We start from the raw sequence: 144179 nt of genomic DNA on the forward strand, positions 1-144179 counted from the left end.
ACCTCACCGGCACGGGGGCGGCCGGGTGCAGTGTGCAAACAAGCGCTGGGTTTGCATTAGGATTCAATGGGAGACCAAGGGGTCTCTTCAGCGATGCAGGCAGGCAAGGGGGGGGCTCCTCGGGGTAGCCACCACCTGGGCAAGGGAGAGGGCCACCTGGGGGTCGCTCCTGCACTGGTGCAGATTCTTTACCAGGCGTCGGGTCTTTGAAGCAGGCAGTCGCGGTCAGGGGGAGCCTCGGGATTCCCCCTGCAGGCGTCGCTGTGGGGGCTCAGGGGGGTCAACTCTGGCTACTCACGGTCTCGTAGTCGCTGGGGAGTCCTCCCGGTGGTGTTTGTTCTCCACAAGTCGAGCCGGGAGCGTCGGGTGCAGAGTGCAAAGTCTCACGCTTCCGGCGGGAAACGTGTGTTGTTTCAAAGTTGCTTCTTTGTTGCAAAGTTGCAGTCTTTGGGGAACAGAGCCGCTGTCCTCAGGAGTTCTTGGTCCTCCTAGATGCAGGGTAACCCTCTGAGGCTTCAGAGGTTGCTGGACCCTGGGAGCGCGTCGCTGGAGCAGTGTCTTTAGAAGTGGGGAGACAGGCCGGTGGAGCTGGGGCCAAAGCAGTTGGTGTCTCCGTCTTCTCTGCAGGTTTTTCAGTTCAGCAGTCCTCTTCTTCTTAGGTTGCAGGAATCTAGTTTCCTAGGTTCTGGGGAGCCCCTAAATACTGAACTTAGGGGTGTGTTTAGGTCTGGGGGGTTAGTAGCCAATGGCTACTAGCCCTGAGGGTGGCTACTAGCCCTGAGGGTGGCTACACCCTCTTTGTGCCTCCTCCCTGAGGGGAGGGGGGCACATTCCTATCCCTATTGGGGGAATCCTCCATGAGCAAGATGGAGGATTTCTAAAAGTCAGAGTCACCTCAGATCAGGACACCTTAGGGGCTGTCCTGACTGGCCAGTGACTCCTCCTTCAAATCAAATCATTAACATTTATAAAGCGCGCTACTCACACGTGCGGGTCTCAAGGCGCTAGGGGGAAGGGGTTACTGCTGCTCGAAGAGCCAGGTCTTGAGGAGTCTCCGGAATATGGAGTGGTCCTGGGTGGTCCTGAGGATGGTGGGGAGGGTGTTCCAAGTCTTGGCCGCCAGGTAGGAGAAGGACCTCCCACCCGCTGTGGAGCGGCGGATGCGGGGGACGGCGGAGAGAGCGAGGCTGGTGGAGCGGAGAAGACGGGTGGGGCATAGAAGCTGAGGCGGTGGTTGAGGTATTCGGGTCCCTTGTTGTGGAGGGCTTTGTGTGCGTGGGTGAGAAGTCGGAAGGTGATCCTTTTGCTGACGGGAAGCCAATGCAGGTGTCTCGGGTGGGCGGAGATGTGGCTGTTGAGGGGTATGTCGAGGATGAGGCGGGCGGAGGCGTTTTGAATTCGTTGCAGACGTTTCTGGAGTTTTGCGGTCGTCCCAGCATAGAGGGTGTTGCCGTAGTCCAGGCGGCTAGTGACAAGGGTGTGGGTCACGGTCTTTCTGGTGTCGGCGGGGATCCAGCGGAAGATCTTACGGAGCAGCGGAGGGTGAGGAAGCAGGAGGAGTACACGGCGTTGACTTGTTTGGTCATGGTGAGGAGAGGGTCCAAGATGAAGCCGAGGTTGCGAGCGTGGTCTGAGGGGGTCGGTGCGGTGCCAAGGGCCGTGGGCCACCAGGAGTCATCCCAGGCGGTCGGGGTGTTGCCGAGGATGAGGACTTCCGTTTTGTCTGAGCTCATTTTCAGACGGCTGAGTCTCATCCAATCTGCGACGTCCTTCATACCATCTTGCAGGTTGGTCTTTGCGCTGGTGGGGTCCTTGGTGAGGGAGAGTATAAGTTGAGTGTCGTCGGCGTAAAAGGTGATGATGATGCTGTGCTTGCGTACGATGTCGGCGAGGGGGCTCATGTAGTCATTGAAGAGTGTTGGGCTGAGCGAGGAGCCTTGAGGGACGCCGCAGATGATCTCGGTGGGGTCTGAGCGAAAAGGTGGGAGGTAGACTCTTTGAGAGCGGTTGGAGAGAAAGGAGGCGATCCAGTCCAGGGCCTGGCCTTGGATCCCGGTGGAGCGGAGGCGGGTTATTAGGGTGCGGTGACAGACGGTGTCGAAGGCAGCCGAGAGGTCAAGGAGGATGAGGGCGACTGTTTCACCGTTGTCCATCAGGGTTCTGATGTCGTCTGTGACTGAGATGAGGGCGGTTTCAGTGCTGTGGTTGGCTCGGAATCCGGATTGTGAGGGGTCAAGAAGGTTGTTGTCTTCAAGGAAGTTGGTAAGCTGCTTGTTGACGGTCTTCTCTATGACTTTGGCAGGGAAGGGGAGGAGCGAGATGGGGCGGAAGTTCTTCAGGTCGCTTGGGTCAGCCGTAGGTTTCTTCAGTAGGGCGTTGACTTCAGCGTGTTTCCAGCTTTCGGGGAAGGTAGCAGACGAAAACGAGGAGTTGATGATGGTCTGGAGGTGCGGGGCGATGATGTTGTCGGCTTTATTGAAGATGAAGTGTGGGCAGGGGCCTGAGGGGGCACCGCAGTGGATTGAGTTCATGGTTGTTTTGGTTTCTTCTGTGTTGATGTGGGTCCAGGTGTTGAGGGTGATGGCTGGGGGTGTGGGTTCAGTGTTGGTCGGCTGGGTCTGGTGTCCGAAGCTGTCATGTAGGTCATTAATCTTACGATGGAAGAAGGTGGCGAGGGAGTTGCACAGGTCTTGTGAGGGCGTGATGGCGTTGGGGTTGGAGAACTCTTTTACGATGCTGAAGAGTTCTCTGCTGTTGTGGCTGTTTTTGTCCAGTCTGTCTGTGAAGAAATTCCTTTTGGCTGCTCGGATCAGGTGGTGGTGTTCGCAGGTAGCGTTCTTGAGGGCGGTCATGTTGTCAGCGGTGTGGCCCTTACGCCAGGCTTTCTCGAGGGCGCAACAGGTTTTCTTTTATTCCTTAAGGGTGTCAGAGAACCAGAGAGGTTTTTTGGTGTTGGCCTGTCTTGGAAGGAGTCTGAGGGGAGCGAGGTTGTCTGCGCAGTTGGTGATCCAGTTCATGAGGCTGAGGGCTGCGTCGTTGGGGTCGGCGGTGAAGGTAGGTTGGTTGTCGATGAGCGTGGAGAAAAGCTGTTCTTCTGGGATTTTGTTCCACTGTCGACGAGGGATGGGTTGAGTGCGGAGGTGGCGGGTTTTGCGTCGGAAGGTGAAGTGGACACAACTGTGGTCGGTCCAGTGTAGAGCGGAGGCGTGGCTGAAGGAGACGTGTTTGCTGGCCGAGAAGATGGGGTCAAGCGTGTGTCCGGCGATGTGGGTGGGGGTGTTCACCAGTTGCTTGAGGCCGAGGTTGGCGAGGTTGTCGAGCAGGGCGGTGGTGTTGGGGTCGTTGTTCTGTTCTAGATGGAAGTTGAGGTCGCCGAGGAGGATGTAGTCTGGCAAGGCGAGGGCGTGCGGGGAGATGAAGTCGGTGATGGAGTCGCTGAAGAGGGCGCGTGGTCCGGGGGGCGGTAGATGAGGGATCCTCTGAGGGTGGTCCTGGGGTCAGTGCGGATCTGGAAGTACAGGTGCTCGGCGGCGAGGGGGGTGTCTTCGGTGGAGGTGGTGACGCTGATGGAGTCTTTGAAGACGATGGCGATTCCTCCTCCTACTTGGTTGGTGCGGTCTTTCCTGGAAATCTTGTAGCCTTCGGGGATGGCTATGGCGATGTCGGGGGCCGAAGAGGCATTCATCCAGGTGTCCGTGATGAAGGCGACGTCTGGTGCTGTGGAGTCCAGGAGGTCCCAGAGTTCAACACCGTGCTTGTGGACGGATCGAGCTTTGACCAGGATGCATTTGAGGTGGTTGATGGCGCGTGGGCTGGTGGTCGTGGTAGTTTCATGGTGGAAGGTAAGTTTGCAGGTGTGACATGCGAAAGGTCCATGGGTACGTTTCGGGTTAGCTTGGAAGCAGGTGCTGGAGCGCCCTGGGTTGAGGGCGTGGAGGGTGATAGGGTCGTAGCAGTGCAGCGGGGTTTGGGAGTGCTGAGGACCAGGGGTCGTGGCGCTGGGCGCGGACGGGCGCAGACGGGCTTGCCTTTGGCGCGCCAGCGGCGCGGTCGCGCAGCGGGCGCCATAAGAGGGAGGAGGGGTCAGCTGGGGGCGGGGGACGGGAGTGGGGCGACGAATGGGAGCTGGGGGGGCAGGGCGTGCAGGAGGTGGCGGCGGGAAAGCGGAGGGAGGGGGGACAGGTAGAGGGGAGAAGAGATGGGGGAGGGGGGGTTAAGGGTGGTGGGGGTGAGTTTAGGAAGAGTTTAGGTAGAGAGTTAGGAGGAAGGTTAGGAAGATAGGAGAGGGGGGGTTGTAGAGGTGGAGGTGGGTGAGGGTGAGAGGTAGAGTGAAAGGATAGGAAGATGGGGGGTTTACAGAGGAGGAGGCGAGTGAGGGGGAAAGATAGAGAGATAGGTAGATAGGTAGATAGGGGTGTTAGAGAGGGGGAGGCGAGTGAGGGAGAGAGATGAGACAGGAGCAGGAGGACAGGCGCGGGAAGAACCCAGAAGCAGGTAAAAGAAGAAGAGGAGCAGAAGAGGAGCCGAAGAGCTGAAGACAGAGGAACACAGAAGAAGGTAAAGGAGAAGAGGAGCCGAAGAACAGAAGACAGAAGTAACACAGAAGAAGGTAAAGAAGAAGAGGAGCGCAGAAGACAGAAGAATACAGAAGAAGGTGAAGAAGAAGAGGAGCGACGAGCAGCAGAGGGAAGAGCCAAGAAGAGGGACAGAGAAGAAGAGGCACACGCAGGTCGCGGTGCAAAGGAGAGAGAGAGAAGCACACAGATGAAGACAGAAGACGGGGAGCAGGAGAGAAAGAAGAGTACAGATGAATACTACAGAAGAAGAGCACAGAGGAAGAACAGAGAAGAAGAAAAGAAGCAGGAGAGGAGGTGAGTAGCGCGGGGCAGGGCGAGGGGCTGGGCGGTGGGGGGGGTACTTACTGTGAGGTAGCTGGGCTTGCTAGGAGGTCTCAGGAACCTGGGCTGGTGGAGCTGCAGCGGCAGGGGGAGCGACCTACCCTTGGCTCCTTGTTTTTCTCATTATCTCCTCCGGCCTTGCCGCCAAAAGTGGGGCCGTGGCCGGAGGGGGCGGGCAACTCCACTAGCTGGAGTGCCCTGGGGTGCTGTAACAAAGGGGGTGAGCCTTTGAGGCTCACCGCCAGGTGTTACAGTTCCTGCAGGGGGAGGTGAGAAGCACCTCCACCCAGTACTGGCATTGTTACTAGCCACAGAGTGACAAAGGCACTCTCCCCATGTGACCAGCAACATGTCTGGTGTGTGGCAGGCTGCTAAAACCAGTCAGCCTACACGGGTAGTTGGTTAAGGTTTCAGGGGGCACCTCTAAGGTGCCCTCTGGGGTGTATGTTACAATAAAATGCACACTGGCATCAGTGTGCATTTATTGTGCTGAGAAGTTTGATACCAAACTTCACAGATTTCAGTGTAGCCATTATGGTGCTGTGGAGTTCGTGCATGACGGACTCCCAGACCATATACTCTTATGGCTACCCTGCACTTACAATGTCTAAGGTTTTGCTTAGACACTGTAGGGGCATAGTGCTCATGCACTTATGCCCTCACCTATGGTATAGTGCACCCTGCCTTAGGGCTGTAAGGCCTGCTAGAGGGGTGACTTATCTATACCTGTAGGCAGTGTGAGGTTGGCATGGCACTCTGAGGGGAGTGCCATGTCGACTTAGTCGCTTTATCCCCACTAGCACACACAAGCTGGCAAGCAGTGTGTCTGTGCTGGGTGAGTGGTCCCCAGGGTGGCATAAGACATGCTGCAGCCCTTAGAGACCTTTCCTGGCATCAGGGCCCTTGGTACCAGTGGTACCAGTTACAAGGGACTTACCTAGATGCCAGGGTGTGCCAATTGTGGAAACAAAGGTACAGGTTAGGGAAAGAACACTGGTGCTGGGGCCTGGTTAGCAGGCCTCAGCACACTTTCAAATCATAACATAGCATCAGCAAAGGCAAAATGTCAGGGGGTAACCATGCCAAGGAGGCATTTCCTTACACAACCCCCCCCAAACGAAAGAGGATGAGACTGACCTTTCCCAAGAGAGTCTTAATTTTCTAAGTGGAAGAACCTGGAAAGGCCATCTGCATTGGCATGGCAGTCCCAGGTCTGTGTTCCACTATAAAGTCCATTCCCTGGAGGGAGATGGACCACCTCAACAGTTTTGGATTTTCACCTTTCATTTGCATCTGCCATCTGAGAGGTCTGTGGTCAGTCTGAACTACAAAGTGAGTACCAAAGAGGTATGGTCTCAGCTTCTTCAGGGACCAAACCACAGCAAAGGCCTCCCTCTCAATGGCACTCCAACGCTGCGCCCTGGGGAGTAACCTCCTGCTAATGAAAGCAACAGGCTGGTCAAGGCCATCGTCATTTGTTTGGGACAAAACTGCCCCTATCCCATGTTCAGAGGCATCTGTCTGCACAATGAACTGCTTGGAGTAATCTGGAGCTTTGAGAACTTGTGCTGTGCACATTGCTTGTTTCAGGGTATCAAAGGCCTGTTGGCATTCTACAGTCCAGTTTACCTTCTTGGGCATTTTCTTGGAGGTAAGTTCTGTGAGGGCTGTCACTATGGATCCATATCCCTTCACAAACCTCCTGTAATACCTAGTCAAGCCAAGGAATGCCCTGACTTGAGTCTGGGGTTTTGGAGCTGCCCAGTCCAGAATAGTCTGGATCTTAGGCTGGAGTGGCTGAACTTGGCCTCCACCTACAAGGTGACCCAAGTAAACCACAGTTCCCTGCCCTATCTGGCATTTGGATGCCTTGATAGAGAGGCCTGCTGCTTGCAGAGCCTTCAAAACCTTCTTCAGGTGGACCAGGTGATCCTGCCAGCTGGAGCTAAAGACAGCAATATCGTCAAGATAAGCTGCACTAAAGGACTCCAAGCCAGCAAGGACTTGATTCACCAACCTTTGGAAGGTGGCAGGGGCATTCTTTAAACCAAAGGGCATAACAGTAAACTGATAATGCCCATCAGGTGTGGAGAATGCTGTCTTTTCTTTTGCTCCTGGTGCCATTTTGATTTGCCAGTACCCTGCTGTCAAGTCAAAGGTACTTAAGTATTTGGCAGCACCTAGTTTGTCTATCAACTCATCTGCCCTGGGAATGGGATGGGCATCTGTCTTGGTGACAGAATTAAGTCCTCTGTAGTCCACACAAAACCTCATCTCACTCTTTCCATCTTTGGTGTGAGGATTGGGGACTAAGACCTCTGGGCTAGCCAAGGGACTGTCAGAGTGCTCAATGACTCCCAATTCCAGCATCTTGTGGACTTCCACCTTGATGCTTTCCTTAACTTGGTCAGACTGTCTGAAAATGTTGTTTTTGACAGGCATGCTGTCTCCTGTGTCCACGTCATGGGTACACAGGTGTGTCTGACCAAGGGTTAGGGAAAAGAGCTCAGCAAACTGTTGCAGGACCTTCCTACAGTCAGATTGCTGTTGGCCAGAGAGGGTGTCTGAGTAGATCACTCCATCAACTGAGCCATCTTTAGGGTCTGTGGAGAGGAGATCAGGGAGAGGTTCACTCTGAGCTTCCTGGTCCTCATCTGTTACCATCAACAGATTCACATCTGCATTGTCATGGAAGAGCTTGAGGCGGTTCACATGGATCACCCTTTTGGGGGTCCTGCTAGTGCCTAGGTCTACCAGGTAGGTGACCTGACTCTTCTTTTCTAGCACTGGGTAAGGGCCACTCCATCTGTCCTGAAGTGCCCTGGGAGCCACAGGCTCCAGAACCCAGACTTTCTGCCCTGGCTGAAATTCAACCATAGCAGCCTTTTGGTCATACCAAAACGCCTGGAGCTGTTGGCTGGCCTCAAGGTTTTTACTTGCCTTTTCCATATACTCTGCCATCCTTGAACATAGGCCTAGTACATAGTCCACTATATCTTGCTTAGGCTCATGAAGAGGTCTCTCCCAACCTTCTTTCACAAGAGCTAGTGGTCCCCTTTCAGGATGGCCAAACAGAAGTTCAAAGGGGGAAAACCCTACTCCCTTCTGAGGCACCTCTCTGTAGGCGAAAAGCAGACATGGCAAGAGGACATCCCATCTCCTTTTGAGTTTTTCAGGGAGCCCCATTATCATGCCCTTCAATGTTTTGTTAAATCTTTCAACAAGACCATTGGTTTGTGGATGGTATGGTGTGGTGAATTTGTAAGTCACCCCACACTCATTCCACATATGTTTCAGGTATGCTGATATAAAGTTGGTACCTCTGTCAGACACCTCCTCCTTAGGAAATCCCACTCTGATAAAAATACCAATGAGTGCTTTGGCTACTGCAGGGGCAGTAGTCGACCTAAGGGGAATTGTTTCAGGGTATCTAGTAGCATGATCCACTACTACTAGTATGTATTGGTTCCCTGAGGCTGTGGGAGGTTCAAGTGGACCCACTATGTCCACACCCACTCTTTCAAAGGGGACCCCCACCACTGAAAGTGGAATGAGGGGGGCCTTTGGGTGTCCACCTGTCTTACCACTGGCTTGACAGGTGGCACAGGAGACACAAAACTCCTTGACCTTCTGGGACATGTTGGGCCAATAGAAGTTGTTGACTAGTCTCTCCCCTGTCTTGGTCTGTCCCAAATGCCCAGCAAGAGGAGTGTCATGAGCTAAGGTCAGAATGAACTCCCTAAACTCCTGAGGCACTACCACTCTCCTAGTGGCACCAGGTTCGAGATCTCTTGCCTCAGTGTAAAGGAGTCCATCTTCCCAGTAGACTCTATGTGTTCCTGTTATTTTTCCATTGGACTCTTCAGCAGCTTGCTGCCTAAGGCCTTCAAGAGAGGGACAGGTTTCTTGCCCCTTACACAACTGTTCCCTTGAGGGTCCTCCTGGGCCTAGGAGCTCAACCTGATAAGGTTCTAACTCCAGAGGCTCAGTTCCCTCAGAGGGCAGAACTTCTCCCTGGGAAGAGAGGTTTTCTTTTTCTTGTTGTGTGGAAGCTGGTTCCCCAGTATTCTTTCCTTTTCTCTTGGAGGGTTGGGCCCTTTTTCCAGGCTCCAACACCACTTTTTCACCCTGAGCCTTGCACTGTGCCCTTGTCTTGACACACACCAGTTCAGGGATACCCAGCGTGGCTGCATGGGTCTTTAGTTCTACCTCAGCCCATGCTGAGGACTCCAGGTCATTTCCAAGCAAACAGTCTACAGGGATATTTGAGGAGACCACCACCTGTTTCAGGCCATTGACCCCTCCCCACTCTAAAGTTACCATAGCCATGGGATGTACTTTAGTCTGATCATCAGCGTTGGTGCCTGGATAAGTTTGTCCAGCCAGGTATTGACCAGGGGAAACCAGTTTCTCTGTCACCATGGTGACACTGGCACCTGTATCCCTCAGGCCTTCTACACTTTGCCCATTAATTAAGAGTTGCTATCTGTATTTTTGCATATTAGGAGGCCAGGCAGCCAGTGTGGCTAAATCCACCGCACCCTCAGAGACTAGTGTAGCTTCAGTGTGAACCCTGATTTGCTCTGGGCACACTGTTGATCGCACTTGGAGACTGGCCATTCCAGTGTTAGCTGGAGTAGAGTTAGAAGTGGAACTTTTCTTGGGACATGCCTTGTCTCCAGTTTGGTGTCCAGGCTGATTACAGCTATGACACCAGGCCTTTTTGGGATCAAAGTTTTTACCCTTGTACCCAAAATTGGATTGTGAAGAGGCTCTGGGCCCACCCTCCTGAGCAGGTTTTTGGGGCCCTGTAGAAGACTCTTTACTATTTTTCCCTTTGGATGTCTCACCAGTCTTCCCCTGGGGAGGCTTTGTGAACCCTTTCTTTTGGTCACCCCCTGTGGAAGTCTTGGTCACCCTAGTCGTGACCCAATGGTCTGCCTTCTTTCCCAATTCTTGGGGAGAAATTGGTCCTAGGTCTACCAGATGCTGATGCAGTTTAGCATTGAAACAATTACTTAACAGGTGTTCTTTCACAAATAAATTGTACAGCCCATCATAATCATTTACACCATTGCCTTGAATCCAACCATCCAGTGTTTTTACTGATTAGTCAACAAAATCAACCCAGGTCTGGCTCGAGGATTTTTGAGCCCCCCTGAACCTAATTCTAAACTCCTCAGTGGAGAATCCAAAGCCCTCAATCAGGGTAGCCTGCAAGAGGTCATAGGATTCTGCATCTTCTCCAGAGAGTGTGAGGAGTCTATCCCTACACTTTCCAGTGAACATTTCACAAAGGAGAGCACCCCAGTGAGTTCTGTTTACTTTTCTGGTTGCACAAGCCCTCTCAAAAGCTGTGAACCATTTGGTGATGTTATCACCATCTTCATATTTAGTTACAATCCCTTTAGGGATTTTCAACATGTCAGCAGAATCTCTGACCCTATTTATGTTGCTGCCACCATGGTTGGGACCAAAACCTATCTCTTGTCTTTCCTTTTCTATGGCTAGGAGCTGCCTCTCTAAAGCCAATCTTTTGACCATCCTGGCTAACAGTAGGTCATCTTCACTGAGGCTGTCCTCAGTGATTCCAGAGTTGCTGGACCCTCCTGTGAGAGAACCAGTATCTCTGACTATCACATTTGGAATCAGGGTTTGAGGAGCCCTGATTTCCCTAACTAGGACTGGAGGTGGGACTTCCTCCACATCACTAGTTTCCTCCTCTGGGAGGTCATCCTCAGAGGGGTTGTTTGTAGCAAACTCTGCCAAAAGCTCCTGGAGATGTAATTTGGTAGGGTTTGAACCAGCTTTAATATTTTTTAATTTGCAGAGAGACCTTAACTCTCTCATCCTAAGATGGAGGTAAGGGGTGATGTCGAGTTCCACCACATTCTCTTCTGCATTAGACATTATGGGGGTCATTATGACCTCGGCGGTCTTTTCAAAAGACCGCCCAGGCCGCGGGAGACAGAATACCGCCATTGCCGGCGGTATTTCTGTCTCCCTATTATGACATTTCCACTGGGCCAGCGGACGGTAACGGTGTTACCGTCCGCTGGCCCAGTGGAAATGTCACATCAACATTGCAGCCGGCTCGCAATAGAGCCGGCGGCAATGCTGATGTGCAGTGGGTGCAGTAGCACCCGTCGCGCATTTCACTGCCCCAAATTCGGGCAGTGAAATGCGCGACGGGGCTATGCCGGGGGGCCCCTGCAGTGCCCATGCCAAGTGCATGGGCAGTGCAGGGGCACCCCAAGTCCCCTTACCGCCGGCCTTTCCATGGCGGTGTGTACCGCCATGGACAGGCCGGCGGTCGGGGACTCATAATCCCCAGGGCAGCGGTGCTGGCACTGCTGCCCTGGGGATTATGACCGCCAGGCGGAATCCTGGCTGGAAAGTGGAGGGGCCGGCGGTAAGGTTGTGGCAATTCCGCCACGGTCATAATTGCTGGCAGAACACCGCCAGCCTGTTGGCGGTGTTACCGCCAACATACCGCCAGCCGCCAGGGTCGTAATGACCCTCTATGTTTCTAAAAGTTGGAATACTTTTTAAGAATCTAAAATTATCTCTAGAACTTATTTCAAACTTTTACAAAACTTTTAAACTCTAAAAGAAATGCTAACAGGGACTAACACAAGGCCCTAGCAGGACTTTAAAAAATTTAGAAAAATAGCTCAAAGTTCAAAAATCAGTTTCTAATGACAATTTTTGGAATTTAGTCGTGTGATCAGGTATTGGCTGAGTAGTCCAGCAAATGCAAAGTCTTATACCCCACTGCTGATCCACCAATGTAGGAAGTTGGCTCTGTATGCACTATTTCAAAGTAAGGAATAGTATGCACAGAGTCCAAGGGTTCCCCTTAGAGGTAAGATAGTGGCAAAAAGAGATAATTCTAATGCTCTATTTTGTGGTAGTGTGGTCGAGCAGTAGGCTTATCAGAGAAGTAGTGTTAAGCATTTGTTGTACACACACAGGCAATAAATGAGGAACACACACTCAGAGACAATTCCAGGCCAATAGGTTTTTGTATAGAAAAATATATTTTCTTAGTTTATTTTAAGAACCACAGGTTCAAGATTTACAAGTAATACTTCAAATGAAAGGTATTTCATGTAGGAACTTTAGGAACTTTGAATTAGCAAAATAGCCTATACATTTTTCACATAAATGACATATAGCTATTTTAAAACTAGACACTGCAATTTTCAACAGTTCCTGGGGGAGGTAAGTGTTTGTTAGTTTTTGCAGGTAAGTAAACCACCTACGGAGTTCAAGTTTGGGTCCAAGGTAGCCCACTCTCACCACCCTAAAGCCGGCCCTGCTAATAATCTTTCAAACATACAGAGTTAGATAATCCTATTTTTAAAAATAGGCAGAGTAATACAATTGTACGGGTGTAAACTACATAGCTAGGGTTTACAATACTAAAAACATTTAATTAACATGTATATTGTACTATAAATGCAACCCTTTTATTTTTACCACAGCCCATGTTTTTACCTTTAAGATACTGTCCCCGTCTATAAATTAAACAGAGGCCTAGACGACATATAAACACCCTTCTCAGATAATCCTGTGCAAAAACAAAATCACACACATTACGCTCTAGCTCTAAAGACTATAGTAGGAGACAGTCCTTGTTACTTACCTTAAGTAGAAGAGGGTTAGCATCATCAGTCTGAGCTCTTCCCTTCATGTCTTCCTCCTTGACGGTTCGGCTGACAGCTGCTGTCTGCAAACTTCAAATACGTAGTTCAGAAAAAGAGAGCTGTGAATGTGGGGGTGCTTTTATACTGGCTTCATTGTGCTAATTATGCATAGGTTTTGTGGAGGGTTGGGCCTTGAAATAGACATCTGTGTTAGGTTTGCATTGCATGTCATCTGTTTGTTTCAAACTTTTAATTGTGTGGTCAGTTTACACTTTGACATTTGTTGAACACTTTTTGATTCCTGTCCTGGGAACTCTTGGGGTTAACACCTGTTTTAGGGTTGCATTGCATGTCATCTGGTTGTTTCAACTTTTATTTGCACAACCTGCTTATACTTTGACAGCTGCTGACCACCTTTGAAGGCTGTCCTGGGAACTCTTGGGGTTAACACTTGTTTGTTTCAAACCTTGATTGTTTGTTCAGTTTGTTCAGTTTGCACTTTGACAGCTGCTGACCACCTCTGAAGCATGTCCTAGGAACTCATGGGGGCTGACATTCACACCTTGATCGTGCGGTCATTTTACACTTAGACAGCTGTTAAACACCTTTGATTCCTGTCCTGAGAACTCTTGGGAGCTTACAGCTGTTTATTTCACACATTGCATGTATTGTCATTTTACACGTTGACTGCTGTTGAACATCTTTGATTCCTGCCCTGGAAACTCTTGGGGGCTGACAGCTGTTTGTTTCACACCTTGCATGTGTGGTCATTTTACACTTTGACAGCTGTTGAACACCTTTGATTCCTGTCCTGGGAAAACTTGGGGGCTGACGGCTGTTTGTTTCACACCTTGCATGTGTGGCCGGTTTACACTTTGACAGCTGTTGAACACCTTTTGATTTGTTTCCTGGGAAGTCTTGGGGGCTGACAGCTGTTTGAACTTCCCACTTCTAAAATTGATTGGCTGGCTCTAACAAAGCCATATTTGACCAGATTCCTTTTTTGGATTAGCCAGCAGTGTAGGGGTTTGGCCTTAAATTTCCACTGCTTCTCCCTGTGAGAAGACACCGAACAGCCACATGATCCTGACTGTCTGACATGTCCAGGCTTGTCCTCTTAGGTGCAGAAACAGGGTGCACACCAACAGGGCTCCCATTTTACACAGCCCATTGCCATAGACACTGGGGGTAGGTCCCTGGCACATGACTAACACGTGATCACATGATGTCACAACCCCGGTGACCCACCTACACCTACGTCAGTTCAGGAGCAGGCTCTCAGGGGCAGCAGAAGTCCCAGTAACTGAAGTGACGTCATTCCTGGAGGGGGGGACATCTATCACTTTCCAGTTTAATGAGAAAAGGTATCCTGGTATTCTTCTCTTTTCAAAATTGCATCAACCAAATCAACCATATCTCGGAACCGGGTCAATATCAAGGAACTTTACAATATACGATCCTAAAAAATGCATATGAAAATTTACCATAAACTACTGCAGTTATTTTTATCATTGTAGCCAGCATTCTAGTCCAGTGAGTCTTAATCTTTTGACTTGTATGGACCCCTGCTGAATCTTTACTGGAGGCCGGAGACCCCGGCCATTTTATTCAATTTACAATAAAAATAAATTAACAAATTTAAATTGTAACTGGAAGGTTAGAGCTGTTCAAAAATGTGTTTCATTTCTAGAAGACAAAGGGACATGATAGACACTAGCATATCACTTTGTGTTTTTTGCTCCAAACATATACTTGTCAGTGTATACTAGAGCTGCTTCAATTGACAAAACTATTCCATACTAGATCCCGTTTGCTGTACACAAATCAATAAAAGTTTAGCTACCAATTATACATTTGATAATGTGTACTCAATAAATTTGCTAATAATATTTAATTTTCTAAATAGTTGTGGACCTTGTGTCTAGGTATCATGGACCGCAAAAGTTCCCCGAGCCCCAGCTTAAAAACCTCTGTTCTAGACAACAGCCACTATTAGAAATATGCCTACATCCCCAAAGGGGAATTTCTTCATGTCCAATGAAAAGTCTGTGAACTTACATAGTCAAAACACAAGAAATGATAGAAAGACTGAATGAAAATGGTTAGTTAATTTGGTCACTTCATAAATACAATATTGCTAGGCCAAAACACAGGTATAAAATAATCTCTGCTCTATCCCTGGTAACTATTGCAAAAGCAGAAGACAATTCCAAGAGAACTGTGTGTTAAGTTCAAGCGATATCATCAATTTTAAAGTAAAAAACAGAGCACAATAAAATTCCCAAACCAATTTAGAAAGTAGAGAAAAATGTAACAAGCTAAAAAACACTAAGAAAGCAATAAAGTGAACGGTAAATATGAATGTTTAAAGTCATAAGGAAAAAAGTTCCTAGAAAAAGTAAATCGCCATAGAACAACAACAGCTCATGGTTGTCTGGGTACTAGGCATGTTTTTATGCCAAATGAAATGGAGTGGATGTCAGATCTACGAAGCAGGTACCCCAGTCAAAGACTTTGACCTTCTAACACATGGCCTTCTTTAGAGTTAGGTGGGAGGCCCGTCTTCCTGCCACTGGAATGGACTTCATAACCTCTGTAGCGCTGGAAGATGAATGCATGCCATATTTAGAGATCTCCTACGCCCTGGAGTTCAGAAGAGCTCAAACAACAGTGGTTCAACTGATGGCAGATAGCTTTGCTGAGCAGCCACCAAAATTAATGAGGGCACTTAGCCAAGTTTTTTGTTTTTCAAAAACAAACTCCGAAAGCATTCTGTTCTGGAAAAACAGAAAATAAATGTTCTCATACCCTGGGAGTTTTCTGCGAGCATGACAGGATCCTGTGAATCTTTTCCTCTTTGAGACTAACAGGCTTTTCTGTGTGGTCCTGAAATGGAAAAATTCTGACCGAAAAAGGGTAAGCAGTCAGAGGTACTTAGACTGATAGCCTGTTGTCCTTGAGCTAAGCATTCTTCTGTTGGAACCAAAGGAGGCTCTGCCAAAGAAACTTGATGGTTTGCCGAACTCTATATAGAGGAGGCAGAGAAAGAATCTGGCAGAGAGGGCTTTCTGCCATGTATGTAGAGAATGCCTGGTAAACTGTAAATAAGGCTCTTAGAGTGCATCATGGAAGATAAAATTCTTCAGTGGGGAAAAGTCCATGACTGAGGCCCATGCAGCCCCTTTGAAGTTAGACACATCACCATCGAGCTCCAAGTGAAACCAGTATTTGTGTCAAAAGCTCAGTGTGGGACAAGGCTGGATTTTGTAGCCATCAAGGCCCCTTCTGGCAGGTTGGATAGATTGCCCCAGTCCAATGATTTATCTTCAAACTTTGGAGTTTGGCGGTCGGACTGCCAGACTGCCAATGCGGTGGTTGGGAGGACACCACCAACCCAGTGGTCTCCCCACTGCCATATTACGACACTACAGCTGGGCTGGTGGTAGTGTCTGTAGCAGGGTCATTGCAGGGCATGTTTTGGCTCAGAAAGTGAGCGTGAGGCACATGCCGCTGCAATGCAGCACCAGATGCACCTCAGATGCACTATTGCCATGCACAATGTTGTGCATGGCAACAGTGCATTGTGCATGGCAACAGTGTGCACTGACAGTGCAGGCGCAAGGGGGCACACCATGTGTTGTGCCCGCAGGCACACTGCCCAAAGGGCAAACACCCTGAAGCCCTGTTTGGGGTCCCTTCCGTATCTTTTCACAGAGCTTTTCATGGCGGGTCCCCACCATGAAAAGCTCGATAGAAAGGCAGGTCATGATCAGCACGGCGGTGCCAGCATTGGCACTGCCGCCATTGACTACAGCTTTTCCTACCACCATGGGATCCAAAATCCTGGCGGTTGTGGCGGTCTTGTGGTGGTCTGACTCCCATCTTCGCAATCTGGTGATCGGACCACCGAGGAGTGGGTGGTCAGACCGTCACAGCGGGTTACAGTGGTCCCAGGACTGCTGTACTTGTAATCAATGCCTAACTCACATTTTTGGTTTTCAAGTGAGGCATGAATGGATGGTCCCACCAAATCTGTGCAAGACAAATATGGGTTTCTTGTGTACCTTTTGGGCGACTTCCTTTAGCACCTTGTGACTGGTCTTCCAGAAGTTGAAAAAAATTCTTGATCCTACAGTTTGGCTTTCATCTGTCATTCAGCATTTAGCTCCCTGGGGGCAATTCCTAGGCATGGCTCTATAACTATATACTTATATAAACACACACACACACATATTTATATTTATATATGTTTGTGTATGTTCATATATACATCTATATATAATGTAACAATATTATTAAACATATTTACATTTTGTGGGCTTTTTTTAAATTTACTACTATAAAAACATTAAAAACATATATATAGTTTAATACATATATATATATATATATATATATATATATATATATATATATATATATATATATATATATATATATATATATATACACATATAAATGGAACATAAAAATATTAACAAATCAACTGCAAAACATTTATTAAATTACCAAGTTAATTAAATAAAATCCCCAAAACACATTTACCAAAAATATTATAAACATCTTAAAAAATATATATATAAACAAATAATAAAAACTGAATTGAGTAAACACAATAAATATACTCGCCAGTAGGTAGTTATAGTTAGGACCATGTTTCCATTAAAACATTTTTTTAACTTGCCTATATGTTTGACTCCGTTTGACAAACCGTCACAGAATGTTCCCCAAAAAAGTGCTCCTGAGACATACATAGAAAGTTTCATGGTGATTGGTCAAGCAGGGCTAAGAAAAAGGTGGGGCCAAAAAAAGTGTGTTTCCCATTATAATTCCCATAGAGATTTTGAGCACGACTGCAGCCCAAACTGCTGGACAGAATTACACCAAACTTGGCAGAAAGGGAGGTTTGGGTCCCGAAAAAAGCTTTTTTGTTGTTCGTCGTAAATAGGTTCAGTAGTTTTTTAGGTATTGAAAGAAAAAATTATGTAAATATTTAGAGGCCCAACGGCTTCGCAAATCATAAGGAGCTTGGGCAGACATCTGCAGAAAACATGATAAAACAATAAAAAATAGATAAAAAAAGAAAAGGGCCCAGAGTAGGGACACCCTGACTCCTTCGCTCTGGGGCTGGGGTCCCTAAGGGCAAAAAACTGTAACTTGCACCTTCACCATGCACTGCTAATTACCCCAGATATTATAGCACTCGGGACAACTTTATTATCACATAAAAAAAAATTAAAAAAACATTAGAAGTCAAATTATTGAAGAATTGTGCATGATGGACGCATGAGTTATAGTTACCTTCAACAGCAAGTTATAGTTACTTGAAATAACTATAGCTGCTGAATTTTTCTGGTTTTGTGTGAGTAAATTCAGAACATAACTATAACGTCCCTATAAAAAACAATATTAAGGGCCTAGTTACGAGTCTGGTGGTCCGCTATACTCCCAGTGACAATCAGACCGCCACACTACAGGTGGTCCGACTGCCACATTACAACCTTGGTGGTCGGACTGCTAGGGGATCGCTGTCACCTTACTGGAATGTGATTGCGGATGGGTTGATGCCAGTCTGAGATATGCTTAGAGATGGCGGTGCTGAACTCAGCGCCACAGTGCTGATTACAACTAAGCTTTCCACCAGCCGTTCTATGGCATTCATCCTGCCATGGAAAGGCTGTTGGAAAGCCAGTGCCGGGGGCCACAGGGGGCATGGGCAGTGCCAGGGCCCACCTGCCCAGTACCATCAGAATGCACTCTGTCTGCTTTGCAGACAGTGCTCATTATGAGGGTGCTGGAGGGCTATGGTATTGGACTCAGCTCCCTTAAAGTCAGCCTGGCGGGAACATTCTAATATGAGTAGAGGGTATGCCACCGGTATGACAGTGGTGTACTTTCTGTGGCATTGGCAGTCCTGTGGTGGGACAGCCAATGTCCTAATGAGCCGACTAGGAATAATAGATATACTATTCTCACTCCAGGGAATGCAACAGCTGTGAAAATATTATATAAAATTCAAAATATATATATATAAATAAATAATATAAAAGAAAACAAATAAACAAATTTTATATACATAATTCGTGCCCTAAGGTGACTGTAACTCGTGCCCCCGCCATACATCGTTTTCTCAACAATAATGTTACTGAAAATGTTATAGTGATATTATCAAAGATGTCATGAGCGTTGTAATATCTGGGGTAATTATGGTTACCTTAGGGAACAAGTTAGAGTTATCTGAAATAACTCTAACTATAACAGCTAAATTCTATGGTTTTGTACTTTTGAAATGTGAACCTAACTATAACGTCCCTACAACCTCTGGTTTTTTAAAGTGGATTTCAATGTCTTTTAAATTCTATTTCCTAACTATAATACCCCTGTAACCTTTATTTTTTCAGTTTGAATTCTATGTTTTAAAAAAAATGTAAAGTCATTTTAATGACTTCACATTAATGCGACCACTGCTGTGCACGGCTTTTGTCCGTGTGCGGAGGGGATTGGCCAACACCTACAACCACCCTCCCCATGCCATGCATGACCTTTAGTTGTGTACGGAGGGTGTCACCCGCAGTGGCCAGGCCCTGCAGCCCATGACACTCACAAAGTGCTTCTTTGGACACGTGATCATATCCCTGTGCATCAAGAATGCATCTCCAAAATTGGAGGGAAATGTGCTCAGGGTGTCCTTTAAGTATGCTGTCCATCTTCCTGGGAAAATGGGGGAAGATCTTGCATAGCACAAATGTATGTGGGGCGGGGCCAAGAGGGTGGGACTTCTAAACCATCTTACATACTTGTAGTTTTTAAATGGGATAACATGATCTCTGGTCTCAGCAGCAGATGATAAGAAAGAACCCACTCATCACTACATTAGATATTGCTCTAAAAAAAGCAAGGATGCAAACACCTCCTTCATGGTTTACAGGTAACTTTTCATGGTGGAAATGCACAGAAAACACACTTGCTTTGCCTTGGTCATGCACATGAAGTTAGGATGATTAGTTCTTAACACAAGTGGAGCTTCAATTTGGGCACCTGCTTTGTTTTTATCTGTAAATGCTTCCCATTGATGTTTAATTTCTGTGAAATGACCTTTGTGACAGAATGAATTGTGCCTTGCGTATTTATCTGCCACAAAATACGCAGTGTAAGATTCATAATTTCTTTTTTATTTGTTGGGATCATGGCAGAAGCCTCAAGGCCCCCACGGTTCCAGACTGCTCCCCTCCTCCTGAGGGATCTGCCATTGCTCCAGCACACAGGCAGCTGCTGGAAATGCAGCTCCTTTAGCGCAGGAGCTATACTTTCATTTATTTCCCTTCTTGCATGTTTGCAGGCAGGGAAAGAGATGACATCTCTGCTTCCAGCAAGGTGGAGCATTTTTACAGCTCCTATTTGCTGGAAGTGGAGTGTTTGCTTTTATTTGGTGGGAGCAGTCATAGCTCCGCCTAGCAAAAGCAAACAGCTATCTTCCCTTGGTGGGCACCTCAGGAGATAGCAGAAGCCGGCCCTGGGGGGGTGGAGGTCCCCAGGACCATATATGACTCCAGGAGTGGGGCTGCATGGCGTCCCTTCTTTGTTCTGCATGGGCCAGTCCTGGGGAGATGGCGGTCCCTGGGGCCATTAATGGCCCAGGAGGGGGCCACAAGACCCGCTGCTGCCCCGTTCTTCTTTTTAATAAACTATTTGGCCCTGGGGAGGTGGAAGTCCCTAGGGACCTGGGGGATCTGTTCGTCCCCCTGCATCATTTTTTGTGCCTAGCCCCAAGTAGGTGCTGTTCCCCCGAGGCCGTGGTGTTCTGCACGGCTCCCCATCATTTTTCTATCATAGCCCTGGGGAGATCAGGGTACCAGGGGCCTGGGGGGATCCGCATGGCCCCCTGCATAGTATTACATATAGCCCCAGGGATATGGTGGTTCCCAGGGTATTAGAATGACATTGAAAGGGGGCTCCATTTGCCCCTCTCCATTTTATTTATAACCTTACCATGACCCCGGGACCTGTCTCATCCAGAGGCTTCCATTATAACAAGTGCATGAGAATGTGCTAATTTTTTATGGCAAATTTTTTACTATTGGTGAATTTCTCAATGAGTTAAAAAAATGCTTTTTTTGCCCTGGCGAGGTCACAGGATCAAGGTTAGATGGCGAGGGTATTCCTATCCTGCCCCCTTTTCATTTTTTTGCATTCTTTTTAGGACTCGGCTGAAGCTGAGTCCCAAAATAGCCGCCACCATTAAGGCCCTCATTATGACATTGGCAGTAAATCCCACTTACCGTCATGCTGATTGTAGGAAAGTAGCCTCTTTCTAGCATGGTTACCCCACTTTTGGCCTGTTTGTGAGTGTGTGTCGGAGTGTTTTTACTGTGTCACTGGGATCCTGCAAGCCAGGACCCCAGTGCTCATAGATATGAACCTATATGTCAGTGTGTTTTGCCTGTCTCACTGGGATCCTGCTAGCCAGGACCCCAGTGCTCATAGTTTGTGGCCTACTGTGTATGCCTGTGTAGTGCCTAACTGTGTCACTGAGGCTCTGCTAATCAGAACCTCATTGCTTATGCTCTCTCTGCATTTAAATGTGTCACTGTAGGCCAGTGACTTAATTTACCAATTTCAATTGGCACACAAGACCCCGCTTTTAAGTCCCTAGTATATGGTACCTATTGGGGCTCCAGGAGATCCATATGGGCTGCAGCATTTCTTTTGCCACCCATAGGGAGCTCAGACAAACCCTTACACAGGACTGCCATTGCAGCCTGCATGAAATAGTGCACACACTATTTCACAGCCATTTTCACTGCACTTAAGTAACTTATAAGTCACCTATATGTTCAACCTTCACTTGCGGAAGGTTATGTGCGAAGTTACTAAGTGTGAGGGCACCTTTGACCTAGCAAAGATGCCCCCACATAGTTCAGGGCCATTTCCCCAGACTTTGTGAGTGTGGGGACGCCATTACACGCTTGCACTACATACAGGTCAATACCTATATGTAGCTTCACAATGGTAACTCCGAATATGTCGTAACATGTCTAAGATCATGGAATTGTCCCCCCATTCCAAATCTGGTATTGGGGAGCCAATGTCATGTGTCCTGGGGGCTCCAGCATGGACCCTCAGTACTGCCAAACCAGCTCTCTGAGGCTTGCACTGCAGCTACAGCTGCTGCCACCTCACAGACAGGGTTCTGCCCTCCTGGGGTCTGGGCAGCCCAGTCCCAGAAAGGCAGATCAAAGCATTTCCTCTCCCTTTGGAAATAGGTGTTACAGGCTGGGGAGGGGTAGCCTCCCCCAGCCCCTGGGAATGCTTTGAAGGGCACAGATGGTGCCCTCCTTGCATAAACCAGTCTACACCAGTTCAGGGACCCCTTCTCCCCTGCTCTGGCGTGAAACTGGACAAAGGAAAGGGGAGTGACCACTCCCCTGTCCATCACCACCCAGGGGTGGTGCCCAGAGCTCCTCCAGTGTGTCCCAGACTTCTGCCATCTTGCTTTGCAAGGTGTGGGGGCACTCTGGAGGGCTCTGAGTGGCCACTGCCAGCAGGTGACATCAGAGACCCCTCCTTATAGGTCCATACCTGATAAGGTAGCCAATCCCCCTCTCAGGGCTATTTAGGGTCTCTAGAAAAACAAAGAGGAGGGACCTGGGAGATTAGTGGTCCAGTGTACAGTCTCCCATGTATAATGATAAGAAAAGAAGGGTACACTGTTCCAAACAAAGTGAAAATAGGACCTATTTCTACAGGAGCGAGAACCCTCAAGCATCACATTGGATGACTGGTTTCATCATTGGGAAAGCTCCTCGTTAGACCAGCGCTGCAATACCTAACGGGCTCCCCTGAGGGGGCTCTTCACCGTTTTTGCTCTTTTGCTCTACTGATGGTTAGAGGGAACTAATCAGTCTGATAGGGATAGGGTACCTGACTGTAAGGTACCTGAGCAATAATGGAGAGAAATCAAGGCTAAATAAAATTGGTTATCCATCAACAATAAATAATCATAATTTTAATCAGTAATATTGTATGGAGACCAAAGTTAAAAACAAAATGGGAGTAAAAAGTGAGTGGTGATGCTCATATACTCAAAAAAAATATACTAGAGGATTAAACCAATTGTGGCTCCTCTGAGTGAAGGGTCTACATGTTTCGCGTCTGGTGGTCCATCCGGATCCCTTGACACTTCATCAGGACCAAAGAAAAATAATAACTTCTCCAAATAAATTGAAACAGACCCAATTAGGAGCAGAAATATTGAAAAACAGTCACTTACTGTAAGATTATTCTTTATGTCAAACAAGGTCGCCCATCCCCGGTATGTGGATAGAGCTCCTGGGAATCATATATCAGGAACCGGAACTGACAATTTGTGTCAGATGTCCGTAGGTCATTGCACCTACCCTCCTGAAAGCGTCCCGATGAAACCAGTCATCCAATGTGATGCTATTTAGGGTCTCTCCTGTAGGTTCTCTGCAGATTCTGCTTGCATGTTTCCTTCAGGAATCCTCTGCAACAACTTCAGACTCCTCTGACCTCGGATCAACCGCAGCCTGCTCCAAGAAATGCTGTAACTGCAACAAAGTATCTACAAGAGACACTTTTCTTCAGCAACCTCAGCTCCAAGTCAGGAACTGCAACAGTTTCCACGGTGTGCATGCTCTGGGGACTCCCTGTCTTCATCCTACACCAGAAGGGCCAAAGAAATCTCTGGTGACAGAGTCACTCCCCTGCTCCAAGCAGGCACCTTCCAAGATGATGATCGGTACCCGGGACTCCTCTCACAGTGTCGAGCTTGCTCCTAAGGCCACAGAGGGTGGACATCATCGACATAGACTGTCCTGAGATCCTGCTGACGCAATTTGGAGGAGGTAAGACCTTGCTTTCACTGAGAGCGACGGTACCCCTGTATACTGCATCTTCTTCACCTCTTGAGGCCCCTGTACACTATTTGCAAAATACCTTCATGCACACCCTGGCCCAGGTCCCCTGCACTCCATCCTATGACGCTCAACTCGCTGAGTTGTTCTCCGGTGGCATGGGACCTTCATTTGTTGAACCCGGATCCTGCGGCTTCTGGGGCTGCTGGCTGGTATACTGAAGACTCTCTAAAGTTAAGAGAGTTCCCTCTTCCTCATCATGCAGAGTTAAGACCCCCAGGTCCCTCCTGGGTCCATCCAGCGCCAGTTTGATACAAAACGCACTTTTGTTGTAGCCAAGGCTTGTTGGCGACTTCCAACACGAAATCTCATCTATCTTTTGCATCATGCAGGAACCCACTATTTCTGCATTCTTTGACTAACTGGGGACTCTCCTTTTGCACACTCTTCTGGGTTGGCAGGGGCTCCTGTCCTTCCTGGAACTTCTTTTGACTTCTGGACTTGGTCTCCTTCCTTTGCAGGTCTTCAGGTCCAATAATCCAGCAGTTTTTCTTTGCAGACTTGGTTGGCTGCTGCAAAATCCCAATCACCAGGTGTAGTCTGTCCTAAGGAAACTTGCAGTACTTTACTCCTTCTTTTCTGGGCTCCAGGGTGGGGTAATTTACTTACCTTTACTGTATTCTTACTCTCCCAGCGATTCTGCACACACTATACTTGTCTAGGGGGGAATTGGTGATTCACATTCCACTTTCTTAGTATATGGTTTGTGTTGCCCCTAGACCTATTTTCTCCCATTGCATTCTACGGGATTTCCTACTGTTTGCATTGTTCTATGACTATTTACTTGTCTAATTTTGATGTCTAGTTTATATATTGTTTATAATACTTACCTACAGAAGTATTGTCTCTAAGATATTTTTGGTACTGTGTCACCCAAATAAATACCTTTATTTTTGGTAACACTGATTATTGTCTTTACTTGCGCATAAGTACTGTCTAACTATAAGTGATATTGCATGAGCTTTGCATGTCTCCTAGTTCAGCCTAAGCTGCTCTGCTATAGCTAACTCTATCAGTCTAAGCTGCTAGAACACTACTACTTCACTAATAAGGGATAACAGGACCTGGTATAAGGTGTAAGTACCCAAGGTACCCATTACAAACCAGGCTAGCCTCCCACACTGACTGCCGCCAACATACCGTCGCCGCGGCAGATATCTGTTCATCATATTATGACACACACACATGAATCCATCACTATTCAGCCACACACACAAGTCCGCCACACCAAAAGTCAGTGATAAAATGGCGGTATCAAAACCCACACTGTTACGCCAACAGAACAATGCCCACAACATTATGACCCATGAATCACCACGGCAGACATTCAATGGCAGTAAACCATTGGCGGTACATATTGCTGCGCTCAAAATACAAACACACATAAAAAACAACACCACATTGGACAATTCAAACTACACACACCTATACACACACCACAGCAACACACACACCCTCATAAAACACCCACCCACATTACCCACAACCCTTTACTACTACAAACCATTGCCCACAGAGAAAGACAGCAAGAGCACTCACACAAATCAGAGCCGCATACCTCCCTCACCAATACACCACCCACGCACCTTATATCACACATCACAACACATCACCCTACACACCCTCACCCACACACTCACACTACACCCATGGCACCACAAAGACACCCCAGATTCAATGAGGAGGAGCTAAGGGTCATGGTGGAGGAAATCATCTGGGCAGAGCCACAGCTATTTGGATCACAGAGGCAGCAGCTATCCATTACTAGGAAGATGGAGCTATGGCGGAGAATCGTGGACAGGGTCAACGCCATGGGACAGCACCCCAGAACAAGGGATGACAAAAGGAAGAGGTGGAGCGACCTACGGGGGAAGGTGTGTTCCATTTCAGCAAAACACTAGCTCGCAGTACAGAGGATTGGCGTTGGACCCCCACCTCCTCCCCCACAACTAACAACATGAGAGAAGCAAGTCTTGGCAATCATGCATCCCGAGGGCCTGGCAGGAGTAGGAGAAGGACTGGACTCTGGTAAGTCAAATCTATACTATTATCACCCCCCTACCTGCATGCCATCACATACCCTCACTCCCGTAACTCCACCACCTCCCACATACTCCAATGTCACAACCCACTCATCCCAATGGCAAGCCCAGCATGCTATACCAATGAATGGACTCCTCTCACAGACCAGCATGGACACGTATCACTAAAGCATGCACACTAGAGAGAATCCGCTAGCCCACCACATAACAACTCACACAAGGTAAAGCTGCCAGGGCAATAACAACCATAGAGGGAAACCCACCCATGCACAATATGTCACACACAGAAATAATAACACTGCATTTACATCCCCACAGGTATCCCAGCCAATGTCACTAGAGAAGAGGTGCCAGCAACATCCAGTCCCCCCACAGAAGAGGCCCGCAGTGATGACAGCAACTATGCTCACCTGGATCTGGATGACCAACCTGGCCCATCAGGGACCTCTGGACAGTCGGTTACCCAGCCACAGTCACACACCACCACAGAGCCTCCCCCCTCAGGAAACAACACCTCAACACCCACCCAGCGGACCCATACCTCTGTCCCCAGGACATGTCAATCCGCAGTGTGTCCACCACTACAGGGACCCCAGGGCACACCACAAACCAAAGGCAATCAGGGACCTGGGGTCAGTGGGCACATGGTTCTGGGGACAGAAGCACAGGACAACAGGGAAGCTGGAAGGACTGCTGTGTGCCAGGGGCAGGACACGCCCAGGGAACCCACTCTCCAGGTGGCACTCACTGCGATCCTGGGAGCATACCAACATTCCCAGGATACGCTGGGCCAGATCCTGGACAACGTGCAGGAGAACAGGCGGCTGCAGGAGGGACAGTACCAGGGGATCAGGGAGGCCTTGAAGGCCATTAACACCATCCTGGTCTCCATTGCAGGGGTGCTGGCAGACATGGCCAACATTATGAGGGAGGCAGTGTCACACCAGAGGGCCCCTGCCACTAGCAAGACTACTGAACAACCCTCCACCTCCGCTGCCGCTAGTGGACCAGAGGCCCCGCCACAGGACCAACAGGCCACCAGCACCCCTCCCCTTGCAGAAGGAGAACCTTCCCGCAAACATTCCCTGTGATCCAGGCAGAAGCAAGAGACTATTGCCAAGACCCCCGCCAGGAAATAAGACTCTCCTGATTGTCACCCTTCTGTCCCACTCTGTCACACTGTCCACCTTGAACTGCCATTGCTCCCCTTCCTATGCCCCCTTGGACAGTGCACCTGTGCTACAAATAGGCTGGACTCTACCCTGGACTTTCCTCCATCATCACCCCAGCCCATTGCACTTCCCCCTTTTCTTCAGAGCACTGCAATAAACACACTTTAAAAAATACAAGTATGGAGTATGTAAAATGATTTAAGTATGTATTCATTTAACAAGGTTTAAACATTGCAATTCAACTGTACAGTAATGTATACATAGGAAAGACCTGTATTTGGCTGCTGTGAAAACATCAGGAGCGATAGTGGGGCACCAAAATCTTCAAAAAGAGTTGCCAAAGGGTACAGTGAGTGGGCATAGAAGTGGTAAATCACAGCCTGCCAGTGACAATGTCAAGCAAAATAATTTCAATGAAATGTGAAGTTACACTGTCTTACCTGTGTGTCATTGGAAGTATTGTTTAATTACTGTAATTCTGTTGTCCTCATCCTCATCCTCTGCCTCCTCATCTTTCACTGTCCACAGGGTCCACTACTGCTACACGGCCATCTCCAGCCTCCTCCTCCTGTAGAAAAGGCACATGGAGTCTCAAGGCAAGGTTATTCAACATGCAGCATGCCACGATTATCTGGCAGACTTTCTTGGGTGAGTAGCACAGGGATCCACCTGTAAGATGGAGGCACCGAAACCTGGCCTTCAGGAGGCAAAATGTACATAAATTCAATGGTGAGAGGACCTGAGATGCTGGGCATGGAAGACAACGGAGGCCCAGCTGGGGATTGCCTCCCAACGAGGATGGGGTGCCCATCGAAACCTGACCCCCCTGATGGCCCCCATACTGGCAGTGGCCTATCCTGAGCTGGATGGGTGCATGGGGGCATCACAGCATCAACAAGGGGGTGAGTACAGTGCCCATCATTACTACTTACACCTGGAGGGGTGGTATCCGGGTGGGGATGTGTGCCTGTGGGTGCCCCTAGACCAGGGCTGACATTGCAGAGTAGGTCCCATGTTGGGCAGGGTTCTGATGTGAAATTGCTCCAATCTAGCTAGTAGGCATCCAGTACTGGGCAGGGCTAGGTGGGTCCCAGGTATGCTGCAGTTGGCAGTGTGTGTCCCTACCCAGGCCTGGTGACTAGCATTGTTACTGGTAGGGCATTGCATATTTCGTAGGGCTGTTCCCTTTGTGTGAGAGTACTGTGTACCCCAACTCTGGTGTTGGTGCAGCCACTGACCAAGTGTATCCTTTTCTCCCCCCCCCTTTTTGTTTTGTCATCCTGTCCTTATGTGCATTAGCATCATCTGGCAGAGGAGCAGAGGCACCGGTGATGGAGGGAGCTGCATCTTACAGGACCCAGGAGGCAGAGTCCACCGACGGTGAGGACACCAGTGAGACGGAGGGAGAGGGGAGCACCACAGCGGAGACTGGAGGGGACAGTTCGGACATGGATACCTCCTCTGATGGTAGCTCCCTGGGGGTGGCGGACGCCTCTGTGCCCACCCCAGCTACAGGCACAGCCGTCACCCCTGTACCAGCACCGCCCTCCCAGCAGCCACTCAGTGAGTTGCCCGTGTCCGCTCACCCGGGAGGGTGGGCATCTCCTTCGTCCCAGGCACCTCAGGCCCTGCCCCAGTTAGCCCTGCTGTCCTGAGTGAGGAGGCTATTGACCTCCTGCGATCCATCTCTGTTGGGCAGTCAACCATTGTGAATGCCATCCAGGGGCTGGCAGCCCAAATGCAACAGACCAATGCATTTCTGGAGGGCATTCACACTGGCTTTGCGGCCCAACAGGGATCAATCCAGGCTTTTGCCTCCTCTCTGATGGCAGCCATTGTCCCTGTTTCCACCCTCCCCTTCCAACTTTCTCTACCCAATCTCATTCCCCTCAACCCCAACCTATCCCAAGCACAAAGGCAGACGAGCATGTTCACAGGACAACACCCAAGAGTGGCACAGGCAAACACAGGCACCACACTTCATCCCAGAGACAGTCACACAAACACCATCCAGCAGCAGACATACCAACATCCACTGCCTCCACCGTGGCCCCCTCCTCCTCCTCCCCCTCCTTCCCTGTTGTGTCTACACTTACATCTGCATGCACTACATCCTCATCCACTATCACCATCACCACCACACCTATCAGAACACACACCTCACTGGCAGTCACCACCACAACACCCATGCACAAGTTCCCTGTGTCCTCTCCCACTGTGTCTGTGCCCCCTCCTCCCAAAGTACACAAATGCAAGCACTCAGACACCCAACAGCCTTCCACCTCACAACAGCATCAGGCCCATGCACCTTCACCCAAACACAGCAGACAGACACCTCCTACAACCACTCCCTCTTCCTCCACTCCCAGACCTTCTCCCTCTCCCCGCCCTAATGTTCCTAAGCAGCTTTTCCTCTCCACTATTGACCTCTTCCCTACCCCTCCCCTCCCATCCTTCACGTCTGGCCAGGGTGTGTAAAACCCAGACAAGCACCTCAGCCACCCAGTCCACCAGCCCAGTATTGTCCACAGCAACTCGTGGTGGTAAAGGATCCCGGGCACCAGGCAGCCACACGGAAAGGGTGCCTGCCCCAAGTGCTGCCAGGAAGGGCAAGGTGCCACCCCCAGCTTCTACCCTGAAGGCCAGCTGCTGTCAAGAAGATCAAGGAGCCACCCCCAGCTGCTGCCAAGAAGAGCAAGGAGCCATCCCAGCTGCAGCCAGGAAGGGCAAGGGGCCTGAACCCGCAGGCAGAAAGGACAAGGAGCCTGGTGCTAGGAACCAGTCGGAGCCCCCACCACCAACCATGGTGGTGCAGCCGTCCGAGGCTGCAGGGGATGAGCTGGAGACACCCCTCACCACCACCAGCAGCAACAGCACCAGCAGCAGCCCCACCACCACCACCAGTGGGCAGCCGTTTGAGGCTGCAGGGGATGAGCTGGAGCCTCCCACCACCACCAGCAGCAGCACCACCACCGCCACCACCAGTGGGCAGCCCTCCGAGGCTGCAGGGGATGGGCAGGAGCTTCCCCCCACAGCCACCAGCAGCAGCACCACCGTCACCGCCAGCGTACAGTGTGTAATCCTGCGTCCATGGGCTGTTGTGCGGCCTGCAAATCCTGTGGGTATGACACCCACCTGAGAGTCTGTGACCTTGCACTCCTCAAGACCTGCATCACAGGCACGATGCCTCCTCCAGAACCAGTGTGTATGGCACCCACTCACCCCATCCTCTCCAGGAAGAAGATCACAGGGCACAATGCCCCCTCTAGAACCAGTGGATATGGCACCCACTTACCCCATCCTCTCCAGGCTGAAGATCACAGGGCACTATGCCCCCTCCAGAACTAGTGGGGAACACACTCACTCACCCCATCCTCTCCAGGATGAAGATCACAAGGCCAGTGGGGAATACACCCACTCACCCCATCCCTCCAGGATGAAGATCACAGGGCATGATGACCCCTCCAGAACCAGTGGGGAACACCCCCACTCACCCCATCCTCTCCAGGATGAAGATCACATGGCACAATTCCCCCTCCAGAACCAGTGAGGAACACACCCACTCAACCCATCCTTTCAAGGAGGAAGATCACAGGGCACGATGCCCCCTCCAGAACCAGTGGGTATGGCACCCACTCACCCCATTCTCTCCACAATGAAGATCACAGGGCACATTGCCCCCTCCAGAACCAGTGGGAAACACACCTACTCAACCCATCCTCTCCAAGATGAAGATCACAGGGCACGATGCTCCCTCCAGAACCAGTGGGTATGGCACCCACTCAACCCATCCTCTCCAAGATGAAGATCACAGGGCACGATGCTCCCTCCAGAACCAGTGGGTATGGCACCAACTCACCCCATCCTCTCCAGGATGAAGATCACAGGGCACTATGCCCCCTCCAGAACCAGTGGGGAACACACCCAATTCCACCGCATCCTCTCCATGATGAAGATCACAGGACACAATGTCCCCTCCAGAACCAGTGGGTATGGCACCCACTAACCCCATCCTCTCCAGGATGAAGATCACAGGGCATGATGCCCCCTCCAGAACCAGTGGGGAGCACACCCACTCACCCCATCCTCTCTAGGATGAAGTTCACAGGGCACAATGCCCCCTCCAGAACCAGTGGGTATGGCACCCACTCACCCCCTCCTCTCCATGAGACAACTGATGGATATCAACACTTACAAACCTTTAGAAACTGATCCCACAGAAGACTTGAACAAAAAAATCAAGAACATGGTTGCAAAGTACAGGAGCTTAAACCTCATTGATGAACCAACAGCAGATATACTTGTTCACCACAAACCAAGACCTGGAAGATTTGATATGCTTCCCAAAATTCACAAAATGAACAATCCTGACCACCCCATCATCTCTGGCAATGATACGGCCACTGAGAGACTATCTTTATTTGTCGACCTGCACCTCCAGCCCATTGCCCAAAAACTTCTATCATTTGTTAAGGACACCAGTCACTTTCTTCAGATTATTGAAAAATTAAACCAAACCAACACATTTGATGATGAAATGCATCTGACTACATTTGATGTGACATCATTATGCACCAATATACCACATGATGATGGGCTTATAGCATTATCTGAAGCTCTTAATAAAAGAACTGTGAAAAAACCATCAACAAATGTGCTCACCAACTTTGCAAGAGTTATCCTTAAATCCCACAATTTTCCTCTCAATGATAAACACTATTTGCAGATACAAGGGACATCCATGGGCACTCGGATGGCTCCATCCTATGCAAATATCTTCATGGGCAAACTGGAGGACTATATACGTGCGAGTTCTAACATCAAACCACTGGTTGTCACGACCTACTCGTAGTGCTCAGATTTCTTGTTCTTGTAAGTTCTGCCTTGGCCCAAATAAGGGGCGACCCTTTCTGGTAGCCACAGTGCTGCTGACGGAGGGAACGCCAAAGGCAGTCCGTGCCGTCCAGAAGGAGTCCCAGAGGGAAAAAAACCCAAAAGGGGAAAAAACATCAACAAGAGGGAACTCCTGAAACAAAGAAGAGTAAAAGAAAATCAAAACAAAAGGAAAAATGACCAGGAAAAAAGCTGGAACAAAATCAGAGTTTCAACAGCAGATGCAGGGAAACAGGAGCGATAATCACCACCAAACAGGAAGTGTTGCAGCGCAAGGAGAACAAGAATCACACACCTTATATACCCCAGGAACAGGAAGTAACCGACAGGAAGTAAAAGGTGCCATCTTGAATTGGGATTCAGTGTTAGTATGCTATAGAAAAAATACCATAGTGAATAGGGAACCAGTGCATGCAGGGAAAAAGGAAGCATGCTGGGAAAAGAGAAAGAAACATGGGAAAGACAGTAAGTATATAAGGAGCTTTAAACAAGGGCGTCAGGAAAGAAAAGAGGTGAGTGGGGAAGCAGGATTTACTGGGGAAGCGCTGCACTGAAGAGAAAACGAGGCCCCATGCCCAATTTGGGGCCTCGACAAATATATGCAAGGCTCAGGGCGCGGAGCGTCCTGCTGCTGCGTGCCGCATCCCGAGCTGAACATTCGGCTTGCGGAGCAGTACGCTGTGCAACACTGGTATGGCTACGATACATTGATGACATATTTATAATATGGAATGCATAAAGCAGAACACTGGAGTAATTTACAGCTTTTACCAACAGTATCCATCCTACCATCAAATTCACTGGCACCAATACTAAACAGAAGAGTTATCTCCCTTTTCTGGATGTGTTACTCACCATTCATGAACACAAAATTATAACTGATTTGTACCACAAGCCTACAGATGCTCATTTGTATATAAACTGGACTTCAAGTCAACCACGCCACATTAAACTCAGCATCATCTACAGCTAAGCACTCAGAATAAGATGCATCTGCAGCAATGAAGACACTTCTAAAGACCATCTACAGGAGCTTGTTAGATTATTTAAGAAGCAATGCTATCCTCTGCATATCATTCTGCAACAAATTGACAAGTCTTTGCAGTTACCCCGGGAAGCACTTATTTGGAATACCAACAGAAGAAACAAAAGTGACAGAATCCCATTTGTGGTTAACTATCATCCATCAGCTCCCAACTACAGAAATATAATACAAACAACTTTTCCCTTGCTATCCACTTGTGAAAAATTGCAAAAGCTTTTTCCAAAACCGCTAGTCATTGCTTACCACAGAGCTCCCAATTTACGATTGTTTATTGTGAGAGCTGAACTTAGCAATCTGTAACAAATGCAGGAGTTTGTTGCTGTGATTCTAAAAAGTGCAACATATGTGAATACCTTTTACAAACATCATCAGTAACTATCTCTGTTACAAGAAGGACCTGTGGAATAAGACAGCATCTTACATGTCGCTTAACATGCATTATTTATGTGATTTAGTGCCAACGTCAAAGCTGTAAAAAACTTGACCAGCCTGTAGCCAATCATTATAACCTTATGGACCATTTACTATCAGATTTGAAGATTTTCCCTGTGGAACATGTTTTAAAGGAAGAACTACTAGACATCAGAATTCTTTTGGGGATGTACCATTTAAAATCACTGCATCCAGATGGACTGAACATCACTGACAATACCACTTGATTTCTGCATATCTGAAGAGTTCTCAGGACTGCATTGATTCCACATTCCAATTGGAATCTTCACTCATGATGCTTTTTGAAAATCCAGCAGTGTCAGCTGTGCAGCAACTCATCAAACCATCTTGTACTACCTGAGGAAGGAGAAAGCTGAAACGTTGTAGTAGAAATATAATTTTGTTCTTTGGTGAGATCATCTGTTTGAGTCACTTCAGTTTATATATATATTTATAAATATATATACAATATTAAAGTCAGGGAATAAGAGTTATACTATTTACACAACAGATTATGCAACAGCTCTGAAAGGGTCAGATTTCAGAGAGGTTAAATTCACTTCAGTCTGTGCAACTGTAGGGAAAGCATTGGATTGTGGAGGGGTAATATTTACTTTAAAAGCATAATATATGTGAATATTTGAAGAGTCCTATTAAATTACAGTAAATGTAAAGCTCTTTATAGGAACATAATTTATAAAAATAAAATACAATTAAACAACGTACATGATTATTAAACAATTCACTAATTAATTATCAGTTTAAAACATATTTATTAATGACCTAACTTCCCCCAATATAACCCCTCAAACTAGCAGCCCACAGTTAAAATATAACAAAAATAAATAACACAATTAACATAATTAATAATAAATTAAATTATTATTAAAAGGTAATTAATTGTTAACTAATTACTACTTATTAGAACTTTCAAAATTAATAATGAATAATCAATTAAATAATTATTAATAAATGGCTAAATTATTGTTTACTAATTATTACTTAATTAACATCCCACCCTATACTCCTACAAACCCAGGAGCCCACACCTAATATATAACTAAACACTATAATAATCACACAAGGTAGCTGATTAATAATCTATTAAATAGTGAATAATAAATTAATAATGTATTATTAATTTGTTATTACTTAATTAACTTCCCGCCCTATACCCTACTAACCCAGCAGCCCAAACCTAATATAAAACCTAAAACTACATTATTACAAAGTTTACATAATTCATAATCAATTAAATAATGAATAATACATTATTAAGTAATTGTTAATTAATTATACTTAATTAACTTCCCACCCTATACCTCTGCAAACCTAGCAACCTGTTATGATACTATAAATTACTATTAGCAATTACATATTATATGCCACATACAATTACAGACTAAATTTGAAAATATTAACAATTATATGAACAATAATAACATTAAATTAAAATATGAACTAAAACACATAAAGATAATGGAAAAGCAATATTTTTACAACTTTATTATTGAATATGATAATAACAACAGCAATATTCTTGACAACAATGTCACTTACCTTAAACATTGATATTCTTGACAATGATATTTCTCCACCACAATATTTTAGTATCACGTTTTCCAATATTTCTCTAACTCTATATTTATTCTCAACATTGTGTCCAAATACCCTTTTACACACCACAGTGGTGCTCCTGACAGCCCTGTATTTTTGTCATGTATGTCATTGGTGTAAAAACACATTGCAGCAAACATATGAAATTGAACTCCCATTCCATTTGTGCATTTTATGTGCAATCTACTATGGCCTTATGGGAAACTTAAACAGATCAGTTGGGTGAAACTAAATTTCTGAATACCGCTTTAGACTCAAAGGACATACACCATGGCAATGAATAGCAGAGTTACAGTGCACAGAGTCCCAAACCAGTAAAAATAGAGTACCGAAAAGGGCAAAAAAGTATGGGGGTGACCATGCAGAAAAAGAGAATTTGATACACACTACGTGCACAAGTGTATGACAAAGAAGCCATGCTGCTTTTGCAAATGAAATTTAACCTACTCTTGGAAGTGGCACGGTCTGGTTGGCTGGAGCTTGGCCAGGACAGGCCAGCCAGAAGATTGTATTCAACACACACCTTGTCAACACAGTGCGGATAAAATGCAACTCTGGGCCTATGCCCCAATTTGCAAAGGAAGTCACAATATGAGGCTCAGCTGTGTTAAACACTACTACTGTATGTATACATAAGGAAAAAGGTACATTCCCTCCCTGCACCCAAATAAGGTGCCAAACATTGTCAGCACATGACCCACCGTAGAATTCCCCACAATCAGTGCAACACATAAATTCAGGGTGCACCCTGGTTCCCAACATTAGCAGCAAAATGTACCTACCAAGATCTACAACACTTTCACATAGCACTGCGGCCAAATCCACACTAGTAAGGTGTAATGCCAACTATAAGAACTTCCTGACTGGATAAACGGGACCAGCAGCTACACTGTACTGCCTTTGCATTCATCCTCACTCACTCACTCACTCACAAACCCTCTACACTGCTGCGCTGTGCCACAGGTATCAGCCAGTGCGTGCACACACTCACTCACATGCACACACTTCTGACATCCTAATGCGATGCCCTATTATCTGGTTAGTGGATGTCACTGTGTTTGCAAGGATCCTGGGTCCGAAACCACCCTTCACCCACCAACGAGCTTCAGCTATCCTGCCCCTCAAAGAAACAAAGATTGCATCAACCTTTCCCTGGTTACTGGGCCTCTCAGAGCTAGGTCACCAGTTTCAGGGTTCCGGGACAAAGATGGAGGAAAGGAAAGCCACAGCAGGTAAACAATTAAGGTGGAGACATTCGGGCTCCCCACAGGAGGTTCACTCATTGGTCTGCAAAACACAAGAGGAGGGTCACAGGGACCCCCGTTAGACACAGAGCGACCAAGCCTAGCCAGATCAATGTTACCAAATAGTTACTAGTTATCAATTTCAGCATCTCCGGAATCAGAGGCGCTGTCGGGGCTTGTTGACGTGAGTTGCCTTTAATACTTCCAGTGGCACACAATAAGTTACTAGGCCTGCACCTCGTGCACCAGGAGATGCGGTGTCTGGGGCATGAAGACTCAAGTGACCCCAGACAGTTACGGTTCCATGTGAAAGTGTTCAGTGCCATACATCCACAAAAAGGAAGCACAACGTTAGGGATCTGCTGTTCTGAGCCACCCTGACTGTACGATCATTCACAAGCCAATTGCCAAGGTGGTACCTCCTCGGACAGAGGCACCAGTCTGGTGCATACTGACTTGAACTGCACTGGACCCTCACAGACTCTCCCACAAAGGATATAAATCCTATTCTACTCTGAGAGGCAAAACGTCTAGTACACAATGACTTGAGTCTCACTAGACCATCGGGTCACTCTTGGAACTTGGTTTCTGTTCCTCTCTGGAGTGAGGCACACTGTCTAGTACACAATGACCTGTAGTCGCACCATACTCCCTGGCCAAACCCTCTGATGCAAGTTCAGGCGTGACATACAAGGCCAAGTACAGCACAACTCAGGTTGCACCCCCACCTCCGAGAGTTGGAACCAATGAACAGGGCACACCACACAATGAGCATACAGCCGTGGCCCACACAAGAGAAATGCAACAATCACCAATAGTGGACCCATGGGGTTCTGCACTGGGTGATACTGTTCACACCAACAAGAGATTTCACATGCAGTGGTCCCCACGATGAAGGGCCTCTCACCTGAAGTGTGGGCAGTTCTCGGAAAGCTCTGCACCAGGTAGTTCCGGTCTCCAGACACAATACTTAAGCCATGCTAATGCCACTGCTGCCAGCATACAATGGAGACATAGCAGAAGGCACCGCTTTCCAGATATTATCGGTCATCAATGTAAATCCCTCTCAGGAGGTCTTTGATGTCCCTGAGACCTCCTCAGAGAACAGGGAGAAGGAAACCTGCCCTTGGAGAGTGTCAGGTTTGTATCTTTCCACAGGAGTGTAATGGACACAATGTAGTTCCCAACTTCTCTATGAATCAAACTGACTCCAAAAGAAGTCTTGTGTGACCCACTGGGATGAATGGATTAACTTTGACCAGGACCACACCAGACTTCCACTGTGTGATGCCAGGTGTCTTTTCAGTTTTCTGAAAAAATAATAACAACCTTTAGTACTTTAGAATGCTCAGTTTAACTTCTTCCCAATTTTATGTAACCCACATTTGATTTACCTAATGTCCCTTCTCCCTTTCTTTTAGGTGCTGGTTCCTGTCGGCTGTTTTGGCATAAAATACTTCTAAAAGCAAAGTTAAGATAATTAATTACACAGGTAATTGTCTCAGGTATTGGTAGACATATAACAGTTCAAGCTAGCACCTACCCAAGAATATCTGCTTTACACACCTAGATAGTCAAACAAATATCCTTTACAATGAATCAGGGATCAAACAATGATTCCTATGTGTCATAGGGGGTCATTACAACATTGGCGGTAAAAGCCGTTTACCGCCGTGCAGAAGACCGCCAACACACCGCCGCAGCAGCGGAATCCCGCCACTGCTATATGACCCACATCTCGGAATCTGCCGAAATTCAGACACCCACACAATTCCGCCCCACCAAAGGTCAGTGATAAACTGGCGAAAACAAAACCTCCACTGTCACGCCAACAGAAACACGCCCATGCTATCACGACACACGAATCCACGCCGTGGTCTTTCAACTGCGGTATTCCATTGGCGGTACACACCGCCGCGCTCAAAATACACACACATCTCCAAAACACAGCCACATTGGACAATTCAAAATACACACACCTGATACACATACAAGCACCACTCCCACACACCCAATTCAATATAAAACACACACCCACATCACCCACAAACCCCTACGACCAATTCATCTGAAAGAAGGCCAGAGAGAGACAACAGCAATAGACAACCCCACCACACAGAGGCACACAACACCATCACCCATACAACATCCACGCTCAAAACACCCCACACCACCACACATCACCACACTCATCAACACATACACCACCCCACACATCACCTACAGCACCCCATGGCACGCCAAAGACACCCCAGGTTTTTCGAGGAGGAACTCAGGGTTATGGTGGAGGAAATCCTATGGGTAGAGCCACAGCTATTTGGAGAACAGGTGCAGCACACCTCCATAGCCAGGAAGATGGAGCTATGGCGCAGAATCGTCAACAGGGTCAACGCTGTGGGACAGCATCCAAGAAATCGGGAGGACATCCGGAAGAAGTGGAACGACCAACGGGGGAAGGTGCGTTCAGTGATATCCAGGCACAACATCGCGATTCAGCGGACTGGCGGCGGACCCCTACCTCCTCCCCCACAACTAACAACATGGGAGGAGCAGGTCTTGACCATTATGCATCCTGAGGGCCTTGGAGGAGTCGGTGGAGGAATGGACACTGGTAAGTCTAATCTTAACTATCATATCCCCCACCCTACCTGCATGCTATCACACCCCCACCCTCATCCCCTCCCCTATCACGCCAAATCCTCACTCATGTACTCATAACACAAACCACACATCCCAACACCAAGCCCTGCATGACACAACTAAGCATGGACACCCATCACTAAAGCATGCCCAAAGCACATACCCTTAACACCCCCCCAACCATCATCACACAAGCCCCCACACTGGAATGCTAGCACTGGGGTACACGCTCACCCACCCAGTGCACACCATGACACACACACATGCAATAATCATGCTTTTATACCCCTGCAGGACCACTACCCAACGTCACCAGACAGGAGGGTCAAGAAATTTCTACCCCACCCACAGAAGAGGCCCACAGTGATGACAGCAGCTCTGGCCAACTGGATCCAGATGACCAGCCCGGACCATCGTGGGCCTCGGGACAGTCGGTTCCTCTTGCACAGGCACAGCCCATCACTGACCTTCCACCCTCTGGTAACACCAGCACAGCACCCACCCAGCGGTCCCATACCTCCGTACCCAGGACACGTCAATCAGCGGTGTGTCCACCACTACAGGGAACCCAGGATAACCTGCCACCCCAACAACAACAGGGACCTGGGGGCAGTGGTAGTGGGCACACGGTCCAGGGGACGGAGGCACAGGAACACAGGGGAACTGGGAGGGCTGCTGTGCGACAGGGAGCGGACAGGTCAAGGGAACCCACTCTCCACGAGGACCTCTCCTCCATCATGGGAGCATACCACCACTCCCAGGAGACGATGGCAACGGTCCTGGCCAAGTTTTAGGAGACCCAGCGCATGCAGGACGAACAGTACTGTATTTGGGGTTCAGGGAGGAGCTTAGAACCATCAGCTCCGCCCTGGGCACCATTGTAGGGGTGCTGAAGGACATACAAAAGACCACGAGGGGCACCGTGGCACTCGAAGGGGCCCCTGACACTAGCATGGACGATGAACTGCCCACCACCTCCGCCGGCGCTAGTGGACAGGACGCCCCGCCACAGGACCACCACACCAGCACCCCACCCCCTGCAGACGGACAACCACCCCGCAAGCGGTCCCTGAGATCCAGGAACAGGGCAGAGCAAGATGGCAAGACCCCCGCCAGGAAATGAGACCACCCTGATTGTCCTCCCACTGTCCCACTTTGTTACCCTGTCCATATTGGAACTGACCCAGCTCCACTTCCTATGCCCATATGGGCAATGCACCTGTGTGACTAATAGACTGGACATGGATATTCCTCCACCATCACCCATCACCATTTTACAACCCCCCTCCAATACTGAGCACTTCAATAAAAACCCTTGAACCACAAAACAATCTTGAGTCAGTCTGTGTTTTTGAAAATGTGTATTAACTTGACAATGGCAAATTCCATTCGAAAATGTAATGTCAACATACCTATGTCACACATCACAAGCCCATGAAGGATTCAAGCAGATGACACACGTTGGTAACCACACCTGTGAAACTGTAATGGAAATGTACAACTCAGTTACCATATACTGCTACTAATTGACAGACAGGATAGAGGTAGAAGTGTGAAAGTGAATGTGATAGTAAAAAAATTGTTCTCACCTGTGTGTCACTGGAAATATTGCTGTATGACTGACTCCCTGTTGTCTATGTCTTCTTCCTCAGCTTCATCCTCATCACTGTCCACAGGCTCCACAGGCTCCACAGCTGCCACAATACCGTCATCTGGACCATCCTCTTGCAGAAAAGGCACCTGGCGTCGCAAAGCAAGATTGTGAAGCATGGAGCAGGCGATGATGATCTGGCACACCTTCCTTGGTGAGTAGAATAGGGAACCACCTGTCATATGGAGGCACCTGAATCTGGCCTTCAGGAAGCCGAAGGTGCGTTCGATCACACTCCTAGTCCGCCTACGGGCCTCATTGTAGCGTTCCTCTGCCCTGGTCCTGGGATTCCTCACTGGGGTCAATAGCCAGGACAGGTTGGGGTAACCAGAATCCCCTAATAGTCACACCCGGTGCCTCTGGAGTTGACCCATCGCATACGGGATGCTGCTATTCTGCAGGATATAGGCGTCATGCACTGAGCCAGGGAACATAGCATTCACCTGGGAGATGTACTGGTCTGCCAAACATACCATCTGTACATTCATCGAATGATAACTCTTCCGGTTCCTGTACACCTGTTCACTCCTGCGTGGGGGGACCAGAGCTACATGGGTGCCATCAATAGCACCTATGATGTTGGGGATATGACCCAGGGCATAGAAGTCACCCTTCACTGTAGCCAAATCCTCCACCTGAGGGAAAACGATGTAGCTCCTTACGTGTTTCAGCAGGGCAGACAACACTCTGGACAGCACGTTAGAAAACATAGGCTGGGACATCCCTGATGCCATGGCCACTGTTTTTTTAAATGATCCACTTGCAAGGAAATGGAGCACTGATAGCACCTGCACGTCAGGGGGTATTCCTGTGGGATGGCGGATTGGTGAGATCAGGTCTGGCTCCAACTGGGTACACAGTTCCTGGATTGTGGCACGGTCAAACCTGTAGGTGATGATCAAATGTCGCTCCTCCATTGTTAACAGGTCCACCAGCGGTCGGTACACCGGAGGATTCCGCCATCTCCTCAAAAGTCCCAACTGACGGTGCCTAAGAAGGACAACAGCGACCACAGAGTCAACAAAATCCCAGGTATGTACCCACAGCTACACAGAACACGACACCAAATACAAAACTCATCCTGTATGTGTGTTGAGTGTAGGCCTAGGTATGTGTGACGCAGTAGTAAATGAAGCCATGTGGGCCCCTGAAATGGCGGCTGTCTGACCGCTAAAGTGGGACAATGGGGTGTGAGGTATCTGCGCTGGCGTTGTACACCGTCGCGGTAGGCGGTCGTAGTCCGCGGCGCAATGCTGCATTGGTTAACATGGGACCCTATGGGTCCCAGGAGCCAATGAGGAAGTGCGCCGGCGGTGATGATACGCACCGCGCGGACGTCACCGCCGCGGACGTCACCGCCATTTTCTATCTGTTCAATCACTAGATACCTGATCTTCGACAGGAGAGGACCTACACTGCAAGTGCTGCTGTGACCTCGGTCTGGAAGTGACAATGGCTGCTGCGTCTGGGGAAAGGGCCCCTGCCTTCACTGCTCAGGAGTTGGAGAAGCTAGTCGACTGGGTCCTCCCCCAGTACACGCTACTCTACGGTCCTCCAGACCAACAGGTAAGTACACAGGGAGCACGTTGTATGGGCTATGCTGGGTGGAGAGGGCTGGATGTCAGTAGCAAGGGGGCAGAGTTAAGCGACCATGAAGGACTGTGAATGCATGTGCCACATGGCAAGGGTAGGGATGGGGGCCACTCACTTAGACGGTGCACTTGTTAATAACTTCTCTTCTTCCCCTGTACATGTCATGTAGGTCAGCGCCCACCAGAAGAAGGACATTTGGCATGCCATCGCCAAGAACGTCCGGACCTTGGGGGTCCACCAGAGACGGGGCACCCACTGCCGTAAAAGATGGGAGGACATTCGCCGCTGGAGCAAGAAAACGGCGGAGTCTCAGCTGGGGATGGCCTCCCAACATGGGAGGGGTGCCCGTCGCACCATGACCCCTCTGATGTTCCGGATCCTGGCGGTGGCCTACCCTGAGTTGGATGGGCGCTTGAGGGCATCACAGCAGACACAAGGGGGTGAGTACAACATCATTCTGCGGACTTTGCGCGCAGTGGAGGGTTCTGGGTGGGGGAGGAGAGCTGTGGGTTTCCCTAGGCCAGGGCGAGTTAGGTAGGCTAGGCCCCTCCGTAATGCATGCCATGGGGCACTCCACCCCACCTCTGTAGAGTGCCAAGTACAGGTATACATGCCCCTGTGTCATCTATGTGTGCAGATGTCCACCATAGCCATGTAGGCCATATCCCAGGAATTGCATCTGTAGAGGCCAAGAGCGCGGCGTAGTGCAGGGGGCTGCTGTGTCTGTATTGTCCGCCAACGGTAGCGGTAAGCCATGCACTCAACCTGTCTTTCTTCTGTCGTCCCCCCCCTTTTTGTGCTCTCCCTGTTTTTTGTGCATCAGCATCATCAGGCGGAGGTACAGTGGCACCGGAGCACGAGGGAGCTGCATCCCACATGGCCATGGAGGGCCACACCACAGACTCTGAATACACCAGTGGGACGGAGGGCGAGGGGAGCTTCACGTCGGTCACCGGATCACCAAACAGCGACACGGACTCGTCCTCCGATGGGAGCTCCCTTGTGGTGGCGGCACCATCTGTGCCCCCCACTTCTACAGGTACAGCCGCCACCCCCCCTACCAGCACCGCCCTCCCAGCAGCCCCTCAGCCTTCGCTCCGTGCCCGCTCACCCAGGAGGGTGGGCATCACCTTCGCCCCAGGCACCTCAGCCCCTGCCCCAGTCACCCCTGTTGCCCTCAGTGAGGAGGCCATTGACCTCCTCAGGTCACTCACTGTTGGGCAGTCTACCATTGTGAATGCCATCCAGGGTGTAGAAAGGGAGTTGCAACAAGGTAATGCATTCCTGGAGGGCATTCATTCTGGTCAGGCTGCCCTTCATCGAACCCTGCAATCTCTGGCCTCAGCACTGATGGCAGCCATTGTCCCTGTGTCTAGCCTCCCCCCTCCAACTTCCTCCACCCAGACCCAATCCCCTGTACCCCAGCCTATCCCAAGCACACCATCAGACTAGCATGCACACACCCCAACACACAAAAGTAGCTCAGGCAAACATAAGCACCACACATCCCACAGGCACTCACACAAGCATCACCCACATATAGACAGAGCAACATCCACTGCCTCCACTGTGTCCCCCTCGTCGTCGTCTCTCTCCTCCCTCCCAGTGTCGTCTACACTCTCACCTGCATACACTACATCTACAGGCACAAGGACTCGCACCAGAACACCCAGCACCACACCCCGCTCACCTGCACTCACCACCCCCACTACCATTTACAGCTCCCCTGTGTCCACTCCCAGTTTGTCTGTGACGCCCCCTCCCAAAGTACACAAACGTGGGCACCCACACACCCAACATCCATCCACCTCACGACAGCCTCCAGTACCTGCACCCAAATCACCTAAAGTAACACCTCCTACAACCACCTCCTCTACCTCCACTCCCAGACCCCCACCATCTACCCCTCCCAGTGTTCGTCAGAAACTCTTCCTCAGCGACGTTGACCTCTTTCCCACCACCCCCACCCCTCCAATTCATAGGTCCCGTAGTAGCACCTCAGCCAAAAAAAGTCCGATACTAGTGGTGCATGTTAAAGGTGTGTGGAGTGCACCGGCCACCAGGGCAGCCAGTGTGACACGGAGCCAAAGCACTGCCAGTCCACCCCCTGTAAAGCACTTTAAGTTGGAAAGTGGCCGACGGGAGAGGGTGAAGACTCCTGGCGGAAAAACAGCTCACAAGGGTCCCGGGGGGAGTGCTGATTCTGCTGTGACTCCTCCCAAGGTGTTAAAGGGGCAGAAAAAGTCTCCAAAGTCTGGGAAGAGCAGCACAGCGGAGAAGGCCGCCATCCTCCATGCCTACCGGGAAGCCACCGCCAGCAGTATCGTCACAGGTCAGGAGACCACCGCCGGAGTCAGTGTCCTGGAGGGCAGCAGTATCATCACAGGTCAGGAAACCGCCGCCGGAGTCAGTGCCCTGGAGGGCACCAGTATCGCCACAGGTCAGGAGACTACCGCCGGAGTCAGTGCCCTGGAGGGCACCAGTATCGTCACAGGTCAGGAGACCACCGCCGGAGTCAGTGCCCTGGAGGGCACCAGTATCTTCACAGGTCAGGAGACCACCGCCAGCATCAGTGACCTGGAGGGCCCCGGCAGCCACAGCCCCGCTGGGCACTGAGGGACCGTAATGCCACACACCGCTGTACAGGTCAGAGACAGCAAAGGCAAGCACCGCTGAACAGGGCAAAGCACCACCATGGTGAAGACCGCTGAACAGGGCAAAGCACCGCCATGGTGAAGACCGTTGAACAGGGCAAAGACCGCCATGGCAAAGCACCGCTGTACAGGTCAGAGACAGCAAAGGCAAGCACCGCTGAACAGGGCAAAGCACCGCCATGGTGAAGACCGTTGAACAGGGCAAAGACCGCCATGGCAAAGCACTGCTGTGCAGGTCAGAGACAGCAGAGGCAAGCACCGCTGAACAGGGCAAAGCACTGCCATGGTGAAGACCGCTGAACAGGGCAAAGCATCGCCATGGTGAAGACCGTTGAACAGGGCAAAGACCGCCATGGAAAAGCACCACTGTACAGGTCAGAGACAGCAAAGGCAAGCACCGCTGAACAGGGCAAAGCACTGCCATGGTGAAGACCATTGAACAGGGCAAAGACCGCCATGGCAAAGCACCGCTGTACAGGTCAGAGACAGAAAAGGCAAGCACCGCTGAACAGGGCAAAGCACCGCCATGGTGAAGACCGCTGAACAGGGCAAAGCACTGCCAAATCAAGCATCGTTAGCCCATGTGCAGCTGGGACAGTGACGGAACAGGGACTGTCACGGGGAGCGTGATGCACTCTGGGCACCAGTCCCCATCCAGAACCAGTGGAGACCTGCATCCACTCTGTCTGTCCTTCAGAGGATGAAGCACTCTGGGCACCAGTCCCCCTCCAGAACAATTGGAGACTGTTATAGACTTGAGAGACTGTGGCTTTGCACTCCCCAGGATGGTACAGTGGGCAAACCACCCACTGTGGAAACTTGAGAGACTGTGGCGTTGCACTCCCCAGGATGTAACAGTGGGCAAACCACCCACTGTAGAGACTTGAGAGACTGTGGCTTTGCACTCCCCAGGATGGTACAGTGGGCAAACCACCCACTGTGGAAACTTGAGAGACTGTGGCTTTGCACTCCCCAGGATGGTACAGTGGGCAACCCACCCACTGTGGAAACTTGAGAGACTGTGCCTTTGCACTCCCCAGGATGTAACCGTGGGCAAACCACCCACTGTAGAGACTGGAGAGACTGTGGCTTTGCACTCCCCAGGATGGTACATTGGGCAAACCACCCACTGTGAAAACTTGAGAGACTGTGGCTTTGCACTCCCCAGGATGTAACAGTGGGCAAACCACCCACTGTAGAGACTTGAGAGACTGTGGCTTTGCACTCCCCAGGATGGTACAGTGGGCAAACCACCCACTGTGGAAACTTGAGAGACTGTGGCTTTGCACTACCCAGGATGTAACAGTGGGCAAACCACCCACTGTAGAGACTTGAGAGACTGTGGCTTTGCACTCCCCAGGATGGTACAGTGGGCAAACCACCACTGTGGAAACTTGAGAGACTGTGGCTTTGCACTCCCCAGGATGTAACAGTGGGCAACCCACCCACTGTGGAAACTTGAAAGACTGTGGCTTTGCACTCCCCAGGATACATCAATGGGCATGGAGCCCCGTCGTGGATCTGGCGTTGTGCTGTCATCCGGCTGAGGTGCCCACCCTTCCCTTCCCCCTGAGGTGCCTGTTGTATTTCTATCTGATGCCCCTGCAGTGTTCTCTCCGTTTGTGGACAGGTATCTAGTGTGGACCTCGCCCATGCATTTTGGGCCCAGTGGTACATGGACATTGAAATGTGCATACCTGCACTACTAATCGTGATGTATATATTTGGAAAATGTATATCTATCTGTATATATTTGGTTACTGTATTTTGATACATTATAATGTTTGAACTGATTTCGTTTTGTCTTAGCATTTATCCAGGGGGGTTGGGGGTTGTTACTGTGCCGTTTGGAACTGCATTGGTGTGTGTGTTGTAGTGTGCAAGTTTCGGGGTGGGGGTGGGGGTGTTGCGTGTGTGTCCCCCTGACTTTTGCCTCCCCTATGTCGTAGGTGCAGTACTCACCGTTGTCTTCAGTGCCTACGTTGCTGGTGATCGTAGATGAGCAGGAAGACAAGCACAGGGAGGATTTGTAGTTCGGGCTATATGGTGCCCTCTTTCCTCGTGGAGTGTGTAGAGGTGAGCATTTTCCCATTGAAAATGTCTGTTTCCGCCATGTTTTTATCCACGGAGAATCCGCCCCGGAAAAGGTGGCGGATTGGTAGGTTGTGATACTGTGGGCGGTACTTTGTCTTCCGCCTGTCTGTTGGCGGTGACCGCCGCGCTGCTTGTCTGTACCGCTGTGGCGGTCGGAGTGTTAAAGTGGCTGTCTATGTTGACGGTTTCCACCACGGTCATAACCCCCTTTTTTTGTCCGCCGGCCTGTTTGCGGTATTACCGCAGCTTTAACACCGTCCGCCAGGGTTGTAATGACCACCATAGTCTTTAATCTCATGAAATCATAAAATAGACAGTGTGTCATTAGTCTAACAAAAAAAGTGACTATGCATTAATAATGTCTCAAGCAGGTACTAATAACAACCTAAATGAGAGTCCCTGATATATATATATATATCTCTTATTCCCCGACTTTAATATTGTATACATATTTATATATATATATATATATATATATATATATATATATATATATATATATATATATATATATATATATATATAATAACAAGCGCTGCTGAAAAACAATAAAAATGCCTTTTCTTTCCTTAGGTAGAAACAACAACAAAAAATAGTGGTTGACTTCACCAGTCTTTTTTCAACAGGAGTCCTTCAGATAAGTATTCCTTCATTGTTTTATTATAAATCATAAATGTTACCAATATGTAAAGGTTGTAGTTCGAATAATGTCTTTTGCTTGTTTTTTTCAGGTATGGCAGCATAAAGAGGGCATGGAAGAAGGGAATCTGGCGACTCGATGGAGAGCAAAGAAACTGCTGTGTGAGGACGCCGAGCGCTTGGAAGGTCAAGACAGAAGGAGGACAACGCCTCCACACAGGTGAATATGGGGGAGGGAAGCTCACAACGAGCAGTTGTCATGGTGTGGCATGTAGCCCTAAAGGCTGCGCGCTCCACCTTGAAGCGACAGCCGCATTGTGCATTGCCCAACAGTACACCTCCCAAGGCGCCTCCCACAGGTTTGGGATTGTCAGGGTACCATTGATGGAAGAGGCGCAGAAGACGGGCCATATACATGACATGCAGGCTCCCAAGTGCGATCCTTTGGTCCCTATCCCTTCCAATAAATCAAGTAATGTAATCTGTGCCGTATTCACCTGGATTCAGGAATCACCTCCACCTCAAATTCAGGTTTGTCATCTATCATCACAACTGTTTTTTTAGAACAGTTCCGGAAGTAACAGGTTTAAATAAAGACACATGAAAGCAGGGTGCATCGTACTTGCAGAGGTATTTCCAATTTCATGGCAACATCATTACTTCGTCTGAGAATCAAAAAAGGGCCTTTGTATTGTGGTTGAAATTTCTGTGGTCTATTCAACTTCAGATGTGTTGTGGATAGCCATCTCCCAGCTGATATTCGGGGCTTGCTCTTCCGTGTCCATCCACATCCATTTTATACGTCAGCTTGGCTTGATCCAAATTCTCATGTACTGTTTTTTGTATTTTTTCTATTTGATCCATATAATCTTGAACATGCGGAACATCAGATGTGGAAGGCAAAAGTAGAAAAAGAAGGGTGCAGATAATAGTACATAGTAGTAACATTGAAACTGAGTTACTTTGGTAGAGCTGTGTTATGCATTATTGTAGGCAAACTCCGCCTCCCAGAGAAATTTACCCCACCTGTCGTCACTCAGGACTTGGCACCTAATATATTGCATCAGACACTGATTTACCCTTTCTTACACCAGTGTAATGCCTGTTGCTATAAAACTGAACTGGGAAAATAAATCTATTCTGTACATGATGCATTTTATTTATAACCTTATTTTCATGTCTTTGTAGGATCTTTTGTGCTTCTTTGCTATGCTGGGCAGCAGCTACATCTGCCAGAACAGATTTCTCAGAAATCACAGCCCCTAAAATACGGTCAGAGGGTATGACTGAAGGGCATTCAGATTCCTGTCCTTCTATCTCATGACCCGAGAGTGACAATGTGTCTGCTTTCCAATTTCTGTTGGCCTGTTTGGAACTGAATAACATAATCATAGGCAGTGAAGAATTGGGTCCAGCATAACTGTCTCATGGAGATTTCTATGATCAGTAATGGCATTGACAGTGTGCAAGGCACCCATCAAATAATGATGCCACTCTTCAAAAGCCTTATTTATGGCCAGTAACTCTTTATAACGAATGGAATAATTTATTTCATCTGGACTGAGTTTGTGGGAGTACTAAGCTACAAGGATGAAGTTCTCCCATTTCCTTGTTTCTCTGGGATAGGACTCCCTAACTGCCCCATGAGAAGCATCAGTCTGCACAATAAGTGGTTATATAGTGGCAGGATGTTGTAGGATGGGTGCCTTCATAAACATTTCACTGAAATGCTGGAAAGTCAGTTCGGCTGTCTCAGTGCAATGAAATACTATTCCCTTTTTTAGCAATTGAGTTAAGGGGGATACCAAGGTGGAAAAATGATTCATGAGTCACCTATAAAAATTGCCGGATCTAAGAAAACTTTGTACTTCTTTCACAGTTTTTGAGATTTCCATTTCACAAAAGCATCTACCTTCTGCAGGTCCATGCTAACAATTTGTGAAGAGAGGACATACCCCAAAAAGGTGACTTCAGAAACATGAAACTCACATTTTCCCAATTTGACAAAGAGCCTATTATCTCGTAGTTGTTGCAATACTGCTTCTCATGCTTCTCATGCTCAGTCATAGACGAAGAATATATCAAGATATCATCCAAGTAGGTCACCACAAACATCCAAAGAGTCTCTCAATACCTCATTTATAAAACACTGAAAGGCAGCAGGGGCAATACGCAACCCAAACAGCATCAAAAGATATTCATACAATCCAAACTTAGTACAGCATGCCGTTTACCACTGATCTCCTTCTTTCACCCTTACCAGATAAGATCCCCTTCTCAGAAGTAATTTGGCAAACACCTCAGAGTCTTTTACTTGGTCTATGAGACTGGAAATGAGAGACAGAGGATATTGTTTTTCTACAACAATATCATTAAGAGCTGTCTAGTCAATGCAGGCACGTAACTCACCCTCCTTCTTTGGTACAAAAAATAAAGAGGAAGAAGCTGGTGAACAAGACAGCCTGATGAAGCCTACATCTAACATCTCATCTAGATATTCCTTCAAATGGATGTTTTCTTTTTCTGTGAGTGCATATATTCTACTACATGGTAAGTGAGCCCCAGGGACCAGATTAATTTGGCAGTTATATGGATGATGTGTAGTAAGAGTGGTGACCTTTTCTTGTCACAAACATCTGCTAGATCTTAGTAGCAGGAAGGAATCTGAGGATTCCTTGCATTGATTGATAATGCTACAGTCTCCTCTGAATCAAACCAAAAGGAGTCTTGAAAACAATGTTCTCTGCAATAGGAAGAACTAAAGGCAATATCATGCCTTTTCTAATCTATGGCGGGATTATGGGTCTCCAACCATGGTATACCTAGAATAGTTTAGAATTGTGGAGCTTGTATCAAATCAGACTTCATCTTCTCTAAATGAGTTCCCAGAATGCTAAGCCCCAAAGTAGTAGTAGCATGTGTTATAGGACCTGATTTAAGGACAGTATCATCAATAGCCTTCACTTCATCCAGTTTGCCCGTTCAGTTCACAAGGAATGCCATAGAATGAAGCAAGAGTGTCATCCATAAAATTACCTGTAGCTACTGAATCTACTAATAACTGAAAGGTAATCAAAACCCCATTTCAAGACAACTGAGCTGTTACATAGAAATGACAGTAGTGCTGGATACAGAATGTTTGTGCTAAGGCTTTAGAGGCTAATCTAGTCAATACACCCAAAACACGTGCCTCATCAGATCCTGGGTGTTTTAGTTTCCCACCTCGCTTTTCCTTTTCAGTTTTATTGGTCAGTCACGCAAAAAATGACCCTTATCACCACAATATAGATAGAGTTTTAATTTCCTTTTTCTTTGCCTTTCCTCCTCACTTAAAGAACCCCTTAGACTGCCTTTCTGCATGGGTTCCAGTTCATCAGTTTTGACTTGGTCAGTTATTTTTTTCTTAAATATTGCTATTCTAGTTTCAGTTTGACCTTTGTCTTGCCTATGCTCAGCCAATCGATGATCAAGTTTCACAATAAAGTCTATGAGTTCACTACAGTTATCTGGAGGATCAACCACCTGAGCTAATAAGTCTTTCAACTCATCACTTTATTTAAAAAAAGAACTTCTTTTACTCTCCAGCCACCCTGGTTCTGCAACTAATTGGTTGAATTTAGTAATATAGGTTAAAAACAGTTAGGAGCGCACCTGCCTGACATCCCAGCAATTAATCTGCCCCATTGCATCATGGTAGATGTAGTATCTTCAAAAAACGAACTCCATTACTTCTTAAATATTTCACCTTTAAGTAGGTACAGCCTTTACTGTGCATCTCTGGACACATGTGTTTCTGGGTTAGTCCCTTCTTCAGCAGAGAACATATTTGCGGGGTGCTGGGAATGCTGCCATAAATCCCCCGGTTTCAGTACCTCTTTCCTGGCATGCTGGTGCCTGCTCCAGAGCTCGTCAGCCCAGTAGCTCAAGGGAGCCTTTAAAGTCACAAACAGTTAGGAGCGCACCTGCCTGACATCCCAGCAATTAATCTGCCCCATTGCATCATGGTAGATGTAGTATCTTCAAAAAATATGTTCTCTGCTGAAGAAGGGACTAACCCAGAAACACATGTGTCCAGAGATGCACAGTAAAGGCTGTACCTACTTAAAGGTGAAATATTTAAAAAGTAATGGAGTTCGTTTTTTGAAGATACTACATCTACCATGATGCAATGGGGCAGATTAATTGCTGGGATGTCAGGCAGGTGCGCTCCTAACTGTTTGTGACTTTAAAGGCTCCCTTGAGCTACTGGGCTGACGAGCTCTGGAGCAGGCACCAGCATGCCAGGAAAGAGGTACTGAAACCGGGGGATTTATGGCAGCATTCCCAGCACCCCGCAAATATGTTCTCTGCTGAAGAAGGGACTAACCCAGAAACACATGTGTCCAGAGATGCACAGTAAAGGCTGTACCTACTTAAAGGTGAAATATTTAAAAAGTAATGGAGTTCGTTTTTTGAAGATACTACATCTACCATGATGCAATGGGGCAGATTAATTGCTGGGATGTCAGGCAGGTGCGCTCCTAACTGTTTGTGACTTTAAAGGCTCCCTTGAGCTACTGGGCTGACGAGCTCTGGAGCAGGCACCAGCATGCCAGGAAAGAGGTACTGAAACCGGGGGATTTATGGCAGCATTCCCAGCACCCCGCAAATATGTTCTCTGCTGAAGAAGGGACTAACCCAGAAACACATGTGTCCAGAGATGCACAGTAAAGGCTGTACCTACTTAAAGGTGAAATATTTAAAAAGTAATGGAGTTCGTTTTTTGAAGATACTACATCTACCATGATGCAATGGGGCAGATTAATTGCTGGGATGTCAGGCAGGTGCGCTCCTAACTGTTTGTGACTTTAAAGGCTCCCTTGAGCTACTGGGCTGACGAGCTCTGGAGCAGGCACCAGCATGCCAGGAAAGAGGTACTGAAACCGGGGGATTTATGGCAGCATTCCCAGCACCCCGCAAATATGTTCTCTGCTGAAGAAGGGACTAACCCAGAAACACATGTGTCCAGAGATGCACAGTAAAGGCTGTACCTACTTAAAGGTGAAATATTTAAAAAGTACTGGAGTTCGTTTTTTGAAGATACTACATCTACCATGATGCAATGGGGCAGATTAATTGCTGGGATGTCAGGCAGGTGCGCTCCTAACTGTTTGTAATATAGGTTAATACATCTTTACTACCTTGTCTTAAGTTTAATAATTCTGTACCTACTGATTGGATGAATGTGTGGCAGTCAAACAATTTTTTCAGTTCAGTTTTAAATGCAGGATAGTTACATAATAAGGGGTGATCTCTTTCTACAATGGGAATTGACCACTTAGCAGCTGTACCCCCCAAAAAGTACAGGATAAAGGTCACTTTAGTTTGATCATTAGGGACACATGGTTTGCAAATAAGATGTAGCTGACACTGCTTAATGAAGGTGGTGAATTTTGAGGGATCCCCCAAAAATGCTCAGGGGGAGGCAAAGAAATAGCAGGTGGTGTGGTGGCTAGAATTACTGGTGGGCCTGTACTGTGACTAGGTCCAGTCCTCCCATACTGCAATAAAACCTTTCCAAGGAGCCATGCTCATTGTCAACACCTGAATCAGGGGGGTAACTGTGGCTCTGCTTTGCAAGGCATCTACTCTTTGTGCTAGTGTCTGAGTCTCTTTTTGCAAGTTGCCAATCATATGAGCTAAATCAGCCAGCATAACCTCTTTTGTCTCCATTTCACTCAGGTAAAAAGATAAAGTGGGCTCGTCATACTGTCATGCTTGTACCTTTCCAAAGGAGTGAAATGGACACAACGTAGTTCCAAACTTCCTTATAACTCCAAGACTCCAAAAGAAGTCTCACCTGACATACCGGGATGAAGGGACAAACCTTGACCAGGACCAGACCGACTTCCAAGTGTTGTTTCAGTTTTCTTTAGAATACTCACTTTAACTTCTTCCCAATTTTATGTAACCCTGATGTCCCTTCTCTTTTACTTTTAGGTGCTGGTTTCTGTAAACTGAATTGGAAGTGGAACAATTCTAAAAGCGAATTCAGGATAATTAATTTTGCAGGTAACTGTCTCAGTACTTCTGAAGTCCCCATAGCCTCTGTGCTCACCCTGAGGCCTGCCATGGCAGGACCAACACATGTTGGTCAGCACCACCTTCCCTCCAGTGTAGGACATGGGCCCACACTCCCTTCCTGCCCATACAGGGGGACAGTGCTCATGGCCCACAGCCCCTAGTAGAGGACCGTTCCACCCTAATGGATGTCTCCGACCCCCCCCCTTTAGGTAGGGGACACCCACATGCGGGTGCACCCCCCCATCCGTCCCGGCAGGGAACACCTTGGCATACCCGTCCTGCTCTCCATCTACCACCAGGACCCCTGTTGGGGCTTTCCGGGGAAGGTGAAAGGCAGCTCAGAGTTGGCCCCTGCAATAGGACTGCCACCCTGAGTGCAGGAGCACTAGTGCCCCTGCAGGCCTCTTCCATAGGCCTAGGACATGTTTAATGGGGTTTTCTAGGTGGTGGCACACCCAATGCACATTCCCCTAGTAGCCAGGGCTGTACCCACCGTGGGTATATGGTATACCTGTTTCACAGGGCCCTCCTTGGTACAACAACTCAACCATGTCCTTACCCGCCCCCTTCCTACCATAGCTAGTATGGGCGTGCCCACTTTCCCACTGCCAGACTGTGGGGAAGTGCCAAGAGTCCTAAGGTCTTGCACAGAAAGTCAGCAAAGACTAGGGGGAAAAAGCAGAACATTTCAGGAAAGCTCCCTGAGCAAAGCCAGGTCCAACAACTATAAACAGACCTACCCTTCTTAACTCAATGAAGAAACCCAAACCAGGCAGCAACCTTATTTATAACTAAAATCCACGAGGAGCACCATCATTTTTGACAAGTACATAAAAACAATTGCACCTCTTCTGTAGTAACCCATCAATTAGAATATTCCACCCATGCCACAACTTGAATTCTGATGTGCCAGAAACCACAAGAACCAGCGTTGCTGCTCCAAATTCTTCATCAAACCCATTTGTCATAAGTGCTCTGTAAAAGAAATAAGGAAAAACAATACTATATAATTCCAATATAAGACTGACCCACAGTTCAAAATAAATACTTGGAAGAACTGCAACAGCAACTTCGTCATACACGTCATCATGTTCCCATGTGAACAAATATGTACAAGATATACCATTCTCTAACTCAAAAACAGAATCCAAGAGCACTACTGCCACCTTACCAAATATGATTTAGGCACACTATTGTGCAAATTGTTTTCAAGATATCATGATCATACCAAGAAACTCAGCTTTTTGCTGAGAAAAAACACCATCCCTGTGTTTGAATTCCCAAATAGGAGCTTCTGTTCTATAAAGGAAATAGTTCTCCTTCAAAAAATAATTTGAAAAATAAAAACGCGCTGGCTGCCAAAGCCCTCCTCTTAAATACATGGCAGCTGCAATTAAGGGCCAGATGTAGCAAGGGTTTTGCGAGTCGCAAACGGCGAAAATCGCCGTTTGCGAGTCACAAAAGCCTCTGTGCTATGTAGAAATGCATTTTGCGAGTCGGATCCGACTCGCAAAATGCATTTCCGACTCGCAAATAGGAAGGGGTGTTCCGTCCTATTTGCGACTCGCAATGCTATGCATTTTCATTTGCGACAATGAAAGCGCAGTTACCATCCACTTGAAGTGGATGGTAACCCAGGCGCAAACGGGAAGGGGTCCCCCTGGGACCCCTTCCCCTTGGTGTCTGGAAAAAATAATAATTTTTCAGAGCAGGCAATGGTCCAAGGGACCACTACCTGCCCTGAAAAATACCGAAACTAAAGGTTTCGTTTTTTTTTTCAAAGTGCAGCTCGTTTTCCTTTAAGGAAAACAGGCTACACTTTGAAAAAAAAAGACTGCTTTCTTTAAAAGCAGTCACGGACATGGTGGTCTGCTGTCTCCAGCAGGCCACCATCCCCGTGAGTGCCCTGACTCGCTATGGGGTCGCAAATTGCGACCCACCTCATTAATATTAATGAGGTGGGTCTTTGCGACCCCATAGCGACTCGCAGAAGGTGTCTGAGACACCTTTCTGCATTCCAAATTGCGAGTTGCAATTTGCGAGTCGCTGGGACTCGCAAATTGCAACTCGCAATTTGGAGTTTTGCTACATCTGGCCCTAAATGTGCAAACACGGAATACTGAGGCAGCTTAATCCTGAAGTCATCTCGGGCCTCTTCAATCCATTTACAGCCCTTTCCTGCCCCTTCAGCTCACTCCTGCAGTTTTCTGCTTACTCCCATTGTGACGCTTTTTCGTTTTTCTCTTCCTCCGTTTTTCCCATGTGTCTTTTGCTCACAATAAATGTTCGAGGCAGAAAATTAAGCACTGGCTCTCAAAAATAAGCTCCACACGGAAACAACAAGCACAAATTAAGCACTTATCTGACTTCTCCCCCAGAGGTAGCCCACACAATCCTCAAGGGAGAAGGGTTATCCATCGGCTCCCTTGCCATTTGCCAATCAGTTACCACCTTCTTTGAGGTGTCGGTAACTGGTCAGTGGCTTGCAATCACAATTGCTCGTGCAAACCACTCACAAATATAATATTGATTCTCAATTAGGAAGGAATGCCCCTTTTACACCTCTTGCTAATTGAAATTTGTATGGATCGCTAAGCCCATTTTGTGAGTTGGAACAATGTCTTGCTTTTAATAGTATTTATAATTGCAGAGTTTCTGATTCCAAATGCACCAAATGACGGTAAACAATAAAGATGACTTAAGTTTGAATAAGAGACAAAACGAAACCAAAGTAATTAATTTCCAGCCGTGTGTTTCCGACGTGACTAAACCGGTTTGGCCAGGGTTCTTTTACTCCCTGTCTTTCTTATTCCCTACACCCTCCCTGGCAAAAAAAGTACATAGGCCCGTATTTATACTCCGTTTGCGCCGAATTAGCGTCGTTTTTTTCGACGCAAATTCGGCGCAAAACTAACGCCATATTTATACTTTGGCGTTAGACGCGTCTAGCGCCAAAGTATGGGCAAAGAGCGTCATTTTTTGGCGTGAACGCCTTCCTTGCGTTAATGAGATGCAAGGAAGGCGTTCCCGTCTAAAAAAATGACGGCGACGCAAATGCGTCGTATTTATACTCCCGGGCAAAAATCACGCCCGGGAGGTGGCGGGTCAAAAAACCCCGCATTTGCGCCACTTTTTAACACCTGGGTCAGGGTAGGCGTTAAGGGGCCTGTGGGCTCAAAATGAGCCCACAGGTGCCCTCCCCTGCCCCCAGGGACCCCCCCTGCCACCCCTGCCCACCCCAGGAGGACACCCAAGGATGGAGGGACCCACCCCAGGGACATCCAGGTAAGTTCACGTAAGTATAATTTTTTATATTTTTCAATTTTTTTTGGGTGGCATAGGGGGGCCTTATTTGTGCCCCCTACATGCCACTATGCCCAATGACCATGCCCAGGGGACATAAGTCCCCTGGGCATGGCCATTGGGCAAGGGGGCATGACTCCTGTCTTTACTAAGACAGGAGTCATTTAAATGGCATCTGGGCGTCGAAAAAATGGCGCAAATCGGGTTAAGACGATTTTTTAGCGTCAACCCGACTTGCGCCATTTTAAGACGCCCTAGCGCCATTTTCCCCCTACGCCGGCGCTGCCTGGTCTACGTGGTTTTTTTCCACGCACACCAGGCAGCGCCGGTCTGCTTGCGCCGGCTAACGCCATTCCATAAATACGGCGCCCGCATGGCGCTTCGGAATGGCGTTAGACGGCGCTAAATTTTTTGACGCTAAACTGCGTTAGCGCAGTTTAGCGTCAAAAAGTATAAATATGGGCCATAGTTAGTTATAATAATCTTTTTAACAAAAATGGCTTGAATAACAGCAGGTGTCCTGAAGCGAGAATGTGCTTGGAAAGATAATTCGTTTGACTGCCTTAACTTTGAAATAGCTAGAAAAGAAAACTCTGATGATTCTGGTAGATATGACAACAAAATTAATAGCGGTGAGGAAGCATAATTTGGCTGTGCCATTGTGTGTTACAGAAGGAGAAAATAGAATGTATTCAATATCATATATAATAATGTGTGCTGGTATCCTAAAATAACTCATTTCCTGATCAGTAGAGTCCCTAGCTACACAAGTACGGGCAGGAGATTTGTTGGCAGAGGTGGCTGTGTCTCTAGGGCTAGATGGTTTACAAAAGTACTTCAGTGAAAATAGGACGATCATGGATTCTCTCTTAGGTCCAGAGGAGGGGCCAGAGACCAGCCTCTGGACAACCTGGAGGGATCTGATAATAATAATACAATCACCACAGTGTACCTTTAGTCACGGTCCCATCCAGCTCACTCTTAGGGTAAGTAGGATCTCTCTTGCCATATAATAAGGGAATTGCCTCTGTTCAGCCAGCAAGTTCAACCATTTACTGAATAACTCAGACTGGCCCTCTCTCTGATTTTCCTGCAACTCAGGTACACCAACCAAAACAACAACAGACAGGTAGGAGGCGGGGGGAGTTCAACCACTGGATGCTTCTTAAAAGACTCTACAATGTTATACTTAATTGAACTTGTTCCAGTAGACTGAGAAGATGGAGCCACTGATACCTTATTCGGATACAAAGAACCCCCTGCTCCCACCTCCACCCCATTATTGCTTGGAACTGTACTCGGTACAATAGAACTGGTTACATTGGCCACATGGTTATGTTGCTCACCGTCTGGTGCCCTAATCAGATTATTTTGACAGTCAGAGGTTAAGGCACAAGCTTCAGCTTCCCCTTCAGATATCTGGTGGGCTAATAGCTTAGACTGTGTAACTGCAGAGTCAAGGGCCTTTTCAATAGCTTCCAGCCGATTAATCAGTGGAGAGAGATCTTCATGAAGGTGATCTATAATTTTCCTATTAAGAGATTACAGGAGATCATTCATTGCTCGGTTCTTTATGCATAACCTTACTGGGCTGGAGATTAAAGAATCCCCTGCGCAGACAACAGTATGTGGGCTATTGGAATCAGCGGGAGACTGTGGTGCCAAACAATGTTTCGGTAACTTAACTGCACGTGATGGACAGGAAAAGATCATCTTTTTATCCCCTCTCTGGTTTGGATGTCAAATATACATTATCAGAGATGCCCAGTTCACTGCCCAAGATAGTGCCATCCACAACAATATCACCATTGGTAGAACTTGACGATTGGGGCCAAACTTGATATGCAGCATTGGGGTCTCTCAATGATAGTCTCCTTTCAGTCAACAGAATTTCCCCATGATCACCATGGCCCTCAGAAATATTTTGTTAATGCTAGTGGTCTTCGGTGGCGATGGTACATTAGACATGCCCCCCTGCACTTTCCGCTTGCCCATTATCAGTTAAGTCAAGCAATAAACGGTAAAGAACCCCTCAAAGCACACAGGTGACACTTACCTCAAAGTCAAGGTGACCGAGAGTGGGCCTAGCCCAGTCTCATCTGTTCTCTGGCTCAGATGGACCTTCCTTGGCCCACACGTGTCCCACACAGCAGGGGTGATGGAAGCGCCTTATAGCGCTGGTTGGTCTTCCCCCTCTGGCCCCAATGGCACCACCTGGCACTAGGGTTTCCGTGTCTTGTAGTCCCCCACACACTGCTCACAGCGTCCAGCGCAGTGGGGGTGATGGAAGCGCTTTATCGTGCTGACTGGTCCTGCCCCCACTGACTCCATTGGCACCTCCTGGCACTAGGGTTTATGGGCTTGTATTCTCCCAGAAATTTCTCACGGCATCCCATGCAGCTGGGGTGCTGGAAGCGCTTTATGGTGCTGGCTGGTTCCGCCCCCACTGGCTTTGATGGCACCTGCTGGAGCTGGGGATTTCTGGGGCTTGTAGTCCCCCACACACTGTTCACTGCATTCCACGCAGTGGGAATAATGGAAGCGCTTTATAGCGCTGGCTGGTCCTGCTCCCACTGACTCTGATGGCATCTCCTGACACTAAGTTGTCCTGGCGCTTGTAGTACCCCACGCACTGCTTAGGACGTCTTGCACAGCAGAGGTGATGGAAACTCTTTATAGTGCTGGCTGGTCTTTCCCTCACTGGCTCCGATGGCACCTCCTGGCGAGAGGGTTTCTGGCTCTTGTAGTTCCCTACATGCTGTTCATGGCTTCCCACGCAGCAGCTGGAAGCACTTCATAACACTGGCTTGTCCTGCCTCTATTGGATCCGATGGTGCCTCCCGGCACTAGCGTTTCTGGGACGTGTAGTTCTTCATGCACAGCTCATTGTTTCCGTGCAGTGGGGAAGATGAAAGCTCTTTAATGGGCTGGCTGGTCCTGCCCATACTGTGCCTCCTGGCAGTGGGTTTTCTGGGGCCTGCAATCCCCCACACACTGATCACGGTTCCCGTGCAGCAAGGATGATGGAAGCGATTGATAGCTCTGTCTGGTCCTGGCCCCACTGGCTTCCATGGTGCTTCTTGGTGCTAGGGTTTCTGGGGCTTGTACTCCCCCATGCACTGCTCACAGAGTCCCATGCAGCTGGGATGATGTAAGTGCTTGATAGCGTTGGCTGGTCCTGCCCAGACTGGCTCCGATGGCACCTCCTGGAGCGAAGGTTTCTTGGGCTTGTATTCCCCGACGCACTGCTCACAAAGTCCCGAGCAGCTGGGATGATGGAAGCACTTTATAGCACTGTCTGGTCCAGATCCCAACTGACTCTGATGGCACCTACTGGAGCTAAGGATACTGGGGCTTGTAGTCCCCCATGCACTGCATCACTGGCATCTCTAGTGTTTATATTTAATTTATGCTATGGATCATAGGACCAGAAGAACAATAAATCATAAAAATTAGAACAGCAGATTTCGAGTCACTAAGGTACATACCAGTAGCCTAAACTCAGCCTCCAGATATTACTTGGGGGTTATAAGTAAATTGTCTCAGCATGCTAGTTCTGATACTCCAACTCCAGTGGGGATACTTGGCAACTGTACAAACTATAAACTCCTTGGTCTCAGCTCTCAACATCCTCAGATCCACCCCACACTGCCTAACCCCCAACTGTTTACAAATAGACATGATCTACCTCAACCCAGGTTTAACCCCTTCGCTGCCAGGCCTTTTCCCCCTCCTGTGCCAGGCCTATTTTTGCCTATTTGGGGCAGTTTGCGCTTAGGCCCTCATAGCTTTTTATCCACATAAGCTAACCAAGCCAAATTTGAGTCCTTTTTTTACAACATCCTAGGGATTCTAGAGGTACCCAGACTTTGTGGGTTCCCCTGAATGAAGCCAAGAAATTAGCCAAAATACAGTGAAAATTTCGTTTTTTTCAAAAAATTGGAAAAAGTGGCCGCAGAAGAAGGCTTGTAGTTTTTCCCCTGAAAATGGCATCAACAAAGGGTTTGCGGTGCTAAACTCAGCAGCTTCCCAGCTTTCAGGAACAGGCAGACTTGAATCAGAAAACCCAATTTTTCAACACAATTGTGGCATTTTACTGGGACATACCCCATTTTTACAATTTTTGGTGCTTTCAGCCTCCTTCCAGTCAGTGACAGAAATGGGTATGAAACCAATGCTGGATCCCAGAAACCTAAACATTTCTGCAAAGTAGACAAGATTCTGAATTCAGCAAGGGGTCATTTGTGTAGATCCTACAAGGGTTTCCTACAGAAAATAACAACTGAAAAAGAAAAATATTGAAATTGAGGTGAAAAAAACATCAATTTTTCTCTACTTTTTACTCTGTAACTTTTTCCTGCAATGTCAGATTATCGAAAGCTATATACCGTTACATCTGCTGGACTCCTCTGGTTGCGGGGATATATAGGGCTTGTAGGTTCATCAAGAACCCTAGGTACCTAGAGCCAATAAATGAGCTGCACCCTGCAGTGCGTTTTCATTCTATACCGGGTATACAGCAATTCATTTGCTGAAATATAAAGAGTAAAAAATAGCTATCAAGAAAACCTTTGTATTTCCAAAAAGGTCACAAGATAAGGTGTTGAGGAGCAGTGGTTATTTGCACATCTCTGAATTCCGGGGTGACCATACTAGCATGTGAATTACAGGGCATTTCTCAAATAGATGTCTTTTTTACACACTCTCCTATATTTGGAAGGAAAAAATGTAGAGAAAGACAAGGGCATGTTCCCCCAAGTCTCCCGATAAAAATGATACCTCACTTGTGTGGGTAGGCCTAGCGGCCGCGACAGGAATTGCCCCAAAGTGCAACGTGGACACATCCCATTTTTTGAAAGAAAACAGTGCCTACATGTGGATTTTGGCCTGTAGCTCAGCCGGCACCTAGGGAAACCTACTAAACCTCCCAATAAAAATGATACCTCACTTGTGTGGGTGGGCCAGGTGCCTGCAACAGAATAAGGCCCAAAACTTGTAGAGATAGAGGGGATAGCACAGCGAGTTTATAAGGACATATTCTTTTATACATCTTTAGACAGACTCTGCTTTGGGGACCCACATAAGTGAGGTTTCATTTTACTTGGGAGACTGAGGGGAAAACTGGGGAGTAGGAATTTTGGGCTGGGGCGGTGATCCTACTAAGAAAAGTCAGGAAAGTATGCTTTTTTATGCAAATTTTGAGGTTTACAGAGGAGTCTGGGTAAGAAAATGTTAGGGGAGCCACGCAAGCCACACCTCTCTGGACTCCTTGGGGAGTCTAGTTTTAAAAAATGTCTGGGTTTTGTAGGTTTCCCTAGATGAAGGCCGCACCCAGGACCAAAAACATAGGTGGGCCCTCCCCCCCAAACACAGGTATTTTTGTAATATATCATTTTGATGTGTGCACATACGTTCTTGATGTGCCAAACACTAAAATTGTGAAAAGAAACACACTTAGGTTGGGTGAAAAAGACCCCTCAGCCACCAACCAAGTTGGTGGCATGCTTCATCATCGGGGTCCCACCCGAGGCACCTAGCGTGTCACAGGTGTGCTGCGACGCCTGATTACAGCGGAGCAGGTTTTGTCATTTTTACCACACATACTGGTTGGATTTGGCACGAGGGTGAGTGATGGTTCAGTGGATCAAATTTTATTAACAAGAGATTTCACAAAAATGAAATGCACTATTAATAACTGAAAGGCAAAAAACTGAACCAATGACTCACAGCTCGTGAGCTGTAAAGCCGCGACAAGGCACCAACCGCTTTACAGTCCATTCACACACCTTTCATACATGACACGCACAAGACCATTCACACCGCCAGCCACGGGCCCAGCACATTACAACACTCACATCGATGGGACCGCGCCACTCAAGGGCCCATCACTTACATACTCCCACATGCCTTATACAAGAATCACACCAGCTGATGGGAGTGTGGACTGGCGTTTGGCTGGCAGCGCCAGCCAAGCACCAACCCAAGCATGCCGCCAGCCAAGCCCCACCCCAAGCACACTGCCTTCCAAGCCCCACCCCACGCACACCGCCAGCCAAGCGTCACCCCAAGCACACCGCCAGCCAAGCACCACCCCAAGCACACCACCAGCCAAGCGCCACCCCAAGCACACCGCCAGCCAAACCCCACCCCAAGCACACTGCCTTCCAAGCCCCACCCCACGCACACGGCCAGCCAAGCGCCACCCCAAGCACACCGCCAGCCAAGCCCCACCCCAAGCACACCGCCTTCCAAGCCCCACCCCACGCACACCGCCTTCCAAGAGCCACCCCACGCACACCGCCAGCCAAGCGCCACCCCAAGCACACCGCCAGCCAAGCGCCACCCCATGCACACCGCCAGCCAAGCGCCACCCCACGCACACCGCCATCACTTTTCTTTGTTTATAAACAACAAAGAAACCACTAATTATAAAATAAGCACAAAACTACAAACACAAAAGCTCTAATTAAATACATGACAGAGATGCCAACCGTGAAACATATGAAAATATAAAACAGACAGCTTACGCTCACGGTATTTCCAATAAGTTTTTTTTAGTATGGTAACTTCTTTAACAGCTGGGCACACATAGCCCAGGCTTTGAAGGGCATTCGGGGCAGTACATCCGGCTCTCCCTCCGGATTAATCTCCGGGCACATACTCTACATTTCTTTGTGGGCAAGTCTTTTTTGGGAGTGGGAGGAATGTGATCTGGAAAGTGCCGATCTTTCAATCTAGCCACATCCTCCACCACTTCTACTCTAGGAACTCTTGCCGGTTCCACCACAATAAGGCTTTCTATCACCGACTCCTGAAATTTAACAAATGTCATCCTTGACTCAGGTGAACAATCCTTGTATACAATAAAGGCATTAAAAGTTGCCAAATGAAATAAATGTAGGGCCAACTTTTTATACCACACATAAGACTTACGAAGAGCAGTGTAAGGTTCCAACCTCTGATCTACTCTATCAACACCACCCATGTGCCTATTGTAGTAAAAAATGCACGCAGGTTTGCGCACTTCCGCAACCTGACCCCAAACAGCCACAGGGGAAGTACTCTCATCATGGATGGTCGATAGCATGTACACATCCCTCCTGTCTGAAAATTTCATAGCTAGCAGCTCATTATTCCGCAAGGCACTGCACTGTCCCCTCACAAGTTTCTTACAGACAAGCTCCCTTGGATAGCCTTTCCAGTTAGAACGGATTGTGCCACAAGCAACAGTGTCCACTCTAAACAACTCCTTGAACAACTGCACTCCAGTGTAGAAATTATCTATGTACAAATGGTGACCTGTGTTAAACAGCCATCTAGCAAGTTCCCACACAATTTTTTTGCTAACTCCAAAAGTGGCCAGACAACCAGGAGGGTCAATACTGGAATCCCTACCAGTGTAGACCCCGAAATTATATACATATCCTGTACTGCTTTCTGACAGCAGATACAATTTAATCCCATACCGTGCCCTCTTACTAGGAATGTACTGCTTAAAAACTAAACGCCCCTTGAAAAGGACCAAAGACTCGTCCACACTTATCTCTTTGCGTGGAACATAGACCTCTGAAAACCGATCCACAAAATGATCAAGGACAGGCCTAATCTTAAAAAGACGGTCACAATCAGGGTGATCTCGTGGCAAGGCTAAAGCATTGTCTACAAAATGCAGCATACGAAGAAGAAGCAAATACCGATTACGTGTCATAGTTGCAGGAAATATATCGGTTGCCATCAAGGGACTAGTAGACCAATAAGAAGCCAGTGACGGCTTCCTGATCAACCCCATCAAAAAAGTCAAACCTAAAAACCTTTTCATCTCTTCCAGATATGTGGGAACCCACTGAGTAGCTCTAGTCTGAGGCTTAAGTCTGGCAGCGTTGTCCCGCACATATTGCTCTGCATAAATATTTGTCTGCTCCACGATCTCTTCCAAAAATACATCGTCCATAAACAAGTGAAAGAAATGGACAGGCAAAAAGTTTTCCGTATTAACTCTACTCCCTGGGAGACCAGTAAATGCAGGTCACTGTGGCTGCTCCATGTTTGGGGCAATCCAGGTGTCAGGTCTTCTAATGGGAAACCCTTCAGCCCCAGGCTGCTGCACTCTTGGCACATCAATGTCCTCTTCTAACACAGGCCCTTCATCTGCACTGAGAGTAGCTTCCTCATCAGAAGAATACTCTCGGACAGAAAACTCACTTCCAGAATCTCCTGCTTCCTTCTCTGCCTCAGATGCAGAGTCAGTGTCGTAATCATGGTCTGAAGACGACTCAAAGAGCATGCGAACAACCTTCTGAGTGGTCACTCCGCGACTAGCCATTATCCTCACTAACAACAAATGGATTGCCAACAACAACTAACACTAAAATAAGTAATAAACAAAGTGTAGCTTTATCACAAAGAGTTATGTATTACAAAAAACTATACCACTCACTTGCCTGAAAAAGCTACTCACCAAGCAACTACTCTGCACAGACACAGCAATCACCAATGATATCCCACTAAAAAGAAAAAAGAAAAAGCAAATTAGACATATGACAACACAAACATCACTGTGCTCAAATCTAAGGACAATGTCAAACACACAATACTGCATTTAGTACACCACCTACAAACATGTCATTCATGCATGTCAACAATACTCCTTTGGAGTAAATTGCTTTCACTTACCTAAAACATGCAACTATGCAAACCGCAGGACAACTACTGCCAAAACCACAAGGATCCACAGCAAAGGAAGCAAAAGCGTTGAACTAGAAGAAATAAATTGTTATAATCACAAATACAAAGGGGTGCCCCCAAACACACACCACACAATCCCTGGCGCCTAGTGTGCATCCCCCGGGGCCAGATCGTCCCAAAAAATGGCTGGTCTGCCATCGGGGGCCGAAACAGAAAAGAAAAAAAGCCCCCCAGGGGAGCGACCCTTGCCCAAGGGGTTGCCCCCAAAATAAACAATAAAAACAAAATCCCTGGTGTCTAGTGGATTTGGCCCCCCCTCCCCCCTTGGGGGCAGATCAGCCAAAAAATCGCCGATCTGCCCCCAGGGGGGGCGAAATACTAACAAAAATAGCCCCCCAGTGGGGCGACCCTTGCCCAAGGAGTCGCCCCTAAAAGAAACTTTTCACTAAAAATAAATCCCTGGTGTCTAGTGGATTTCACCCCCCCCCCCGGGGGCAGATCTGCCAAAAAAAAGGCGATCTGCCCCCGGGGGGGGGGGGGGGGACGAAACACTAAAAAAAATTGACCCCCGGGGGGGCGACCCTTGCCCAAGGGGTCGCCCCCAAAATACAAAAACAAAACAAAATCCCTGGTGTCTAGTGGATTTCACCCCGCCCGGGGGCAGATCCGCCGAAAAATCGGCAGATCTGCCCCCGGGGGGCGAAATACTAAAAATAATTGCCCCCCAGGGGGGCGACCCTTGCCCAAGGGGTCGCCCCCAAAGGAAACAGACCTAGAGAAATCCCTGGTGGCTAGTGGAGATTCCTGCTCCACGATCGCGGGCCCTGCCGGCGATCGTGGAGCAGGAATCTTGTGAAAACATGCACAGGGGGAAAGGAAAAACCCTTTCCTTTACCCCTGTGTCTGTTTTCCTCCCCCCAAAACCCCAAAAACGGAAAGGACTCACCTGGATGGGTCCTTTCCCCTCGACGCGCTGGAAGCAAATGGCTTCCAGCGTGCCCGGCAACACTTGATGACATCGGCGTGCTGTGCGCGCGCTGACATCATCGGATTGCCGGGGGGGGGTCGGGGGTGGAAGGGGAAGGTCTTCCCCTTCCATCCCCGCCTTGGGGGGGAAGGGGGTGCACAGGGGGGGTGCGCTAGCGCTCCCCCAAGTTCCTGTGCCTTGGATGAGGTGACCTCGTCCAAGTCACACGGGAACTGTAGCCTTGGATGAGGTCACCTCGTCCAAGGCACAGAACGGGTTAAAATACCCAGGAGAGAAAAAGAAAAAGAAAAAGTGCTGCAAGTTCTCATCGGCATACTGGCATACCAGACAGGCCATATTCTGGTCCAATTTAGATTTCCAATTTGCACAAAAGGATTTCAGTGGTTGTGTGCCATGCCTAAATTTTACATACAATTACCTCTCTGCTGGAGTTGTGATGTAATCTAGAAAAGTATCTCACGCACTATGTAATTTTAGATAAAAAAAGGTTATAGTGACAGAACCTTGTTTACTTCTACCCACTTCTAATACCCCATTGTGCGACCAGTAAGCTTCCTTAAGTGTCTTCTCGGACTGGATCATTCCAGTGGTCCTTCAGACCAATTTGGCACGTGGTGTCCCTAACAGAATCCATTAAACCGATCTTCTTATCAAGTTCTGATCTAGCTTTATCACTTTGTTAAGAGCATTGTTATAGGCTGCTAGGGCCGGTGTTGTTTTCAGCCTCCTCCAGAACATTAATGGTCTTATTTGAGCCTTATGGTTGATTGGTTTAAATTCCAAATCCCATTGCAGAGGTAGCAATGGTGTACTCTTGGGGAAGTCTATCAAAGATCTTAAAAAATGTTTTTGGCTTTTCACCAAGCATGATAACTGTGCAAGGCTTCACAGTTCTGCTCTATATTCGGCACCACTTTCAGCCTTGATGCTATGAACTCTAAGTGCAAGGGATATCTGCCTGGTTTTCCAAGCTTGGTACATCCTCTGTATCCCTGATGCATTGTGGCACAGTTTCAAACTGCTTTTCTTTACCTGAGGTGACCACTGTATGCTACTTGTTAGCCTAGTGCCGAGATAATCAAATTTAGTCACTCTTTCAAGGTCTTTTCCCTCAAGTTTGATGGTTCCTCTAAAAGATTTATGCGGGTTGATGGACATAAGCTTAGTTTTGTACTGTTTATTGTCAATCCCCTCTCCATGCAAAAGGCCTCAAATCGATCAATCTGTTTCTGCAGACCCACAGGTGTTCTAGACACGAATTAAGTGTCGTCCTCAAACAAAAAAAGAGGATGTTTTTGCCCTGCAATTTTTGGGGCATTACTGTCACTGTTTTGAAGGTAAGTCACCACATTATTGAGGTAGAAGGAAATCAAGGTAGGGTTAAGGACACAGACCTGTAGCACCCCTTTCAATATTGCTATGCATCTTGTTAGTTCCCCCAAATGACCCTAACAAACCTGTGCACAATTATCCTGGTGTAACCTCATCAGGATTTTAAAAATCCTTGGGTACCCTATTATTCTTTAGCACTGCCCAAAGTTTAGACTGCTGGACCAAATTGAGCATTGACCTTAGATCCACAAAGACCAAATAAAAATGAGTTTTTTCCAAAATATCAATCTTTCAATAAATGGTCATGAATCTAAAAACATGATCAATAGCGCTAAAGCCAGCTTGCAGATTAGATAAGGCTTCAATCTCATCCATCCAACCCTTAAGCCAATCTACAGTCTGCCTGTTGAAAACTTTCTGGATGACATCAATCAGACTGATAGGTCTGTAATTTAGGGGTGAATCCCTGTTTCCCTTTTTAGCACTAGAACTATCTTGGCTGCCTTCCAGCTAATTGGGATCTCAGCCTCACCAGGAATTGTGCTAGATAGCTATTTATAAATGTAGCCCAATTCTCAGGGTCCCGCTAAAAAAGGTTTACAGGGATCCCATCAGCGGCACAGCTAATAGAGGATAGTGTTTCTCCCCTCTCAAAACTTAATGACAACAAACACACCTGTAGACCCAGATCTTCAGGTGCACCGCTCTCTGAGGATTAAACCAAAGGAAACTCCAACAATTCTGCAAAATGCTTGTGCCATGTTTCAGAGTGGATAAAATTTGCCAGAGACTGTTTAGCACAATTACCTCATTGGATACTAGGCTCCAAACGCTTACTATCCCTAGAGGCCCCATCCTCATAAAGCTCCTCCCAGATCAGACTTTCCCATTTGGCACAGGCTTTTGCCTCGGTCTGCCTATATGTTTTTCAGCCTAATACATGCTAATTCCCCATCATTCAAGGACAAACCTAGATTTCACTTAGCTACCCTACAATCATTTGTAAACCAACTAACAGTACATTCACCCATTGTTTGATTTGGGGTCATCACTGCACAAAACATTCCCCCATAAATTGGTGCTAATTCTCATGAATCATATGTCTACAATATTCTGTGAATGAATATTTTGATTTTGCTGGAGTCTGCAAGATGCTGAAGGTTCAGCAATGTTGTACGTTCAGGATAGAAGCAAACATCTGCAGATGTGTATCTAATATTTCAGGATTGATAAAAGATTTGAATCAGGTGGAAGCAACAGGTGCATGGGAAATGATTTGAAATAGATGGTCAGCTATAGGAAGGTGGTATGGGAACCTGGGAAGTGGAATTGTAGGTTTTGTTTAGAAACCATTGTTGGTCATTGCAATAATTTCAAATAGTTCTGTTGGTGGAATATAAGGTTTTTCAGAAAGTGGAAATCAGCAGGGAAGAAAATGGAAGAGAGCAGATGTTGAAATGGAAGACAGTATAAATATTCAGATAATATGAAACTTCTAGAGGAGTCTAGACGAAAGCTGATGAAAACGATGAGGTTCTAGAGAATCTCATTCGAGAAGGAAGTACAGGGGATATTGAAAGATCATAGCTTGACTGTGCCATAATGTGTTACAGAAGGACAAAATAGAATGTATTCAATGTCATATATAATGTGTGTTTGAATGTATTCATGTAAAGAAAGAAACTGAAAGTCATGAACTGAAATGCATTTATGAATGGAAACATAGAATGATTAAATGCAAATCATATGCATGCAATATTATTCCTTGAACAAATATTGTGATTTTTAGTTAATCAATATTTTCATAGTTATTTTTCATTTTTACTGTTCAAGTGAAATACATGCACAGTATTGTTTATTAATGTGCATTGAGAGTCAGGCCAAAGGAAGCTGGGGAAGAGGCCCAAAAATGTTTTCTTGTGTTTAATCTTCAATGTGAAAGTCCGCTTTGCTGTGTATTTCTTTATTTGCAGGTACAACAACAAGCCTTATTTTAATGAAAACAAATTGTTAGTATAGGTAGGGAGGTATTGTGAGACAGTTTGCCAAGGACAGGGGTGTTAACGAGGAGCTGTGCAGGAGAACTCTCCTTTGGATTCCTGAAGATGAGAACAAATCCAAGGTCACCCCTAAAGCTGAACCAAGAGATGAAAGACTAAATAAAGGATACAATTCACCACTGTGCAATGACAATGGAAAGTTACTGGTGGTGAGGTTAAATATTTGAGGTTTGAAGGGATAATAGTGTTTTAGCTAGTTAGAAGTCCAGACCCTTCTTGCCTCCTGACTTGAGCCGACCTTTAGAAACTTAGAAAAGTGCAGACCTCTGTATCCTCATTGATTGGCTGATGTGGCCTTATGCTACAGACATCTCTTTTGCTGAAAATTCTACTGAGGTTTCTGCTGTGTTGACACTTACCGGCAGCTCATTAGCATAGTTGGGTAGATGTAGGTTGAATGGTTAGGCAGGAGAACCAAAGCTTGAACAAGGAGCACCAAGTGCTATTCCTTATTTTCTGCATTGGTGCTACTGAAGTCTTGGTTTGTTTGATGTTGGTGCATTTCAACTTTGTTTGACGGTTTAATTCACCTTTGGTAATTGTGTACTTATACAGCAAGTTTTTTAGGCTTATTTATATATGTTTGGCTTTGAATATTTGTAATAAGTATTTTAAAAGTTCAGTTTGCCTCTAAGAATCAGTGTGTGATCAAATGGGTTACACTGTAACTTTGTGTTGAATGGTTTAATGTATGTTCCTTCACCCCTCGAAACCTAGAAAAGATTCATGTGGCCTCAGAAATTAGAAATAGTACTAGACACCAGATCAGATGGTAGCGACGAGGATGATTCTCTTTCCAAAGTGAGAAGAACTGGAACCACACTCTAGATTAGTTAGTCCCTAGAGTCCAATTCCTAGTGGCGATGATCAGAGCTTGGAGGATCAGTAGAGTTGCGGAAAGTTGAAGGAGAGTTGTATTGTCTACGGAAGTGTGAGCATTAGAAGGGCTGTGAATTGTGGCAGTTCGTGTTTAGCTTGCAATGGTTGTGAGATTAGATGGTGTCTTAAGGGGATGTTTTGTATGTTGTGTGAGTGTGGTGATCTGTAAAGAAGTTGAAGAGGTTATTGAGTCCGACGTCGCTTAAGATCCTGTGATAGTATTACAAGCTGCAGAAGACACCATATTAAATAGTCCACTAAGTGGTTGTGTTTTTAGTGAGACATCCTCAAAGACATAGGGCCTCATTTTGTCCTTGGCGGTCCCGCCGCGCTGAAGACCGCCAGTGCAGGCGGTTTTCCACACAGCATATTATGACTGCTGGCAGCCCTCCATCCTTTTTCGGACGGAGAGCTGCCAGCAGCCATACTGGCAGTCGGCGGGGAAGTGGAGGCTGCTCCATCTCCACGTCATCAGAACACCGCCCACCAAATCACGTCCCATGATTCGGTGTGGCGGTGTTCTGGAGATGGGGTGCTGGCGGCGGAGCAGGCCCCATGGATCCCGTCCCCTCCTGGAGGATCACTGGAACAGGTAAGGTGATCGTCCGTTAGGGGAGGGGGTGGGGGAGTGTTGTGTGGTGTGTGCGTGCATGGGGGTGTGAGTGTGAGTGTGTACAGGGGGTGTGTGAGTGTGTGTATGCATGCAGGGTGTTGTGTGTTTGGAAATGTGTGCATGTCTGTCTGTATGTTTGTCTGTGAGTATGTGTGCATGTATGTCTGTATGTATGTGTGCGTGTATGACTGTGTGTGTCTGTTGGAATGTTTGTTAGTATGTGTGCGGATATGTGTGGTGGTGGTGTCTGTGTGTGTGAAGGGGGGGTGTGTCGATGTGGGGGGTGTGGGGAGGGGGTACTACCACCTTTGGGCGTAGTAGGGGGGTCGGGGTGTGGGGGGAGGACTCGGTGGTGGGGGAGGGTGGCGGGGGAGACCCCTATCAGTGCCAGGGAAGGAATTCCCTGGCACTGATGGTGCCTACCTCCATGGATTTTGTGGCGGTACAAAACCCCACGAAATCCATGGTGGTATGCAGGGTTGTGATACCGCCGGTGGTCTGGTGACAGCCACTGGGCTGGAGACTGAAGTCTCCAACCCAGCGGTCATCACCACCCTGGCGGTCGGAGTGGAGAAGTGGCGGTTGTCCATGGCGGTCCGTCGGCCTGTTGGTGGTATTACCGCCACTTCTCCACCGACCGCCAGGGTCCTAATGAGGACCATAGTTTCTTATCTTTGCGTGAATGTGAGATGATTAGTATGGTGGATCGTTATGCACAAAGTGAATCTATACTGATCTGAATGATACCCCGCAGGTCGAGGTTTCATTTGAAGTGTTTTGGAAACTTCTTGTGTGACTGAAAACTGTTGATTCTTTAGTGGAGCAGACAAAGGTTATTGTATTGCATGTGTTATATGTGTTCGGCTTTGAGGATAGAGTGAGTGTGCAGATTGTAATGGCGGGGGAATGCTGTGAGGAGCTAAATTGACTTCATTGTCTTCAGCACTGGTATAGGTTGGTTGGCGGGGTACCTTACTGCTGTTGGTTGACAACGTCATAAGGGGTTGTGCTGCAATTGATGGTTGTTTTAGAATAAGGAATTGTGGAACAGCATTGTTTTGGATTGAAATGGAGTCTGTGGTGATTGATAGCATTTAATTGGGAAAAATGAAATATGTTACTGTCATGCAGGATTTGTTTAGAGGAGATGTTCATATTCCCAGCAGAGAGGGAGAACGGGCACCTCCCAAAGATACCCCAGGTTACTATATGACAAATAATGTAGGGCTTCATACATATGTTTGGTTTGATCAGTGGCACAAGATCACTGAAGAAGAAGGTTCATTGAGATTCCAACAATATGGCACATTCAATTTGAGAATCACTGAAAATTTTAGGAGGGTGTTGTACAAGATGAAACCGCCTCCTAGACCTCCACATTATGAAGCACTTAATGCTTTTGAACATGCAATTCATGCTAGAGAGAGAGAGAGAGAAGTTTCAGAGTAAAGCACATATAGCTATATGTTCCTTTCCAAATGCTAGGTGGTACGCAGAGCATAAAAGGTGGAGAATTAATGTGATGGAAGGAGTTAGGCTGTACACAACCCTAAGAACTGATACAGCTGAGGGAGAGAAAGAAAATAAAATGACCAAGCAACAGAAAGAAAAGAAATAAAAAGATGACATGAGTGAAGTTAATGACTGAGATTCCGGAGATCTTTTGAGGTGTTGTTGTCAGAATGTCCACCTCTGTGTAATGAAGTTATGGGTTAATTGTCACTGCCCCAACTAAGATGATTCCTGGTCCCCTGGGAGCCACTCCAGCTCATAAACATTATGAACCAAGAAATGAGGGTTTGAGAGAATGTGTCCCAATTGACCCTACCGTGAGCACTGTTGATGGTCTCACTGTTCCAGTCACTATTAACCCAGTTGTTACTATGTATAAATCTGAAGGTCCTGGAACAAACATATAGGCCCTCATTATGACATTGGCGGTAAATCCCACTTACTGCCATGCTGACTGCTGCCAACATACTGCTGCCGTGGTGGATATCCTTTCATCATATCATGACACACACACACCAATCTGTCACTATTCAGACACTATTCAGCCACAGACACAAGTCTGCCACACCAAAAGTCAGTGATAAACTGGTGGTATCAAAACCCACACGTTACGCCAACAGAGCAACGCCTACAACATTATGACCCACGAATCACCACGGCAGACATTCAATGGTGCTCAAAATACACACATATACAAAACAACACCACATTGGACAATTCAAACAACACACACCTGACACCCATATACACACCACACACATCACTCACACCACTATAAAACACACCCCCACATTACCCACAACCCTTTACTACTACAAACCATTGCCACCAGAGAGACACAGCAAGACCACTCACACAACCAGAGCTACATACCACCATCACCTATACACCACCCATGCACCTTACATTACACACCCCAACACATCACCCTACACACCCTCACCCACACCACTCACACTACACCCATGGCACCACAACGACACCCCAGATTCTCTGAGGAGGAGCTAATGGTCATGGTGAAGGAAATGATCTGGGTAGAGCCACAGCTATTTGGATCACAGGTGATGCAGATATCCATTGCTAGGAAGATGGAGCTATGCCGGAGGATCATGGACAGGTTCAACGCTGAGGGACAGCACCCAAGAACAAGGGATGACATCAGGAAGAGGTGGAACGACCTATGAGGGAAGGTGCGTTCCATTGCAGCAAGACACCAGCTCACAGTACAGAGGACTGGCGGTGGACCCCCACCTCCTCCCGCACAACTAACAACATGGGAGGAGCAAGCCTTGGCAATCATGCATCCTGAGGGCCTGGCAGGATTAGCAGGTGGACTGGGCTCTGGTAAATCAACTCTCTATTACTATCACCCCCCTACCTACATGCCATCACATACCCCCACCCCATCTTTACTCCCATCACTCCACCACCTCCCACACACCCCATCATAACCCACTCATCCCAATGCCAAGCCCAGCATGCACCACCAATGCATGGACACCACTCACAGACGTGCATGAACACCTATCATTAAAGCATGCACACTAGAGAATCACCTAGCCCACCACATAACAACTCACACAAGGAAAATCTGCCAGGGCAATAACAACCCTTGAGGGAAACCCACCCATGTACAATATATCACACACAGAAATAATAACACTGCATATACATTGCCAGAGGTATCCCAGCCAATGTCACCGGAGAAAAGGTGGCAGCAACATCCAGTCCCCCCACAGAAGAGGCCCACAGTGATGACAGCGACTCTGCTCGCCTGGATCTGGATGACCAACCTGGCCCATCAGGGACCTCGGGGCAGTCGGTTGCCCAGGCCCAGTCCCACGCCACCACAGAGCCTCCCCCCTCAGGAAACACCACAATAATACCCACCCAGCGTGCCCATACCTCTGTCCCCAGGACACTTCAATCAGCAGTGTGTCCACCATGACAGGGACCCCAGGGCACCCCCCATACCCAAGACAATCAGGGACCAGGGGTCAGTGGCAGTGGGCACACCGTTCAGGGGACAGAGGCACAGGACAACAGGGAAGCTGGGAGGACTGCTGTGCACCAGGGGGAGGACAGGCCCAGGGAACCGACTCTCCAGCAGGCACTCACTGTGATCCTGGAAGCATACCAACATTCGCAGAACACGCTGGGCCAGATAATGAACAAGTTGCAGTAGAACATGCGGCTGCAGGAGGGACAGTACCAGGGGATCAGGGATGACTTGAAGTCCATTAACACCACCCTGGTCTCCATTGAAGGGGTGCTGGCAGACATGGCCAACATTCTGAGAGAGGCAGTGTTACACCAGCGGGCCCCTGCCAGTAGCCAGACTACTGAACAGCCCTCTACCTGCGCTGCCGCTAGTGGACAGGAGGCCCCGCCACAGGACCAACAGGCCACCAGAACCCCTATCCCTTCAGAAGGAGAACCACCCTGCAACATTCCCTGTGATCCAGGCAGAAGCCAGGGACTATTGCCAAGACCCCCACCAGGAAATAATACTTTCCTGAATGTAACCCTTGTGTCTCACTCTGCCACTCTGTCCACCTTGAACTGCCATTGCTCCCCTTCCTATTCCCCCTTGGACAATGCACCTTTGCTACCAATAGACTGCGCTCTACCCTGGACTTTCCTCCATCATCACCCAAACCCATTGCACTTCTCCCTTTTCTTCAGAGGACTGCAATAAACACACTTTAAAAAAATACAAGTATGGAGTATGTCAAATGATTTAAGCGTGTATTTGTTCAACAAGGTTTAAACATGCAATTCAACTATACAGTAACGTATACATAGGAAAGACCTGTATTTGCTGCAGTGAACACACCAGGAGCGATAGAGGGGCACCAACATCTGCAAACAGAGTTGCCAAAGGGTACAGTGAGTGGACATAGAAGTGTTAAATCACAGCCTGCCAGTGACAATGGCAAACAAACAAATTTTAATGAAATGTGAAGTTACACTGTCTTACCTGTGTGTCATTGGAAGTATTGTCTAATCACTGCAGTTCTGTTGTCCTCATCCTCATCCTCTGCCACCTCATCTTCACTGTCCACAGGGTCCACTGCTGCCACACAGCCATCTCCAGCCTCCTGGTCCTCCTGCAGAAAAGGTACATGATGTCTCAAGGCAAGGTTATGAAACATGCAGCATGCCACGAGTATCTGGCAGGCCTTCTTGGGTGAGTAGCACAGGGATCCACCTGTTAGATGGAGGCACCGAAATCTGGCCTTCAGGAGGCCAAATGTACATTCAATGATCCTTCTTGTTCGCCCATGTGCCTCATTGTAACATTCCTCTGCCCTTGTCCTGGGATTCCTCACAAGGGTCAGTAGCCATGAGAGGTTGGGGTAACCGGAGTCACCTGCAAATATCGAGGGACAACGTTTAGCCACACACTATGCCATATGGCCCACACCACACCAACATCCATTGGGTGAGAACCAGGGCTCGTCTATTAGCCACACCCTGTGTCTCTGTAGTTGGGCCATCACATTTGGGATGCTGCTATTCCTCAGTATAAAAGCATCATGCACTGAGCCTGGATATTTAGCATTCACATGGGAGATGTACTGGTCTACCAAACACACCATCTGCACATTCATCGAGTGAAAAGTTTTACGATTTCTGAAGACCTGTTCATTCTGACAAGTCTGTAGATGAGGATAATGTTCCTGTCCTCCATTGTTGCCAAGTCACCAGGGGTCTGTACACGGGGGTATGTCTCCATCTCCTATTCATCTGCAGTGGTTGCAATCTATGGGGCAAAAGAGTGAGGAGCCGGTCATAATCTGTATGTTGTAGCCACTACAGTTCAATGCATGATGTGATTTATTAATGTATTAGTGGCATATGTCTTGAATGTACAAGTTTTGATCTGTGACACAGTTAGGATCCATGGTCAACCCCCCCTTGAAATGGTGTCTGCCTGTCCTGTATGGAGGGACAGGTGGAAGTGAGGTAATTCTGATGACGTTGTGCACAGTGGCGGGAGGTGGTCAGGAACCGCCGTGCAACTCCTCATTGGTTATTATTGGGCCCTATGGGGTACTGTGTCCAATGGTGATGTACGCCATTGGTGACGGTATGCACTGCTGCAGACGTCACAGCCATTTTCTATCTGTTCACTCACTTGCTACCTGACCTTCAACAGGAGAGGACCTGCACTGCATGTGCTTCTGTGACCTGTGTCTGGAACCTACCATGGCCCGTGTGACTGGGAAAAGGCCCCCTTCCTTCACTTCAGTGGAGTTGGAGGGACTGGTGGATGGGTCCTACCCTAGTACGGACTGCTGTATGGGCCTCCAGACCAACAGGTGAGTACACTGTGAGCACGATGCATGGGGCATGAATGCATGGAGTGGTGTGTGTGAAGGCCTCATGTGGGGGGGTTGGTGGATGGGCCCTGGGCAGCGTGCAGCTTGTTTGTTGGGCCATGTCTGTCCATAAGGGGATGGGAGGGCTATGGTGGGCCATGAGTGTAACCGGCAGGACAGTCTGACTAATACCTTTCCCTGTGTATATTTGTTCTGTAAGTCAGCGCCCATCAAAAGAATAGTATATGGTGTGCCAGCGCAAAGGACGTGCGGACCCTGGGGGTCTACGGCAGGTGGAGCACCCACTGTCGGAAACGGTGGGAGGACCTGAGACGCTGGGCACGGAATACAGCGGAGGCCCAGCTGGGGATGGCCTCCCAACGAGGAAGGGGTGCCCATCGCACGCTGACCCCCCCGATGGCCCGCATACTGGCGGTGGCCTATCCAGAGTTGGATGGGCACTTGGGGGCATCACAGCAGCAACAAGGGGGTGAGTACAGTACCCATCATTACTACTTATGCCTGGTGGGATGGCATCCAGGTGGGGGAATTGTGCCTGTGGGTGCCCCTAGGCTAGGGAATACATTGCAGTGTAGGTCCCATGTTGGTCAGGGTTCTGATGTGATAGTCCTCCAAACTAGCTTGTAGGCATCCACTACTGGGCAGGGGTGTGTGGGTCCCAGGTAAGCTGTAGTGGGCGGTATATGTCCCTCCCCATGCCCTGGTGACTAGCATTGTTACTGGTAGTTCCATGCATAGTGCGTAGGGCTGTTCCCTGTGTGTGAGGGTGCTGTGTATGCCAACGGTGTTGTTGGTGCAACCATTGACCAAGTGTATCCTTTGTCTCTCCCCCTCTTTCTTGTTTTGTCATCCTGTCCTTATGTGCATTAGCATCATCTGATGGAGGAGCAGAGGCACCGGCGATAGAGGGAGCTGCATCCAACAGGACCCAGGATGCTTGTCATAATACAGTGGGTGGAACCTTGGCCTCCGCTTGGTTGTTGGCAGCTACCACCGTGGTACATGTTGATCCCGCCCTGGCGGTCGGTGTTTTAAAGTGGCTGTCTGTCTGAGCTCTTTCCACCATGGTCATAATTTGCGGTATTACCGCCACTTTATCACCGACCGCCAGGATTGTAATGAGGGCCATAATTTGCCTGTACCAAATACTGTTGGTGGACTGAGAGGAGTTCCCACAAGGTCTGTGTCGGGATATAAGTCTGCCTTGCATGAGGGACCAACAGCTTGATACAATGTTTAACCAATATTATTTCAGGATTCTTTAAAACATAATAACTGAGTTTTTTTGTGATTTTCTTCCTTGTTTCCCAGGTAGCAGCTCTAGGCGAAGAAACACCAAGTTGAGTACCTGCTGAAGCCATGTCCCTTCTGGAACGTGGCTGGGTTTGTAGGCGTCTCAGCGGGCTCCTGCCTGTGCTGCCTCTGTAGTGGCATCGCTCGGTGTGCTCTACCACTAGTGAGTCTCTACAGGTACGGGGAAGTCCTCAGCTGTCTGGTTTTCAGCATCCTCTCCCGCCAATCCCTTTTCGGTGTCCTTCTACGGTGCATGCATCCTTCCCGTCATGCCCGCGGGCCTCCTCTGTAGTCCTTTTATTCTCCCTTCCTCGTGACGATGGAATGATTATGGGCATAGAAGCCCATAAGAGATTCCACCTGCTTCCTCTTATATCCTCCTGGGTTAAAGAACCTATAATCTTCGCCCTGCAGGGTGAGAAGACAGGCGTCACCCAGATTAGCAGGAGGCAGATGAGAAAGTGTTGCCCAGCTCAATAAACCCTCTGCCTCATCACATCCTGATACTATAGAATTTGTTCCTCTGGTTTCAACAAAAGACAGTATCCCATGTGTAGCGAGTGCAGATATGACCCTGAATTTTTCTGAATGTACATCTATAGGTAATTACCAGAAAATTCCCACTACTGGAACCCCTATGTGGGAACCACATTTGAATTGTAGAATTAGAGCACAGTGAAATGAGACCATGCCTAAGATTCCTGTGGTGACTTGAACTCTCAGTGCCAAGGAAATAGATGATTGTGCGTCCAGAGGTGAGTCAAGGAAGAGTTCAATCATCCCCAAACGAGAGAACAGTGGATGTAATGAAGCTTAAAATAGAATAGGATGAAATGATCAATTGGAATCTTGGATTAGAACAATTATAGACTTATCAAAAGGATAAAATTATATTTATATGTGGGATATTACTAAAGAGCAGGACAAGTTAATGATAAATTTGCAGAATTGGCACAAACATTTTAAGTGGATCTGAATAAGACAAAGGCTTTGCAGAGAAGTTACTGAATGTGTTTCAGTAAAAGGGATCTTAATGACAAAAGAGATCAAGGAATTAAGACACAAATCAGTGAATTAAGTAATAATATCAGGAAATGGAATGAATTGGAAAAGTGGAAAGCTAAATGAGCTAAAAAGAAAGAAGCAAAGAAAAAACCCATTTAACAGTGACTTTCCAAAATTGATTGGGAACCCAGTAGAATGGTACAGGCCAGTCGAACGATTTGTGTAAATATCACAGGTATTGTGGGTTTATTTGAATAGGTTGTTTGACGTTGTTTCAAGTGATTTATGGACAGAATGCATGGCAACGGTTCAGTGACCTGAAAAAACACAACCGACCGGAAATCCAAAAATGAAAGGTCCCACGCCGTTGGTGATGATAAAGTATCAGCTGGGTATGACATTTTTAAAGACAAAGGTGCCTTCCCAATACATTGATTGGGTCAAGACTGACAGAACGATTCAAGAACCAAAGGAGTCGATTCATGCTTACTATGATATCTGGCCTGTTCCATGACTGAGGTAGAAAAGAAATGTTTGAATTTAGTAGAGGCTAGAAGAAGGGAATTAAAATCCAGATTGAAAACAGATAAGGATCTTGCAGTGCAACATAAATGGGGATTGAACATCAAGTGCAAGTGAATTTACCAGCCTTGACTTTAGATTGGCAACACAAAGGAAAATTATGCATACACATTGGTCAGAACTATATAGATCCATTGTTCACAGAGAAGAGTGATTGTGAACATGTTTTTGATGTTAGAGGCAAGAGTGCATTCTTCCTGGATGGGAAGGATCCTGTGATTCGTGGAGAATATTTAATCTGTGGACAGTATGCTTGCTTTAAGCTGTCAAACTGATGGCATGGTATGTGTTAGTTAACAGTAGTGTTCCCAAAGATCTATCATGAGGACCATCTTGAGGATCCTGTGTGGAAAGCGAAACCAAGAACTAGACAAGGAGCTAGTGCTGTGGAAATAGTGGAAGATATTTGTGGTGCATTAATTCCATCTGTAGGGGTGATTCTGAATGACCTAAAGATTAGAATGTTCTCCACAATAGTGGACACATTAGCTACTAACACAGAGAACTCTTTATTGCTTGTTAACACAGAGATAGTAGCAATAAGATCTATGGTTTTGCAAAGTGGACTTGCGTTAAAGTTGTTGCTCACAAAAGAGGGCAGTCTTTGCTAGATGCTGAAGGTTCAACCATGTTGTACTTACATTCTAGGTAGGAGCCGTAAAAATTTGCAGAAATGTATCCGGAATATTTCAGGGTTGATGAAAAATGTGAAAGAGGTGGAAGCAACAGGTGCATGGGAAGCAATTGGAAATATATTTTTTGCTATAGGCAGGTGGTTTGGGAACCTGGGAAGTGGAATTGTGGGTTTTGTTTTTAAACCATTGTTGGTCATTGCAGTATGTACAGTAGTTCTGTTGGTGAAATATAAGGTTTTCCGGAAAGTGTAAATTTAGCAGAGAAGAAAAAGGAAGAGAGCAGATGTTGAAATGGAAGACAGTCAGTGTAAATATTGTGATGATATGAAATGTCTAGAGGACTCTAGGCGAAAGCTGATGAAAACAATGAGGTTCTAGAGAGTCTCACTCGGGAAGGGAGTAGAGGGGGGTTGAGAGAGCATAACTTGGCCCTGACATTATTCGTTACAGAAGGAGAAAATAGAATGTATTCAATATCATATATAATGTGTGTTTAAATGTATTCATGTAAACAAAAAAAGTGAAAATCATGAACTGAAATGCATTTATGAATATGGACATAGAATGATTATATGCAAATCATATGTATGCAATATTATTCCTTGGACAAATATTGTGATTGTTAGTTAATCAATATTTTCATAGTTGTTCCTCATTTATCCTGTTTAACTGAAATGCTCTCATAATCATGTGTTTGAATGTGCATTAAGAGTCAGCCCACAGTAAGCTAGGAAAGAGACCTGAACATGTTTTCTCGTGTTTAATCTTCAACATGAAAGGCTGCTTGGCTGTATATTTCTTTATTTGCAGGTGTATCAACAAGCCTTCTTTTAATAAATTTTTTATTGTTAGTTATAGATAAGGGCGTGTGGGGAGACAGGTTGCCAAGGAGGGGAATGTTAATGAGGAACTGTGCAGGAGAACTCCCCTCTGGATTCCTAAAGATGAGAACAAATCTAAGGTTGTCCCAATGACTGAATCAAGAGATGAAAAACGAATTAATGGATACCATTCACCACTATGCATGGACTATGGAAAGTTAATGGTGGTGGTGTCAACTATTTGAAGTTTGACGGAATAATAGTGTTTTAGCTAGTTAGAGATTCAGAACCTTCTTGCCCCTTGACATGAGCGGACCTCTAGAAACTTTGGGCCCATATTTAAGAAACGTTTGCGCCACCTTTGCATCATTTTAATGATGCAAAAGCGGAGCAAACCCAGCGCCATATTTATAAAGTGGTCGTAGAGCAGGTTAGCACCCCTTTCCAGTATTTTGCATCATTTTTCAGGAGCGCTGCTTCACCTTGCATCGTTTACTGACAATGATATGCAAGGTAGGTGTTCCCTCCTCCAAAATTACGATAGCCCGCTAGCGCCATATTTACAAGCCAACAGAAAATTGACGCATGTATAGGATTTCCCCCCAAAAAAATGGTGCCAACCCAGATTAGCGCCAAAATTTTAACGCCTGGTCAGACCAGGTATTAAATGACACAGAAGCACAAGTACATAAAGTAAACACATAGTAGGAACTCTGGCAAACAACTGGATAACATGGATTTGTTACTGCTACAGCTCAGCACCCTGAGATGATGACAGCGATGACACCAAGTGCCACCAGCACCACCACACCACCCTCAACCACCATCACTGCAGCCACAAAGGCAGCGCAGAAGGGAGAGAATATTTTGCTAATGCACATCCATCCTTGGCCTCAGGGAAGAAGAGCGCATCAGACTCTACTGTCTCAATCGGGAGTCCATAGTACGGCTGCACCACCATATTGCTCCCCACATCACGGCAAGAATGGAAGGTCTGACAACCATAGCACCCATGACCAAGCTCCTTGCTGTGCTCCCCATGCTGGCCTCTGGATCATTTGAGACCACAGCAGCATAAGTGTCCTTCATTTCAATTTCACAACCTTTTGTTTGGCAGCCTTCTTTGGGACTCAATCTCTTCATCCTTTTTTTGATGCGGAGATTGAGTCACAAAGAAATTTAAATAGAGGTGGCATTGTTTGGAAATCTATTGAAGTGCATGACATTTGTGGAATAAGGAAATTATTGGGCACTATATGAGTGAAGATTGATGGATTCATTAAGGGTTATGGATGAAGAAGGATACTTTACTTAGTGTGGACTTATATGGGTTCCCCTATCTATCAGTCCTGATGAAGACCCATATGTAGCTGATATTTGTCCCAAGAGCGTGAGGGGGTCGAAACGTCGATGATATTGCTCAAGCCTGGATTGGGTTGATTTTTTGGAGAGAACTACTGGAATTGGAGGATATAATTCTGTTTGAAGAAATGATGTTATGATTTAATGTGGTTTACGGATTAACCAACAGGCTGTATTGTATAATGTATATATTTTCATAAATGATGTTTGGAATGGTTTGATGGGAAATCTGTTTCTTCTCATTCCTTACTATAAACACGAGCACTTTGTAGCTTATGCACTTGCTTCTCTTCTAATTCTATTTTGTTGTGATATGATGGGGGAAGTTATAAATTGTGTATAAAGAGAAATAAATATTTGAGATTTGTAATAAATTATTTTTGTGATAAATGAAGGGCAATGACGTGTGTATATGGATGAGGATTGAATTTTTGGGAGTTATTGTGCCTTGGGGTTTTGTTGTCTTTGTAATTAAACAATACCCAAACCTATTTGTGGCTTGTAGGGTTACCCTCTGTGGTTGGTAATATACCAGGGAACCTGATTAGCAGAGGTCCTGGGCATTACAATTTCTGGGACACATGAAATTCAGGATAAAAGTTGGGGGATAATCATGTCAAAAAGAGACCCTCTCTCACACAAGTCCAACACAAAGAAACTGTAAGTCCCTAGTACATAATATGGTAAAACAGATGTCACCAATCTAACTCCCTAGTACAGTATATCGCAAGACAGACATCCACAACCGTAAAGTAAACCTTACTTATTTGGTATGGGACTTCAATTGTGCAGTTGGATCTCTGCAGTTGACTGTGCACTGCAGTGCTTAAGTTAAACTTGAGGGACAACCCCCACTCCCATAGCCCCAGATGGTGCTACATCCACTCTGTACATAGTCAGGGGCCTGCCGCCCCTGCTCATTGAACTGTGCTGAGGGTTCCACAATCATCGCATTCACACACCAGCAACAATGGGGCTTTGTCGGTATATAAAGTGCCACTGGAGCACTGATGAATAGTCTATCATTACTGCCTGAGAGCAGCCTTGCCATGCCAATTGTGTGCTAAAAAGGAAGTCTTGCAAAACTAAAGGGTGAGTAATTATGCAGTCAAAGTGTCTGTGCTTACAAAATATTACTGAGATAAATCCCACATGTTCCTCCTAGGTGGCCCAGGCTTGGTGTGGCCTGTAAATTTGTGCATGGAAACATGAAAACATGCAACATGTGGCATGGGTCTGTTAAAAAAACAGCTCTGAACATTTAATTACAGTACATATGCATCTACATAGGGGAACATGTTAAACACCGATGTGAGCACACAACTTTGCTACAATAGTGCACATGATAGATTTGTAAATTTGTAGGTGTTACAGCCCTAAACACACCACTGAAGTATGCATTACAGATCACACATGAAAAACACTTTTCACTAACTAGCATATCACTTACATTACAACCATGGCATGTGCCAGTACATCATATCCAAGAAATTGCTGTACCACATCATGATGTATGGCCCTTGGGACACACCATAGATCGTCACTCACTTGCACTAACATAGGTCTGGGTTAGCGGATCATAAACCAGGCCAAGTCACCAGCATCCTTAGGTAAGAATTTGTCAAGAGTATCATGCATACACATGTTTCGCACATGGGTCAGCTATCAGAAGCTATGTGATGAAACAAACAGTGGAAATACAGAAATGACGTTGTATCAGACGAGCAATGTTAGTTCCTTCACATATGTACACTCACAGTACACACATTGTACATATGTGAAGACATGAATGTGGGAAACTGTATCATACACATTTGCAAGCAATATCAATCCTCCAGTGCATCCCATAGACAAACATACATATAGAAACACATTTCTGTGTTTGCTGTAATAAGATTAGAACACATGCATACATATTAAGCTATAGTTTTCAATATTAATGACGCATTGCACCTGTGTGTGAAATTTGATACTGAGTGCCCTGTCAGTTGCCCCTCTAAAATACATGCATGCCGGTCATGCGTCAAAAAAATTATGCATGCAGTCACTTTAGTCTGTTGCATATAAAACAATTGATGCATCCCACCTGCGCGTCTAAACTAAAATGTTATGCCCTGTCAGTCATCCTTCCAAAAAACACGCATGGCCGACATGCAAAAAAAAATGATGCGTGTCATAAAAATGTGACATATACACCCAGGAAGTGGTGAAATTTAACTTCCTTGTTGCATATATGGAAAATTTCACTTACTTTCACTTCCTCTTTACAATCTTGCTGTCTGTGTTTGAAAGAGTTTGTGTGGTGCTTGTGCTGGTGTAAGGAGCGGTCAATTTTGAGTATTTTGTGCTGTCTGCTGTCTGTATTCTGTCACTAAAGTATATTTTGTTGTGTATTTGTCATTTTGTGCTGTTTTTGTCTGAGTATTGTCGGGTGTTTGTCTCTGGGTTAAATAAGTTTGTTGGGGTCGTTGGGAATATTTGTTTTCTGGGTATTAGCTTTGCACTGGTTTTGGTGTGAAACATGTCTGGGAAGAGAAGGGTCAGGAGGATGACAGTTGATGAGCCAGGAGGATTTATACGGCTGGTCTACCACTACCTCCCTAACATGGTGGCCATTGGTGGCCATGTCATCATGGGCTACAATACTGAGGCACGGAAGCTGTGGTGGGGCAGGGTGCTGTTCCAGCTGACACGTATCTTTGCAGTACAGCGGACTGACCATCAGCTGAAGCACCGGTGGGCAGACCTGATCTTTCGGGAACAAGACCTCCTGGATCACCCAGGAATTGAGGTTAGTGGAACTGTTGGTTAGGACACCTTAAATGTTGCTGAATCTTAGTTTAATATGCACAACTGTAGGCCATAGGGATTACTTTACCATGTCATGACAAAGGTCAGGACTGCAAGTAGTGTGTCTGTGCCAACCGGCATCCATGGAATGGCAGCAATGCACAGTCAAGCTGACGAATAGCACATCCCTGTCTTTGTACACTGTGTTACACCTGAATAATTCAAAGTGCAGTAAATAAAACACACCTGTCTTGGTGCAAGGGTACATGTTTACCATGCATGATGGATGAGTGTGTTCCTTGAGTCATGTATGTGCAGAGTGACACAACAATGTGCAATGCTTGTGATAATTGTCAGTGGACTGTCCTCTTTAAAAATTAAATTGTGTAGTATTGACATTTACGTTGGGTCACATCCATAACTGTACGTGTTTGCATGGCCTAACAATGTTTGTCAAATTGACACGTTGTAGGGCTCATTTGGTTATTCCCTAAACTGACTCATCTAGGTTAATCAGCTAAACATGTGGAATGTGTAACATTTGTCCATGGTGTTCTTTGTTCAATATTCATGTCATGTTTTGCAGGTGGACCTGCTCTCTACACCATTGGTGAGGTTGCAAGATTTGCGGACCCTGATGCTGCCAGTAAGTGTTACCTTGAATGTGTAGTGCAAGTGTTGTGTGTGAGGTAGTATGGTGTGTGCAATGCCATGTTAAAATGGCATGTGTGACACTTAGGGCACCCTTATTCATCCTTGGATTTTGACAATATGATTGATGTCATGGTGAGGATGTGGAGTACAACAAATTGATGCACTGGTGGCAACATGTGCTGCAAGGGCCTTGTGATTTTTGGAAAAGTTATATACGCAGACAAACACAATGATGGCAGTCAAGACGTGGCAGAAGTGTTGGCTTGAAAAAATGTATGGATGTTAGAAACATGTTGGTCACAGCACATTACTGCACTGTGTGCCACACGTAGGACACATTAACTCTGGGCATGTTAGGATTAGGGACCATGTGAAGAAGTTACTAAGGGGCTTATCAATGAGTCACTTGCGCTGCTGGTGCTTCACTTCTTATTAGTAATGAGATGATGCACCGGGGACACAAGGGGCTTGTGGAGAAACATCATAGTTAGTTGAGTCCACATTGACGTTGGAGGCCTTGTTCTGATGAGTGTGGTACGTGTCAACGGATCTACGCTAAATTATATATGCTGAGGGTCATACATGAGCTATCCAGCATGATAAGTGTGACCGAGCATGGTCACATTACTGGTCTATGGGATTCCCAGGGTGAATGTTTACATGGGGCTTAGAAGATGTTACAAGCTTGTGCACTGATATTGTGTCACATTGGTTAGCATTCATATCTGGGACATGAAAAATTTCTTGAAGATAGTTGTGATGCACATGTGTAAAAACTTTGTCCTTGATGATGTTTTTGTGAGTTGTAGTGGACAACATGTGTTATGTGAAGATTCTGTTCCCTTTGCATGTTTGTTCTTCCTCTGCCCAACACAGAGTTTGATGATGTTTCCTCCATGTTTTAGCAGCCCCCATGAATCCAGCACAGAAGTATGCTTTCCTGAATCGAGCGTAATGATACAGGCACATCTGTGCTGTAGAAAAAGGGTACATGAGGATGGCAAGAAGATACACCAGTCAAAAAGCATTGGAGTCCTGGTGGGCATTTCCAAATGGAGGACCGCCCAAACAGGCAGCAAGAAGCACCCACTCACCTGGCAAGTCAAGGCAAAAGGACAGGATGGCTCTGTAGCTTCCATACTGTAAACATCTACATGCCCTATTCTAGGATCATTTAGTGCCAGATGTAGGTATATTCCAATTTGCGACTTGCAAATTGCGTGTTAGAGCAACTCTCAATTTGCGAGTCGCAAATTGGAATGTAGGATGGTGTCCCTGACACCTTCTGCGACTCGCAAGAGGGTCGCAAAGGCCCACCTTATTAATATTAATGAGGTGGGTCGCAATTTGCGACCCCCTTGAGACTCGCAGCAATAAGAGGAATGGTGGCCTGCTGGAGACAGCAGACCACCATGACTGTGACTGCTTTTAAATAAAGCAGTTTTTTTTTTTGTAATGCAGCCCGTTTTCCTTAAAGGAAAATGAGATGCATTACAAAACAAAAAAATTAAACGTTTTTGTTTCATTTTTTGAGAGCAGGCAGTGGTCCATAGGACCACTGCCTGCTCTGAAAAAATGTTTGTAATGCCATTCACAAAGGGGAAGGGGGTCCCATGGGGACCCCTTCCCTTTTGCGAATGGGTTAGCACCCATTTGAAATGGGTGCTAACTGTGATTGCTTTGCGACCACGTTCGCAGTCACAAAGCAATCTGGCATTGCACTGCGACTCACAGTTAGGAAGGGGACTCCCCTTCCTAATTGCGACTTGCAAACCCATTTTGCGATTCGGTAACCAGGTTAGCGAATTGCAAAAGGGGTTTTGTGCATTGCCAAGTGCAGTTTGCACATCGCAAACAGCAAACTTGGCTGTTTGCGGCATGCAAACTGTTTGCTACATCTGGCCCCTAGTCACTAGCCAGGATCTAGAAGCACGACTCCTACATTTTAGCAGGAAATGCCCAAGAACATGGCATACCGCAAGTTGCTTATGGTGAAATTAGAGGCAAGAACTGATAAGATGTACAAAATGTTCTGGTTCATCAAAAAGAAAGTTAAGAGGCACTGACTTTGGACCCTTGCTTGGTTTCATAACCTCCCCTTCCCCTAGCTTTGAAAGTTCATTGTTATATTGGGATTTAGATAGGTTAGCATAGGATAGGTAGCAAAATATGTCACAAGCACATGCACTGTCTCAGGAGAGCCCTAAAAAGGCAGAACAAAATTAAAGAGATGAGGGGAAATAGAAGATATGAGCGATTTGGGAATGCCGGGACCATAACACAAGACAAGTAATCAGTTGGAAAGGATCATTTTAAATGAGCCATGTGAAACTAAAGAGCATAAACAAGGGGCAAGGTTTACCAAAACTTTGTGCTGGTACAAAGCCACCAAAAGGGATGCAAACTGATGCACAGTGCTAATTTGGTATTTACTTATAGTAAAAAATACCCTTGAAAATAACACAACTTTGCGTGTGGGGGCATCCCATGAGTAGTACATGGGAGGATTCATGCTACGACCCATGGCTTTTTACCATCAGATTTAAATCTGTCACAAACTGATTCATTTGCATCAATGTCTGGGGTGCCTGGCTATGTGCTTAGAGGGATAGCAGTGCAATATGTGATGAGTCAATAGTAAATTGGGGTAGATACTGTCAGTGTAGGACATCTCAATGTACTGGTTGCTGATAGCAATCTATGCACTCAGTTCGTCAGGCTTGCTTGAATATGGGGATTAATACTGCCTGAGGTTTGTTTTAAGGTGTGATCCTACATCAACGAACACAGGAGTAATATCAGATGCTGTCGGGTCACTACGAAACGTTGTGCACATTTAATTGACACTTCCCATACCCCGGATGATCTTTGGTGGGTGGTCCTGGAGGCCCCGCAAGTTCGACATAATGACACTGATTCTCTCTTCAGAACTGAACAGAGATGGGTCTTCAAGTTAGGGACCAGCATACGGGGACTCAACAATGAGATCCCATGGACTACTCTTTCTTCTTGACTGGTACACCTTAGGACACATTTAGACAGTATTTACCTGAATGCTACTATTTGGTGTTAACCCCCCATGTTGGATGAAGCTTATTTATTTCAACACAATTCTTGTTGTTTTATACACATCACTACGTTGTTTAGACCAGGGGTTATTAATTCCCCTTTGTTCCTTGATGTTACTTACCACCGTCTAAATATATTTTCCTAGTTTATCTTCTAGTTCATGTCTAAGCCCTTCACCTGGACATATGTTGAGGTTGATTCCATTTGGTATTAGTCACATGCCTCTATGAATTCTAACACATACAAGTGGTTTTTGGAATCCAGCCTCTATATTAATGTTTAATGACACATATACTTGGTGTATTTAAGAGCAGATATACTGTGCATTGCAGGACTATACTTGTTTATGCACTTTCATGAATGGATCTATTGATCTCTATCAGTTAAGCAAGCAATTACCGGCTGTTCATCTATGTCTTAATGGTATTCCCATGATTAATTGTTTCATGACAAAAAATCTTCATGACTATCATATATATACAGCGTCATTTCCAGTTCCTGACATGTGATTCTCAAGGAGCTCACTCTTGAATCTGGGGATGGTAAGCTCAATTTATTGTTTTAATATGTGATCTGACACCAATCACTGATTTTCCCAAGTGCACATTGATCAGTTTATTTTAGGCACTATCTCTATGTGTGTTTTTCTTCTTTTTTCGGGCGACCTCCTTTTGTTGACATAGCCAGTTGTACTTAAAGTAAGTGACAGCTCTTGTTACGACTCTGTCGTCCCATTTCTAGGGGGCGCTGTAAGGGGACTGTCGGAAGCCTGGGAATCACCTTAAACACTTATCTAGAGTCCCTTGCTGACTCCTGTTTGTTTCTCTTTTCTCTATGGTACACTTGTGTAGTGCTACATTTGCTTCCTGGGACTGCAAATCCCATAATGCACAGCCTGGTAGTCAAGAAAGCCCGGATTCTGTTTCCCATTGTTTTCTATGGGAGAAGTCCAGTTGCTCCTTTTCACCGGATCCTCTACTCCAGAACTTGCAAGTGTCTGAAACTACACACACCTGAGACCTCTCCTGTGCAGCCCAGCTTGGAACTGCTTATAAGCAGCCATTTCCTCAAGATCCCTGTCGTGCATTGGAGTTCGATTCCTTTGTGCTACAGACCCCTTGTCGGATGGTGTTCCAGTTTTGTTCCTGTGCTGTTCCAGCTCGATCCTGTTTCCTGTTTCTCTGCCCTGCTCCTGATTGTTCCAGCCAGAGTCTGCCCCCCTATCTCTTAGCCTTGTACCTGTTTGTTTCTTCCAGAGCCTGCTCCCTGTTTCTCTGCCCTGCTCCTGCCTTGTTTCAGCCTGAACCTGCTCTCTGTTTCCCAGTCCTGTTTACAACTCATTCCTACTCCCTGTATTCCAGTCCTGTCCTTGCCTGTTCTAGCCAGAGCCTGCTCTCAGTTTCCCAGTCCTATCTCTGTTTGTTCCAGCCAGACGTTTGCACCCTGTTTTCAAGTCCTAGTCCTGCCTTTAATTCAGCCTGAGCCTGTTCCCAGTTCTTGCCTGTGCCTCTTTGTTTGTTCCCTTCTGTTTCTGTTTCTTCTTGGTTCTTTGTGTCTGGTAAGTGTTCTATCAGTCTTCACCAGTGTATACGTGTCCTCCTTTGTACTGGGGTTGGCTCCTGGTTTCCAGGAGGCAATTCCAGCCCCCATCCTTGTCTAGTGTTATACGTGTCTTTTGTGCCTAACAGTGACAGTGTGCCACTGCTGTTTTCTCAGGAATCGCCACTGTGTTTCCAGCTGGACCCACAAGAGCGTGTCCTGTGTATGTAAGTACTATCCCTGTTTGTGCTCTAGGGTCCAGAGACAGAATCACTTCTGCTGCCTCCTTTCTATGGGGCTGGCAGGGTGACTATCTGTAAGAGTAAACTGCACAGAGGCATTGAGATTCCCTGTCACTGTGGGAGGTTCTGCGCCTTACTCTGTGTACAACAGCATGTTTGTCCACTAGTAATCCGTTTTCTATTTGTTCACACAAGGGTTGCTCTGCTTTTACCTTCCTGTTTCCTGTGTCTGTCCATAGCTGTCCTTTCCGTGTTTGCCTTTAGCTGCTCTTCTGCCCCAGTACACTACCTCTTTAGGATATTCGGTGACCTCAAGGGGTGTCCCAACCAGAGTCCTGATCAGACCCGCCCAAAACCGTGACAGCTCTGTGGTTTTTCAAATCCGGCATTTGGGTACTTTATCATTTATGTTTTGGAGAAGTTGTTTTCTTTTGTTATGGTCCTGATGAAGCGTCAATGGATCCGGCTGGGCCACTAGACGCGAAACATGTAGACCCATGATAAGAGGTACCCTAATAGGTTCAGTCCTATCTTGCTTGTATTGTTGAGAGTTAGAGAGCATAATCACTCAATTTTGACTCTGACCTTGGTTTTAATATTGGTCTCCATCTAATTGATACTGATTAAATTGATGTGTGTTCCAGATGGATAACCAATTTTATTTTTCCCTTCTCTCCATATTGCTCAGGTACCTAGAATAAGGTATCTTATTTATTTGACTTGATTCCACCAGTCAACTTAAGAGCAACACGGTCAAGAGCCCCCTTCGGGGAGCCCGACAGGCATTGAAGTGCTGGCCTGTCGAGGAGCTTTCCCAATGATGAAGCTAGTCATCCACTGGGATGCGTGAGGGTTCTTGCTCCTGTAGGATTATGTCCCCTTGAATTCCTTCCATTACTTCCCCCTTTGGAACAGTGTACCTTTAAATGACTACTAGTATTGGGAGACCGTGCACTGGACCATAAATCTCCTGGTCCCTCCTTCTTTGAATTAGTGATCCTACAAGGACTAGACCATAGAGATAGAAACAAGATTAGATCCCAGGTTGCCTTACATCAGTATGGACTTCATACTTGAGTAGATGTGAAACATTTTTCTTCACTGGCAGCCACCTTGAAACAGTGCATGTAACAATGGAACGTATGTAGTAAACTGTATAAAAATGAAACATGTAAATATGATAATTACAATTACCTCCTCCAACCTTTGTAAAGACCCTTGGCTGTGTTTTTTTAGGAATAATCTAAACTGTGCTCTTTCAATAAATGGCATGCCCAGCACACCTACAGTGCAGTACTGAAGTAAACAAAAAAGGGATGGATAGAAGTATTGGATGCACTCGGCCACTGGTTATTACTAGGGGCCACATCCCAGTCCATTGGTTTTTTTTGCCCACAATGCGACCTCAAATTAGAGGCAGCTGTTGCAAATGGATTTCTCCCATTTAATACACCATGATTTGATGAGTTTGATCACCTTGAGGCTGGACCTTTAATCTGGGTAAGTTTCACTACCTGAGTCTCACTCCCTGAAATTGCGCGTTAAATGGACTGCACATGTTTACCACCAGAGACTTCCTTTTAAGATGTTGCATTTAATACACCATGATTTGTTGAGTTTGATCAACTTGAGGCTGGACCCTTAACCTGGGCAAGTTTCACTACCTGAGTCTCACTTCCTGTAATTGCATGTTAAATGGACTGCATATGTTTACCACCATAGTCCACCTTTTAAGATGTTGCTGCTACACACCTAGGTTATGGAACAGTGGGCTGGTTAAACATGAATGTGTGTGAGCACATGTACGGATGGTGCATGAGAGACTGCAGTAGTGCGCAGCCTGGTAGTGGCACACAAGTAACCAGCCTGTGGCAATTTTAAACTGCATATTTAATCTTTCAAAGTATCTTTTGACGGGCCTAAACCTTCCTTTGAAATATTAGTAAGTCATCTATATGTAAGTGTTAGACTTTTCATCCTTGGCGTGGTCTCCCTTAACTTTTTGCCTCTGTTTCTCAGGTTGCTGATGTGTGCTGGACTCTGTTTCTGCTGTTTTTGTTACTCTGGGCACCTTACCACTGCTAGCCAGTGCTAAAGTGCAAGTGCTCCTTTACAAAATGTGTATCTAATTGGCTCATCCATGATTGGCATATTTTATTTACTAGTAAGTCCGTAGTAAAGTGCACTAGAGGTGCCCAGGGACTGTAAATCAAATGCTACTAGTGGGCCTACAGCACTGGTTGTGCCACTCACATAAGTAGCTCTGTAATCATGTCTTAGACCTGCCACTGCAGTGTCTGTGTGTGCAGTTTTAACTGTAAATTCGACCTGGCAAGTGTACCCACTTGTCAGGCCTAAACCTTCCCTGTTCTTACATGTAAGGTAGTCACAAGGGCAGGGTGCAGTGTATGGTGAAGGTAGGGCATATAGTAATGTGCTTTATATGTCCCGACAGTGAAATATTGCTAAATTAGTTTTTCACTGTTGCAAGGCCTGTCCGTCTCATAGGTTAACATGGGGGCTACCTTTAAATATGATTAAAGTGTAGATTCCCTTTGGGAGCAGACAGACATGTGGAGTTTGGGGTCTCTGAGCTCACAATTTAAAAATACATCTTTTAGGAAAGTTGATTTTAAGACTGTGGGGGTCATTCTGACCCTGGCGGTCGGTGATAAAGCGGCGGCCAACCCGCCAACAGGCAGGCGGTCAAAAAAAAGGAATTCTGACCCTGGCGGGAACCGCCAACACAGCCCGCTACTTTACCACTCCGACCGCCACGGCGGGACAGACAAACAGCGTGGCGGTCACCGCCAACAGGCAGGCGGCAGACAATGTACCGCCCACCCTATCACAACTCACCAATCCGCCACCTTTTCCGGGGCGGGAGCCCCGCCGATAAAAACACGGCAGAAACAGACTACGAACTAGAAAACGCTCACCTATACACACTCCACGAGGAAGGAGGACAGCATGGAACCCGAATTACACATCCTACCAGCTATTGTCTACCTGCTCATCTACCAGGAGTACGAATGCCGGCGCAGACGACAACGGTGAGTACTGCACCTACGACACTGGCGAGGGGGGAGGAGGAAAGCTTACGGGCACACACATGCGCCATACACCCACCCCCCCACCACAAATACCTACACCCCAATGCCGAGCAACAAGTCAGAGTGACACCACCCAAACCCCCCGGAATAATGCAAAGACACAATTAAAATGATCTATAAAATATATGTATAAATAGCTCCATTGAAGGGATGGGAAATATGCTATATAAAAGATACAAAAATAATGAATGAACACAGTCAACAATAAATACATAGGCAATAAGTCCTGCACATTCCGTCAAAGTTCCATAGTCCGTGGGCCAATGTGCACAAACACATGGGCAAAGCCCACACAGGAGACCAGATACCATTGGAGAGAACACTGCTGGGGCATCAGATGATAAAACTACAGGCACCTCAGGGGGAAGGGAAGAGGGGCACCTCAGCCACATGAGTCCACGACGCCAGATCCACGAGGGGCCTCCATGCCCACTGTCCCATCCTGGGGAGTGCAAAGCCACAGTCTCACAAGTCTCTACAGTGGGTGGCTTGCTCACTGTCCCATCCTGGGGAGTGTAAAGCCACAGTCTCACAAGTCTCTACAGTGGGTGGCTTGCCCACTGGACCATCCTGGGGAGTGCAAAGCCACATTCTCACAAGTCTCTACAGTGGGTGACTTGCCCACTGTACCATCCTGGGGAGTGCAAAGCCACAGTCTCACAAGTCTCTACAGTGGGTGTCTTGCCCACTGGACCATCCTGGGGAGTGCAAAGCCACAGTCTCTCAAGTCTCTACAGTGGGTGGGTTGCCCACTGGACCATCCTGGGAAGTGCCAAGCCACAGTCCATCGGATGGATTACCGACTCCACTGTTAATGGAGGAGGCATGGTGCCCAGAGTGCTTCCTGAAGCCGTGCTCGACACAGAACCGGCACTGTCAATGGGCCAGCGGTGCTTGAGATGAAGGCCCCAGCGGAGCGGTGCTTGAGATGAAAGCCCCAGCGGAGCGGTGCTTGAGATGAAGGGCCCAGCGGAGCGGTGCTTGAGACGGCGGGGCCCAGCGGAGCGGTGCTTGAGATGAAGGCCCCAGCGGAGCGGTGCTTGACAGGAAGGGCCCAGCGGAGCGGTGCTTGAGACGGCGGGCCCAGCGGAGCGGTGCTTGAGATGAAGGGCCCAGCGGAGCGGTGCTTGTCCCGGCGGGCCCCTGTTCAGCGGTGCTCCTCATGGCGGGCCCCTGTTCAGCGGTTCTTGTCCCGGCGGGCCCCTGTTCAGCGGTGCTTGTCCCGGCGGGCCCCTGTTCAGCGGTGTTTGTCCCGGCGGGCCCCTGTTCAGCGGTGCTTGTCCCGGCGGGCCCCTGTTCAGCGGTGCTTGTCCCGGCGGGCCCCTGTTCAGCGGTTCTTGTCCCGGCGGGCCCCTGTTCAGCGGTTCTTGTCCCGGCGGGCCCCTGTTCAGCGGTTCTTGTCTCGGCGGGCCCCTGTTCAGCGGTGCTCCTCCCGGCGGGCCCTGTTCAGCGGTGCTTGTCCTGTGTGTCTAGGGAGCCAGACCTGGGCAAGACTTCCCGCTCATTCGCCATCCGAACATGCGGTTGCGGGGCCCTCCTGGGATGGAGTCCTGGGCCCGTGGGTGTCGTCCGTCACAACCGGAATGGGGCTGGTGGGGCCCTCCTGGGCAGCTCGCCTGCTGCCTGACTTCTCCGCCGTGCTGCCCTTGCCCTCCTTCGCTGAAGCTCTGTGGTCCTTGCCTCCCTTGGATGATGTAGCAGGTGACGGGGCAAGGCTACTGTCCTTGGTGGCAGCCGTCTCAGTCTTGTCGCGCCGGCCCTTTTTCTTTTTTGTCCTCTTCCCAGGGGGTGGGCTGGCTGTCCCCTTGCTGCTGGCCGATGTTCCTGCCCTAGGATCTGGTGGACTCCAATAGCCCTGCACTATGGTCACAGTAGATGCAGGGCTGGTGGTGGCTGAGGTGCTTTTTTTACTCTTACCAGATGGAGGGGGTGGGTCAGTGATTGGAACGAGCTCAAGGTTGGAAAGGAAAAGGACTTTGGAAGGACAGGGACGGGTAGGTGTAGTGGGTATGGGAGTGGAGGAAGAGGATGTGGTTGTAGGAGAGTCAAGTGTGCTGTCTTTGGGTGCAGGTGCTTGTGACGGAGTCTGTCGTGAGGTGGATGGCTGTTGGGTCGGTGGCTGCCTGCGTTTGTGTGCTTTGGAAGAGGGGGTGACAGACACACTGGGAGAGGACACAGGGGACGTGTAAATGGCAGTGGGGGTGGTGACTGCACATGTGCGGACTGTAATGGAGGGTGTGCTGGTGATGGAAGTACTGGCTGATGGTGGTGTGCATGCAGGTGTGAGTGGAGACGTCACAGGGAGGGAGGAGGGAGATAAGGAGGTGGGGGACACAGAGGTGGTAGTGACTGTTGGCATGTCTGCATCTGGATTTTGTTTGGGTGAATGCTTGTGGGATCTGTGGTCCTTATGTCTGGATGAGCTGCCCTTGGGTGTAGAGGTGTGTGCAGGCTGGTCTGATGGTGTGGATGGGATAGGCAGAGGAACAGGAGACTGGGACTGGGTGGAGGGAGTCAGAAGAGGGAGGCTGGAGACAGGGACAATGGCTGCCGTCAGTGCTGAGGACAGAGCGTTGAACGATCGCTGATGGGCAGCCTGACCCGAATGAATGCCCTCCAGGTATGCATTGCTCCGATGCACCTCCCTTTCTACACCCTGGATGGCATTCAAAAGGGTAGACTGCCCAACAATGAGTGTCCTGAGGAGGTCAATGACCTCCTCACTGAGGGCAGCAGGGGTAACTGGGGCAGGGCCTGAGGTGCCTGGGGCAAAGGAGATGCCCGCCTTCCTGGCCGAGCGGGCACGGAGCGAAGGCTGAGGGGCTGCTGGGAGGGCGGGGATGGTGCGCTGGGTGGCGGCTGTACCTGTTGTGGCGGTGGGCACGGATGTTGCCGCCACCGCTAGGGAGCTCCCTTCCGAGGACGTGTCGGTGTCGCTGACGTCTCCACGGGTCCCCGTTGTGGAGCTCCACTCGCCCTCTGTCTCACTGGTGTACTCGGAGTCTGTTGTATGGCCCTCCGGGACCATGTGAGATGCAGCTCCCTCGTGCGCCGATGCCACTTCTCCTCCTCCTGATGATGCTAATGCACACATGAACAGGAAGACAAAGAAAATGGGGGGGGAGAAATGAAGACAGGTTGAGTGCATGCATTGGCAACACCGTTGTCGGAGAGGACAGACACAGAAGCCCCCTGAACTAGGCCGCGCAATCGGGGTACACTACTCAGTTATTGTGACTAGGCCTACAGGTCTATGGACGACAAATGCACACATGGGTGAGGCCGGACCATGGATAGCTGTACTTGGCACCCTACAGAGGTGGGGGGCGGGGTACAGGGCCGTGTCTAACGGAGGGGCCTAGCCTACAGAATGCGCCCTGGCTTGGAGATAGCCACAGCCCTCCTCCCCCACCCAGACACCTTCACTGCGCGCAAAGATAGCAGAATGTGCTGATACTCACCCCCTTGTGTCTGCTGTGATGTCCTCACGCGCCCATCCAAATCGGGGTAGGCCACCGCCAGGATCCGGGACATCAGGGGGGTCAATTGGCGGCTGGCACCCCTCCTACATTGGGAGGCCATCCCCAGCAGAGACTCGGCGGTCTTTCTGGTCCCGCGGCGGATGTCCTCCCACCTCTTTCGGCAGTGGGTGCCCCGTCTGTTGTGGACCCCCAGGGCCCGGACGTCCTTGGCGATGGCACGCCAAATGTCGATCTTCTGATGGGCGCTGACCTATGTGACATGTACAGGGTGGTAAAGTTTTCTGCCTGGTCAATGTGAGTGCCCCACCTCCCCAACCTTGCCATGTGGCACATGCTCTCATCTTTCGTGCGTTGCACTCCTCATTCGCTCCCCTCCCCACCATGTTACATACACCCCACTCAACACAGGCATAGCCCATTCAACGTGCACCCTGTGTACTAACCTGTTGGTCTGGAGGACCGTAGAGTAGCGCATCCGGGGGGAGGACCCCATCAACAAGTGTCTCCAATTCTTCGGAAGTGAAGGCAGGGGCCCTTTCCCCAGTCGCAGCAGCCATTGTATCTCCCAGACCGAGGTCACAGCAGCACTTGCAGTATAGGTCCTCTCCTGTGGATGATCAGATCTCGAGTGATTAATCAGATAGAAAATGGCGGTCACGCCCGCAGCGGTGCGTACGGCGGCGGTGCGTACTGCGACTGCCGGCGCACATCGTCATTGGCTCCTGAGACCCATAGGGTTCAATGTTAACCAATGCTGCTTTGCGCCGCGGTCTTCGACCGCCTACCGCCACGGTGTGCCACGCCAGCGCAGTGACCTCACATCCCACTGTCACACTTCACAGGTCAGGCAGCCGCCATTTCAAGGGCCCACATGGCATGATTTCTACTGCGTCACACAGGCCTAGGCCTTGCATTGCCACTCATACAAGCATTTCAATGCATAGCGATTCGTGTACTGTGCAAGCTGTGTGAACGAACCTGTGGGTTGCTTGACTCTGTGCTCCATGTTGTCCTTCCTAGGCACCGTCCGCTGGGACTTGCGAGGAGAAGGATGAATCCTCCCATGTACCGACCGCTGGTGGACCTGTCGACAATGGAAGAACGACATATCATACTTACATACAGGCTTGACAGAGCAACTATACATGAACTATGTGCCCAGCTGGAGCCAGACCTGATGTACCCCTTCCGCCAACCCACAGGGATTCCCCCTCTGGTGCAGGTTCTGTCAGTACTCCATTTTTTGGCAAGTGGGTCTTTTCAGACAACAGTGGCCATATCATCTGGGATGTCTCAGCCTATGTTTTCTAAGGTGTTGTCCAGAGTGTTGTCTGCCCTGATGAAATACATGCGGAGCTACATTATTTTCCCTGAGGTGGGCGAATTGGCTACAGTGAAGGGTGATTTCTATGCCCTCGGACATATCCCCAACATCATTGGTGCCATTGATGGGACCCATGTGGCTTTGGTTCCCCCCAAAGAAAGTGAGCAGGTGTACAGAAACAGAAAAAGTTATCATTCGATGAATGTCCAGGTGGTCTGTTTGGCTGACCAGTACATCTCCCATGTAAATGCCAAGTTCCCTGGGTCAGTGCATGACGCGTATGTCATGCAAAATAGCAGCATCCCTTATGTGATGGAACAGCTACAGAGACACCGTGTGTGGCTAATTGGTGACTCTGGTTACCCCAACCTGTCGTGGCTACTGACCCCAGTGAGGAATCCCCGGACCAGGGCAGAGGAACGGTACAATGAGGCCCATGGGCGAACTAGGAGGATCATAGAAAGGACCTTCGGGGTCCTGAAGGCCAGGTTTAGGTGCCTGCATATGACAGGGGGATCCCTCATGTACTCACCAAAGAAGGTGTGCCAGATCATCGTGGCCTGCTGTATGCATCACAATCTTGCATTGCGACGCCAGGTGCCTTTTCTGCAGGAGGATGGTCCAGATGGTGGTGTTGTAGCAGCTGTGCAGCCTGTGGAGAGTGAAGAGGAGGAAGACGACGGGGACGACACGGACAACAGGGATACAGTCATACAACAATATTTTCAGTAGCACACAGGTAAGAATCAGCCACCACATTTTACATTTACTTAAGGCCTCATGCGTCTCCACTGTCTGTGTTTCCCCCGAGTTCCTGTTAACTGATTTGTGACTTTCCCTTCCCTTTTCAGAGCTGTATGACCCACTGCCTGACTTCAGCTTTGTTTGCCCATGGACTAAAGCTTATTGAAATTGGTATGTTGTCATCACAAAGTAACTGGACATTATTGCACCGTTATGTGTAATACATTTGTTAAGAATACAAGCAGACTCGTGTTTTTTTAAGTGCAATAAGTGATTTATTTTAAGTGCTACATATAGGTACATGATTGGGAAACGGTGATGGGTGGGGGTGGAGTAATGTCCATGGCAGAGTCCAGTTCTCAGTCTCACAGGTGCATTGTCCATATGCCTTGGGAAGGATGGAGCAGGGGCAGTTCAAGGTTGGACAGGGTGACAATGTGGGACAGTGGGATGACATCAGGGGGTATCTTAGGCTGGCGGGGGTCTTGCAATCCTACTCTGTCTTCTTGTGAGATCTCAGGTTCCGCTTGCGGGGTGGTTCTTCTTCTGCAGGAGGTGGGGTTCTGGTGGCCTGTCGTTGTGTGGGGGCCTCCTGTCCACTAGTGCCGGAGGAGGTGGTAGGCTGTTCCTGGCCTGGGCTAGTGACAGGGGCCCTTTGGGGTGCCACATGGTCCCGCAATGTGGTGACGATCTGGGTAAGGGCCACTACGATGGTCCCCATTGCGGAACCGATGTTCCTCAGTTCCTCCCTGAACCCCATGTACCATTCCTCCTGCTGTTCCTGGATCTCCTGGAACCAGGCCAGTACCATCGCCATTGTCTCCTGGGAGCGGTGGTATGCTCCCATGATGGAGGAGAGGACCTCTTGGAGAGTCGGTTCCCCGGGCCTGTCCCCCCCCTGTCGCACAGCAGCCCTCCCAGTTCCCCTGTGTTCCTGGGCCTCTGTCCCCTGGACGGTGTGCCCACTACCACTGCCCCCAGGTCCCTGTTGTTGTTGGGGTGGTGGGTCAACCTGGGTGCCCTGTAGTGGTGGACACACCGCTGATTTACGTGTCCTGGAGACAGAGGCATGGGCCCGTTGGGTGGGAGCTGTGCTGGTGTTCCCAGAGGGGGTTGGGTCTGGTGTAGCCTGTGGCTGTCTGTGGGGAATCGACTGTCCAGAGGTCCCCGATGGGCCGGGCTGGTCATCTGGCTCCAGGGAGACAGAGCTGCTGTCATCGCTGGGGGCCTCTTCTGGGGGTGGGATGGACATCTCTGGACCCTCCGTGGCGGTGTGGTGGCGTTCGGGTCCTGCAGGGGTATAAAGGTATGGTTATTGCTTCTGTGTGTGGCATTTCGTGTGATGGGTGGGTGTCCGTGTACCCATGTGCAGGCATTTCCTTGTGGGGGCTTTTGTGAGGGTGGCTTGTGGGGGTGATGTGTGTGTGCAGTGGGCATGCTTTGGTGATGGGTGTCCATGCTTTGTGGTCGCATGCAGGGCTTGGTGTTGGGATGGGTGGGTTGTGATGGTGAGCCTTTTGCTAGGTGTTGGTGTGATGGGGGAGGGGGTGAGGGTGGGGGTATGATTTGGCATGCAGGTGGGGTGGGGGTGGGAAGCAGTAGTGAAGATTTGCCTTACCAGAGTCCATTCCTCCGCCTACTCCTGCGAGGCCCGCAGGATGTGCAAGACTTCCTCCTCCCATGCGGTAAATTCGGGGGGAGTAGGTGGGGGTCCGCCGCCAGTCTTCTGCACCGCAATGTTGTGCCTTGATACCATGGAACGCACCTTCCCCCGTAGGTCATTCCATCTCTTCCTGATGTCCTCCCGATTGCGTGGATGCTGTCCCACCGCGTTAACCCTGTCCACTATCCTTTGCCATAGCTCCATCTTCCTGGCAATTGTGGTGTGCTGCACCTGTGCCCCGAAGAGCTGGGGCTCTACACGGACTATTTCCTCCACCATGACCCTGAGTTCGGCGTCACTGAACCTGGGGTGTCTTTGGGGTGCCATGGGGTGGTGTGGTTGAGGTGTGGGGTGGCGTTTGTGGTGATGAGTGTGGTACGTGTGGTGGTGTGTGGTGTTTGGTGCGTGGTTTCTGTGTGGGTGATGGTGTTGTGTGCCTCTGAGTTGTGGGATTGTCTATTCTGTGCTCTCTCTCTAGCCTTCGTCAATAATTTCGGGTCGTAGGGGCTTGTGGGTGATGTGGGTGTGTGTTTTATATTGTGTTGGGTGTGTGGGAGTGGTGTTAGTATGTGTATCAGGTGTGCGTGTTTCAAACTGACCAATGTGGCTGAGTTTTCTATGTGTGTGTGTATTTTGACTGCGGCGGTGTGTAGAGCCAATGGAATACCGCGTTTGAAAGACCGCCGCGTGGATTTGTGGGTCGGAATGGTATGGGCGTATTTCTGTTGGCGTGACGGTGGAGGTTTGGTCATCGCCATTTTTGCGCAGACCTTTGGTGGGGCGGACTTTTGTGGATGTCGGGTTTTTGGCGCTTTGCCAGTTGCGGGTCAGAATGACCGTGGCGGTTTGCCGCGGCGGTGTTATGGCGGTCTTCTGACCGGCGGTAAGCGCCTTTTACCGCCGAGGTCAGAATGACCCCCTGTGTGTTTCAAAATGTTACTTTTATAAAGTGAGCATTTTCGTGCTTATACAATTTCTATGACTCTGCCTGTTTGTGGATTCCCTGTCTGTTTCACAGTTGGGCTGGTTGCACCTCACACTAGACAGGAAGCTGGGGTGTAGTCTGCATTTCCTGATGAGCCATCTGTGCTAGGAGGGAGAGGAGGAGTGGTCACTCACACCTGACAAGGCTGTGCCTGCCCTCACACAATGCAGTCTCCAACCCCCTGGTGAGTGTCTGGGGCCTGGCCTGGGCAAGGCAGGATTTCACAATCAAGAGAGACTTTGCTTTGAAGTAGGCGTACTTCAAAGGAGAAAATGGGTGTAAGAAGGGTGCCCAAAACCACAGACTTTAGAACACTTCTGGAAACCAAGAGGAACCTCTGCCTGGAGAAGAGCTGAAGAGCTGAGGAAGAAGAGCTGCCCTGCCTGTGACTGTGCTTTGTGGAGCTATCCTGCAGTTGCTGCTTCTGCCAGAGTAAGAGGGCAAAGACTTGGCTTTTTGTGTCTTCCATCTTGTGAAGATCTCCAAGGGCTTGATTTAGAGCTTGCCTCCTGTTGTTTGAAGTCTCAGGGACAGCAAAGACTTCTCTCTGTCAGCACCTGGAGTCTCTGGAAAGACTCCTACTCTGCCCTGTGGTGCCCATCCAGTTCCTGGGACCCTGAAAGGTGAAGCTGGCAGCCTAAGAGGAAGAAATCCACACACAGAATGCCACACGGGGAAAAGATCGATGCAACTCCAATCTGCGGCTAAAAAAATGACATGCCGCCGGCTTCGCAGCTAAAAATCGATGCTCCCCTGCAACGCGACCGGAAGATCGATGCACAGAGCTGGGAAAACGACGCACAGCATCACTGACAGAGGCTGGTGAGATCGCAACCCATGCTGCGTGGCTTTCAGATCATCGTGCGGCTGGATTTCTGATGCAAACACTGCTGGGCGTGTAAAAACGACTCAAGGCCTGCCCGGACCTGAGAGTGCTGACCGGATCAACACATGCCTCTCCTGCGGAGAGAAGAAACGACGCGCCCCAACGAAAGGAGAAATTATGCAAGGTCTCGCTAGTGAGTGAAATCGACATATCGCAAGCACTTTTTTGATACACCCTCGCCCGTGCTGGGTTATTTTTGACTCACCCATGGTACATTTTCACGCTAACAGCGTTAGTGTGTGTATAAAACTACATGAGGACTCTTTTTGATGTTTTTAACTCATAACTTGACTTGTGTATTGTGGATTTTTGTCATTTTGGTCTTGTTTTGTTTAAATAAATATTCTCTAATTTTTCTAAACCTGTGTTGTGTCATTTTGTAGTGTTTTCATTAAGTTACTCTGTGTGTTGGTACACATACTTTACACCTACCACTCCGAAGTTAAGCCTACTGTTCGTGCCAAGCTACCAAGGGGGTAAGCAGGAGTTAGCTGAGGGTGATTCTCTGTTACCCTTACTAGAGTGAGGGTCCAAGCTTGGACAGAGGGTAACCTGATTGCCAACCAAAGACCTAATTTCTAACATTGGTGATCAGCAGTTGGGATTGGACTTGTATTTGTACTTGACATACAGTGATCATGTGTACACTACTGTTTTGAGTGTAGACCACTACGTGACCACATACTGCTTATCTTGTGATCTTAGCTTTTTCTCTTTTGCTTGGATTTTTCCCTAAATCCACTGTTTGTGGTAATCTTTGATTGACTTTTTTTGGAACTTGTTTTCTGCCTTTTGGAACTTTGCACTTTTGTTGACTTTTCATCATGGCCCAATCTGGAGATGAATCAGCTGGAGCTGCTTTTGACCTAGATAAATTGGAAAGCTATACCAAGGCTCAATTAAAGCAGTTCTGTAAAAGTTGTGACTGTCCCATTAAGAGCTCATCCAAGACAGAGGAGCTGTAAAAGGTGCTGAGGCCCTGGGTGACAGCCAACAGCACTGAAGGGCACACAGAGGAGGAGGAGGAAGGGCATTCCATACACAAGGGTATTGTGGGTGGGCCTGTTATACCCAGGGAGAGGGTCTCCAGGGCAGGTAGCAGTGTATCATCTAAGGGTCTGGCCACTGAATTGCAGGACAGACAGGCAGAGAGGGAGCACCAGAGAGAGTTGGAGAAAATGAGGATGGCCATTGAGGAGAAAATGTTGTTGTTGGCTCATGAGCTCAGCTTGAGGGAGCTGGATCAGAGGAGCCAGTCTAGTAGGCATGGTGGCAGCCACATCACAGTGCAGCCTGAAAGGAGGGTGCACATTCCTAAAGATCTTGTGAAGGATTATAAAAGGGAGGACGACATATACTTGTGGTTTAAGGGGTATGAGACTGCTCTCCATATGAATCTGGTCCCTGAAGCTCATTGGGGGGGGGCGGGTCAGTGGAAGCACTTTGAGGTAGAGGGGAGGGATACACGGACAGCCTTAGCAGATGCTCAGAATCTCACCTACACTATCTTGAAGGATGCCCTACTCTTAAGGTATGGTCTCACCCCTGAGCAGTATAAGGATAAGTTTAGGTCCTATAAAAAGAAGGAATCCCAAACATGGTTGGAATGTGTTGATTCTTATTGCAGGTCACTGGATGGTTGGGTGAAGGGCAGTAAGGTAACTACGTATGAGGGGCTTTACAATTTGATTCCTTGGGAGCACATGTACAGTTTGTTTTTCAGAGCTGCACCAGCACCTGATTGACAGCAAGCTGACTGATCCCAGGAAGCTTGCGCAGGAAGTTGACCGCTGAGAGAGCACCAGGGTCCATAAGAGGTATGGGGGAGATCACGGCAAGGGTGGGCAGGGTCCCTCTCAGAAGAAAGGGAGGGTAAGGGTAAGCAGGGGGAGTTCTCTAAAGGGCTCTAAACTGATTCCCAGGGTAAGGATTCCCAATCCCCCAGTGAGAAGAAGCCATGGTTCTCCAAAGGGAAGCCAGTGGCACGTGGCCCTCCTTGTAAGTGTTCTGCATGTGACCAGATGGGTCATGTGAGGGGGGACCCCAAATGTCCCAAAATACACCAGCACCCACTGTTGCGCCGTCCCAGGGTTTAGCCAGTGTAGCGCTTGGGGAAGAGTTGGTTGCAGGTGGGTGGGAGCCAGCTGAGATGACCCTTGTCTCACTAGGGGACAGTGAGATGGTCCAGAGAACCCTCGCGCCTGAGAACACTAAGAGGTACAGGCAGTGGGTGACCATCAATGGACAGAGGGTGGAGGTTCTGAGAGACACAGGAGCCAGTGTGACTACAGTGAGGAGTCAGCTGGCGTCTGAAAAGCAGATTGATCCCTGGGTACTTCACCAAGTAGTTGCAGTTGACAACTCAGAGCGCCTGTGCAGGGTGGCGCAGGTTCCCTTTGAATAGGGGGGGTCTCAGGTTCCTTGAAGGTAGCTGTGAGTCCGACTGTACCTGTTGATTGTTTGCTAGGCAATGACCTGGAGGATTCCCCTTGGAAGGACATCTGGGGCAGGACAAGACCTATAAGAGGCTTGTCTCCCTCTTCGATTGGCCCCCAGATGCACAAGCATTCTGCTGCACACTGTAGGTCTTGTCCAACTTGTCAGGCAAGTGGCAAGAGTGGGGAGAAATGTAAGGCTCCCTGCCAACCTTTACCTGTGGTTAGTACTCCCTTTGAGAGGGTAGGTATTGACAGTGTGAGGCCTCTGGACCCCCAGACAGCCTTGCGCAACTGGTTCATCCTGGTCTTTGTGGACCATGCCACCCGGTACCCAGTAGCCACTCCTCTGAGGTCAGTCACTTACCCTGTGGTGGGTTGTGCACTGATGGGGTTTTTTACCCACATGGGGCTCCCCAAGCAAGCGGTATCTGATAGAGGTACCAGCTTCATATCCACGTATATGAAGTCTCTGTGGAAAGTGTGTGGGGTGATCTACAAGTTCACCACACCTTACCACCCCCAAAGTAATGGTCTGGTTGAGAGATTCAACCGCACCTTGAAAGGCATGATTCAGGGCCTGTCAGAGCCCTTGAGGCGGAAGTGGGACGTCCTCTTGCCATGCCTTCTGTTCGCCTACAGGGAGGTGCCTCAAAAGGGACTTGGGTTTAGTCCCTTTGAGCTGATATATGGCCACCCTGTTAGGGGAACTTTGAGTCTGGTGAAGGAGGCTTTGGAGAAAGCTCCTAGTAAACCCCCCCCCGGATGTACTTAGCTACATGCTGGCTTTTAGAAACCAGACTGCACACTTTAGGAGTCTCGTACAGGAGAACCGATAGGAAAGCCAGGAGGATATGAAATGGTGGTATGACTGGAATTCCACTCTGGTCGAGTTTCAACGTTGCTCAGAAAGTGTGGGTGATGGCGCCAGTGGAGCCTAGGGCACTCCAGGACAAGTGGACTGGGCCATTTGAGGTGGTAGAGCACAAGAGTGAAGTCACCTACCTGATGGACTTGCAGTCTCCAAGGAACCCTTTAAGGGTCCTGCATGTCAACCGCCTCAAACCTCACTTTGAGTGGACTGAACTGTCCATGCTCCTTGCGACAGATGACGGGGTTGAGGAGGAGAGTGAGCCTCTTCCTGACCTCCTGTCTGAAGGAGACAAAGATGGGTCTGTGGAGGGAGTGATCCTGTCCCACTCCCTGACTGAGGAGCAGCAGGATCACTGCCACCACTTGTTGGGACAGTTTGCCTCACTGTTTTCCCTGATCCCAGGAGTCAAACACTTGTGCACACATGATGTGGCCACTGGGGACAGTGCACCCATTTAACAGAAGATTTACCTGGTGACTGACAGGGTCAGGGCTTGCATTAAGGATGAAGTATCCAAAATGCTAACCCTAGGGGTGATTGAGCACTCCAGCAGTCCTTGGACCAGCCCAGTGGTATTGGTCCCAAAGGCTGCTGCACATGGTGCCACCCCAGAACTTCGGTTCTGTGTGGACTACTGGGGACTCAATGCAGTCAGCAAGACTGATGCACACCCCATCCCCTGAGCTGATGAGCTCATTGACCGGTTGGAAGCTGCTAAGTACCTCAGTACGTTTGACTTAACATCTAGGTATTGGCAGATTGCCTTAACTGAGGGGGGCAAGGAGAGGTCAGCATTCTCTACCCCAGATGGACACTTTCAATTCAAAGTCATGCCATTTGGGATGAAGAATGCCCCTGCCACCTCATGTGTTGGCTGGGATTGATGGGTTCAGGGCCTCCTAACTGGATGACATTGATGTGTTTAGTTCCACATGGAAGGAACACCTGCAACACCTCTGGAGAGTGTTAGAGGCCATTCAAAAGGCAGGCCTCACTTTTAAGGCAAGCAAGTGCCAAATAGGGCAGGGTTCTGTGTTGTACTTAGGACACCAGGTGGGGAGTGGCCAGGTGGCACCCCCACAGCCAAAGATTGATACCATTCTGGCTTGGGAGCCTCCCAAGACCCAGACTGAAGTGAGAGCCTTCTTAGGTTTTAGAGGATACTACAGGAGGTTTGTCAAGGGTAGGGTACCATTGTTACCCCCTTGACTGAGATGACTTCTAAAAAGCAACCCAGGAAGGTGATCTGGACAGAAGCTTGCCAGACCGCTTTTGATGCCCTGAAGGCTGCCATGTGCACAGCACCTGTGCTGAAGGCACCTGACTACTCCAAGGAGTTTGTTGTGCAAACAGACGTCTCAGAGCATTGTATAGGAGCAGTACTCTCACAGGTTAATGCAGAGGGTCTAAATCAACCTGCAGCCTTCATTAGCAGGAGGTTACAAGGAAGTAAAGGAGCGTGTAAAAAGGTGCTACTGGGAGAACATTTTGGCTCAAATTTGGTCAAAAAATCATGGCAGTCTGACCCTACAGTTCCTAGACCATAAATGTAGCCCCAAATTTGAGGCCTCTATGGACAATGTAAATCCTCCCTATACTAAAACACTATTTATCAAGTTCAGATTAGGGACCCTCCCGCTCAAGACATTTACAGCGCAATGGAGATTGGAGGACTGTAACTTAATATACTGCCATTATTGTCAAAAGACAAAAGAGTCACTTGCGCACTTTATGTTTTTTTGTCCTAGATATTTGGCACCTAGGAAGAAGTGGATTGCTCCTTTATGTAGGTCAGTTGGGATAAGGGAATGGAATACAGCATTACGCCTTTTGACAACTGACACAAATGACAAAATAGTTTTTCCAGTTGTGATATACTTGCAAAGTGCATGGGCTATAAGAACCAGAGAATTGTTATAATAGTGTGTTTTTAACACATTGGTCTTAGATCATACCTATTTAATATAACAAGTCTTAACTGGTTGGAGTTAAGATATAATGGCCTAATATTTTATATTTTTATTTCTGGATCCTAAGATTTTAAGAACAATCATTGTTTGCTCAGTTTCCTACAACTTTGTGATTCTATAATTTATCTAGGGCTCTTAAAGTAAACTGTGGTATGCTTTGCCTAATTCCTCTCTCTTATACTCAACAACTGATACAAATGACAAAATAGTTCCCCCAGCTGCGAGACATTTGCAGAATATATGGGCTATAAGAACTAGAGAATTGCTTTAATCGTGTGTTTTTAACATATTGGTCTTAGATTATATTTATCCAGCTTAACAAGTTTTAATTGATTGGAGTCAAGATACAATGAACTAATAATTTTATATTTAATATTCTGGGATTTTAAGATTTTAAGAATAATGCTTGTTTTGCACTGTTTTCTACAACTATGTTTTATTCAGGACTCTTAAAGTAAACTGTGTTAACTTTTTGCCATTTTCTCTTTCTTATAACTGATATGTTGCACAATTATGTTATGCCGTTTTATTGTCTACTTTTATGGCTTCTAGCCTAAATAAAGTTACTATTTGATTTGAGCAGGAGGTTACTTCCCAGGGAACGTAGGTGGAGGCCATAGAACGTGAAGCATTTGCTGTGGTCTGGGCACTGAAGAAGCTAAGACCATACTTGTTTGGAACTCACATCTGAGTTCAGACCAACCACAGGCCACTCAGATGGTTAATGCAGATGAGGGGTGAGAATCCATAACTGTTCAGGTTGCCCATTTCCCTCCAGAGGATAGACTTTATGGTGGAACGTCGTCCTGGTACACAGCACACCAATGCTGATGGTCTGTGCTCCTTTACAAAATGTGTATGTAATTGTCCTATCCATGATTGACATATTTGATTTACTAGTAAGTCCCTAGTAAAGTGCACTAGAGGTGCCCAGGGCCTATAAATCAAATGCTACTAGTGGGTCTGCAGCACTGGTTGTGCCACCCATATAAGTAGCTCTGTAATAATGTCTCAGACCTGCCACTGCAGTGTCTGTGTGTGCAGTTTTAACTGTAAATTTGACTTGGCAAGTGTACTCACTTGCCAGGCCTAAATCTTCCCTTTTCTTCCATGTCAGACATCCCTAAGGTAGGCCCTAGGCGGCCCCAAGGGCAGGGTGCAGTGCATGGTTAAGGTAGGAGATATAGGCCCTCATTACAACCCTGGTGGTCGGTGATAAAGCGGTGGTAATACCGCCAACAGGCAGGCGGTAAAAAAAAATGGAATTATAACTACGACGGAAACCGCCAACACAGACAGACACTTTAACACTCCGACCACCACAGCGATAGCAACTAGCACTGTGGCGGTAACCGCCAACAGCAAGGCGGAAGACAATGTACTGCCCACTGTATTATGACAGGCCAATCCGACACCTTTTCTGGGGCAGTACCAATGCCATCAAAAGCACGGCGGAAACAGTACACAGAAGGGGAACGATTCACCTCTTGACACTAAAGGAAGAACCACGATGCCATGGAGCCGGAACGGCACATATTTCCAATGCTGGTCTCCCTCCCTCTACACCAGGAACACAAACGGCGGTGGAGATGACAACGGTGAGTACCGCACCTACAACACAAGGAAAGGGGGGAGGTAAAAGAGAGTGACACACACACACACGCGCAACATGCAACACCCCCACCCCCATCCCAACCCCTACACCATACACACAAACAGATGCAACAACATTACATATCCACCCCGTAAACTTCAGGAATAACGCAAGGACAAAAGGAAGCGAGTAAAGTGAGTGTTGTCAGGAATCCCCATGGTGCCCTTGCGCATTTAAAACTCTACCAAGCTCAAGTTAAAAAAACAAGCAGACAAAAGAAAGAGACCTGCTCCCTCTTATCAGATAGATTAGGTGTGGCTCTCATCAAAAAATCTCCATCTTGTAGGATACAGAAAATTAAACCCCCGATTTCTAGGCCCCTTTCCTATTGCCAAAATCATCAATCCTGTGGTGGTAGAACTGACATTGCCAGATGATTTCAAGGTACACCCCGTGTTTCACGTACCGTGCCTATTCCCCTGATACCCGCGATGCCCCACTACCTCCCCCGGTAAAAGTACATGGGCAATGGGAATTTGAAGTGGCCAAAATTCTTGTCTCCAGGCGTGTCCGTGGTGTTCTGCACTATTTATCGGCTTGGAAAGTCTATGGGCCTGAGGACAATTCCTGGGCACCCGCGTCCATAGTTCATGCTCCACATCTTACTAAAAAATTCCATCTCCCGCATCCTTCCAAGCCCCACCCTTTGAGAGGGTCCTTGGTGGGGAGGACTGTCAGGAATCCCCAAGGTGCCTCCTGCGCTATCTCTCAGCATCCTCAGGAATTAGGGTTTAATCATATCTCTGTTCTTGGTAAAAGTAAGTAACTAAGTAAACATAATGTGCTGTGTTACACAATTGGTTTTATCAATGCTTGTTTAACCAATGCTTGTTTGCTAATGTGAGCAGGTGTGGACATGTGCTTCTAATTGGGTGTGGTGTAGACATGTGCGTCTAATTGGGTGCGGTGACTTATCCACATGTGGAAACTCAACTGCTTTCCTGATTGGCTACAAATAGCAGGGTGAAGCATGCCTCCCTGCTTTGCTTTGTTTTGCTCCCTGATCTTAGCATCTGATTTGGCAGTCTAGCCCCTGCTGTCATCCTTGTATTCAGGACTTTTGAAGCAATTATTTTCTTAGTTCCTGTACCAGCTGACACCAGGCATTCCTCCAGCACTCCGGAAAAGATTGCAGCTAAGTGACTAGTATTCTCCAAGCAGTTTGTTCTTTGAGCGCTGTGCTTTCCTAGATCAGCTGTTGTATTTCAGACCTCATATTTTTGCAGAGTGCTTATCTTGAAGAGACAAATGCATTTCTGAACAATCTACATTATTATTGTAGTTACTTGCCTAAATGTGCTTCAGAAATCTGCTTGAGCTGAAGTACTACAAAGTGTGACAGTGCAATTTTAAAAGAGCATTTACGTGACTTTTCTTTCTCTAATAGCATAACTCTTGGATTTTAATTGTGTCATTCATGCCTGTATTTCAGGTTTGAGGTATTTGCTTTTGAAGGGTTTTTCATACACACAGCGAAACCAAATCAAACTGTGCCACCCTAGCTGTTTAAACCCAGAGTGGACATTTGTATTTCTTGGATTGTTTTTGTTCCTTTTAGTTTAACCCTATGCACGCAGGAAAGTTATATGTGATATAATTAATGCCCTTGTTTGTCTTTCTTGTGCATGATAAGTGTAACCACAGTTCTAATTGTAGTGTGCAACAGTGAATCTCTGTGAAGCCAGCCCTAATGTCGCAGTACTTATTGTTATGATACTCAGTTTGGGTTTTTGGTAATGCGGTATTAGGAAATGTGCCAATAGTTATTATTATCCAAGAAAAGTGCTGGATCAGCCCAGTGTTCTTCTACCGCTCCTGTGCCCATATCAGAAAGACAGATTCAGTTTCAAGGAAGTTGGGTGCACTAACTCTACTATCACTCTGTCAACAACGACCTTCCCCCCTGAAGATACAGGGTGCCTGGCTGGACCGGCAAGATGTGGCAGTGTTTAGTCTCTTTCTCTTCCACTCCCCCTTTCCATTTGGGACACCTGTCGGGGTTTCTGTGTCCACCAGGAAGTGCTGAGAGGTGTTCCAAGAGGTCGAGGGCATACCATCGCCCATGCAGACATCCTGCTTTTCAGGTGAGTGGCCCCGTCTCGACATAAAGCCAAGCCACAACATACAGGGCTGCCTGGGCGACGGATTCCTCAATGGGTACTTTCAAACTTTTAGCACAGGCTTTACCAGCTGATCAGGATGCTCCATCTTGATTAGATTTAACTAGGCCCCTAGCGGGATTACAGAAGGAAGTTCTTTCCTTAAAGCAAGAGAATCTGGAGTTGCACACTGAACTACATTGTTATAAACCACAAGACACCCCCTGGGGAGGAGTCAAACTAAAACAAAGATCTCCAGTACTACAGGCCCCTCGGTTTCACCCATCTAATCATGTTCCTAGACCCGATTCAGGCCCAACGACTTCCACCACACAAACCATGCAGGTAATGTTCACAACACCAACACCTGTGCCCTTAGCTCCTCCAGAAAGGTTTTTTGGAGATAGTGCCAAGTTCAACATTTTTCTTAACCAGTGCCAGCAACAGTTTTTGTGTCGGGCAGCTGCATTTCCCAACGATGCTGCAAAGGTATCTTTTATTATCTCTTATTTGGGAGGCAATGCAGCTAATTGGTCTATTCCACTGGTGGAGCGCAAAGACCCTATACTGTATGATTTCAACCGGTTCAAGGAAGCCTTGCGGAAACTGTTTGCCAAACATCTCTTTGTACAAGCCAGTGACAATGAGTTGCTGAATTTGCACCAGGGAAACAAGGATCTACTGTTCTATATCACCTCTTTCAATCGGTAGGTGGCAGAGACTGAGTGGCCTGAGGAGAAGAGGACCTCTCTCTTCTGTCGTGGCCTTTGGGACAATCTCAAGGATGTTCTAGCCCAAATTGTGAAACCTCCTATGGAGTGTTCCGAATTCATTGACCTGGTGGTACGACTGGATGACTACTTGAGTGAACGTAAGGGAAAAGAATTCCGGGGTGACACATGCTTAGTGGTGCTCAAAACTGAGAAAAAGGAGTCCACCATTCCAACTCATGATACACCTGAGCCCATGTAAATTGGCAGGTGCGGGCCCACTATCTAAGTAAGAGAAAGAACGTAGGAAAAAATTTAAACTGTGTTTATACTGCGGTAAGGCAGGGAATTTTGCTCGGGAATGTCCTAACATGCCTATTGCTCCAAAGAAAGCCATGGGAGCGGTAACAGGGCCAGAATTCTCTCTTCCTGACCAGGCGGAAAACTAACTGGCTTGATAACGTCTGAGACCATTTTATCGAGCACTTCTTTCAATATGGTCTCACATCTTCTGGCTAATACCACCAGTCCAGTACCTCGACATCTAACTCCTATTGTAACGTTAGTGTTGTCCCTTCAGGTTCGTAAGGTCATTCCCATATTGCTTGAATCTGGGGCTACCGGAACCTTTTTAAACTTGGGTTTGGCAAAAACCCTAAATATTACGACTATCAGAAAAGATGTCCCTGAACCAGTCAGAGCCGTGGATGGCTCAGAATTGTCCTCCGGGCTTATCGTTTATCAAACAACACCCTTGTCCATGCTTTGTGCAAACAATCATACAGAACAAATTCAGTTTGACCTCATAGATACCCCAGTATTTGAAGACATTTGGCAGATACCCTGGCTTTAATTACACAATCCCAAAATTGACTGGGCAGCAAGGACAGTGACATTAGACTCTAAACATTGCTGGCGCTCCTGTTACAAACGCAAACCATTACTAGTGACATTCTTGCATTGTGGGTCCACACATAGCATGGCTATCAAGCCGGATAACATACTGGCCATTCCTGCACCGTATAAAGACTTCCATGTTGTCTTCAGTGAACAGAAGGCCACCCAGCTGCCACCACACAGGTCACATGATTGTCATATAGACTTGATTCCAGGGGCAACGCTACCATGTAGTAGGGTATAAACATAAACCAGGGCACACCAGAAAGTAGTCCAATATGTTCACATCCAAGTGGAATAAAAATGAGGGTTCATAATCGCGTAGTTTTTGTTGAAAAAGTTTTATTTTCATCCATTAATGAGTCCAAAGTACAGCTTGCAGCTGACACGTGTTTCGTCAAACTTGACTTTATCAAGGCTGCAGATTTAAGTAAATATATATAAATACATACAAAGAACAAAGACCTTAATGAAGACATACAGGGATCAAATAAAATGGAAAGCAAGTATATAGATGTTGCACCAACCAGATCAACTATTGTAGATACCACAAAGAAGCAATCGAAGAGTAATGCAGAAGTGTGTAGTAAGTAGGCCAAGAAAATCACCATTCCTTTACAAAGATTATCCCAATAATGGTGAAAAAGAGAGTGTCTGTAGACCATAAGAATATAGCCGAAAATATAAGATTCTGCTAGTAAAGTAATCATAGTATCACCACCAAAACGTGCATGGGTTACAAATAGGATGTGGCAAGTACTAGAATCATAATTTAGAAAAAATGAAGCGTGACATACCTAATGTAGGCAATGTAGTCTGCGATGCGTCCCATAAAATGGTACCAATAAAGTAGCATGATAGCCAGAGATTATGACATCTAGGGCATAAGAAATCCAAATGCATAAAACCAACAATAGGAGTGATGATGCGGAGAGAATTTTCTCAGTAAACGGGCATGATAAGCCTAATAGAGAAAAGCACAAAATGTTTGAGGCATATAGTATCTATGTAAAAGATAAAGGGGGTCATTACAACCTTGGCGGTCTTGCAAAAAGACCGCCGAGGCTGCGGGAGCCAGAATACCGCCATTGCCGGCGGTATTCCTGGCTCCCTATTATGACTTTTCCCCTGGGCCAGCGGACGGTAACAGTGTTACCGTCCGCTGGCCCAGCCGAAAAGTCACATCAACATTGCTGCCGGCTCGTAATAGAGCCGGCGGCAATGCTGATGTGCAGCGGGTGCAGTAGCACCTGTCGCGCATTTCACTGCCCAAAATTCGGGCAGTGAAATGCGAGACGGGGCTATGCCTGGGGGCCCCTGCACTGCCCATGCCGAGTGCATGGGCAGTGCAGGGGCCCTCAGGGGCACCCCAAGTCCCCTTACCGCAAGCCGTTCCATGGCGGTGTTTACCGCCACGGACAGGCTGGCGGTCGGGGACTCATAATCCCCAGGGCAGCGGTGCTTGCACCGCTGACCTGGGGATTATGACCGCCAGGCGGAAGCCTGCCAGTATGTTGGAGGGGCCGGCGGTATGGCCGTGGCTATTGCGCCACGATCATAATTGCTGGCGGTACACCGCCAGCCTGTTAGCGGTGTTACCGCCAGCTTACCGCCGGCCGCCAGTGTCGTAATGACCCCCAAAGTGTTATGTATAAATGTGAATATATATAATGGAAAAAACTTTCAGTCCCATAAAGAGTTTTAGGGAGATGTATCTATCACATCAATAGTATAAAGGCACGGTGAATGAGAAACTCCTCTATGTTAAAAGATTAAGTAAATTCAAGTGCGGTGAACGATGTATTGTTTAAAGGCTACATGGTGGGTAGCGAGACCCGGTTGCAATAAACGTGACGTTCGTAAGGAATATGATATCATTAGTGCAGCACTAAGACAGTAAAAATGCTAGCTTGATACCCAAAAAGTGGGAAAATAAACGCCATTGTTACACAGTCCATGAGCATAGGAATTAGGATATTTGTAAAAAAGAAAATTATAATTTTTTATTAATGATGACCAAAAAAGGGGCAGAGGAGGCGGAACTGACTATGGAGTCCATGATATTCGCACAAGTTCTAACCATAAAATTAGCGCTGCTGGGAATGCTGCAGGCATTTTGAGAACCCAGTATTGGCTTCTAAACCATAGAGAGAGGAGCGGTACCATCTGAAATAAGCAATAAATGAGACAAGGCATGGTGTCTGGAGCTTACCTCCAAATGTAATGGTGCTGAGTGGCATCCGGTTCACATCGATAAATATGCGATGTGAAGCGGAACTCTTTATAAACAAGGGGAGCAATAGACAGAGGACCATGAATCAAGAAGAGTAGAGTCGTGAGAAGAAAACGGGTGCCATTTTAGAGTGTATAGTGAGTAAATATGAATTAATGATGAAACTCGTGTAACTGAAACCATGGTAGTAAAACAGATAAAATTTACACATGTTTACTACTGCTGTATTAAATGTCGTTAGTATATAAGTCATGAAATTCCAAATATGTATACATACCGTCAGTACACGTGTGTAAAAAAATACATATTTACAAATGATAGTTATTATTAAACAACAAATGTTTCAGAGAGGGCAGGCAATGTAAACATATGAAACAGTAAATCAGTGGCTATGTGTTATGTTATAGACATGAAAAAGTCATGAAGAAAAATGAACCAAAAATACAATGCATCTGTAAATTGTATCACTTGAATCTGTAAGGCATGGAATAAATTACATCAAATTATAAAAATACATGGAAGTCTTTTTCAATATTCAGACCCTCCTCAACAGCCCTAAGTTTAATAATCCAGTTACTTTCCAAACGTCTGAGAGCCAAGGTACTGTTGCCCCCACGGGGAGAAGTAACAGCCACGTCAATGCCATGTACAGTAATGTCTAGAATTTCTTGTTAACCATGGCTAGTATTGTAATGCACAGCAAAAGGGTAATTCGAGTTGTTGGTACGGATGGCCCTAATGTGTTCCTGAATTCTCTCTTTTAGCGATCTGATGGTACTACCCACGTAAATGCGCTTACAAATGCATACTAAACAATACACTACAAATTTAATATTATATTTAATGAACTTGTTGATTTTGTATGTGGTTTTGCTATTGTATTGAAAACTCATACATTTATCCATCATATCACTGCAAACATTGCAGTGACCACATCTGTATGTACCCAAAGTTACCACACCAGCAGCTCAGGGCCGGTCAGGTGCAGAGGTCAAAGAGGTGCCCAAAACACATAGGCACCTATGGATAACAGGGGTGCTCCCGTTTCAGTCTGCCAAAAGGTAAGTACCTGCGTCCTCGGGGGCAGACCAAGGAAGTTTTGTAGAGCACTGGGGGACACACAAGTAGGCACACAAAGCACACCCTCAGAGGCACAGGGGCGGCCGGGTGCAGTGTGCAAAGCAGGTGTCGGGTTCTGTATAGGTTTCAATGGAGGGACCCAGAGGTCACTCTCGCGGTGCAGGCAGGCACGGGCCCTTCTCAGGACAGCCACCACCTGGGCAATGCAGAGGGTTGCCTGGGGGTCACTCCTGCATCGAAGTTCGGTTCCTTCAGGTCCTGGGGGCTGCGGGTACAGTGTTGGTTCCAGGCATCGGGTCTTTGTCGCAGGCAGATGCGGTCAGGGGGAGCCTCTGGATTCTCTCTTCAGGCGTCGCTGTGCGGGGTCCAGGGGGGTCGTCTTTGGTTACTCATGGGCTCACAGTTGCCGGGGAGTCCTCCCTGAGGTGTTGGTTTTCTGCAGGTCGAGCGTCGGGTGCAGAGTGTAGAGTCTCACGCTTCTGGCGGGAAACGTGAAGTCCTTGGAAGTTGCTTCTTTGTTGCAAAGAAGTTGCAGATTTTGAACAGGGCCGCTGTTCACAGGAGTTTCTTGGTCCTTTAGTCCAGGGAAGTCCTCTGAGGCTTCAGAGGTCGCTGGTACCTGTCGGCTGCGTCGCTGGTGCAGGTTTTCGAAGTTGGAGACAGGCCAGTTGGGCTGGGGCCAAAGCAGTTGTCGTCTTCCTCCTTCTCTGCAGGCTTGTAGGTCAGCAGTCCCTCTTGTTTCTTCAGTTTGCAGGAATCTAGTTTCCTAGGTTCTGGGGTGCCCCTAAATACAGAATTTAGGGGTGTGTGTAGCTCAGGAGGGCAGTAGCTAATGGCTACTGTCCTGGAGGGTGGCTACACCCTCTTAGTGCCTCCTCCCTGAGGGGAGGGGGGCACATCCCTATTTCTATTGGGGGAATGCTCCAAAATCAAGATGGAAGATTTCTAAAGGCAGGGGTCACCTCAGCTCAGGACACCTTAGGGGCTGTCCTGACTGGTGGGTGACTCCTCCTTGTTTTTCTCATTATGTCCCCTGGTCTTGCCGCCAAAAGTGGGGGCTGTGTCCAGGGGGCGGGCATCTCCACTAGCTGGAGTGCCCTGGGGCATTGTAACACGAAGCCTGAGCCTTTGAGGCTCACTGTTAGGTGTTACAGTTCCTGGAGGGGGGAGGTGTGAAGCATCTCCACCCAGAGCAGGCTTTGTTTCTGGCCTCAGAGGGCACAAAGGCCCTCACCCCAGGGGGTCAGAAACTCGTCTCTCAGCAGCAGGCTGGCACAGACCAGTCAGTCCTGCACTGAAGGATTGGGTAAAATACAGGGGGTATCTCTAAGATGCCCTCTGTGTGCATTTTTCAATGAATCCAACACTGGTATCAGTGTGGGTTTATTTTTCTGAGAAGTTTGATACCAAACTTCCCAGTATTCAGTGTAGCCATTATGGAGCTGTGGAGTTCGTTTTTGACAAACTCCCAGACCATATACTTAATATGGCCACACTGTACTTCCAATGTCTAAGAATAGCCTTAGACACTGTAGGGGCATATTGCTCATGCAGCTATGCCCTCACCTGTGGTATAGTGCACCCTGCCTTAGGGCTGCAAGGCCTGCTAGAGGGGTGACTTACCTATGCCACAGGCTGTATTTTGTGGGCATGGCATCCTGAGGAGTATGCCATGTCGACTTTGCCTTTTTCTCCCCACCAACACACACAATCTACAATGGCAGTGTGTTAGGTGAGGGGTCCCTTACGGTGGCACAACATCTGCTGAAGCCCTTACGGACCTTCCCTGGTCACAGGGCCCTTGCCACCACTGGTACCTTTTACAAGGGACTTATCTGTGTGCCAGGGGTGTGCCAATTGTGGAAACAATGGTACTTTTTAGTGAAAGAACACTGGTGCTTGGGCCTGGTTACCAGGGTCCCAGCACACTTCTCAGTCAAGACAGCATCAATATCAGGCAAAAAGGGGGGGTAACTGCAACAGGGAACCATTTTCCTACATACGTCCTCTACTGTAGGTGATGCTGGGGTTACTAGTGAGGCCCTGTTTAAGATAGTTGTCAGCTGTTAGGAAAGGCCAGTGTTTGTAAAGTATTTTGTAAACCTGTGAGCTTAAAACATTGTAAGGAGTAATCAAAGAGACCCGTTTGTGGGTTTTCTTTCTTGTAGCAGTAGTTAAAAGATTTTCCCTTGAACACAACTGATTTTATAGTTCGTTTTGTGCAGAATGTTGGGCTTATATCCTCTTTGGCTAAAACTAGAGTTCATATGTGGAAGTTAGTTTTGGAAGACATTATCCTCACTGCAATTGCGTCTTATCCTTTAGACGTTCTAACCTAATAAATTTAATTTTTAAGCCTTCTTCTGCTTTCTTGGGTGGGTTGGTGACAGAGGATACTGGTCTGAAAAATCTCTTGTAACATAACATCCCTGTTGTCATCAAAGGAATCCATGTTTTGCGACAATAAAGACCAACATAGAAGTAATATTACAATCGAAAATAAATATTTGGTGTTGATATTATTATGAAACAATCAGAGCAGAACAGACATACATTAATATAATACAATAAGCACAAGGTGGTCAATTGCCATATGCTCGTACATCCAATTCAATTTGTTTATGGTCAAAAACAGAAACAGTGCCCACCTGAACTCACACAACACATCTTGTACTGGGGCAGATACATAGATGATATACTCCTCTTTTGGTCTGGAAACCTTGATTCTCTGGGACAGTTCTTAATACATCTCAATACTAACACATTTAACGTCACCCTCTCTGGGGAACACAGCTCGTCCCAAGTTAACTTCCTTGACCTGACATTATGCATTGAGCAAAATAGGATCTGCTCCAAAGTTTACAGGAAACCCACGGCTTGTAATTCAATCTTGCATGCCACAAGCTCTCATCCTGCCTCACAAATCAATGCCATACCTTTTGGTGAAGTACCAGGATAAGATGCAATTGTAGTGAGGATAATGTCTTCCAAAATGAGCTTGCACATATGAACTCTCATTTTAGCCAAAGAGAATATAAGCCTAACATTCTGCACAAAACTAACTATAAAATCAGTCGTGTTAAAAGGGAAGATCTTTTAACTACTGCTACAAGAAAGAAAACCCACAAACGGGTCTCTTTGATTACTCCTTACAATGTTTTAAGCTCACAGGTTTTCAAAATACTTTACAAACACTGGCCTTTCCTAACAGCTGGCAACTGCCTTAAACAGGGCCTCACTAGTAACCCCAGCATCACCTACATTAGAGGACGAACATTACGTGACTCTCTATGCCACAGCTTTTTACCACCAGCCACTACTGGTACTTGGTTACCTAAACCACCTTTGGGTACATACAGATGCGGTCACTGCAATATTTGCAGTTATATGATGGATAAATGTATGAGTTTTCAATACAATAGCAAAACCACATACAAAATCAACAAGTTCATTAACTGTAATACTAAATTTGTAGTGTATTATTTAGTATGCATTTGTAAGCGCATTTACGTGGGTAGTACCATTAGATCGCTAAAAGAGAGAATTCAGGAACACATTAGGGCCATCCGTACCAACTTGAATTAACCTTTTGCTGTGCATTACAATACTAGCCATGGCCAACGAGAAATTCTAGACATTACTTTACATGGCATTGACGTGGCTGTTACTTCTCCCCGTGGGAGCAATAGGACCTTGGCTCTCAGACGTTTGGAAAGTAAGTGGATTATTAAACTTAGGGCTGTTGAGGAGGGTCTGAATATTGAAAAAGACTTACATGTATTTTTATAATTTGATGTAATTTATTCATATGTATTCCATGCCTTACAGATTCAAGTGACACAATCTACAGATGCATTGTATTTTTAGTTCATTTTTCTTCATGACTTTTTCATGTCTATAACATAACACATAGCCACTGATTTATTGTTTCATATGTTTACATTGCCCGCCCTGTCTGAAACATTTGTTGTTTAATAATAACTATCATTTATAGATATGTATTTTTTTACACACGTATACTGAGGGTATATATACATATTTCGAATTTCATGACTTATATACTAACGACATTTAATACAGCAGTAGTAAACATGTGTCAATTTTTTATCTGTTTTACTACCCTGGTTTCAGTTACACGAGTTTCATCATTAATTCATATTTGTTCACTATACACTCTAAAATGGCGCCCGTTTTCTTATCACAACTCTATTCTTCTTGATTTATGGTCCTCTCTCTCTGTCTATGGCTCCCCTTGTTTATAAAGAGCTCCGCTTCACGTCGCATATTACTATCGATGTGAACCGGACACCACTCAGCAGCATTACATTTGGAGGTGAGCTCCTGACACCATGTCCTGTCTCGTTTATTGCTTATTTCAGATTGTACCGCTCCTCTCTCTATGGTTTAGAAGCCACTACTGGATTCTCAAAATGCCTGCAGCATTCCCAGCAGCGCTAATTTTATGGTTAGAACTTTTACGAATGTCACGGACTCCATAGTCAGTTCCTCCTCCTCTGCCCCTTTTTTGGTAATCATTAATTAAAAAATACAAACATTTATTTTGACAAATATCCTTATTCCTATGCTCATGGACTGTGTAACAATGGCCTTTATTTTCCCACTTTTTGGGCAGCAAGCTAGCATTTTTACTATCTTAGTATGCACTAATGATATCATATTCCTTACGAACGTCACATTTATTGCAACCGGGTCTCACTACTTACCATGTAGCCTTTAAACAATACATCATTCCCCGCATTTGACTTTACTTAATCTTTTAACATAGAGGAGTTTCTCATTCACCGTGCCATTATACTATTGACGTGATAGATACATCTCCCTAAAACTCTTTATAGGACCGAAAGTTTTTTCCATTATATATATTCACATTTCTACATAGCACTTTATCTTTTACATAGATACTATATGCCTCAAACATTTTGTGCTTTTCTCTATTAGGCTTATCATGGCCGTTTACTGAGAAAATTCTCTCCACATCATCTCTCCTATTATTGGTTTTATGCATTTGGATTCCATATGCCCTAGATGGCATGATCTCTGGCTATCACGCTACTTTATTGGTACCATTTTATGGGATGCATCGCAGACTACATTGCCTACATTAGGTATGTCACACTTAATTTTTTCTAAATTATGATTCTAGTACTTGTCACATCCTCTTTTTAACCCATACATGTTTTGGTGGTGATACTATGGTTACTTTACTAGCAGAATCTTATATTTTCGGCTATATTCTTATGGTCTACAGACACTCTCTTTTTCACCATTATTGGGATATTCTTTGTAAAGGGATGGTGATTTTCTTGGCCTACTTACTACACACTTCTGCATTACTCTTCGATTGCTTCTTTGTGGTATCTACAATAGTTTATCTGGTTGGTGCAACATATATATACTTGCTATCCATTTTATTTGATCCCTGTATGTCTTCAGTAAGGTCTTTGTTCTTTGTATGTATTTATATATTTACTTAAATCTGTAGCCTTGATAAAGTCAAGTTTGACGAAACACATGTCGGCTGTAAGCTGTACTTTGGGCTCATTAATGGATGAAAATAAAACTTTTTCAACACAAGCTTCGCAATTATGAACCCTCATTTTCATTCCACTTGGATGTGAACATATTGGACAACTTTCTGGTGTGCACTGGTTTATGTTTATAATTATTAAATACTGACCTTTTCAGTCATTACTATTAACACCCTTGGTGGTTGGGTGTGTAACCAGGCTGGCACCCACAATATACAAGACTCTGTTTTTTTACCATAAACAAATTGAATTGGATGTGCAAGCAAATGGCAATCGACCACCTTGTGTTCATTGTATTATAACCGGTAGTAGGGTGTATGCTCTTTCTGAGCCGGAGAATCGATACCTGCGAGACTACCTGGATCATCCATTGGCTAAGGGTTTCATTCGTCATTCAACGTCACCAGTATCGTCGTCTTTGTTCTTCGTGCCCAAGAAGAATCGCGAGCTGCGCGTCTGTATATATTATCACGCAGTGAACAAAGTGACCATAAAACATCGGTATCCACTTCCGTTGATCCCAGTACTTTTAGATCAGGTACGTCAGTCGACCATTTATACCAAACCCGACCTCCGGGGCGCCTACAACTTGATCCGAATGATGAAGGGGGATGAGTGGAAGACGGAGTTCTGAACTAAATTCAGACTCTTCGAGTACACAGCGATGCCCTTCAGGTTGCGTAATGGTCCTGCAGCGTTTCAATTTTTCATCAATGAAGTGCTACAGGAGTTTCTGGAAATCTGTGTAGTGGCATACATAGATGACATTTTGATCTATTCGTCTTCCACTGAGGAAAATATAGGGCATGTAACAGTGGTTTTACAATGGCCTTGTGAGCATCATCTCTTCCCCAAGTTGGAAAAATGTGTTTTTCACGCTACAACTGTTGAATTCCTGCAAAATGTGATCACTCCTAATGGAATTTCCATGAATAGGTCCAAGGTACAGGCGATCCTGGATTGGGTAGCCCCAAGATCCATCAAGGAAGTGCAACAGTTTTTGGGCTTCGAAAGTTTTTATCAGAGATTTATACCCCACTTTTTTACTGTGGTATCTCCCATAACTCGTCTCCTATGAAAGGGGGTTAAGTTCCTCTGGGATGCAGAAGCTGCGAAAGCCTTCCAACATCTTAAAAACACATTCACTGAAGCACCCATTCTCCATCATCCCGACCCGGCTCAGCCATTTTTCATGGAAGCAGACGCTTCCCAAATGGCAATGGGTGGTGTCTTGTCCCACCGAGATCCTGCGTCAGGTCATTTCCATCCAGTAGCTTACTTCTCAAAGAAATTGCTACCCGCAGAGCAAAATTACACGGTGGCGGAGCGGGAACTTCTGGCCATCAAGCTTGTCTTCCAGGAATGGTATCACCACCTACTAGGAGCTAGACACACTGTAACTATTTATACAGATCACCACAATTTACAGTTTTTTCAAACGACCTAGGCCCTGACACCTCGTGAATTACGCTGGCTTCTATTCTTTAATGAGTTTGACTTCGTAATCACCTATAGGCGCGGTACCACACAACAAAAGGCAGACACATTGTGTTGCGCAGCATGCCGCTCCGCAAGCCGAATGTTTGGCTCGGGACGTGGCACGCAGCAGCAGGAGACGTTGCACCCCAAGCCATTCATACATTTGTCGAAACCCCAAATTGGGCATGGGGCCTCGTTTTTTCTTTAGTGCGGCGCTCCCCCAGTAAATCCTGCTCCCCCACTGACCTCTTTTTATTCTTCTCTTCTTTTCTGTTGCTCTTGTTTCTGCTCATTATATACTTACTGTTTTTCCCATGTTTCTTTCTCTGTTCCCAGCATGCACTGGTTCCCTATTCGCTATGGTATTTTTTCTATAGCATTCTAAAACTGGATCCCAATTCAAGATGGCACCTTTTACTTCCTGTCGGTTACTTCCTGTTCCTGGGGTATATAAGGGGAGTGATTCTTTTTCTCTTTGCGCTGCAACACTTCCTGTTTGGTGGTGATCTTTGCTCTTGTTTCTCTGCATCTAATATTGAAACTCTGATTTTCCAGTTTTTTCCTGGTCATTTTTTCCTTTTGTTTTGATTTTCTTTTACTTTTGTTTTTGTTTCAGGAGTTCCCTCTTGTTGAGGTTTTTTCCCCTTTGGGGGTTTTTCCCTCGGGGACTCCCTCTGGAGGGCAAGGACTGCCTTTGGCGTTCCCTCCGTCAGCAGCACCGGGGCTACCAGAAAGGGCCGCCCATATTTAGGCCAAGGCAGAACTTACAAGAACAAGAAGTCTGCCACACTTCCTGTGGGTCACAGACACAGACTGCGAGTAGGTCAGGACACTTTGTCTAGGATGGGTTTCTCCACTGATGTTGCGGTAGCACAGGTCAGAAGCATTATAACCCCAGAAAAAATCGTGGCTGTGTGCACTTCCCAAGAGTTCCTTGAGAAAATACGGGTCGCCCAACACAAGGTTCCCTGTTCAACTGATGTGTATGAAAAAGAGGGTTTACTATACCATGCTGATCAGTTTGGTGATACGTCTCTACCAAAGAATTACGTGATACAGTGTTACATTGGGGACATGATTCTGTCCTCGCAGGTCACTGGGTAAGAAAAAGATGTGATGACAGTGATGCTTCATGGAAGCTGCCCAAGGTCCTAGAACTCACCACCAGCCTCGGACGACTGACCACTGGGGATGGTAGCCATGTCAGCGGTGGTGCCACTGTCTGAGGATATCGCGGACCGCTGGTGGTGCTTGCGGCAGTGTCAGTCGTGGTGGTGCTTGCGGCGGTGTCTGTGGAGGCGGTGCTGGCTGCGGGGTCTGTGGCGGCGGTGCTGACTGCGGGGACTGTGGCGGCAGTGCTGGCAGTGGGGTCTGTGTCGGCGGTGCTGGCGGCACGGTCTATGGCGGCAGTGCTGGCGGTGGGGTCTGTGTCGGCGGTGCTGGCGGCACGGTCTATGGCGGCAGTGCTGGTGGCAGGGTCTGTGGCGGCGGTGCTGGCGATGGGGTCTGTGCCACCAGTGCTGGTGGCAGGGTCTTTGGCGGTGCAGGTGGCGGTGTTCTCCGCCATACAGGTTGTCATCGACGTGGACAGAAGGTGTGACACTGGTCCCTCAGTCGGTGCCACCATGCCCTCTCCTGACCTGCCCTTCATTTTTTGGCCCTTCTCCACCTTTGATGGTGGTGCAGCTGTTTTGCCATTATACCCTTTCGTTTTCCCTGACCCCTTGGTGGCAGGTGTTTTCGGCTTCTCCCTCCGGGATGTGGGAACCTTTTCACCCTGGCAGGTGGCAGAATGTCCTTGCCCTCGCTGCGTGGTACACTGGCAGCCCTTATGGTTGGCGCACTCCATGACTCCGCAGTTGCTGGCACCACTGTGCCTGGGGATGTGGTGGCTGAGGTGCTGGGCTGGGACCTGGAAAGCCTGGCCCTATGGGAAGGACAGGGGGAAGTGTAGGGAAGAGGTCAATATTAGCCAGGGAAAGTTTTTTAGACACACTGGGGCGAGTAGATGGAGGGGGTTTGGGAGTGGAGGTAGAAGTAGTGGTTGTAGGAGGTGTACGTCTGCTGAGTTTGGGTGAAGGTGTATGGGCTGGAGGTTGTTGTGAGGTGGATGGCTGTTTGGTGGGTGTGTGCCTATGTTTGTTTACTCTGGGAGGAGGGCTCACAGACACACTGGGAGAGGACACTGGGGATGTGTGAATGGTAGTGGGGTGGTGAGTGCACATGAGTGGTGTGTGGTGATGGGTGTGCTGGTGATGGAGGTAGTGGCTGAAGATGTAGTGCATGCAGGTGTGAGTGGAGACGAGACTGGGAGGGAGGAGGGAGATGTGGAGGAGGGGGACACAGTGGAGGAAGTGGATGTTGGTATGTGTGCATGGGTATGATGCTTGTGTGAGTGCCTGTGGGATGTGTGGTGCTTATGTTTGCCTGAGCCACCCTTGTGGGTTAATGTGTGTGCATGCTGCTCTGATGCTGTGCTTGGGATAGGCTGAGGTACAGGGGATTGGGTGTGGGTGAAGGAAGTTGGAGGGGGAGGCTGGACACCGGGACAATGGCTGCCATCAGTGCTGAGGCCAGAGCCTGAAATGCTCTCTGTTGGGCTGCCTGCCCAGAATGAATGCCCTCCAGGTATGCATTTGATTGTTGCAAATGCCTCTCAACACCCTGGATGGCATTCAGAATGGTAGACTGCCCAACAGTGAGGGATCTCAGGAGGTCAATAGCCTCCTCACTGAGGGTAGCAGGGCTGACTGGGGCAGGGCCTGAGGTCCCTGGGGCGAAGGTGATGCCCACCCTCATGGATGAGTGGACACGAGACACACGCTGAGGGGCTGCTGGGAGGGCGGTGCTGGTAGGTGGGGTGGCGGCTGTACCTGTTGATGTGGGGGCACAGAGGGGCCCGCCACCGCAAGGAAGCTCCCATCAGAGGAGGAGTTGCAGTCACTGCTGTCAGCTCCTGTCCCCGCCCTCCCCTCGCCCTCCGTCCCACTGGTGAATTCAGACTCTGTTGTTTTGCCCTCCAGGGCCAAGTGGGATGCAGCTCCCTCCTGCTCCAGTGCCTATGCTCCTCGGCCTGATGATGCTATTGCACACAAGAACATGGAGACCACAAAAACGGGGGGGAAAGACAGAAGAAAGACATGTTCAGTGCATGCAACACCACTACTGTTGGCGGACACTACAGACACAGCAGCCCTCTGCACTACGCCATGCACTTGTAGTTCCTAGATTAATCACATGCCTATGGGGTACAAGGCCTAAGCCTGATTGCTGCACACATGGAAGTCACAGGAGCCTGACTAGGTGTAGATGGCACTAACCACGAGTGGGGTTGGGGTGCCACAGAGCCTGCCTCACAAGGGACCTTGCCTACCAAGATCGCCCTGGCCTAGGGGAACCCACTGCCCACCTCCCCCACCCAGACACCTCGTAATGCATGCAGAGTCAGCTGAATGAGACTGTACTCGCCCCTTGTGGCTGCTGTGATGCCCTCAAGCACCCATCGAACTCTGGATACGCCACCGCCAGGCTCTGGAACATCAGGGGGGTTATGGTGCAACGGGCACCCCTCCCACGTTGGGAGGCCATCCCCAGCTGGGCCTCCGCCGTCTTCTTGCTCCAGCGGCGAAGGTCCTCCCATCTTTTACGGCAGTGGGTGCTCCGTCTGTGGTGGACCCCCAGGGTCCCGACGTCTTTGGCGATGGCACGCCAAATAGCCTTCTTCTGGTGGGAGCAGACCTAAAGGAATAGTACAGGGGAAAAGGAAAATCTTCACCCGTCTGGACCAGCATATTCATTGGCCCACGTTCCAACCCTTGCCCTGACGCACATACACTCACCGTCCGCACATGTAGGCCTCAGTCCCCCCCATTTATCTTCCATCCACACCACTCCAAGCAGGCATTGCCCATGCAGCATGGTCACAGTGTACTCACATGTTTGTCTGGAGGACCGTACCGATGTGTGTACTGGGGGAGGACCCCATCCACTAGTTTCTCCAACTCCTCCGAAGTGAAGGCAGGGGAACTTTCCCCAGACACATGAGCCATCGTCGCTTCCAGACTGAGGTCACAGCAGCACTTGCAGTGTAGGTCCTCTCCTGTTGAAGGTCAGGTATCAAGTGAGTGAACATACAGAAAATGGCAGTCACGTCTGCGGAGGTGCGTACAGTCACTACCGGTGTACATTACCATTGGCTCCTGGAACCCTTAGCCCCCAATGATAACCAATGATGTGTTGCACAGCGGTTGTCGACCACCTCCCGCCACGGGGCACAATGTCAGTGGAATTACCTCATTTCCACTTATCCCTCCTCACAGGTCAGACGGCCGCCATTTCAGGGGGGAACAGGCCATGGCACCTAGCTGCGTCACAGCAGACATAGGCACATCAATGGACCTACACGTTAACATACTGTTTCTGTAAAAAAAAAATGCAAGGCATATTAATCTGAGGATATGTTTGAATATGACCATCTGCTCACCGTTTTTCACCCTAGAGTTCAACCGGTGAGGATGAATAGGAGATGGAGACATACACCCGTGTACAGACCCCTGGTGGACCTGGTGACAATGGAGGACAGGCAGATTATCCTAACCTACAGACTTGATAGGGCCACAATCCATGAGCTTTATGCCCAATTGGAGCCAGACCTGATCTCAGCTATCCCCCACCCCACAGGGGTCCCCCTCTTGTGCAGGTCCTGTCAGTCCCCCATCTTTTGGCAAGTGGGTCCTTCCAAGTGACAGTGGCCATGAGAGCAGGGATGTCACAGCCTATGCTCTCAAACGTGCTGACCAGAGTGTTGTCTGCCCTGATGAAAACCATGCACAGCTACATTGTTTTCCCCCAGGTGAAGGATTTGGCCACAGTTAAGGCTGACTTCTATGCAATGGGACATATCCCCAACATCATTGGTGCTATTGATGGTACACATATTGCCTTTGTTCCCCCCCCCACCCCTGGAGAAATGAACAGGTGTTCAGAAATCGAAAGAGCTTTCACTCTCTGAATGTGCAGATAGTGTGCCTGGCGGACCATTACATCTCCCATGTCAATGCAAAGTATCCTGAGTCTGTGCATGATGCCTTTATTTTGAGGAATAGCAGCATTCCATATGTGATGTCTCAACTGCAGAGGCACAGGGTGTGGCTAATAGGTGAGCCTATGGTCCCTACCCAGTGTCTGTTGGTATATGGGTGTGGGGTTGGCCCTAACGGTAAGTGTCTGGCTAACAGGTATCCCTTGATATTTACAGGTGACTCTGGTTACCCCAACCTCTCATGGCTACTGACCTCAATGAGGAATGCCAGGACAAGGCCAGAGGAACGTTACAATGAGGCACATGGGTGAACAAGGAGGATCAATGAGCGCACCATTGGCTCCTGGAAATCGTAGGCCCCAATAATAACCAATGCGGTGTTGCACGGCGGTCATAAATCGCCGACCGCAACGGCGCACGATGCCAGTGGAATTACATCATTTCCACTTGTCCCTACTCACAGGTCAGGCAGCTGCCATTTCAGTGGAGCACAGGCCATGGCACCTAACTGCGTCACAGCAGACATAGGCACATTAGCTGACTTCACATACTGTTTTTGTAAAACATAAATTGCATATTAATCTGAGTATATGTTTGAATATGACCTTCTGCTCACCATTTTTCACCCTAGAGTTCAACCACTGAGGATGAATAGGAGATGGAGACATCCCCGTGTGCAGACCCCTGGTGGACCTGGCGACAATGGAGGACAGGCACATTATCCTAACTTACAGACTTGATAGGGCCACAATCCAAGAGCTGTGTGCCCAATTGGAACCAGACCTGATTTCAGCCAACCGCCACCCCACAGGTATCCCCCCTCTAGTGCAGGTCCTGTCAGTGCTCAATTTCTTGGCAAGTGGTTCCTTCCAAGTGACAGTGGCCATAGCATCAGGGATGTCACAGCCTATGTTCTCAAACATGCTGACCAGAATGTTGTCTGCCCTGATGAAACACATGCGCAGCTACATCGTTTTCCCCCAGGTGGAGGATTTGACCACAGTGAAGGCTGACTTCTATGCAATGGGACATATCCCAAACATCATTGGTGCCATTGATGGTACACATATTGCCTTTCTCCCCTCCGTAGAAATGAACAGGTGTTCAGAAATTGAAAGAGCTTTCACTCTCTGAATGTGCAGACTGTGTGTTTGGCGGACCAGTACATCGCCCGTGTCAATGCAAAGTATCCTGGCTCTGTGCATGATGCCTTTATCTTGCCTTTATCTTGAGGAATAGCAGCATCCCATATGTGATGTCTCAACTCTAGAGACACCGGGTGTGGCTAATAGGTGAGCCCATGGTCCCCACCCAGTTGATGTAGATATATGGGTGTGGTGTTGACCCTAAGGGTGAGTGTGTGGCTAACAGGTATCCCTCAATATTTACAGGTGACTCTGGTTACCCCAACCTCTCATGACTACTGACCCCAGTGAGAAATGCCAGGACAAGGGCAGAGGAACGTTACAATGAGGCACATGGGCGAACAAGGAGGATCATTGAGTGCACCTTTGGTTTTCTGAGGGCCAGATTCCAGTGCTTCCATCTGACAGGTGGATCCCTGTACTACTCACCCAAGAAGGTGTGCCAGATCATTGTTGCATGTTGCATGTTGCACAACCTGGCCTTGAGAAGCCAGGTGCCTTTTCTGCAGGAGGATGAGCCTGTGGATGGTCGTGTGGCAGCGGTGGAGCCTGTGGACAGTGACGAAGAGGAGGCAGAGGAAGAGGATGTGGACAACAGAACTACAATAATTCAATAGTACTTCCAGTGACACACAGGTAAGACAATGTAACTTCACTTTCCATTGCAGTTTTCTGTTGTACATTGAATATGGCAGCCTGATTTCCCTATTTCTATGGCCACTTACTGTACCCTTTGACATCTCTATTTTCAGATATCTGTGCCCCACGCTGGCTCCTGGTGTGTTTACTGCTGCCCATTACAGGTCATACCTATGTATATATAACTGTACATTTGAATTGCAATGTTTACAGATTGTTAAACAAATATATATTTTAATCAATTGACAGACTCCATACTTGTGTTCCAAGGGTGTTTGTTTAGTTGCAAATAAATGTAGGGGGTATTGCAATGGGCTGGGTTGATGAATATCCCGGATAGAGTCCAATCTATTGGTATCACAGGTGCATTGTTCAAGGGGGCATAGGGAGTGGGGAAATGGCAGTACAAGGTGGACAGGGTGACAGAGTGGGACACAAGGGTGACATTCAGGGGAGTCTTATTTCTTGGCGGGGGTCTTGGTAATGTTCTCTGGCTTCTGCCTGGATTGCAGGGACCTTTTGCGTGGTGGTTTTCCATCTGAAGGGGGAGGGGTGCTGGTGGGCTGTGGCAGGGCCTCCTCTCCACTTGCGTCAACGGAGGTGGAGGGCTGTTCATCGGTGTGGCTAGTGTCAGGGGCCCATTGGTGTGCCACTGCCTCCCTCATGGTGTTGGCCATGTCTGCCAGCACCCCTGCAATGGTGACCAGGGTAGTGTGGATGTCCCTCAGGTCCCCCCTGATCCCCAGGTACTGTCCGTCCTGCAGCCGCTGGGTCTCCTGCAACTTGGCCAGTATCTGGGCCATGGCCTGGGAATGGTGGTATGCTCCCAGGATGTTGCTGAGTGCCTTGTGGAGAGTCGGTTCCCTGTTTCCTGAGGGGGGAGGCTCTGTGGTGGTATGGAACTGTGCCTGGGTCACCGACTGTCCAGAGGTCCCTGATGAGCCAGGTTGGTCATCCTGATCCAGGCTTGCAGAGCTGCTGTCATTACTGTGGGCCTCTTTGGGGAGGGGGGGGACTGGATGTTGCTGGCACCTCCTCTCTGGTGACATTGTTTGGGGGTCCTGTGGGGATGTAAATGCAGTGTTATTGTTACTGCATGTGACATCTTGTGCATGGGTATTTTCCACTCGATGGTTGTTATTACCAAGGCAGCTTTGGCTTGTGTGAGTTGTGATTTGGTTGGCTAAGTGATTGTCACTAGTGTGCATGCTGTGGTGATGGGTGTCCATGCAGGTCTGTGAGTGGTGTCCATGCATTGGTTTTAAATGTAGGGCTTGGTATTGGGATGGGTGGGTTGCAATGGTGGGGTATATGTGAGGTGGTGGAGTGATGGGGTGAGTGTAGGGGTGGGAGTTTGTGATGGCATGCAGGTGGGGGGAGGGTGGTGAAAGTAGTAAAGATCTGACTTACCAGAGTCCAGTCCTCCTGCTACTCCTGCCAGGCCCTCAGGATGCATGATCGCTAAGGCTTGCTCCTCCCATGTTGTTAGTTGTGGGGGAGGAGGTGGTGTTCCACTGCCAGTCCTCTGTACAACTATCTGGTGTCTTGCTACCACAGAACGCACGTTCCCCCGTAGGTCACTCCACCTCTTCCTGTGATCATCCCTTGTTCTGGGGTGCTGTCTCACGGCATTGACCCTGTCCACGACTCTCTGCCATAGCTCTATCTTCCTAGCAACGTCTGCTGCACCTGTGATCCAAATAGCTGTGGTTCTACCCAGATGATTTCCTCACCATGACCCTTAGCTTCTCCTCTGAAAAGAGAACCTGGGGTGTCTTTGTGGTGCCATGAGTGGTGTGTGTGGGGTGATGTGTTGGGTTGTGTGCTGTGAGGTGCGTGGATGGTGTATGGGTGATGGTGTTCTGTGGCTCTGATTCTGTGGGTGCTGCTGGCATGTCTCTCTCTCAGTTGTAAACTGTTTGTAGTGGTAAAGGGTTGTGGGTAATGTGGGTGTGTGTTTTATAGTGTTGTGGGTGTGGTGTGTGTATGTGTGTCAGAAGTGTGTAGTTTGAATTGTCCAATGTGGTGCTGTTTTGTATGTGTGTGTATTTTGAGGGCGGCGCTATGTACCGCCAATGGTTCACCGCGGTTGATTGTCCGCTGCGGTGATTCATGCGTCATAATGTTGTGGGCATATTTCTGTTGGCGTAACGGTGTGGGTTTTGCTACTGCCATTTTATCACTGACCTTTGGGCTGGAGGACTTCTGTGTGTGTCTGAAAAGTGGCAGATTTCTATATGTGGGTCATAATACATGTAGCGGTATACCGCCGTGGTCGCGGTACGTTGGCTGCAGTCAGCATGGCGGTAAGAAGCACTTACCGCCAATGTCATAATGAGGTCCACAGTAATGTGTTTTATATGTCCTGACAGTGAAATATTGCTAAATTTGTTTTTCACTGTTGCAAGGCCTGTCCCTCTCGTAGGTTAACATGGGGGCTACCTTTAAATATGAGTAAAGTGTAGATTCCCTTTGGGAGCGGATAGACATGTGGAGTTTGGGGTCTCTGAGTTCAAAATTTAAAAATACAACTTTTAGTAAAGTTGATTTTAAGATTGTGTGTTTGAAAATGACACTTTTAGAAAGTGAGCATTTTCTTGCTTATACCATTTCTGTGGCTCTGCCTGTTTGTGGATTCCCTGTCTGGATCAGTTTGACAGTTGGGCTGGTTGCACCTAACACTAGAAAGTGACACAAAGGGAGGTGGGGTGTAGTCTGCATTTCCTGATGAGCCATTTGTGCTGGGAGGGAGGAGAGGAGTGGTCACTTACACCTGAAAGGGGTGTGCCTGCCCTCTCACAATGCAGTCTCCAACCCCCTGGTGAGTGCTTGGGGCCTGGCCTGGGCAAGGCAGGATTCAACATTAAAGAGAGGCTTTGCTTTGTAGTAGGCCTACTTCAAAGGAGGAAATGGGTATAAGAAGGGCGCCCAAAACCACAGACTTTAGAACACTTCTGGAAACCAAGAGGAACCTCTGCCTGGATAAGAGCTAAAGAGCTGAGGAAGAAGAGCTTCGCTGCCTGTGACTGTGCTTTGTGGAGCTACACTGCACTTGCTGCTTCTGCCAGAGTAAGAGAGCAATGACTGGACTTTGTGTGTCTTCCATCTTGTGAAGATCTCAAAGGGCTTGATTTAGAGCTTGCCTCCTGTTGTTTGAAGTCACAGGGACAGCAAAGACTTCTCTCTGCCAGCACCTGGAGTCTCTGGAGAGACTCCTACTTTGCCCTATGGTGCCCATCCAGTTCTTGGGACCCTGAAAGGAGAAGCTGGTAGCCTAAGAGGAAGAAATCCACGCACAGACTGCCATGCGGGGAAAAGATCGACGCAACTCCGACCTGCGGCTGAAAAATTGACACGCTGCCGGCTTTGCAGCTGAAATCAACGTTCACCTGCAATGCGACCGGAAGATCAATGCACGGAGCTGGGGAAACGATGCGCAGCATCGCTGACGGAGGCTGGTGAGATCGCAACCTGCGCTGCATGGCTTTCGGGTCATTGTGCGGCTGGATTTCCGATGCAAACACCGCTGGGCGTGTAAAAATTATGCAAGGCCTGCCCGGACCAGAGAGTGCTGACCGGATCAACGCATCGCTCTCCTGCGGAGAGAAGAAACGACACATCTGACCTGACAAAAGGAGAAACAATGCAAGGTCTCGCTTGTGAGTGAAATCGACGCATTGCAAGCCCTTTTTTAGACGCGCCCGTGCAGGAATTTTTGACGCACCTAAGGTACATTTTCATGCTAACAGCGTTAGTGTGTGTTTAAAACTAGATGAAGACTCTTTTTGCTTTTTAATTGATAACTTGACTTGTGTATTGTGGATTTTTGGTCTTGTTTTGTTTAGATAAATATTCTCTATTTTTTCTAAACTTGTGTTGTGTCATTTTGTAGTGTTTTCATTAAGTTACTGTGTGTGTTGGTACAAATACTTTACACCTAGCGCTCTGAAGTTAAGCCTATTGCTCGTGCCAAGCTACCAAGGGGGTAAGTAGGGGTTAGCTGAGGGTAATTCTCTTTTACCCTGAGTGAGGGTTCTTGCTTGAACAAGGAGTAACCTGACTGCCAACCAAAGACCCCATTTCTAACAGTAGGTCTTATTGGCCATAAAAGCAGGGCGCATGATATCTAAAATAATTTTGAACATTAAAATCATGTTAAACATGTCCTTATAGTGATATACCCCAACAACGATTTTCAATGTAGCAAGGCTGGCTGCTTCCGTAGGGAATGCTTGGGCTACCATGTTACATTTATTAAATGCTACAGTCAGATTTATAGAAGCTAGAGAAATATTTTTTTTCTCATTTTAATTGTAATTTAAAATCTCTTTAATGGTAAAGCCAGATTTTAAAATATTATTTTAGAAATACCAGTTTTAGAAAGTTGGTGTTCCCTGCTGAAAATATCTGGGGCCTTTCTGTGATTGCCTGACTGCCTGGACTGGTGATGGCTGTCCCATTGCAAAATGTGTATGGGAGCGAGACAACAGACAAAGGGGCCTGGGTATTGAGGGGAGTGGGCCTTCCTGACAGCATGGTTGGGGAGGAGCCATTCCTTGTCCTGTTTACTCTTTAAAGGAACTTGCCACCTTCACCCACAAAGGAACCTGACACCAGACTTGGCCTTGCGTTTGTTTCACTAGGCAGGCTGGAGCACAACCCAGGGAAAGAGAGGAACTGACCAAAGCCAGTTTTAGGTTTAGACTATATGATGTCCTACACCCACAGGATGACAGTGGACATAAAGATGGCATCCAAAAAGAGTAATACCCTGTACCTGGACGGCAACTGCAACAACACCATTGATAGCTGGAGGGACAAGTCCCCCGATGCTCTGATGGATTCTGAACTCTTTCTGCTGCTGCTGCTCCCCAGGACTCGATAGAACTCTCCAGCGCTGGGGACACTGGCCCCTTTTGACCCCCTTATGAGCAGTTGGGGGAAGACCTGGACTCCTGGGAGGAGAAGGCAAAGAAGAAAGATGGCATAGGGAGCCAATGAGTTTGCCCTTTTTGAGGCCAGTCAGCCCCCTGAAACTTCCTAGGTAGCTAGGCCTTGCCACTTTGAGTGTCATGAGCCAAGATCAGGAAAGTTGCCCGAAAGGTGCCAAAGGCATACCCATTTGATGATCTTGACATTTGGCCCCAGGGCAGAGGATACTGACCTGTGGAGCCTTTTGCCATAATTTTGAGGCCACTTTCTTGGCTGGAGCTTTTGCTCTATAGCTGGGTGTACAGGAACCTCTGGAGGTGTGTCCTGTGTCTGCAGTTTATATGGCTTAACTGTGTGGAAAAAAGACTTGTGCACGTGCTATATTGATGTTCAATACTTTAGTTAAATTATATTGCTGACAATTACTTTTGTTAAACATTGGAATGCTTTTACTAAGAATAATTATTGCTGTTTAAACATGGTTACTGATTCCAGTGATAGGATTGGGATTTTTGTACCATGATATTATGATGTGGTGACACCCTGGCAAGCAACAAAAAAGGTTTGCTGCACCATTGGATTCAAGCCAGCCCGGCTGATGAGGGGTGATACCCCGAAACCGCTCTCAGGATGCTTGTTTCTGGTCCAGGGAGGACCTAGCTTGGCAGTTCAGGCTGGACTGTTCCCATGGGGAGCAGGGTCAAGACTGATTTGCATATGGCTGGGTCCAAACTGGGGTGATGTGGCGAGTAAAATAACAATGGATTAAACCCAGATGTGAGTGAAAAGTTTCAATATTCCATCCATCATTTTTTGTGGTGTTGCTGACCCGTTAACAAGGCCAACAAGTGTGGCTAATATGTAGTGACTGGCTGCCAAAGCCAATAGACTTGCCTTATAAATTGCTGTGGTTAGCTCCTGAAAATGGCAATTGCCTTGTTTTATGTAAAATGAGACCCGCTATATTTTGATGTTCTTCCTGATATAGATGGGACGAGGTACTGTGATTTTGGGGGTCATAGCCTGGTAGGGGTCAAACATCATTTCAGAATGTCACCAAAGGTCTTTTCACCTACCTTATGTAAATAATTGTAAATTAATGCATACTATTTAGTAGTGCATGTTCAATAATATACTTTTCTATTTCCAAAGAAAAAGCACTGACTGGACAATTATTTATTGAGGGTTATTATTGTGTTCCAGTGAATGGTGATTACTCATTCACACCACCTCCCCGGAGTAGGCCTTGGACTGCTCTGCTTCTCTACCATGAGAGAATCAAGTGATACAATGGAGTGCTTGATTCCCAGTAAGGAGATAATTGTGGACCTATTACTTGTGCAGGCCTCAAAACCTGTGCAACTAATAACCTAGTTAGTTACACTAGCCATATGCAAATCAGACTGGGTCCTGCTCTGACAAGAACAGTCCAGCTAAAATTGCCAAGCCAGGTCCTCTTTAGAAAGGAGCAGGCCACCCGTCACACTCTAGGGGCTGGGCCCACCTTCTTCCCCCATCTGGTTTGGAAAGAGTCTGCAGCGAGTCTCATAAATTGAGTTATAGAGTACCAGCCATACCCTGTCTGCGGCAGAGGTCACCAGTTTCACTCATTGCCACTGCCTGAACTGTCCACCTAGCCTGTGTAGCCACTAAGGTTCATCCCAGACCAGCCAGGAGATGAAGGGCTGCATCTATTCTCCACTGCACCTAGAGGAACTGTTGGCGTGCACTTCAGTGCACCTTTTCATCCTTTATAAAGCTGGCAACAGCAGATTAAACTGTTCCTATGTGCACTCACAATGAAAGTAGCAAAATGCCAGCAATTACACAATGTGACAATCCAGGTACTGAAAGACTGTCCTGTGAGCTGGTCTCAAATGTGAAAGACTTTGGCAAAAAATGGCAATGGCTGATCTAGACTGACCCATTACCCAATCTATTCACATTGTGTCAGAACTCTTTCAGAGGGCCGGGGGGCACGCAGGTAAATCTGAGCCCAACGTGAAGGTTGAGGCCTTTTACTCCTGATGTCCTGGGGCCTGGCCCACTGTGGATCCTGAGCAACTGGGCCAAGTACCCATTCTGCACTTGACTCAAGGTAGTGTGGTTGAGCAGGCAAGGCTCTGGTGGTGGGGGGGGTTGGCGGGTTGGATTGCAGATACTGGTCAGTGAACATGACTCATAATTCAAAATGTAAGGAGTATGAACAATAAATCAATGTCCAACCAAATACCTGCTTTTATAACAAGAAGTAGTACTTTATTTATAATTCTACACAGATAAGTTCAGTGGTGAAGTGAGTGCCTTCTTATCAGGTGCTCCCAAGTCTGGCCACAGCAGCACCTGGTGGTACAAGTTTTTCCTGTCGAGCAGCATGGCTCCAGTGGTAAGAGCTTCTCTTACTCAGTAGACAATAAAATGTAAGTTGCCCTTCCCCCTAGCAGTGGGAGTAATGGTGCAATCCTCTGGCTCCCGACCGGAGGTCCAATGAGTGTGCAATGCTCTTGGGGGCATCTCAGCCAACCTCGGGGGCTTCATCAGGAGCAGACCACAGAGTTGCGCTCAACCCGCTGGTCACAGCAGTACTTCTCCGGTGCAGGGAGGCAGCCAGAATTCTAGGCCAAAGTGGTATCGGCAGCCCCTCCTGGCTACAGGTTTGCCATGGTACTTACAATCAGGGCACAGTCTTTCCTCAGGTGATTGCCCTCCCCATTTGGTGATTGCCCCTCCTGGCATATGGGGTCGCCGATCCTATCAGTCTCTGGTCCTGTGCACCTGACCCACACCCAGTTCACCGGTGACCCCTCTGGCTTGCAGGGTCATCACAGCATGGTGGTGCAGCTTGATGATCCCACTGAGTGCTTCCGATATGGCTTAAAACAACATGCCACTCTCCTAGCATACGAGGGTCGCAGAGTCGATACTCCACATGGGCAACGGCTTGATTGGTGACCAGCTTCACACCTCACTCAGGGAATCCTATTGCAGGGCTCTCCATTGGAACTCACACAATCCAAAGTTCTCCTCTCCTTCACAGAGCAAGCAGTAGGGTCTGGGTCTTTGAAGTTTTATGTTCCGCTTCTTTTAAAGTGGGCACTTCTCCTTTTATCTTTCTTCATGAATGAGGTCTGTGGTCTGTCTCAGGAGGCACAATTCCAAAGCTGATTGTCCACAACATAATTCATGGGAGTGACCAGAGTTCCCACCTGAATGTGAGCAACAGTGATATCTGCATCAAAAGGTTAGTCCCCAACCTGCAGCTCTACTCTTTATGATTCTCTTATTAGCCCTATCTCCCTTCCTGAGATGTGTCCAGACCCCTTCTTTGTGATCAATCACCGAATCAAAGAGCAGTTTTTGAAGTGAAAAATGAGCCTGTTCCCTCCAGTCTGTCTCCTCTCAGATCTCAGGAAGGCAGCAATCTACAAATCTGTCTGGCGGGATTCCTCTCCTCCTCCTCCTGTCTTCACTAGGTAGGTCTGGGCTTCCCAAAATGGAACCCAGGATCCTCCATACCATGTACCCTTGCAGGCACATTTACTCAACGTACACTCTTAGCACAATTACTATTGAGAACTAATAACTCTATGCAATGTACCCTTACATGTACCCATGTACTTTGTACACACACTCAGTCTGTGTGTACTATAGACCATTGAAGCATTCCTATCTTTAACCAGGGTATGTTATTTCAACACATAGGCCCTCATTATGAACATGGCAGTCCGTTCCGCGCTGCCGGCGGTAGTGGTGGAAACTGCCAACAGAGGAGCGGTCCGGACCGCCAAATAATGAACCAAACCAAAGACAGGAATCCCGCAAACTACCCACCGTCAGCGGAGGTGTTCCGATGACGATGGCAGAGTCCGCCCACAGGCTGACGGAAAGGCCCAACCCGCCCATCAAATAACCAACCACCAGTCTGCCGCCAGTTCTGGGCCGGGAACCACCGCCACACAAAGCCAGGCGGAAATGAACCAAATATAAGGAAACGCTCCCCGAGGCCCACAGAACGCACCGAAGCAGACATGGATAGAGAGCTGCAGATCATGCCAGCCCTGCTCCTTGCCATATACCTCCACGACCGAGACCGCCGACAAGACGACAATGGTAAGTACTGCAACCTACTGAACGAGGTAAGAAAGGGTACAGTCACATACCCACCCTCCCTGCTACGCCCCTCCAAACCTTCACAGCAGCACACGTCATACACCCCACAGCAGGAGGTACTTATCCGACACAAGGCTAATCCAACTTGACCATTATACATACAAATGCCCCACACCCATTAACAATGAAACAAAATACCAGGGTTCAACGGCGTTCCGCCGAAACACAGGCGATACAGAAACTTTAATGTGAAGCTCACAGAGCCAAACAGTCCAAACAGGGCCAATTGCCAGTCCGTATGGCTACAATTGCAATGGGCCAAAACTGACCCAACCTGACTCCCACAAGTGCATGGTACTCCACCTAATGGGGCAACATATGGGCATCCAGGCACCTCACGGAACGGGGGCAGAGGGTGGTGGGGGTACGGATTTGCGACGGGGGTGGGCCTTGGACTTTTGTTTGGAAGGTGGAGGAGGGTGGGTTTGTCCTTTGAAGGGGGTGGGGGCTGTTTAGATCGGGTGAAGCTAGATGGACTCGGCTCAGTCCGGGCCTTTTTTTATCTGGGGAAGGGGCACAGGAATGTTAAGGGCGGACAGGGGTAGGCTGTGATGTAGAAGAAGTGGAAAGAGCAAGGAGGTGAGCACGTTTGGGGACAAGATGGGGTGGGCCAGTGGGTTAGAAGAGGTCGGCACAGGAGAGGAAAAGTTTCTTCGGAGCAATAGGGGTGGTCCTGGATGAGGGCGTGGGAGTGGAGGCAGAGGGTGTTGATGTATGTGGTGTAGGGGTGCGTGTAGTGTGTGCAGATGACTGGACAGTATGCTATGGTGTGGTGGATGTCTGATGGGTGGGTGTCTTAGTGCGTTTGTGTGTTTTGGGAGGGGGCGTTTTACACAATGGGAGAAGACAGACAGCTAGTGTGGATGTATGTTGTGTAGGTGTCTGCAAGTCTGGTGAGTGTGCTGCATGTGTCAACTACAGAAGTTGTGGTGAGTGCAGGTGTGGTGTATGAGGTGCATGTATGGATGTCTGCTCTTGTGGTCAGTGCAGGAAGAGGAGCAGCAACAGTGACTGAAGGTGCAGTGCATGAGGGTGTGGATGTAGAGGGGACAGGCAGGGAGGCGGAAGAGGTGGGCACACTGGGGAAGTGGATGTTGTTGTGTGTGCATGTGTCTGTTGGCTGTGTGAATGCTTGTGGTGGGAGGTGTGGTGCTTATGTTTAGAAGTGTGTTTCTTGTGTGTTCATGTGCCTGACTGCGTGTCTGAATGTGTGCCTTGGACGGGTGAAGGGAATGGGGTGCTGGAAAGGATACAGGAGGTTGGAGGGGAGAGGGAATGGCCAGGGAAACTGGCTGCCGTCTAAGAGGAGGCCAGAGCCTGAAAAGATCTCTGTAGGGCAGACACGGCACAGTGAATGCCATCCAGATAGGCATTTGTCTGCTGCGGTTGTACGACGGAATGGCGACTGACAAAACAACGGGTGCCTAAACAACGAGGTCGGAACACCGACCTCGTTGTTTCTACTAATGCCTTTACCACGAATGCCTTAACAACGATATTTCGTTGTAAAGGCATTCCTGGTAAAGTCATTAGTAACAGGCACCCATTGATCCAGCATGCCTCACCCCACCCCCCCAACCCCACCCCAAAACCTAAAACCTCCGACCCCCCACCCTCTCCCCAAAACCTAAAACACCCCACCCCACCCCAAAACCTAAAACCCCGACCCCCCACGCCCTCCCCAAAACCAAAAACGCCCCACCCCCCCAACCCCACCCCAAAACCTAAAACCCCGACCCCCAACCCCCTCCCCAAAACCTAAAACGCCCCACCCCCCCAACCCCACCCCAAAACCTAAAACCCCGACCCCCCACCCCTTCCCCAAAACCAAAAACGCCCCACCCTCCAACCCCACCCCAAAACCTAAAACCGCGACCCCCACCCACTCCCCAAAACCAAAAACGCCCCACCCCCCAACCCCACCCCAAAACCTAAAACCCCCGACCCCCCACCCCCTCCCCAAAACCAAAAACGCCCCACCCCCAACACCACCCCAAAACCTAAAACCCCGACCCCCAACCCCCTCCCCAAAACCTAAAACGCCCCACCCCCCAACCCCTCCCCAAAACCAAAAACGCCCGACCCCCCGCCCCCTCCCCAAAACCAAAAACGCCCCACCCCGCAACCCCACCCCAAAACCTAAAACCCCCGACCCCCTCCCCAAAACCTAAAAACCCCACTTACCTGAGTCGTCGCCTCGTCATCTGCGTCGTCCTCCTCAGCCGACTCCCTTGTTTGTACCTTAACCATGCATGTTCGTTGTTCAGGACATGCGTGGTTAAGGCACAAAATAACTAAGTTGTGGTTAAAGAAAGCGTTGTTCCGCTTTCGTTAACCAGGACTTCGTTATAAAAAAGTCGGCATAAAGGATGTTTCCCGTCTGCTGCACCTCTGATTCTAGCCCCTGGATGGCATTGACAATGGTTGTCTGCCCTACAGAAATGGTTCTCAGGAGGTCAATAGCCTCCTCTGTGAGGGCAGCAGGGCTGACTGGGGCAGGGGAGGAGGTGCCTGGGGCGAAGGAGACGCCCACCTTTCTGGGTGGGCAGGCACGGGCAACTCGATGGGGAGCAGAAGGGAGGGTGGTGATGGAATGGGGGTGGCGGAATATGTGACGGTAGTGGTGTGGGCACTAGGGTCTGCCACCACCAGGGAGCCCCCATCGAAGGAGGTATCGGAGTCACTACCACCTGTGGTAGTAGCCTCCCCGTGGAACTCCCCTCACCCTTCCACCCACTGGTCCCCTGGGTGTCGGTTGTCTCTGCCTCCAAGGAACCGTGGGCCACTGCCTCCCCACTTGCCGGTGCCTCAGCTCCCTCACCAGACGTTGATGCTGTACTAAACCAACACAAGACAACAGGGATGGGGAGACAAAACAGGAGAGATACTTGTAAATAGCTGAATGGAGGTACATAATGGCCAGACATGCACCCACCCCGAAGACACACCCAACAAGCAGCATCGTTTACTATGCCCATGGCCATGCCCCTGACTACTGAACAGAGTACTGCTCTACACCCATCCGCGGAATACCTAAGGAGGTGACATATGGGAGACTTGACAAAGACACCCCTACCCCCTTTGGGGACCATAAAGTAGATGGACACCAGTCAAAGTTCCTGCCTCTAAGCAGCATGAACCCTAATGCACACCCAGACATCCTTCCACACTGAAGTATGTGAAACGAGTACTCACCCCCTTGTGACTGCTGTGAAGCCTTCAAGCGCCCATCCAGGTCAGGGTACGCCACCGCCAGGATCCGTTGCATGAGGGGGGTCAGTGCCCGACGGGCACCCCTTCCACGTTGAGAGGACTTCCCCAGCTGGGGGTTCACTGATCTTACGCGCCCAGCGCCGCAGGTCCTCCCACCTCTTTCTACAGTGGGTGCTCTGCCGGTTGTAGACCCCCAACATCCGCACCTCCTTGGCGATGGCATGCCAATGTGCCCACTTCTGGTCTGCGCTGACCTAAAAGGGCGACACAGAAATGGAACACAGAGGTCAGACACTTGCACAATAGGAACATCTGGCTATTTGTCCACTATGGGACGGACAGTACTGTCAGACATACAGGACATACGCACGCAGCATGCCATGCACCATGGCCCATGCAGGCTCAGAGGTGCACACATATGTCCAATCAACACCATCCATTACACACACACAGTGCCACCCAAACCCAGACTCACCTGTACCTCTGGCCGTCCATACAGTTTTGCGTATAGGGCCCGGACCCCGTCCACTAGCTTCTCCAGTTCCTCCTGGGTGAAGCCCGGGGCCCTTTCTCCTGCAACACAAGGCACATCCATAGCCAGAGGCAGGCAATAGCAGTACACACAGTGGAGTACCTGTCTGCACGAGATCAGGGAGTCAAGTGATTAAACGATGATGAACGCGCGTACGTTCTGCGGCGCTGTGCACCGTCACCGCAGGCGGTGGTCATGATATGCCAGGATTCCCCATTGGCATCCATGTTAACCAATGAAGGTGCGAACAGTGGTAAACACCGCCTTACACTGTGACTTCAACCGCTAGTGGTATGAGGTCACTTCCACAACGAAAGGGCAGATTTACAGTGGGCAGACATTTTGCCATGACCTACGCAT

This window comes from Pleurodeles waltl, chromosome 3_1 (genome assembly GCF_031143425.1).
Source record: "Pleurodeles waltl isolate 20211129_DDA chromosome 3_1, aPleWal1.hap1.20221129, whole genome shotgun sequence".
Lineage (NCBI taxonomy): Eukaryota > Metazoa > Chordata > Amphibia > Caudata > Salamandridae > Pleurodeles > Pleurodeles waltl.